The sequence below is a fragment of the Peromyscus californicus genome, unplaced genomic scaffold (assembly GCF_007827085.1).
Source record: "Peromyscus californicus insignis strain IS unplaced genomic scaffold, ASM782708v3 Scaffold_11__1_contigs__length_118956290, whole genome shotgun sequence".
Classification (NCBI taxonomy): Eukaryota; Metazoa; Chordata; class Mammalia; order Rodentia; family Cricetidae; genus Peromyscus; species Peromyscus californicus.
In genome coordinates this window covers 78,125,354-78,266,415 of record NW_026294402.1, presented here as the reverse complement: position 1 = coordinate 78,266,415, position 141,062 = coordinate 78,125,354, and the positions used below count along the sequence as shown (strand labels likewise).

Here is a 141,062-nt window from a genome sequence, read left to right as displayed (position 1 = left end):
GGGAGTGCTGGTCTTGGTGTTCTAACCTTCGGTGGGAGTGCTGGTCTTGGTGCTCTAACCTTTGGTGGGAGTGCTGGTCTTGGTGCTCTAACCTTCGGTGGCAGTGGTCATGGTACATCTTCAGTCTGACTGATGCTTCTTCACACGCCTTTGTTTTAGCAACCATCTTTCTGACAGAGCTTGAGGCAGCTGAAGGAAGAGGATTTCCCTTGCTGCCCTTTGCGATGTGGTAAGGTCATTTTTGACCCCTTACGTTGTTCCTGCAGCTGGCTTTCTGCTTGTGCGGCTCACCAAGGTGTCCCTGTGCTTGCTGGTTTGGGTCAGAGGTCCCAGCTGGTGGTGGGATTATCTCTGGGCTCATCCACCATTCAAGGGGGATCAATGTCCTCTATTAATTCCTGGTTAAGTGAAAAAAACGGAGACAATCTAATTCTTTGAAAAGCTTCCCACAGTGCTTTGTGACACAGAATGCCAAAGGTGGATGTGCAAAGGAGACCACCAGTTTCAGGAAGGTTCCATAGATTATGGTGCAGACCCAAATCCATCCATGTCTTTATCAGTGTCGATGCAGATTTAGTCATTTTCCATTTTTCCTCACAGGATACAACCCACAGTTTTCTTTTGGAAGGCGGGGCCGAGGCCGAAGGCAAGGTCAGACATGGCTCTTTTCTCCAGTGTACAGCATAACAAAAAACATGGCAACAGCAAAGACATCTCTGTCAAGCTTTCCATCAGTGGTCAGTAGCACTCCACACTCTTCCAGAAGATTCCATGATCGCTTACAGCTGAGCAACCCAGGTTCCAGTGTATCACCAGAAAAAAAGCCATCTGTTGGTTTTTGTGGCGCTCTTTCCTTGTGAGGAAACGTCAGAATCCACTAACAAGAGTTTTATTAAGATAAGGGAGAGGGACAGATGTGCACAGGCCTGCGGAAAGACACATGAGTGAAGTGGGACCGGGAATCATGGCGCCGGCTTCTAAAGACTGGGCTGCGCCTGCGCACACAGGCCCATGTGGCTGTTCCACGCATGCACGTAGATCACATGGTTGCACTGCGTGCTTTATGCAACCACACAAAGGCACAGGGTCCTGGTCAAAGGAGACGTTTTGACCCGTAAATGACTAGGCAGAAGTGACTAGCTCCCACCGGGCATGCGCGACCATGCCCAACTGTGGGGGCATGTTGTGAATCCATATCACCATCTGCTGAACTTAAACTGTCAACATTTACAACATGTGCGCCTTATTTTCAGAGTTTACAGCCCTTGGGAGCTTAGCTACAGAGGCCCTGGTTGGTGCAGACTGCCCGAACCCCCAAGATCTGAGTAGAGGAAGAATCAGGCTCCACTGGTGAGGACACAGTTGACGTGTTTGTCCCCACACTTCCACTGCCTGAGGTGTCCCTGCCTCACAGAAATGACCTCATAGTTCCTTCCTGAATGAGTAAATATCAAATAAGTGAGGATGCAGAGGGTTTTTATTGTCGTTGATATAGTTTTCTGACATGTCGTTGAAAATATATAGAAAAAATGAAACAGAAACAATTGCATATGTAAAAAACACACAACTTCTTTTTCTTGTTTGCGTTTGTGTGTGCTGCGTGTGTGTGTGTGTGCTGCGTGTGTGTGTGTGCGTGCGCGCGTGCATGTGCCATGTGTGCCCATGAACACACAAACAGGGCAACAGCAGGTGTCTTCCTCTACGCTCTTGACTTTATTTCTTCAGACAGTCCCTCATTGAACTGGAGCTCATCGGTTGGCCAGACAGCAGGCGGGAAGCCCAGGATCCTGTGCCTCTGCCTCCCAGCAATGGAATTATAGGCTTGTGTCACCCCACTTGGCTTTTCACATGGGTGCTGGGGACCCCCGACTCAGGTCCTCATGCTTGCACCTCACCCACTGAGTCATCTCCCCAGCCCCCAAGTATTTAACTCCTAACATAAAAAGTCTACAACATGGGGTGGGGGGGAAATATACTTCCAACTATTTAAAAGGAAAAAGATTACAAACATGGCCCCGATTCTACAAAGAATTTTTTTCAAATCAGAGGAAAACACTGGGGAAAAAAGATATCAAAGCACTTCACCGGGTAATTGATAAAAGAAGAAACCCACATGGTTAATTTCTAAAGGGAAAGGGGAGACAATAGAGACATGCAAATGAAAATAGCATGAACTATTGCTCAGACCAATCAGATCAGGACATTATGTATGGCGGCAATCCAGAAATATGGATCAAATTTCACGCTGAGCTGATTAGTTGATGTAGCCATTCTGCTTCTAGTCATTTGGCCTTAATTTTATCTTTATCTTAATTTAAATATTTGATTTAATCTTGAAATAATTACTTAGGCCTATACATTTAGAAGAAACTAATAACTCGAACCACCAGGGAGCCGTCTGCTTGCATCAATCATCAGCGTTGCTTTTGCCTGTCATCCTGGGGTTTCTAGTCTTTTCTTGATTCTTCTTTCTTCCTCTGGCCACAAATAAGGAGAGAGCGCTAATTGCAAACACTGATGAATGGTGGTGGAGGATGGTGGGTTAGTTGCTGTTTACATCCCTTTAATCATGCTAATAATTCATGTTTACATTTCCACATTCCATGGGAAAATTGGACCCATCAGCGCCTCTTCACTGAGATTCGGTCTAATAAGAGATCTCTTCCTTTAGTGCCGAAAGGAGCCCCACCCCCACCCCCACACAAATTGCACTCCTCTCTTACACCCAGCCAGACAGGAGAAAAATAAACACCCTGGAATCCAAGCCCAGGCCGCACGAAGAAGGCAGCACACGGATCATGACCCTTCTCTAACTTTGGAATGCAGCAGATAATTTTCTGGTTACGTTTTGTGTCTGTCAGCCAGGCAGAAGCACCTGACACATTCTCTCTTTCTATATAGATAGGGTCCTAGGGTCTCACTGTGTGGCCAGGCTGGCTTCAGGCTCAGGCTCCTCCTGCCTCAGCCTCCCAAGCCGCTGGAATTACAGGCATGTGCTCCCGTCCTTGGCCTTGCTCTCACCATCAGGAGGCTCTGCATTTTTGTTTTTCACAGATGGCCATGCAAATTATGTGATGAGTTCTGCTGAGGTGTTTTTCTGTTTTGTCTTGTCTCTTTTCAGGAGGCTGCCTTTCCTTTGTGTCCTTTCAATCAGCATTCTTAACCTCTGAGGAGCTTTCATGGATGTGAGTAGTAGTTGAGTTCAGGTCCACCGCCAGCCAGTGTGCCAAGCTCTGTTCCGAGCATCCTGACCGGACATTAAACAGTCCTTTTGCTATCTCTCTTCTACATGTAGGACTAGCTAAGAAAGGCTTCCAGGGTCATACCACTGAGTACTGGGAAGCCAGCCGTCAGCCACTCCACTGGCTCCCACAGCCTGTACTCGGTCCACACTGTTCCCCCAACACCCCTCTGAGGCTTAAATACAGAAAATGTAAACTTCAGACACGGTGTTACTAATTGTTCAAATGAAGCTAGCAAAGACCAATTCCGTGGTCCCCAAACCCTCTTATCTTTATCCCCATTGTCTTTTTTAAACACAGTTCATTCCATGTAGCACCAGATTTCATGTGCTTCTTTTCTGTCATACCTCCAGAGTTTGACATCTTGAGGTCTTTACCATGGTCACTCTGGCCCCAGCCACTGCCCTCCTTCCATGAACAGCCCTGGCCTCTGTGGAACTAGGTCACCTTTCACGTGTAGGTACCATTGCATCTTCTGTCTTTCCAATGCTTCCCATCTCATTCAAAGAAAAGTCCTCAGCACTACTTGTGGCCAGCACAGCCGTGTATGACACAGCCTCAAGCAACATGTGTGGTGATATTTTATTTGTGCTCAAATGTGATTTTATTTGTATGTTAATAAATAAAGTTTGCCTGGAGATCAGAGGTCATAGTCAGCTATAAACAGAAGTCAGGCGGTGGTAGCACACGCCCTTAATCCGATCACATGGCAGGCAGAGTCTCTGTGTGTTCAAGGACACAGCCAAGCGTGGTGGCACATGCCTTTAATCCCAGTACCAACCATAGAGACCTGGAGGTCTGTATAGACAGGCAGTGACGAGGAAGTGAGGTAGCTGGGCTAAGAGCCAATGAGAAGGCAGAACAGCAAGGCAATAAAGGCACAGGTTAGACAGGAAGAAGCTGGTTCTCTTGGGAAGCAACGGCAGTGTGGTGAACTAAGGTTAGCTGGTTGCTATTCCTATTTCCCTGATCTCTATGGCTTTCACCCCTGTATTTGGCTCTGTGTTTCTCATTTAATAAGACTGTTTAGAAATTTGTCTACAAATGCTCTCCCTAAACTCTTCTATTCTTACCTCATTAGTTATTTCTTTCAGTTGTTTGCCAGAACAAAACCAAACTTCTAGAAGCATTCTCCTCTTGGATATCCACAGATGCACCAACCCTTACTTCACGCTCAGGTGTTATTTTGCACAAAGATCTTGTCTTAGCTTCTTTTCCCCTCAAATGACAAGATACTTGAGAAAAGCGGTTCAGGGAAGGGAGGGTTGATTTTGGCTCATAGCTCCAGAGTGTAGCCCATCATGGCAGGGTGTCATAGCAGCAAGGACGTGACATTACAAGCCGTCTGGGGACATTGCAAGCAGAGACAGAGGAAAGCTTACACTCTACTCCATTTCTCTTTCTGGACCCCATCCCATGGAATGATGACTGTTAGGTACCTCAATGAGCCCATTGTCTTCCTCACAGGTAACGCCAAGAGGTTGGTTTCCTCTGTGGTTCCAAATCCCGTCAAGTTGACAATCAGTGTTAGCCACCACAGGCTTCTCCTGACAGTAATCTAAAACAGCCTGCCTCCATCACGCTCTGTCTACTTACCCAGCAATGTTTTTCTTCCAAATCTCTGTGGTGTTAGATTAATAAGCCAAAGATGGCCGCCGTGTCCTGACTCCTGGCTATCAGCTGCACTAATTACCTCAGACTGAAACATCTTCGTTTGAAAGTTCACCAGAGCCAAACTCAATTTTTTAGATAGTCAATCATGTTTTTAAAACTCATCTTCAGTTATTCAAAGCTATACACCTACTTTTGTATTCCTTCCCACAACAGTTCACGCTAGAGCTGTTTCTCAGGGATGAACACGGACTCTGCACTCTTCGGAGTTCTCCGATTCAGAGGGCATGCTCCTGAGATTCATTGTAGACTCTCCTTTGCCCTGCCCCTTGTCCTAACCTTGGGGTAGCTTTGCCCTGTGAGGGTCCCTTTTCCGGTGTTGCCAAGTAAAGCTTGTGGGTTTCTTCCTGTCTTAGGTTTTCTATTGCTGTGATAAAACACCACAGCCAAAAGCAACTTGAGGAGGAAAGAGTTTATTCCATCTTACATTTCTCAGGTCACATTCTATTACTGAGGGAAGTCAGGGCAGGAATTCAAGGCATGAGCCTGGAGGCAGGAACTGAAGTAGAGACCATGGAGAAGTGATGTTCACTGACTGGTATCTCATAACTGACTCAGCTGGCTTTCTTATACAACTCAGGGGTGGGGTGGGGTGGGGGCGGGGTGGGGGCGGAGGTGAGGGATGGGGAGGGGAGCGGAGGTGGCAGTCTTTCGATGCTTAGACTTTGCAGTCTCACTTCTGCAAGGCTCCATATGGTTTTCGGTCCTTCCAGAAGAACACAGCTATGGCTGTGGTTACCTCGTATGTTCCACGTGTCAGCACACACCCCTGGTCACTTTCAGAGATTCACTCCCTAGGCCACAGTGTGGCTGTCACATTGAACAACCAATACATTTTACTTATGCTAGGGTGTAGGAAATCCTCCTGGTTTGCCCTCAGTGTCCTCTGACTCTGCCAACTCCGGCTAAAGCTGTTTTCCTCCTCATCAGGACCCGCCCCCCTCCAGTTTCTTCCACATTCCCAGCGCTCCTGGACCAGAGGATGACATCAGTGCTTTTACCCATCTCCCCTGAGCTACCCTCTGCTACACAGGCTTTCCACTGCTCACCCATATCTCCTCCCTTCTCCACCCCCTCACTATTGTAGTTCCAGCATCCGTAGATACTGCGAAGTGAGTCCGCACACCAGGACCCTCCTGCCTCCCTATACCCTGGCCGCTCCCTCTACCCCTGCTTACCACTCCATGATGTAGGACAAGCTCCGTCACTTCCTTCAGGTCTCTGACGTCCCTGAACGTTGAGCTTAAATCTGAAGTCCCAGTTGTCTTCCTCCCTGGCATGTTAAGTCAACTCCCTCCTGGTCACATCTGTAGTCTTCATCTTGATCTGTTTCTGTAGAACTTTACATCTAATTAATCCCATTCGTCCTTTACCTCTACTCTTCCTCCTCAGCTGGACTATTTCTCAAAATCACATATTTGTCCCCCCTGTTATTTTTCAACGAAGTGACACTCAATAAATATTTATTATATGTGTTTATTTGTGAACCCTGGGTTTCCAATATCACATGGTTCCTTGCGCCAGGCTCAGCTAGGTGGCCCCTCCCTCTGTGGGTTTCTTTCTGGCCGCCCTTTTAGAATTCTCTTCCTCACTTTCAGATCTGATGTCTGATTTTACTTCATGATGCGCGTGTGGAGGGGTATTCGCCCTGGGCCTCCCGAATTTCCTCCGTCTTCAGGCTCCTCTGTCCCAGATGTGGAGACCCGGCCCCTCCTTCTGGTGCTTACAATCTCCTGTTCCAGTTTCTGAGGAAGGAGGGCACAGTGGTTTCTGATAGACTCGTGGGCTTTGTGGCCTGGGGGAGACACTGTTCTTCTGTGAGAAGGAATACAGAGGCTTTCCTGCCCTCCGGAGCTGGAGAGGAAAGAGGTCCTGGGAAAGGGGAGAGCGAAGACGCCTCAGGGTGCTGCTGATCAAGGGCCTTGGGCTCCACACCACAGAGATTCTCAAAGCCTGCCTCGGCCAGGGGCAAAAGCTGGAGGGGTTAGAAGCAGGGAAAGGGAGCTGCCGCTGTGAAGCTTCCCTCATCAGGGAAGAGAGGGACTGTGGGAAGAGCAAGCCAAGGTGAGGTTTCAGGGAAGGGGTAGTAGGATCGGACCCACAGTTCCCTAGCTTCCTTCCAGGACTGTGCTGTTTCTCTGCAGCACCTGCTAAGGTAGGTATGGCGGCAGCCGCCACAGGATCGGCGCCACCGTGTGGCCATCGAAGATGCTACAGCCGAGGGGTTTGGGGGTGCTTCCTTAACCTAGGGAGACATGTATAGAAACATGGAAACCAGCTATTTTTAATAAAAGAAAACGTGGCGCTTTATACCCGTGGAGAAACGACACGTAATCCCAGCCCCCCTCCTTTTCTCGGACATTCAGCTTCTCTTATCATTTCTTCCCTTTCCTCCCGCAGTGAACAGCTTACAAAAGGGAAGCAAACAAGTCAGCCCGATACCCTTTGTTATTGCTGTCTTGTGTTTGTCGCTGTTATGGCACATTATATGTAACAGAATCCATCGTGTTACTCTGCAAGCATTGCTCCGTGTGCGCCCCCACAGCTTTTCATCTTCCCAAACTGGAATTCTGAACCCACTCCTGCCTCAGCTTCCTGCCGCTCATGCCACTTTCTGACTTTCTTGTAGGTGTCCTGGCTTTCCCGGGGAGCTGGGAAGTTGACACCCCCCCCAATTCGAGGCATTTTCCCAGATAGTGGGAGACTTCTTAGGAATTCTCCGTGTTTTCTGACTTTTTTTTTTGTTGTTGTTTTGCCACAAAAACATGTGTAAAAAGAGAAAACCACCGACAGACTCCGGGGAAGGGAGGTGGGTAAGTGTATAAGAAGCAAGAGGCTAGGGTGGGTGGGATGGGCGTGCCAGGCTAACAGAGCAGTAAGGGCACATCAGGTGTGGCACACATTGGTTGCCACAGCAAGAGCTTGTGTGATTAAGGGTGGGGCAGCCAGGGTCCCCGCCAGGTGGGCAGAGGGCAAGTCTGGGCGGCTCTGTCTGTCTGTCGTGCTGAGCAGCACGTCTTTTTAAGTAACAGAGAAGGGGATTTGAAAGAGCAGATACCGACCTAGTCAGGGACAGCTTTAGGAAGGAAACTCAGATGGGTGGACTGTGGTAAGTGGGTGGAGAAGGGAGGGGAAGAAGAGAATGTATGCAAGCCAGAGACGGGCACAGTAGCCCAGGGGAGGGTGCTGAGGACCTGAGGTGGGGAGAGAGGGTGAATCAGAGGATGGATACCAGAAAAACTCAGAACAGGAATTTCTGGACATGGTGGTACACATCTAAAGTCCTAGCACTCAGAGATGGAGGACCAAGAGTTCAAGACCTATCCCTGCTGTATGACAAGACTGTCTCAAAAATGGAAAACAGCAACAAACGTGCAAAAAGAAAGAAAGAAAAGAAAAGGAATGAAAGAAATAACAGCAGCTGGTGGGAGCAAGCTGTTCTGTGGAGGAGGAAGAATGGAGGATGGGGTTGAGCTTGAGTGAATGGATGGTGGCATTTCTCATGGAGTTGGTGTGGTATCTTGAATGTGAATGGCTCTCATAGGCTCATATGTTTGCATGCCTGGTCTCCAGTTGGTGGAAGTTTGCAAGGGATTAGTAGGGGTGGCCTTGTTGGAGGATGTGTGGGTTTGAGATTTCAAAAGTCTCTGGACATTCCTATTGTGTTCTCTTTGCCTCCTGCTTCTGGATCAAGATGTGAGCTCTCAGACACTGCCCCAGCCCTGTGCCTGCCTGCCTGCCTGCCTCCATGCTTCCCACCATGATGGCCAAGACTCTAACCTTCTGAGACTCTAAGCCTTAAATGAACTTTTTTTTTTCTATAATCTGTCTTGATCATGGTGTCTTATCACTGCAACAAAAAAGTAACCAAGACAGGTGGTCAGTGAAATCGGGGAGCAGGCTGAATGAGAAAGTCTGCAGGCTCACTGTGGGACATGCTGGGTTCTGGGCTCCTCCAAGCCAGGTAAGAGAAGGGCAGCTAGTGAATTGCATGTGCAGGGAGAAGACACACGAGGGACCTCAGGGTCAGGGACCTAAATAAGGAGTCCGAGAACATATAAACAGGGAGAAAAGCCAAAGCAGTTAACGGGAACACTAGAAAGGTCATGTGTGAAAAAGAGGGGAGTGACCCCAAGGTCTAATCGACACACTCCAGTATCTATTATTGTTCCTGTCTGTAAGCAACAGAAACCACATCTAATTGGGAGCGCTAGATGAAAAAGAACACACAGGAGGCTTGCAGAGCAGATTGAGCAGCTGTACAGCCAGTCCCGGAGTGGACAGAAGGAAGGGGGCACCGAGACTTCCACCTTACAGCTACCCACCATCCCACATGTCTCCACTCTGGAGTGGAGTGCCTGGAAGAGTCATCTTATTATTCCATCCTATGTTATAGTCCTTCATCCCAAAATGATGGTGGTGTTATCATTCCATGGCACACTTACAAAGACTTCAAGAATTACAACGGAAGCAACTGAAAAATAATACTTAAAGCTAGAGAGAAAGCAGGACACAGGCACCATCTGGAACCCTAGGAAGGGAGTTGGAAGAAAAGAAGGGTGTGTTGTGTCGAACTCCACACATAGGGCCAGATCCAGCAAGATGAGGGGTTCAACTCTTAGATTAACTTGAGCAGGTAGGAAATTATTGAAGAGTTTTATCCTAGCTGGTTCAGGGAACAGAAGAACTGGGAAAATCGCAGTGGATTCACAAACAAGTGGGAAGGAAAGGAAGGTGGATTCTCTAGAGTGGGAGAGGAAGGTCAAAGACAAGGAACTGGTTGTTCTGTGACCTGTCCTGAGATTTGATGATGCAGAATGTGAAGACATTTAGAGCCTTCAGGGAAAGACCCATTGGAGGGCCAGGAGGAAAACAGAGAAAAGCTACTGAGAGAGAAATCAAGGGGATAGTAAGGGTCCAGGGAGACAGGTCACAGGTCACCTCAAGGCAGAGGAGAGACACATTCTCCTTTAAGGTTGGACAGAGGTGACAGTAGTTGTGACTTTAAGTAAGTCACACACACACACACACACACACACACACACACACACACACACACACACCGCGCCTGGCTGTGGTTGTGTTTATATACAGCTATCTATATCAGAGATATTTTATCTGTCGTGTGACGGGATGAGGCAGAGGGATTTGGAGGAGGCTTTCCCTAAGCCTGACTCCCTCACTTCTCACTCTCCTGCAGAGCCTGCCCACTGTCATCATCTGCGGAGGTGCAGGTGACAGGTGACACAGAGGGAAGCCGACTCTATTTCAATGTGTAGCTCGGGGTGACCCGCTGCTGCTGCTTCCCTGTGACCTCATTTCAGAGAGGCACCCCAAGCACTTTGTGATTTCTCAGTAAGATTAGCAAAACAGTTCAGGGAAGAGTAGCACTGTGGGGATCTGGCCGTGACTCCTTGGTTGGATTGACTCGCTGAGACTGTGGAGCAACTGAGTCAACATATCAAAAAGAAAATAAAGCACGTGAACCAACAACACCCATCACAAACACATCTCAAAGAAACCCAGGGCTGACCTAAGTAGTTCAGCCTAGACATCGTTTCAAGGATATGTGGTTCTCTCTCTCTCTCAAGATGCAGATGGGCACTCAGGATGAGTGAACCCTCTGGCTTTGGGGACTATTAAGGGAGAGATGGGCTATTCCCAGAGCTGCCCAATGAGCCACCGACTGCAACCTCAGAGCTCAAGAGGCTGTGTGCAGCAGAGGCCAGCTGCACTCACATGTAAATCCTTAGCACCTAGCCTGGCATGTCACAGGGACCCAATTATTGAATCAGCTGGTGAATGTAGAAGCTGTAAAAGAGGCTGTGTTTCCTCAAGGGAAGATCAACAAAAGCCATTTAGCTGGGTTCCTTGGTCTGAAAACTCCTAAAAACCATTTTCTTAATTTCTATTTAAGTGTTCTTTGGTTATCTAAATAAAGGGATTAAGTGGTTATTTAGTTTAGAACTGAGGGTTTTAAGTAAAACAGCTCAAGCTAGATATTTTTTTTTTTCTGACTGGCTCCGTTAGCTTTCCGCCATGCAGCTCTGTCCTTGTGTGTCTCACAAAGCCATTTTCACAGTTAATTAAAATGCAGTGTCTTTATGAAGAGCCAGGGCAGTCTTCCTGATGTGTTATTTTCACTGCCAACTAGACAGAGCAGGTTTGAATTTGTTCAGTGACGAAAGTGAAATTGGGGTCTTTGGGGTATCACATTTAACTGTTCCATGACTACAGCAGAAGAAAAAAACAAGTATCTGGGACTAAAAACATGGCTCATGGGGAACGGCTCTTGCTGTGAAGTGTGTTGACCTGGATTCGATCCTAGGGATCCCCATGGTGAAGGAAAGATCAGAACCAACTCTTGCAGACTGTTCTCTGGCCTCCATATACATGCTGTGGCAGGCATGCCCACATACATACACAAATAAATAGTATTATTCTAGATAAATAAATGTCAAGGGTTTTGTTTTGGGGGGTTTATTGTTGTTTGTTGGGTTTTTTTTATTTTGTTTTGTTTTGTTTGCACCCTCTTTCTGACACAGTTTCTAAAACTCTGGACTCTCCAGAATAGTGCACCATTCATCTGCTAATGAGTCACTGGTGACTAGAACCTTCTAGCTGTTCCCTGTGTGGTTACCAAGAAGAACAAGCTTTGGTCAGGAGCTTAGCCATTTCCAGCTGGTTTGGTGATGTTTGCTTGTAATTCCAACTTGGAAGGCTGAGGCAAGAAGATGGTGAGTTCAAGGCTAGCCTAGACTGTACAGGGAGACCTTGTCTGTCTAAATACAAGACAAAATAAACAGGTAGACTGACAGATAGATAGATAGATAGATAGATAGATAGATAGATAGATAGACAGACAGATAGAAAATAAAATGCTTGGATTGCTCATGGAAGGGCTTGCTGTGGGATGTTCTGTATGTCAAATGTGTTGCTCTGATTGGTTAATAAATAAAACACTGATTGGCCAGTAGCCAGGCAGGAAGTATAGGCGGGACTAACAGAGAAGAGAATTCAGGGAAGTGGAAGGCTGAGGCGGAGAGACACTGCCAGCCGCCACCATGACAAGGGAGATGTAAAGTACCGGAAGGCCACGAGCCATGTGGCAACTTATAGACTAATAGACATGGGTTAATTTAAGATAGAAGAATTAGATAGCAAGAAGCCTGCCATGGCCATACAGTTTGTAAGCAATGTAAGTCTCTGTGTGTTTGCTTGATTGGGTTTGAACAGCTGAGGGCCTGGCGGGTGAGAGAGATTTGTCCTGACCATGGGCCAGGCAGGACTGGGGAAAACTCTAGCAACAAGGGCAGGAGATGGAGTTAGTCCCCAAAAGCTAACTATATTAAACAACTATACTTGTGTTGTGTAATGATCACTCCATGAGAATCCCTAGCCACTGGGTTTAGAGTTCCCACTTTGGTGAGCACACTGAAGGACAGGGAGATGGTACCCCCTCCTGATCCCATTCATATTTATTCTTATTTTTCCCTATGAAGTTCCTCCATTTGGCAATTTCTGAGTTATTATTGTCTTACTTTTTTCCATTTTATTTATTTTGTGTGGATGTGGATGTAGACAGCACGGCCATATGTGGAGGTCGGTAAACAACAGCCTGCAAGAGTCAGGTCTTTTCTTCTACCATACAGGTTCCAGAGATTGACATCATTGATTGACATCGGGTCATCCAGCTTGGCAACACGTACTTTTACTTCTTCATCCGTCTCACTACCCCTAGTTCTGAGTTTTATGCTCTATAACCAATCAGTACAATAAGGAAAGCACTTCTATGAATTAAATGAATCTCACTGGCAAATTATGAAGTGCACCAGAGTGATGGGCATCCTAAATTTATAGTTGATCTAACAAAAACATGGGAAGCTAAGGACTTCCGTTCAGCATCTAAAACAGGAAGTAAGTCTTGCAGGACAGAGAAGTTGAGCTTTCAGGATTTAACACTAACCCTAGTTAGACAGTTTCAGTATTTAGCTGAATTATTGGGTATTCTTTTAGTGTCAGAAATATTGTGAGTAAAAACCAGCTCACTGTTATTATGTCAAAATATACTTAAATTGTAAAAAGAAAGAAAAAACTGTATAGCTCACAAAGTTCTTTCAATTATGGTAAGTGAAAGCACAGTTAGTTAAGGCCCTAACTGATCTTAGTGGAAAAAGACAATACAAGAGAATTCAGAAATCATTTATTTATAAGACTTCTTTTCAAATGCAATGATCTCTAAGAATAAGAATCTGAAGCAACTGGGTAAGCTTGGGAAAATCCCAAACTATCACTTTAGAACTGGAAAGGGACCTTCAAGACTCTGGTCCCATCTGGAACATCCGATATGACCTAGAGACCCAAGAACCCAAGTTCACTGTCTACCAAAAGGCACCGAGTAAGATGAGCGACAGTGTGCTGTCCAGGCCTGCCCCTCCATCTTACCTGCTCACCCAAGACAGCTCCTGTGGGGAGAAGCTGTTAGGTGTGCTTCTGTAAGTGCTCCTCATCAACTCACCATGTGCTACGATTCACTTGCTCTTGCTCCTCTACCTCCCCCAGATGCCATACCCATGCCAACCCTCCTAGAGACCTTCTTCAGAGGAGCACTCAGTTTACCTCCTTACTCATCAATTTGGTTTTTCACTCTTGGTTTTTAGAGTTGGCAGCTTGACATTTCAGAAAATAGTGGACGCTGAGTGGGTCACTCCTGCCCTCTCTCTCCCTATTTGTTCCAAGCATGTCACACAATTCTCATGGAGAGGTACCAGCTCTGTATTCAAAATATGGTAGATTGACAATGGAAAAAGAAAAGGCAGATGCTAAATGGTCATTGGAAATCCTCTCTTTCCCTCTGTTCTCCTCTGAGCAAGACTCTCATGGAAAGACACTCACCCTAAATACAGAGGAAAATACCATCAGTGAAGACAGAGATTTGAAGAATCTGAATGAACAGGACCTGTTCAGCATCCAGGTTCTTAGGATTTGGGGGTAAGAATTCTCAGCTAGAATGGACACAATGGTTTCCGGGCTCTTGCACTCTGCAGTAAGAATCCACATTCGCTCCTGTTTGTGACTAAATTTCACTGCATGTTTATACGGTATTTCCTTTATCCTTTTACCAGCTGCTAGACTTCCTCTGGCTTCCAACCTTTGCCTACTGTTGCTAGTGCTGCTGTCGTGAACATTTAAATACAGCACGGGAAAACTGCATTGAGGAATTTTGGATATATGCTTAGCAAACTCTGGGTTGTATGATACAATGAAGGCTTAATGCTTTACTGGTATTTTAGCAGAATTTTCATACATTTATTTTAAAGTGTCCATATCCTTTTAAATAACAAAAAAAAGGAGTTACTAATTAGGTATGCTGAAGGAAAATTCAATTCATTACAAGTTATCTGGGAACTGTGTGCACCACTCCAGCTGTGGAGAATCAATCCTGCTCAGGAAAATAACAAGCCCTGGCTTCTCTGTGAAAATGGAGCCATTTAAAATCATACTCAGATGTACACATTCCTGCATGTGGGGGGCTATTTACGTGCAAACAGTATGCGTATCCAGGTCTTCTTAGGAAACAATCCATTTGCTATAGACTTCAAGACCATATATTATACTTTTTTATATTTACATTCTATCAGCACTCCGATTAAAGTTATTTCTTCCTCAGTCACCAGGTGACAATAGCATGCAAATCCTTTAAGTGAAACGTGATGCCCAGGCAGCATGGCTGCTAATTAAGCCATATCTGCGGGTTTGGAAACCACTTTCATTCATGGAGCCAGAGATCTCCAATATGCCCGTGCCCTCCCCAAAGAGGGTATTAGCATGTCGATGTTTTTTTTTCTTTTTCTCCTTCTCAGGTAGATACAGCTTCCATCCTGGCTATTCGAGTTACTGTGCATAACCACGTTGCCAGGACATGTAGACTCCCGAGGCTCAACTGGAAACAAAAGCAGAAAAGAAAAGAAACAGACTGCGATTTCTGTGATGGAGGAAGGCAGAAGGTGGGGTCTGCAAGAGAAGCTCACTCCAGGGAAACTTAGACAAGGGAACATCCTGATACTGCCCAGAGGTGGGGAGATTTACACATCTAAGAACATGTTTGATTTTGCTTGCTATTCTACTTTGTTTAAAATGCATATAATTTGCTCTCTCTCTCTCTCTCTCTCTCTCTCTCTCTCTCTCTCTCTCGTGTGTGTGTATGTGTGTGTGTGTGTGTGTGTGTGTGTGTGTATAAATTTGAAGTCCTCTTCTCCTTCATCTCCCACTTTAATTTCCTCTTGAGAGTCACGGGTTCAGTGCATCTATTTTTATAATTCCTAACACATTCTTGAGGAACATGGCTAGAATACTGTCGGTTTCCTGCCTCTTTAAACTTGCATAAATGCCATGACCCGCGTTTGTCTTGCTTCCTAGCTTTTCTGTCAACCAGGAAGTATGTTTCCTTCACTCGGCCTTGCTTTTGAATCTGAATGTCAGTTGTGACTGTTAAAAGGACATGTCACTAGCCTTGTTTCTGCCTGACAGGATCCTGGCATCAGACACCTGAGGCTGTGAATGGCATCCATGCATGGAAAGCTCTGGCAACAAGTTCTAGGAAAGTGGTTTTTATTTGAACTCATTCTAAAGAATTTCCTGAGGTACTCCAGCCAGGGCCTCAGTCAGAGGCACACTTGTGACTTTGGTCAGAATGTGCCACCATACCAGTTCCTTTCACACACAGGTGTGTCATCAGAGCTCAACGACTAAGCAAAGTAAGTACTTACATGAAGTAAGAAAGTAAGAAAGCACTGCCCTCTATGCACAAACCCCTCGCAGACCTTGGAAGGAATCTTCTTGACTAGAGAATTAGTCTAGACCAGTGGGGCACCAAGTAGTGGACCAAGGATGGCAGGGTCTTACCTGCAGGCAAAGGGCGATGCAGAGTCTGCAGAAAATTAAAAAAATAGTCATAAAGGCCGGGCGGTGGTGGCACATGCCTTTAATCCCAGCGCTCGGGAGGCAGAGGCAGGCAGATCTCTGTGAGTTCAAGGCCAGCCTGGGCTACAGAGTGAGTTCCAGGACAGTTTCCAAAGCTACACAGAGAAACCCTGTCTCGAAAAAAAGAAAAAAAATAGTCATAAAACCAAGTATGAATCAGTCTACTTTTCCATTTTTACTGTCACTATGTAGCAACAACTGTAATGGTAAACCTTTTCTCTCTACAAATACCCTTTGTTGGTCTAACATCGAAAGAACTGTTGTGTACTGTTTGTGTGCATTAGTGTTCCAATTTTTTTTTTCCAGAGCTGAGGACCGAACCCAGGGCCTTGCGCTTGCTAGGCAAGCACTCTACCACTGAGCTAAATCCCCAACCCCCCAGTTTTTTATTACATATTCTTTAATAAAGATTTATTCTTCACGAAAGTTAACTTAAAGAAATTCCCATTCATTAGTTAGCTCCCATCATACAAGGATCCACAGTACCTTTCTGTTTTGTTCTTCTGGTCTTCTGTTATTGTTGGTGTTGTTAACGTTTATTGTTGCTGTGTTTTTGAGTCAGGGTATCATGTAGCCTGGGTTGATACTGAAATCTTTGTTTTTCTGCCTTCCCTCGGTGAGTGCTGGGATTACAGGTGTGTAGCACTACACTTGGTTTAACTTGTATTCTATATGAGAGATAAGTTCACCAATAGTACCTCCCCCTATGTCACCACTGTGAAGGCAGCAGGACCCAGGAGAACAAAGCTCATATTGAGGCAGACTAAAGTCGCACGCGATAGCCAACTTTATTCAGAGCCCCACACAATTTGTCCTCTGAGGGTTAAGAACGGTCCCATGAGTAAAGTCCTCATGAGTTCAAGCTGTATACAATCACAAGGACAAGCCCCATGTGGCAAAAACATGCCGTGCCACGGAAGCATGGACATTTAATTGAGTAACAACAGCAGCCGTGAGGAGCAGTCTGAAGTAAACTCACTCCTATTGGCTACCCCGGAAGGAGTACAAAAAACACATTCCAAAAACAATTCCTGAAGCAACTGAGGTCACAAGGCTCTTGTTTCCACTGGAGTGTCCTAACAAGCACTCAGAATTCCCCTTATATGACTCCATTCCTGGACTGTGTTCTGACACCCCACCATTGTGGATTCTCCCTCTGGAACGGTAAGCCAAAATAAAAATAAAAAAAAATAAAAGGTTTGATTTGGACCTGACCGCTGCAGCACCTCATGGTCTCTCTTTTAAAGAGGATTGCAGAGAAAAGGAAACAGAACTAGAAATCTTCAATTCTGTTGTTCTGTTTGGCCGCTGGGAGATTCTATCTTTAAAACATAAGATAGCGAAACAGTGCAAAAATGTCAGGTCTGGTTTTTTCTTTTTTTCCGTTTTTTTAAAGATTTATTTATTATGTATAAAATGTCAGATCTGTTTTTTTCCTTTTTTTAAGATTTATTTATTTATTATGTATAAAATGTTCTGCCTGCATGTATGCCTGCACACCAGAAGAGGGCACCAGATCTCATTACAGATGGTTGTGAGCCACCATGTGGGTGCTGGGAATTGAACTCAGGACCTCAGCCAGTGTGCTTAACCTCTGAGCCATCTCTCCAGCCCCCAGATCTGATTTTTTTTCAATCGGTCCATGCAAACTTGAATTGTAAGTTGTTACTGAATTTGAGTAATTATTTTTCAGGGGTGAGTTCAGCTAATTTTTAAAAATTGCAAACCAAAGGATAATTCAAGTAAAATGAAACACTAAATCAGAGGTACTGTTGCACACTGCCCGGCACTTGCATAAAACAAAAACAAAAACAAACAAACAAAACCCACAGGACTTAAGACTTTGTTTGGTCTGCCGTTTTCCATGGCAGAGTGGTCAGAGATGCCCAGGTAAGGCCAATAACGGTGAAATAAATGACTCAGTTTTGAGGTCCTTCTGGAAGACTGTCATAGGATTCCAGAAGAGACACTTGAGACTGTGGTGATGATGAGACACTGAGAGAGATGATTGACAGACACGATGATCCGTAGTGCTCAGAACCACAACAAAGCCGAAGCTGTAACAGATGCATTTGTGTCAGGTAAAGTCAAAGGCTCACAGTCCTCCTGCTCACAGTCCTCCTGCTCACAGTCCTCCTGCTCACAGTCCTCCTGCTCACAACCCTCCTGCTCACAGTCCTCCTGCTCACAACCCTCCTGCTCACAGTCCTCCTGCTCACAGTCCTCCTGCTCACAGTCCTCCTGCTCACAGTCCTCCTGCTCACAATCCTCCTGCTCACAATCCTCCTGCTCACAATCCTCCTGTTCACAATCCTCATCTCACAGTCCTCCTTCTCACAATCCTCCTGCTCACAATCCTGCTCACAGTCCTCATGCTCACAGTCCTCCTGCTCACAGTCCTCATGCTCACAGTCCTCCTGCTCACAGTCCTCCTGCTCACAATCCTCCTGTTCACAGTCCTCCTGCTCAGTCCTCCTGCTCACAGTCCTCATGCTCACAGTCCTCATGCTCACAATCCTCCTGTTCACAGTCCTCCTGCTCAGTCCTCCTGCTCACAGTCCTCGTGCTCACAATCCTCATGCATACCTTCCTCTTCCTTCTTTTGTATGTCCGCACTTCAGCCCTTGAAAATGAAGCTTTTTGTAGGGCTCTTTTGGAAATTTGGAAAAAGTTTCCATTCATCTAATTTTCACTTCATTAGTAGAAACAAAAAAAACCCCTGCAGAACATGTTTGTAATAGTAAAAAGCTTGTCTCAGGCCTGCTCATTATGGAGCTGTACGATCCAGAGGAGTTTAAAAAGTTAATTGCAACCTTCAAAGTACTATGCAATCAAAACAAAAGTGTGGACCCAAGAGAATCACGGTAAAGTTCCTCTTTTTCTTTTGATGAGGCTTTTCTTTTCTAATTTATCATTTTTTTCTGATAGGAAGTTTTAGCTGAGGTTAATATGGTCCCCAAATATTTGTAAGCAGTCAAAAATCAGGCTTGGACAATGAATATTTTATAAAGATCAAGACATAGAAATTCTGAGCATTAATTGTGCCACATACCATCAAGGAGACTGAAAACCCATCAAATGTCATCTGAGTACAAACATTTTAGCTGCAAACATTTTCTCCACTGATCCATTTCCCCAGCTCCAAACAAGGCTTTTGAAATCAAACTTAATAAAAAGTGTTTCTGCATCAACCATGAGTGAACATGGATGGACAAACCTGCCTAGTCACCCATTGAAAATGAATGTATGAAGGTCCGTTGTCACAAAACTGGGGCCTAAGGACAGAAGCTGTGATAGCCTCATTACTCTACTGTTCCTCATTAGTGGAACAGACTGATCTAAAGGCATAATTTTTCCCTGTTTTCAAAATGCAAAATGCTCATTAAAATGTAATAATACATAACAATTTTTTCTTTTTCTGAAACACTTCGTTAATTTTTAATTTTTTGTTGACGTGATCATATTTGCATACATTTTCACTGTTTTTATGTCATTTCTGTCCATCATTATTGCTTCTTTCTGGAGATGATAGTGGTAATGCTTTTTGGAACACACAACCATCTGGACACAGCTCACCAGAGGTTGCTTCTGTGGACAGCTATCTCCGCCTACCTAGATGGTAGGGACTGTCGGTCCTTTCCCTGCCCCTCCCCCATCACCTTTTGGTCTCCCCCCCTCCGCCCTGGAACAAAGCCATGCAGTAAAAATACACTGTGGATTTTATGATAGTAATTTATAAATGGTCTTAATTGAGAAAACTAGACTATCTAATTTTTCTTAAAGCACAAGTAACTTTAAAATCTGCATACCACAATAGAAACATTTGATGTAATAGGAACACGCAAGTATTTTACCAAGATTTAAAATGTATTCATTTCTTCACAGGACGAAATAGTCGTGTTGTGTGCGGAAGAAGGGTAGGAAACAATAAAGAATTTGTCTTCCACATTCCCGAGTTCAGCCTACAGGAAGAACTGATTTTTGGGGTGCCCCTCTCCTCGTAGCCTCCCCCCCCCAAAAAAAAACCCTGCTCTTCCTCCTCTTCCCTTCTCCTTCCTGAACATCAACCAAGATGCCTACAGGACAAATTGGCAAACTCTTAGATCAGTGGTTCTCAACCTGTAGGTCGCTACCCCTGGGGGGTCGAATGACCCTTTCACAGGGGTTGCCTAAGATTGGCAGAAAACACAGATATTTACATTATGATTTATAACAGTAGCAAAATTAGTTATGAAATAGCAACAAAAATAATTTTATGGTTGGGGGTCACCACCACATGAGGAACTGTACTGAGGGGCCACAGCCTGAGGAAGGTTGAGAACTGCTGTCGTAGACACCTCTCTAATCATTCTTTGCACCGGAACATGGTGGTACTTAGGTCTCAGATCCCAGGGAACAGGACAGATTTTTGGTCAGCTCCCCACACCACACTTAGAAGAGCCAGCGTGTCATCCTGGTATCATCTGCTGCTGAGTCTAATGGTCCCTGGTTGACGTGACCTAATGGGTAGCAGTGGTTTCAGTTCAGTAGATAATTTTGAACCTCAACAACACTTTTTTTCTTTTTGCTTTGTGTATGTGTATGTGCACACATGTGCATGCAGGTGGGAGCCAGGGGTTGATGTCAGGTGTCTTCCTCAATTATACTCCACCTAATTTTTTGAGACAAGGGACAAGGTCTCTCATTGTACCTAGGCTCCCTGATCCAGCTAGCCTGTCTGAGCTGCAAGCTCCAGGAATCCTCCTGTCTCTGTCTTCCCAGGATTGGGATTTCCAGTGTGCCTCGCCCGCCGAGCTTTTTAACTGGGTACTGGGAATCCAAACTCAAGTTTTCCTGTTTGCAGTGTGAGCACTGGGCTGACAGAGCAATCCTTCTGAGCCTCTAATAGCAATTTTTGGAAAGGTTTACCTTTAAGTATCTTGCAACATTTGATTTGATTTCAAGTCTTACAATAGAATGGCAAGGACCTGTAAAAATGGGTGATGGTGTAACCTTAGCGAACAATGAGTGAGACAAGATGAATGTACTGTTTTTTCCCAGCTGCTGTGGTATTGGGGCAATTTGTCAGTAATCTATTAGGTGTAATTTTGTTTTCAGTTGAAGGATGGAATGGTGCTTAACTGTACAGTGTTGCTTTGAAGACGTACACTTATTAAATCAGGTTTACAGACTTAAGCTCTATGTCATGAATCCCTTCCGAAATGGTTCCAAATCACTCTTAGGCAAGTCATACCCCAGTTTCTTCATCTGCCTTTGCTTCCCCAGGCCAGAGAGTTTGAGGATGACTTTGTGTGGCTCCCTCCCAGGGAGAAGTCATTGAGGCAGCCCTGCAAATGAGCTGCGCTGTCTGTGTTCCCGGGTCCACGACCCAGAAGCTTGAGCAAATGGAAGCCAGCTCTAATGTTTCCCTTTTCCTTCTGTTACTGGCTGGTAATTTGGGTGCATGAGATCAGTGAGTAGCTGGTTTGCTCTGTGTAAGCTGACCCACCAGGCGAAGCCCCCACAATAAATGAAGAAAGGGACAGCGAGACACCATGAAACTCCTGTGGCTTTTGATTTGGAAGGAGGCTTAGGCTTTTTGATGATTTCTTTATCACATACACTGCATGAAAAGAAAAAATAAAGGCTGTGTGTGTCTTCTTTCCATTTAAAGAGAATGTTGGTTCTAGTTTTCTGACACAGAGACAGGAAAATTAGTGAGCAGAATCCAGTCACGATGATTGAGGCCTTCCTCAGAAAAATCTTTAAAATTCTACATCTTTTCCCTTTAACAAGAGGCTATCTAGATTTGATGGAGTGCGGGAACCTCAGAACATGTAAAGATGATACTTCAAAGAAGAAAGGGTTTAACTGGAAAGGGGATACAGCACTGTCCTGATCTACATAATAAGGTTCTTTAACTTAAGCTGTACCTACAGCACAGGCCAGCTCCCTTTCCTCCTTTTAAAATACCAGTTCTTCAGTGCAATACACTGGAAGCCGAACTGAAAACTCTCACACTTAATCAAGAGTGGCTTCCTGAACCATGCATCACAGAGCACTTGGATGGGATGCTTCAAAATCTGTTTTTAATCCCTGCAAACTGCCTTTCAAATGAATGCTTGCCCAAGTATAAAGAAACCACTAGAAACTATACATGCAATTAAAATCGTCAGTTGTGTTATTTTTTATTAATGTATGGCTAGTATAGTTGACTGAGACACGACTGGATTTTGTCCACATAATAAGCTTTCCGGTTTTTTCAAAATAGATGCTGGTCTTGGGCCACAGTGGTGGGATGAGAGGACCTTAGCTCTTCCTTCTTGGATGAATTAGTGACTGGTGATTAGGGCAGTGGTTCTTCAACCTTTAATACCCTACGTTGTGGTGACCCCAACCATAAAATTATTTTTGTTGCTACTTCATAACTGTAATTTTGAGACACTATGAATCGTATGGTAAATATCTGTGTTTTCTGATGGTCTTCAGTGACTCCTGTGAAAGGGTTGTTTGACCCCAAAGGTGTCGAGACTCATAGGTTGAGAACTGCTGTATTAAAGAGCTTGTGTGGCTGGACAAGGTAATTACAGCCTTCCCTGGTGCTGATAAATGAGCACTCAGTTGAAAAGGTTCTCTCTTCCCAGCCAGGTCTCTAAATTGGGACTGCAGAGGATAGGCTCACACGGTATGGAGATCAGTAGGGGGAGGTGACCAAGCAGGAAAGGCTTGAAAGGGACGGAAAAGAACAGAAGCACAGTCATCTCTAGATACCCGGGTCCCACTGGAATTGTCACCTGGGGTGAGATTGCTGCCGATCTGGGCAATGACTTTCCTTTCCTTTCATCTAAAAATCTTCCATTACAGTTTCTACAACTGAAAGTTTAAAATGTCATTTTTCAGCTCTTAGGGTTTTGTATTCTTTTTTCCTCAGCTGCATCAGTTGTATTAGCTTTTGCGAGTTCACAAGAATGTACAAGAACCCTAAGGGAAAGATATAAACTGGGTCTGTACCCTTTTCAGTCATCCTCGGCATTCATCCCGTACCCCCAGGAACAATGACTCCTTCATCCCAATAGTTTTGCCTTTTCTAGAATGTTCTATAAAGGGAACCATACAGCATGTGGCTTTTGGCACCTGACCCCCTTCATTAAGCACAGGGATTATCAAACTTCTCTGCTGGGGCAAGTCGTAGATATTGCCAGCTTTGAGGGGTATGTGGTTGCTTTTGCCTCTATTCAACTTGGTCACCAGCAATCTGTGAATAGGTGTGGCTGAATTTGTCTTGCAAGACAAATAGTTTACTGTCCCCTGAGGAGAAAGCAGTGGTGGTCCACCCACATCTGACCCAGAGGAAGTTTATTCCTTTGATTGCTGAATAATGTTCCACAATACGGCTGTATTACAGTGCACGTGTGCTGTGGAATAATCCTTCTGTACACTGTAAATATGTATTACTCTCATTGGTTAATAAAAAACTGACAGGCTGGTACCCAGACAGGAAATATAGGTGTGACAGCCAGACACAGAGGACTCTGGGAGCAGGAAGGGCAGAGTCAAAAGAGATACCAGACAGCAAGCAGGACATACAGAAAATGAGGTAACAAGCCATGAGCCACTTGGTGAAGCATAGATAAAAAATATGAATTAATTTAAGTGTAAGAGTTAGCTAGTAACAAGTCTGAGCTATTGGCTGAACATTTATAAGTACTATTAAGCCTCTATGCCGGTTATGTGAAGTGGCTCCCGGGATAGGAAAGCTCTGCCTACACATTTGTCCATTCAAGATGTGGAACACATTTGAATCGTGTTCAAGTCTTGGTGATTATGAATAAAATTGAGCTATGAACTGAATGTGTTCCTCCCAATTCAGGCTGAAACTTAATCCTCGGTATGATAGTATGCAGAGGGACAGACTTAGAAGCTCTTTAGGTCACAATGGCTCCTCCATTGTGAATGAGATGAAGGTCCTTACAAAAGAGACTTTACCCAGGCCTTTTCCTTGAGGGGGACGCGGCATTCATCCACTCTGAAAGGATGCCACAGCGGAAGAGCGGAACAGAGATGGGCTCTTACTGTATATCACACCTGCATGAACCTTCAGAACCTCCTGGATTCTGGAACTGTGAAAACCATTTTTGTTGTTCTTTTTGCACTGCCCGGTCTGAAATGTTTTGTTAGGACAGCGTAGGTGAAGGTCAGCCGAGCTGCTGCTAACATTTGTGCCATGATTTTTAACTTGAGTTCCCGTGCTCATGGGTAAAACACCCTGGAGTGAGACTGCAGAGCTGAATGTTGCCCTGTGCTCAGCTTAATAAGAAACTAACAGGGCATGGACGAGCCGGTCACATGGTGGCAGCTCTGAAGCCGGTAAGCCAATGATAATTTGTTACAGAGATGGGTTATTCACAGCAGACTGTGCTCTATATTGCTTATTTTTAAGGCAAGTCCTTAAAGTTCTTGGGTTACACACGAGCTGTGCATCACCTTTCTTTCCTTGCAGATGGTCCCTATTTTCACATTCTATTCTCTTGAGTATGAAGTCACAGTGATTAGGTCCCTGCCTGGGCTCTGCTCCGACCGGGCCTTCAGCCTGTGTGCTTAGAACAGGAGGCATTTCCATGTCCTATTTACACTCGATTTGGATAGCAGAATATTCTAAGTTCCAATGAGAACACATTAGGCTCTTAACAATAGAGATACCGTATTGGACCGATAATGGGTTTCTTCGGGAAACCTGATGACAAAACTCCCAAACATTCAATATTCACCCGAATTTCCAACTGTCTCAATTTCTCTGTCATGAGAAACATCAAATGGCACAGGTAAGGGAGAAAGAGAGAGAGAGTCGAACTCTGTTGCCTTAACCCACTTCCCATCGTATTGCACAATACATCATACGCACTCCAAAGTCCCAGCCTTCAAAGCACCAGTCAAGAGGCATGCTGGGCATCACCCCAGCCATGCCAACACAGCAGGAGGCAGAGACAGAGAGATCTTGAGTTCTGAGCTACATAGTGAGACCTTTATCTAATCAAAACCAAATGAGGGGGCGGGGAGAGATAGACAGAGAGACAGAAACAGAGACAGACAGAGCAGGAGACAGAGAAAACTTTAGTCCTGTCCCTACCATTTATTGATTATGTGACTTTTAATGATTTGCATTTGTTAAGTGGGGTCATTGAACAACCCTGTCTTTTACTAGTTCCAATACTCTGTGAACATATAGGGAAGAAATTTAAAATAGACTGTAGTAAATGTGAAACCTGAGTGGGGACTAGGGGGTCATGAATCAGTTACAGCATCGAGCATATTAAACAGATAGATACTCTGAGTTCCGTGCTTTAAAAAAGCAATAATCACTGAGTAATTCATCCAGTACCTTGGAAAGTTAGTGGCTGCCCAAACTCAATTATGATTTGCAATTAAGTGAAAGCCCACGCTTGAATAATTCTGAGTTTATGACTGAGTTGGCACCTCTGTGCCGTGCTAAAAGTCAGACTGTGGGGAGTTGCAGATTTAAGGGCTAAGAACAGACAACAGTCTATGGAATATGGAAGGGATTTTTAAAAGTTAAAAGCAGCCTCTTTCCCACTTGCTAGAGAATTTGAAATTAAAAATCCGAAGAATGTGGAAAACCAGCACAAATACCAGATAAGCACATAGAGAATTGTGGAATCCTCTAAGCTTTTATAAGAAGAATCAGAAAAGTCTGAGAAATCAAAACAAATGGAGAATCATCAATACATGGCAACATGAACTTAAAGGAAGGTATTGGTTTTATCCATTTCAGCTTCTCCAGCTCCTTGCCCTCCACACCTGCACTCATGAGGAACTAGACACATTTCACTATAAAGCTACATATCTTGCCCCTTGTACTTTTGCAGGAAATAGTTAGACCAACTCAGTCACATAACATAGTCTGTTGTTTACTATTGAAAAATTGTTCCAACATCTATTTACTTACCTTCCTCACGGTGAATTTATATTGTTTACTGGCAGAATATTACCAACACTGATGTCTTGTTTGTATTTTCTGTTTGCCTTTATCACGACCCTGTTATTTCTTTCATTTTTCATTTCCAATCCCCCAACAGTTTAGAAGCTCTATATTGTATTTTACACATTAAACATTACTCTTAAGTTAACTTTCTAGGTATTGAACCAGAAGCCTGTATTTATCTTTCCAATGTTTGGTACCTTCAGGGTGCTTGAGGGCCAGTGAATCACAATCTTCGGTTAGTTTACAAATTCTGTTTTCCCACCACTCTGCCATGTGTGCATCTGTGGACTCAGCATACTATGAAGTTCTGGGGAGACTGTGCATGGCCCCTTTATCTTCAACTTAATTTCTGTCAGTTCACCTAGGGACAATGCCATCAGTCATCAAAGAATTGTTGAAGGAAGGGAGTCTCTACCACATGCTTGTTAAGTAGCTGTCATGTACATCATCCCAGCTTCAGAACAATAAAGATAATAGTAACAGCCACTTCCCCTGTGTTCTGCTCCACTGTCTGAAACAGTGTCCTGTGGATTATTTAATGTGATTGTTCCTCTGATTATACCTGTGGCATGTCTGTGTGTGTGTGAGGGGGGTTGTTTAATTTTCTTGATTGCTAATTGATATGAGAGGACCCAGGCCACTCTGAGTGGTGCAACCCCTGGGCAGTCAGGCCTGGGCTGTATGATAAAGCAGGCTAACATGAGTCAAAAGAAACAAGCCGGCAAGCATCAGTACTCCACGGTTTCAGTTCCTGCCTCCAGGTTCCTGCCTCATCTTCCCTGGCTTATGGACTATGACTTGAAAGCGAAATAAACCCTTTCCTCTGCCAAGCTGCTTTTGGCCAAGATGTTTATCACAGCAGTAGACAGCAAAGTAGGACAGAGACCCCACATTCAAACTGTCACTTCCTTCCTTACTGATCCCCCCACCCCTCACTGTGTCTGCTCCTTTCCCCATGAGCCCTAGAAAATGGAGACCAGGTTTGTTCTGTCTGGGTAGTTACATTTCTTAGGATAGGGCTCGGCCCATTCTTGGGGTATTTAATTTTTTGCAAATAAAACAAATTAATTAAAATAAGTGCTTTCAGATAGATTTTTATGGAGTCAGAAATTCTCAAAGCACATTTATGATAGTACCTAACTTTTTGCTTTCAATTTCTCTCAAAATACTAGATCCTACATTAATATATGCCAAATGAAGAGTCAAAAAATTGACTCGTGAGTGAGCTAGTAGGTCATAGCAAGAAAATACTGCACTGTTTCCATAGGTGGGGTCTAACAATAGCTGCCGTCACTTTAAAATTTAATGTAGTTAGTTCCACGTGCAATCCCTGCCTTTATTGGCCTTTAAATCTATAAAGCTCTCACACTTAATCCTGAAAATTAATGCAGTGTAATAAGCTTAAAAAATCTGTCAAGGAATCAGAGTGAAAAGGTGTGAGAAAATATAATGCACCCTGTTACATATTGACTTCATCATTTCTGACCCAGGGAAATAGAATCAATGTTTATGACACTGGCTGATGAGGACTGGCGGGGGCTAAATGAGCTTCCCGTGTGTATTCACGGCTGATGAGTGAAACAAAAGGATCCACTGCGAGTTACATCTCCGGTGAAGTTGATGAAACCTGAGTGCGTATGACTGAAACATTGTCACATGCAGGTTGAGTTGCCCGGAGGATAGCGGCCGTGCCTGGCGGGGAGCAGCAGGCAGCGGCTTTCTCCAAGCCGGGTGATTTCACTGCAGACATATAGATCCAGACAACTGCAAGTGCAAACGCTCGGTCACCGGGCAGCGCGACACAGGCAGCCAGGCCATAAATGACAAAATGGCTGTTTGAGAGAAACCCTCACAACAAGGAACGGTGTGTGTGTGTGTGTGGGGGGGGGTCGACAAGAACAGAGAAAGCGGCTGCAGTCACCAGGCATTCCATTAGGTTGTCAAGGCTGGAGTGGAGAGAATCCTGTCTCTTTGTTGGTTTTGCAAGCAGGCAAGGGAGAAGAAATATAAGCAGGTATTCAAGGAGAGAAAAAATGGAAGTGTGCTGTTTTCACAGCTGGTCTGAGTACAGCATGTGTTACAGAGGAATTTAGGAGCTTTGGGGGAGGCACTCCTGCAGGATAGAAAATGCCAGCATGTGGTTATTTGTGTGTCCTACTTCCTCTCTCCATTCAGCAAATATTCAGAGTTCCTGCTGGGATACATAAAGGATACGAAGGACACAAGTCAGATCTGGGCTCGGGTAACCTTGTTTGGCTAAAATGCACGTTACCATTATCATCAATTAGATTGCAATTGGGAGCTGCAGTAAAGGGCATTTGGTGTGTTGCTTGAACCCACCACCTTCCACAGAGTCCAGAGGGTCCTCTGCCACACAGGACTCCATAAGTACTGTTGATAACAACATAAGTACTGTTGTTATCACAGAGATACTTATTCTGGAAGGTGTTTAGCATCCTGAGCCGTAGGAATGCAGTTTAAGAAAATGATTCCTTCAAGTCCTTTCATATAAGTATGTATTTTTAGCAAAGGGTAACATTAAAGGCATTTTACTTAATGTTCAAATTCAGCAATTTACTTTCTTCCAAAGATCTTTATTAATTAATCTGGTGCCTTTTCAGGCAGTTTCGGAAATCTAGCTTTACTGATGTAAAAAGGGAAAAGCAAAGCAAACATTGCTAATATACTAACCACAATGGCAAATTAGTAACCAGGATTAGCGGTTAAGAATATTCCTTTCCAATGGCTGGGCATATACTGCCAGGTAGAGAGCCCCTTTAAACACAAGATCCTGGAAAAACATAAAAAGACCCTTAAAAATAGAAAAAAAAAAAAAAGGAAAAATAGGAAGTGGAGCTCTAAATCATACATAGATTTGGGGATCCAATGTGGGCTTAAGCCTAGCTTAGCCATATATCAAGTATGTAACACCGGGGTAGTTAGGTAATCTGTTGTATGACTTTTCCAAGGAGGTCAGGAACAAATGTCTATTTAACCCCAGAAAGCACACTGATGACAGACCAAAGGAACAGTTCCACCCTGGTCTAGCTTCCTGGCTAGTGAGTTTGTTGTGGTTTAAAACAGGAATAGAGGGGCCAAGTTATTTCTAGGAGTTTGGACAAATCAAAAGTGGCTACAGCACTCAGAAAGCTTCCCTACATGGGTGAGAATTCATGAGGGCTGCATCCCTGAAGTCCCGAAGTCCCTAACATGACTTGCAGGCAGCTGAGGCAGCTGGAGTCTCCTTCCCCAGCACATTACTGCTTGCATAGCCTAGAAGATGAGTCTTGTGAATCCTGTGCATTTCAGGAGTTTCCTGAGACTTGTTATGTTGATTTATTTCCTGGACCTTGTAGGAATGTTTACTCCCTGAGTCTTAAGGAGCCTCCCTCTCCACCCAGCGGGGAAATGATTCAATCTGGAGGAAGCAGTTACTCAACACAGTCTCTCTTAAAGCCTTGGGTTCCTGTCTTTAAAATGCTGTGGACAGTAGCAACTGTTAACCCTCCATGGGCAGCCATGGTGAACAGGTGCTTTAGATACATTTCTTAGTGGAAAACAGTTTTCAGAGGCAAGGAGTGTTAGTACCCAGAGTTCTCAGATGAGGAAGTTGAGGCACCCCTTGCTCCAAAATGTATGAAATCCCACTGTACAAAGCCATGTAAACATAAATATCCCATGTCGGCTGTACTTTTTCATTCTCCAGACTTCTCTGGGCCTATAAAGAATGCTAACTTCTCTCAGGATATTTGGCTCTCTTGGTTGGAAGTAGGGCAAAAGTGCAGACAACTAGACTTTGGTTTATTATATGGATGAGAAGACTGTGAACCCAGGCTCCTCACCTCCTACAATATCTGAAAATCAAACTCACATTACACATTATGCTGTAATGTTTATTCCAGCTCTCCAAACCTCCATCTGGCCCCTAGAGGTGTTTTACATCTCATTTACGTATTTTTACACTTACTTTGTATCATCTAATAATGCTACCTTCAATCTGTTTAGTGCACTCAAGCACCCTCCTTCTCGTCACTTTAGCTTTCCCTCACCAGTGCGCATGGCCCCTTCCTCCTTTGCTCTCCCGCCATGGCCTGGGTACAGTTCTGGTTCACCCACATCACTAAGTCACAGAAAGGTGTCACCTCACGGCCCAAATATCAACCTTTGCCAGATCCTGTGTTTTCCTTCTACGAATGGCATGAAAAAAAACACTGTCAAGTTTTGTACTGATGTCTGTCTGTCTGTCTGTCTGTCTCTCTCTCTCTCTCTCTCTCACACACACACACACACACACACACACACACACATATGAAAAGGAAACTAAGATGCCAAGGACTAAATGTTTGGGCCCCTTGAAATAGCTGTGTCTGTGCTCAAAGCCTTAATATGTTGGTATTTTGTATATAGAGCCTTTGAGAGATCATAGTGGGAAGCCCACAGGAATGAGTCCTTATAAAAAGAATCAAGGTTTTTCTTGTTCTTAGTCTCTCTCTCTCTCTCTCTCTCTCTCTCTCTCTCTCTCTCTCTCTCTCTCTCTCTCCACACATACACACACACACACACACACACACACACACACACCCCACCATCACCACCTCCATTTCCTCTACCTTTCCTCCTCTCCTCTCTGGCTTTCAGACACTGCAAAAATGTGTCCATCTACAAGACAGGGAGAAGACAGACCCTACCATAGCTTGATCACCTGGCATGGCACCCTGATCTTAGGCTTCAAGCCTCCCGAAACAAGAGGAATAATTTTCTTCATTTAAGTGGCCTAAGTCTGTAGTACAGCTGTTCGGTTTATAAAAGGGTTACATCCTCATGAACTCATCATGAATGGAAGCTATCGTAAGTCAAAGACTGTTTGGATAGTCTTAGCCAAGCAAACAGCATAACTAACAATGCAGTGCATCGTAGAGTTCTGGCTGCTCCCCTCTGACCAGTGAGAGCATCACTAGCCTGGGAATACATCAGACTCAAAATTCCAAGTCCAGTTTCCAAGGGTTTATCACTTTCCCACCCATGGGAAGTCAAGAAGAATGGCTTCCTGTCTAGACTCCTTCTTTTGGGGGCGGGTGAAGGGGAAAGGGTGCCACAGAAGCCTTCAATCTCTCTCATTCTCAATTGTGAATCTGCAATCATTGAGCCCAGCAAAAGAAGCTTCCTTGCCCTTTACAGTCAGCAGCAGCATGGATCATGGACATCCACCTGGTCTCCAGGATCAGCATGGACCAGGGACGTTAACATGGTCTCCAGTGGCAGTACATGCCATGGATAATACTGCAGCCCTCAACTGTAACAGATGCTTGGCTGCAGCACAGACCACCGGCTTCATTATGGCCCTTGGAGGCAGAACAGGCCACGCACATCAACATGGCCACTGACAGCAGCGTGGCCCATGGATGTCCACCTACCTGTCCTCTGGTGGTAGCATAAGCCATAGACATGGCCTCCAGCAGCAGCACAGACCATGAATATCAGGAATCAGCACAGCCTGGGGGGGTGGGCAGAATGATCCACATTACCAGCATGTCCCCAGCTGTAGCACCAACCACAGATATCAGCATGGCCTCCAGGGGCAGTACAGACCGTGGAGGTCTTTTGAAGAGGTCTAATCCAGAAAATGAACCATTCTCCATCTTGGACATCTCGTTGCTCAAAGCCAGAGCAATTATGTGGCTGGGCAGCATGTCTGGATGGTTATTTTTTAGGTACAGCAGGGCCCACAGATCAAGAGACAACTGCCATTGAAGAACACAGATTTCATGTTGGGAGTATAGATCAGTAATAGAGCACCTGCCTAGAATGCACAAGGCAAGTTCAATCTCCAGCACTGGGGTGAAAAAGGTAATTAGTATGCTGGGGAAAATATCTGGTGTATTTAAGTTTGTCTTCCATGGCCCTGGTTCAGAGCTCAATGTGTGTGTGTGTGTGTGTGTGTGTGTGTGTGTGTGTGTGTGTGTGTGTGAGATACGGTAGCCATTTATTAAAAGAAACAAATACATTGAAAGCAACATTAGGAAACAGATCTCCACCATAAACGTTGGGCTCAGTGTGGATATGGGTTGATAAATCTGTGTGAAGTGCTGTTTGGTATCTGGTTCAGCTGGGTTCAATGAAGATCCATCCCTTGTAAAACTCAGAGATTTCTGTAAAGAATTCTTCAGTCCTTCCCCTGTATGATGCTCTCTGTGCTGCTCAATAAATACGGAGCAAAGGCCCTTTGTTAGAGACAGACACACAGAAACAGAGACAGACAGGTTCTAAGACAGCACGCACAGATACAGAGTCAGTGTCTCCTAACAGACAGTTTACAGACAGGTGATGGCAGAAGACACAGGGAGAGAGAAGCAGGAAATTCACATCCAGGCTTCCTCTAGGTGGTGCTTTGATTTCTTTTCCCAAACATGACACTGACACACTTTGGGTGCTCTGAGATTATTACTAATGCATTTAACCAACACAAGATGTGTATGTAATTCAAATGTCAATGTTCATGAAGTTTCTGCTGGCACAGAGAGGCCTCACTAGGTACCATCTCTTGCTGATTCTGCACTACAACAGCAATGTCGACCTGCTCAGACAGAGATCCATTACCTGAGATGCTGAAAGTGCTTGCATTCTGACCCTTTAGAGAACATATTTGTCAGCCCTCATATTGCATCCTCAGCACAGAACGAGGGGATCTGCATACTAGATATCACAAATCATGGAGGCTTCTAATGGGCACTAAGGTATGACTGTTATGGGAAGCCAGAACACAGCAGGCTTAGAAGATGAAGGATAATGGGAGGAGGAGAGAATTACTCATCAGGAAAATATCCTCTGCATCAAATGTAAATTATTAAGTTTTTTTTTTACTGATGAAATTGAACAAATAAACAGAAAACTTTGTGAACTAAGATGAACACCTTACTGTTCTGAGGACCAGTTCAAATCATGCATTCTTTACATTTCAAAGTTGTTTTGAAGTTTAAGAGTGCAAATCCCTATGCAGTTGTTCATAAGAGTATGTGGTATGATTCCTATTGATCATAAATATGCTTAAGAAGTTGAGTGCATGTCACAGACTGATAAGATGAAGATCAGTACCTTACCATGGAGGCGAAGTGTTCCAAGAAAGCCCAAGAGGTTATCACAGAGCAGCGGTCAGGGCCAGGAGACCTCCCCACAGCAAGCATAGTCAAAGTATGAGAAGCTTTCAAGGGTATCTGCACTGGATAGTCTCTGCCTCCAGCCTGGGAAAGGAACCAGCCATCTGCTGGTCAGCAGGCATATGTCCATCTCCAATCATTTACCACCAGATGATGCAGGTCATTTGCTCAGTAAATGCTTATTTAGCACCTTTCATGGGAAGGAGACTCTGTATTAAAGCCACCAGGAGAGAAGACAAAAAGAGAGAATTATGGTCCCTAGTCTCCAAATGCATAACCATCGTGGGGAGATATATGATCAATGATAAGAAGCAGAATCTGAGAAATTCTGGAAACAACTTATAGAACTATTCAGCAAAGAAAGCTGAAATTTAGCCCAAGGAGTCAGGAACCCATCCCCAGCCCCTGCTGCTACTACCATGAAAGGAGGAAGGAGAAAGGACATCATGAGTGGGGAATCTGACAAGTTCATCATGGGCTGGGAGACAGGTACACTCCAAAGACAATATTAGACTGAAACATGTGAGGATGATGTGGGGAAGCTGGAGATGTAGGCAGACAGGGAAGGCAGCCCTTGGGATTAAGGAAGTTTCTACAGGATCACAGTTTTGTTCATTGGACAGTGAGTATATTCAGTGTGTTCACATAAAGATGAAGGATAATAAATTGATATTCGTTTCAAAGCAACCAACAGCAGAAGGAAGACAGAGCTGGATAATCACAAAGGAAACAGAGAAGGCAGATGGTATTCCAGCAGCAGAGGAGTGAGAAGTGAGAAACAGTGTACATCTTTGCCCTTACAAGATAAAAAAAGAACATTTCTAATTGACAAACACATCATAGAGTGTAGCTGGAAGTTTTCCTGTGTCCGCCTGGCTCCCGCAGCCTTGTGATCCTGCAGCCACTCAGACCCAAGTAAACACACAGAGGCTTATATTAATTAAAACTGCTCGACCATTAGCTCGGGCCTGCCACTGACCAGCTCCTACACTTAAACTCAGCCCATTTCTGTTCATCTATATGTTGTCTCGTATTCCATGGCTTTACCTGTGTGCCATTATACGCTGCTCCCTGGACGGCAGACTGGTGTCTCCCTGATTCTACCTTCCTCTTCCCAGAATTCTCCTCATCTGCTTATCCTGCCTATACCTCCTGCCTGGCTACTGGCCAATCAGCATTTTATTTATCAACCAATCAGAGCAACATAGGTTCACAGCATACAGAACATCCCATGGCAATAGAGAGCCCCAGAGAACCAACACAGTCAGAGACTAAGGGCAAAGTTGGAAACTCGGTGCTGTGGACCACACACTGACCACACACTGACCACACACTGACCACACACTGACCACACACTGACCACACCGCTAACAGCCTTCTTTCCACAAGGACTTGATGAATCTCTTTGGAAAGATGAGTCAAGTGTGGGACCCTTCTGACAAGTTATTGCCCTAAACATCTTGAAAATGACACACACTGGAAAAAAAAAAGGACTAGTGTTAAAGTGAGTCCGCAGGGGAGGGGTCTGGAGGGCACTGCCAAGGCCATTGCTATGAACTGAATGTCTGTGGCCCTCCAAGTGCACATGCTGAAATCCTAACGTCCAAAGTAACAGCACAGGAGGGGGCTCTTGTGGGTGGTAGTTAGGTCATGAGGATGAAGCCCTCATAGATGGGGTCTGCGCCTTTGTAAGAGAGACCCTAAAGAGCTGCTCTACCCCTTCCATTATTTGAAGACAGAGCAAGGTGTCATCCATAAACCAGGAAGGGCTCTCACAGAAACCGAGAAACCAGGTAGGTAGTAATTGTGAAAACTTCAGCATCCACAACTGTGAGAAACAAATGTCTCTTGTTTGTAGGTTTGCCAGCCTAAGGTATTTTGCTACAGCAGTGTAAATGAACCAGGACAGGCATTAGCCACAGATAGAGGAGAGGCTGAGCTCTGGGGTAGATCTCTTGGTAATGCTGCCCTGATTAATCTCAGTCTTCTCTCCTTCCCTTCTATTCTCTTCCTTCACTTTTCCCAGTTCTTTCATTTCTTTCTTCTTTTCTCCATGGATGATATTGAGGGACAATCTCCAGAGCCCTGAACCCAGAGCAATCATCAGGGCCATTTGTTTTCCATATAAAAGTCAGTGGGCATCTACCCATATACATGCTACAAAGACACTGGTAACTGTCATTTAGAAATGTTTCTAAAAATAACTAATAGCAGATGTCACCTTCCTGATGCTGCCCTTGAGAGCTAAGATTTTTTTCACTCAGTTAGTGACCATGTCTATGTTTTTTGACTCACACAACAGAGCAAATTGTTTTTAGTGAAATAACAATCTTTTAGCTTTGCCAATGAATTGAGCACTGGGTATGGCTTTTATTCTGAGTCATCAAATCCCAGTGATGATGTACTAAGGCACTTTAATTGCTACAGAAGTGACCCAGGATTTAAGTAAACTAGGTGGAATGCATAGCTCCAAGCCTGGTGTTAACTTGCACAGGTTTCCTGACAGCACTGACCAAAATGTGCTTATAGCTCATTTAAGAATAATATCTTAGCCGGACAGTGGTGGCACATGCCTTTAATCCCAGCACTCAGGAGGCAGAGGCAGGAGGATCTCTGTGAGTTTGAGGCCAGTCTGGTCTACAGAGTGAGATCCAGGACAGGCACCAAAACTACACAGAGAAACTCTGTCTTAACAAAACCAAAAAAAAAAAAAAAAAAGAAGAAGAAAAGAAAAGAAAAAAGAATAATTAACAACAACAACAACAAAATAGAATAACACCTCTGGGGGTTGGGAAGACAGTTCAGCTGTTAAGAGCACTTGCTATTCTTCTGGAGGACTCTAGTTGGCTCCCAGCACCCAGTCAGGGAACTTACAACTGTCTATAACTCCAGCTCCAGGGAATCTATTGTCTTCCTGTGATCTCTGTGGGCACTCACACACATGTAGCACATGCAAGAACACACACACACACACACACACACACACACACACACACACACACACACACACAAATCTTTAAAAAGAATAACATTTCTAGAGAAAAAGAATTACAAATGAAAAGCAGCCCTTGACTAAGATGACTCCTGGAGGCACAAAACAGAAAGTATCAGTTATTGGATAGATCTTGTATGATTGAAGAAACACTCTGGTAATAAATAAATGAATAAAAAGCTAATAAAAACTTCAAGCTGAAGGCGTAGATCTGTGGCATGCAGCAGCTCAGAATGATCAACATCCTAGATTCAGCCCCAGCACCAAAACATGAAACCGCGGCAGGGAAAACTTTGAAACTGCTACTTGTTGGAGAACAGAACTTAATGTGAAGAGATTCCATGCAGAAGATTCCATGCAGATGGTGAGATTCAATACAGCTTCATATTTCAGAAGATGCTCAAGACTTCCCGGTCTTCTGCTCATTAGTCCACAAACACATTAATAACTAGAATGGCCAGATTTCAACAGTGCTGATATGGAGACATGGTTCTAGACCCATTTTGATAGACTAGGATAAATATACTAACAAATGAGGTAAATCCTATGAAGAATAAAGATGCCATGACCCAATAGCACAAGAGTTATTTTGCCATCAGGGAGGGAAGAAAAATGGTTACAACCAGAAATAAAATGCAATTGGTTTGTTGGGGAAAGTAAATGCAAAAGCCTTCCTATTAAAAAAACAAAACTTCTGGGGTCAGCTCTTTCTGTTTCATTTGAATGTGATAATTTAGGTAATTAAAATTAGATTACAGGAAATTCTAGAACACACTTCCAAAAGTAAGGAAAACAATAAAACTTTATAAGAAAAGACAAATTACTACCTTGAAAAACTGCACCTTCTGCATGAAAATTAAACACATTCAAATGTCGAAGTGCTTAAGGAAGTTATTTTTAAGACCATGACGTTCAGGTCAGTTATTGCAGTGAATACTAATAAGTTGTGAATAGCTATTCTGGTACTTTCTCTAACAGCATAAATTCAACACTGGTATAATGTGGGGGGGGGGAGGAACAAAAGCTCATGGGCTGGAAGCCTACTTTCTGATTCCGAATCAGAGAGCAAAACATCTATCTTTTTTCTGCTAGCCAACTAGTGGATGTGAGAAGTTATATGGTCCCAAAAAAACATACCTTCAAGTGAAGAGGTGCGTTTATGGGGGGTGCTTGCTAGTTTTGATGCCTCAACATCTCTTCCTTCTCCCCTAAGTTAAGCCACTCTGATGGGAATGCTTATTTTAAAGAAAGGAGGAAGAGCGGGGCAGCAGTGGCGCACGCCTTGAATCCCAGCACTCATGAGGCAGTCAGGTGGATCTCTGTGAGTTCAAGGCCAGCCTGGTCTACAGAGCAAGATCCAGGACAGGCTCCAAAACCATATGGAGAAACCCTGTCTCAAAAAACAAAAAAACAAAACAAACAAACAAAAAGAAAAGAGGAATTAAAGTGCAGGCAGCAAAACTCACTTGCGGGTGAAAGTATTCCAGCAGCTGGAACTGGAGCTTGAGGATAACTTATTTCATGTGCATCCTTCACCTCAAAAGAGGACCAGTCAAGCCGGGCGGTGGTGGCGCACGCCTTTAACCCCAGCACTCGGGAGGCAGAGGCAGGAGGATCTCTGTGAGTTCAAGGCCAGCCTGGTCTACAGAGCGAGATCCAGGAAAGGCGCAAAGCTACACAGAGAAACCCTGTCTCGAAAAACACCAAAAAAAAAAAAAAAAAAAAAAATAGGACTAGTAAGAAGGACCAGCTCAAGTAACAAGTGTTTTGAAACAAATAAGAGGTTCATACAGCGATAGAGATTAGAAAATATGGCACCAGTGCCCATCAGGACTTACAGCAGACTCAGAGGTAATTGGTTCAGGGGCCTTTGACTACTGCGGCAAAAGAAAGCTTCCAGCACAAATAAGAACTGTTCCCTTGAACATTGCCAAGATGGTGATTTCCAGCAGCAGAACACCCCAAGACACACATTTGCCTCGAAGTCTGGGAGCCCGAGCTCTAGGTCACTGAGAGAAGTGCTTGCAGGTAAAAGATATGCCCTCCCTGAATACCAGTATCACAGGGCCACAACATCAATGAGGCCTTGCTCTTTTGAGAAAATAGGCTGTTTGTATTTAGTTGAATGGACCAAGATATTTTCTAGTGTTCAGGAGTGAGTTCAAATTTTATAAGACCTGGAGCTTATTCAAAATTAAGAAAACAAAATTAGATATGCTAACTTGAATCCCTCTTAAGTTTTTTTTTTCTTACCTCTTTTGGTACTTGGCTACATTGCACTCAACTGTCCACCCCACCAGATATGGAATCCAATCTTTACACTTTGAAGGACAAAATAGACTCTAGAAAGAATGGTGGGCAAGGACTTTGGGATTTCTTTATTCCAAAAGGGAAATTTTAGCAAACTTTAAAGACAAAGCTCCAAGGAGACAGACCATGAATCAGAGAGGAATGCAGTCTCGTGTCAAAATAGGGCTTTTGACGCTCTTGGCACAAAAGTACAACTTGTCATTAACAACAGAAGAAGGAGGAGGAGGAGGAGGAAGAGGAGGAAGAGGAGAAAGAGAAAGAGAAAGAGAAAGAGAAAGAAGAGGGGCTGGAGAGATGGCTCAGCGGTTAAGAGCACTGTCTGCTCTTCCAGAGGTCCTGAGTTCAATTCCCAGTACCCACATGGTGGCTCACAACCATCTATAATGAGATCTGGTGCCCTCTTCTGGTGTGCAGGGACACATGTAGACAGGAAAAAAAGAGGAGGAGGAGGAGGAGGAAGAGGAGGAGGAGGAGGAGGAGGAGGAGGAGGAGGAGGAGGAGGAGGAGGAAGGGGCTGATGAGGTGGCTCAGCAAGTAAAGGCGCTTGCCCCTAGGCTTGAAATCCTGAGTTCTGTATCCTAAACCGCTGGGGGATGTCTTTCTGTATGCTGTTGTTCCCATTGGTTAATAAATAAGCTGCTTTGGCCCATGGCAAGGCATCTTAGAGAGACAGGAAAGAGAAGGGCAGAGTCTGGGGACACCAGTCTGCTGCCCAAGGAAAGACATGCCAGCAGACCGGTAAGCCACAGAACATATGGCAAAACATAGATTAATATAAATGGGTTAATTTAAGATGTAAGAGCTAGCTAGCAAGAGGTCTGCCATAGACCACACAGTTTGTAAATAATATAAGCCTCTGCGTGTTTACTTGGTCTGAACAGCTGTGGGACCTCGGGTGAGAGAGATTTGGACTGCAGGGGGTGGGGGTGGGGGAGATGGGGTTGTGTGTGTTGGGGGGGAAGCAGGACAGAGAAACCTTCCAAGTACACCACACAGTAGAAGGAGAGAATTGAATCTTGCAAGCTGTCCTCTGATCTCCTCACATGTACTGTGGCAGGCACATGTATACACACACACACACAATGTAAAACAAAGTCAAAGAAAAAGACAAAACAAAAAAAAGTATACATTTGCTTATAACCATGCGTGACACTTGTTGCTTATATTCCAACCTGAGAGAACTTTGCTTTTCATGAGGCAACCGGAAGAACTGAAGATTCTGTCTATATGCCGCTTATGGGAAGGATTTCCCACAGACTAGGTATGGCTCTGGTGTTCTGTAATATAAACCTTTTCTGTTGCAGTGACAGCTGGTGTTGGGCATGGTTATGGCATGAGTCCCTCAGGCCCTGCATCACTGCATCATGAATGTTGTGAGTTGGCATCACTGGCAGAGAGGGTATTCCTGAAGCTCATCATACTCCGGCAGTTAAGATCCCAAGTAGAAAGTGATGGTGAGCCAAACAGTTCTTAAAGTATCCTCAATTCAACTTCCCCTTAGCTAAACTTGGCCCACAGACAACCCAGCACACCATTCAACAGAAATGGTGACAGAAGAATCTGGAAAGAGGCAGTAGTCTTAGTTGATCTTGTAATTAATTTTATGCAAACACACTGCTGTAGTCTGGATCTTAAAGAGTCTCCTAAAGGCCCGTGTGGTAAATGCTTGGTCTCCAACCTGTGATGCTGCTGAGAGGCAGTGGAACCTTTGAAAAATGGGGCCCAGTAGGAGGATGTTAGCTTACTAGGGCCATGTACCTGAAGGGATGTTGGGACCTTTTCCCTTTCCTCTCCTTTCTCTCCTTCTTAAAGACCATGCAGTGAACACTTTCCTCTACCATAGGCTCCTCTACCATAAGCACAAAGCAATAGGGCCTCACTACCATGGACCAAAACCTTTCAGACCATGAGCCAAGACAGGTCATTCCAGCTCATGCTGTTTCAGGCCTTTGTCACAGCGACAGAAGGCAGATTGAGACATATAAGCTCGCAAGCACATTGCTAGGGCTCATCTTATAGTCTTGGAAGGGTCTACATAGACAGGGGCCCTGCTGTTTAACTACCTTGACTGGATTCATTTGGTCTAGTTAACTTAATCATGTATACCTTGGCTTCTCCAGCATATGTAGTACAGTGAAACTGAGACCAGAATGCCATTACTAAATATGAAGGGCCTCTCCCAAAGGTGTTCTGAACTAAAATAAAAGTTACATATACTCAGAATAGCATGGGCAACTCAGAAACATTAAGCACCATTTAAGTTATGGTGCTACAGTTTGAGGCACATAAACTTACATAGTTACTATGCTGGAAAAGGCATATTCTTGACCAATGTGAGAAACTCTATGCAATAATCCCTTACTAGTTATTTCACAAACTATCTCTAGATAGTTACTGGACTGCTATATTGTGTAAACCAGCGCAACTGGGCTAGCTACCCATTGCAGCCCACACTAGCCCTACCCAAGAGAGAGTGGTATGAGGATCATCTGGGGAGCTTTGTTAAGTTACCTCTTTCTCCATCCCTATGTCCTGAGCAGAAGGCCCCAAGCTGTGGATCTGCTGTGGGGAAGGGGGAGCAGGAAGAGAGAACACTGATGTGGTGTAAGTTATCTATTGCAATGAGACCTACTACCTTAAGACTCAGCGGCTTTAAACAATAACAATTCATTTTTTTTGTGTGTGTGTGTGATCTGCAGGGTGAGTGGGTTCAGCAGGACAGTTCCGCCTTACATGGAGTTGGCCTGGATTTCACACATGGCTATTTTCAGCTCAGCTAGGGGATGGCTGAGCTTCCCTGCATGGTCTGTCATTATTCTGGCACTGGATTCTTTGTGTGATAGCTAGAGTTGAACAGTGAAAGCAGAGGTTCACAAAGATGAGTCCTCAAATTAGGACAGAAGTCACGTCACCGTGAACTGGCCCAAGTAGGGCTCTAGGCTAGCCTAGTGGAGGAAGTAACACAGGTACAGGGTGGAAACATGTTGCTGGCACCTCTGTTGACACTCTGAGTAGAGACAGAAAGAGAAATAAAAGGACTCTAAAAAGGACAAGGAGTGAGAGTAGAACCTAGTGTTTTGTTCTTGAGGTAGCAAAAGCTTACTGACTCTACCTGCCCAACACCAGCCTCTCCTTCCCTAGTCATTTGCTCAGCCCCAGACAGCCCTGATAATGTTGAGGAAGAGCAGCTGCCTGAACTCCTAGACTGGGTCATGCAGGGTGGAGCAAACTGTAGTAGCCATGTGGCAGGGTCCAGCCTTTGGTAGGATCGGCCTCCTATCTAAAACAGAACTATGCTGACTAAATGAACACCCCCCTCCTTCCCTCGCTGTGACAGACTTACTGATTCAAACTTCAAAAACAGATACTAATGCAGAACATTTGTGCTTTCTAGTTAGCATAGCCTTTGTTAGAAATTAGGCAGTCTGCTCAGGCAGGCAGAGTATGCCTAGGGTTGCTCAGACCTTGAATCAGATAGGAGGAATTAGATGATCTCAGTGAGATATCCTCCTCTGCAACGCTTGAAGGAAGTGTCTGCCAAGTAGGCAAGCAGCCAGGCTACAAGTCTGCACACTAAATCATCTCCACTATACACAAACGCCAAGCTAAGACTGTCCATTCTCTAGAGGTTAAAAAAACAAAGAGGAATACATGACAGAGGCCACACAGGGCCCACGAAGCTTAAAATATTTATTATCCGGCCCGTTGCAGAGAAAGCACCGTAAGCCTTGAATCAACAGTAAATTATGTGAGGGAAGACACTCAATTTTTTTCTTGAACAATGTTTACAAACTGCATGTCACTACTGAGAACAGGCTGTGACATTAACTTTCTGGATGGAAATCAAGGTGGTATGACACCATTATCTCGACCAAAACTTATACATTGAAACTGCGACCTTGGAATGTCTTTGTATGTGGAGATAGATAGAGCCTGTAAGCTGTCTGAAGCTTGGCTTTCTACAAAGTATGATTGGGTCCGGGTAGGATTTATGGGGCTTTAGGTTATGATTAAGTGAGGTCATTGGGGTGGGCCTTAATCCAGTATAACTAAAGTCCTTACCAGAGAAAAAATTTGGGTGTAGTCATCCTAGAGGGATGACCTGTGAAGACCCAGGGACAATCGTCCCAGAGGGAAGACTATGTGAAGACCCAGAGAGAAGATACCATTTGCAAGCCAAGGAAAGAGGCCTTGGAAGAAACCAACCCTGCTGACACCTTGACCTCAGGGCTTTCAGAACATCAGTATGTACAAGTTTTAGAAACATGAGAAACACTGAATAGGAAATGTCTATGAGCTCTGTACATGAAAGAATGTTAATAAAACTTAATTATATAGTGTATAGGTGTGTACTTAGTTTTAATGTGTGATATACCTTTTCCATATGGCTCATGGTAAAACCAAAACCCCAAACCAAACCAAACCAAAACTGGACAGCCCCTGGCTTAGAACAGAGGTGCTCACTGAATTAGCTAAGAGTATCTGCCTTATCCCACCAGGGTCACCACTGGGGTCCCTGACAAAGTTTTACTCTCTATTGCTCTTTGTCTATAACGACTACTGTCCATCTACTGTCACTGCTTCTGATCTGATGCTGTGACCTTCTCTTCTGCCATCATGTCCTGGACATTGCCATGCACGAAGCTGTTTTCCCAAGGTCGGATTTCACTTAGCTTTGGTTTGTAGCCATGCTCAGAGCATCTACAAATAGCTAATTTGGTTACAGGCTGGGATGCAGTAGATGCCTGTTTTCATCTGAGCAGCATGGCTTCCATCACTGGGAAATTACCCTCTACTTTCTTTTAGGGAACCAGTTCTGGCCATCTGTCCCATGGAACAGGCAGGTGACAGGGTGGTGAAGGTCTTCCCTGTTACTTGCCATGTGGTCCTTTAACTCCTGTGAGAACTTGGAGTCAGTTTTCCTTCCATATTAAAGTCCTCTCTGTGGGACAATGCTCAGTTATCTTTGGGCTTTGTCTGGCAAGTTACGGTTCCACGAACTGTTGATGGGGTGGTCTTCAGGCTAAGCCTCAGTAGGCAGGCTTACGAGGCTGGAAGCTGGACTCAGCACCAGGTGAATGAAAGGAAAGAAGGATATAAACTAGAACTGGTAACCTGAAACAGTATTAAAGGAATTCATGCCACGTAGTGGAAGTCTCCCTGTAGGGCCGGTAACTGAACTAAATCTATTAGTAGGCAATTAAAAGAAAATATTTCAAATATATTATTAGTTTAGAGGAGTCATTGTACATGACGAGTGAGTAGAAATAAAGATTCCTACAAACATAACAATTAATTCTCTTAGTTTAATTTCAATTAAGAAAAACAAGGAGGGTAAAAATTATGGAAATAAGGGGATATTTTCAAATCCATGTTCATTGCATTATCCTAGCAGACAGTAGCATTGGACACAGATGGTCACTCAAGTGTCTGTGAGGGTTTGACACTTGCCTGTGTCAAAATTTCTTCAAGCTTTGCTTGCTGCATAGAAATGATCCTAAGAAGCACATGGGTGGGTTTTCTTCCCCCAAGATACCAAAAAAAAAAAAAAAGCTTATTAAAAACCAGCATTCGGCAGCCCAGAGAATATGATAACTTTAAGACTATATTTAATTAAGATCTTGAAGCCCTTCCAGTCTCTAGTGCACTAAGGGATTATACTTAGGAGTTAAATGCAAAGAGGAACAGGCCTGGACAGAATGCTTCCAGCCCGTGGCAGAGCATGACCAGCTGGTTGAGAAGCTATTAGTTATCTAAGCCAACAGGAAGGCTTAGCAGTGTACACTTGCCATCAGTGAGAATGTGCAAAGCCAAAAGTGCTCTTCAGGCTGCATTCACTCCCCGTCAGCTGTTCTAATGCTTCTTCGCCTTTCTTCTGTAAACACCTTCACAGGATTTTTCCTTGTCTGATTTCTGGGTTCCCTTGTTTCTTCTGCAGGGTACATTGCTGGATCTATTTCATTTCTTTTCACTATTGCTGGGCTTCAGGAAAACTGAAGAATTTCACCCAAAATTCCCAGAAAGTCCAATCCAAAGGCTGTGTTCTTGTGTTTGCTTGGCCTGATTTTTGGTTGATATTTCTCTCTCCCTTGGCTTTTCCTATAATAGTGTATGCTGGTTTCTCAGGTTACCTGGTATCTGCTTTTCTGCCCTCTGGGACTTCCTGGGCTAATTCATTACAGCCACTGGAATGCCAAGGGTGAACTTGCCTAGTTACGCTGGGCATTTCACCTGCATCTCCAACTGAGGCAGTCTGAAAACAGCCTGTTTCCCTACCTTGGTTAATTCCATCCATTAACTGAGCTAGAACGCTTGGGTGCCCTCTTTTCTATTCCTCCTCAAGAGTAAACAAGGCATCTCCATGGCCATGACCACGGTTCAGGCCTTTATCACTGAGGTAACTTTCTGACTAGTCTATAGACCTCTTCTTCCTCATATCAACCCCCCACCCCGGTCTCTGCCACCACTTACTCTCTTAAAACGCAAACATGATTATTTGACACCCTTGGTTTCAATCCTCCTGTGTTTCCCTAAGCCCAAAACAGCAATTCTCACATATTAACATGGGCCCAAATCACCCAGGGATCTTGTTAAAATGGAATTTTGACTGGAGTGGTGTTCACAGGACGCTCTGGTCCTTGGACCACACTTGCAGTAGCCAGTGTTTAAAGATTCAGATCTCCTAATACGAAATCCCAGGCTCCTTATGACCAGGCCTCTGTTCAGGCCTGTGCTGCTGCCTGCGCTTGTTCTAAACCTTTATTCCACCCCAGACCTGTGCACATGCTACTACTGCTGATGGGACGCCCTTCTCCTGGGAAACTCCTTTCTCTGGATCATGATTTTAACTTTCAAATAACCTCCTCCAACAAGGTATTTCTGGCGGTCGGACCATGACAGAATTGGTAAAAAGCCTTCCACGTGTGTTTTATAGCACTTTTATTCTGGACACTTTTTATTTATTTTTTTCAGTGCTAGCGATCAAACCTTCGTGCATGCCAGTGGACCCTTTCAATGCAATCAATATATAAAGTAACAGAATGATTCACACACATTTGCCTCCCATCTTTACCATGTGGTTGGGCCATGGTTCCCTCAGGGGAACTGCAGTAGTCAGTGTTCTCTCAAGGAATGGAACTGGGAAAATTAATATATAGGCCAAGAATTAATATAATCTAAAAAACCCAAGAATTTGGTAGTTGTTCAGTCCATGAGACAGGGTGTCAGAGCAGTCTCAATCTGGTGCCAGATTCCTAGAGAGCTGCTGGTCATCATTCGCTGTTGGAATCCTGAAGAAGTAGGATTTGGTGGCAGCCAAGGAGTGCTTCAGCATTGGGGTTGGTGAACTTGCCAATGAGGGCATGACAGGTGGTGGTGCACACCTTTAATCCCAGCACTTAGGAGGCAGAGGCAGGCAGAGCTCTGTGAGTTCGAGGGCCAGCCTGGACTACAGAGCAAGTTCCAGGACAGCCAGAACTACACAGAGAAAAAAAGCAAAAGCTTCTTTCTTCCATGTCCTTTTATGTGGGCTGAGATCAGAAAGTGTGGCCCAGATTTAGGGTGGTCCTTCTCACCTCCAATGATCCAATCAAGAAAATCCTTTCCTGGCATGCCCAGCTGCTTGGGTTGTACTTGAGTTCAGAAGTGGTCAGGTTGACCACCAAGGTCAGCCACCACACGAGCCTTTGTTTCTTGCAGACCCCGCACAAGGCCTGGTACAACGTGAGTCTGCAGTCACTGCTCATCCCTCTGTCTTTCAGGAAACCTTCTCCACAGGCCTGGCAGTAAAGGATCTGCTAGATCAACAGTTCCGACCCTGTGACCCTTCCAGCTTTCCAGGCACATTCCTCATCCCTTGGATAGCCTGTGCCATACACACCAGCTGTGGAGTAGACCACATTCACAAGATAAAAATTAAGTACAATTTCCATACTAGTAGGGAATAGATGTTTCACATGCTCTTCAGTGTGAAATGCTTCAATAATATCACATTCATTTCACATTTCGTAACAACTCACCTTTGGGTCTTTAACATGGAGATTTTTTTTTTCTTAATGAAAATCTCACTAAATTTTTCATGAGGCGAGTGGTGAAAGAACAGAACTGTGTAACAGCCTCACGAACAGTTATTACACATCTTCCTCTGGAAATGTTCTTTTAATATTTTCTCTGGGTCATCAGTTGCTTATCTCCATTCTAGCTTTATAGCTTCTTTTTACCATTAGAAGTGGCTAATAAAGAAGTAGGTTGAAATACATTTGAAAGGTCTGACTGTTTGGCCAGGTTGCACAATCTCTTACATCACTGAGATGTAATGTTTTTGTGAGAATCTAACTCCCTCCCTCCCTCCCTCTCCCCCTTTTCTTTCTCCCCCCTGCCCCCCCCAGGAGAATAATCTCTCATAATTAAACCTCATCTGCCACTTCTAGCAACATCACGCAGTATCTTTATCTTATTAATCATAGGAACTAATGAACTATTTTATACACCTCTGAACCTCTGCATGTTGATATTTGCTCTACTTAAAAGCCATTCACTTGCCTAAGTCTTCCTAATTAGACACTAAACTGATTGCCTCAGCTGAACTGACCTGCTCAATTATCAATTGAGTGACCAATACGTACAATCTTTTAGTGCTGGAAATCTGATTTATTTGCATGATCCACACCCTCCCTCCTTACAGTCAGGGACTTTAAATATCCTTAGCCTGGATCACAGGGTTAGTGCATACGGTGCTTGTGGTAGGCAGGCTCGTGTCTTCTGCTAAGATGGTATGTGAACGCACTACTTTCTACTGGCAGCAGCAGGTTGCCAATGGAAGGTTCTGGAGATGAAGAGGTTATGCTGGATTATTATGTGTGATGACCCAAGGTAATCACAGGGGTCCTTTCAAGCATGAGGAGGAGTGTCTGAGCTAGAGGAAGAGATGGGAAGTAGCACGTTAGTGTGTGTGATGTGACTGTCAACCAGGCAGCTGTAGGGGCTGAGGAGACAAGGCAGCAGATTTTTCTTTTGGAACCCACAGAAGTCACCCCTTTTAACACTTGCCACCAGTCTGTGAGCCCTGCAGTCTGAATTCTACATGTGTCTGGGTTTTAGACCACCACATGCAGATGGTTTATCAGCAGCAGGGAGCCACGGCAGTGTTAACGGTGCTGTGCAGATTGCAACAGCTCCTGCAGCCAGCTTCTCTTCTTCCCCACGTTGTAAGTCCTCTTCTTGAGCACTGAGTGAAGGACTGACCAAGGTAGCATTCTGGCCCACGGTGGTTCTGCTCTAGCCTTCTGCTGGTCCAGCACTGGACACTTGTGACTCCCCCCAGAGTCTACGTTACAGTTAAAGATTTTCTGTGCAAAGTGGCCCAAGAACCTGTGGTTGATGACATGGAACATTTGATTTGTTCTGTGATCGAAAGAACCCTCTAGATCTTTTGGCTGTGAATTTTGCAGGAGTGACCTTAGGCAGATCTGCTTCCTCCCAGGCCTATCCCCCACCTCCACAGGAGCACACCTTTCCTCCTCCTTTTAGAACGAGCTTTCTCGGCCTTGTTAGGTAATCTAAAGTACTATAAAGATTCACCCACTGCAAAGGGCTTTTTTCAAGGCAGATTTCCCTGCAGCTCCCATTTCAGGGTTCTTTGTATTTGCTCTGGTGATGGTTAAAATTTCCAGGAAGCCCTCTACTTGTATCCAGAGACCAGGCCTCTAGGTGTCGCCACTGCCCAAGCCGTTACCAAAGGACGGCCTGCTGGGTACATGGGCTGAGCACTTACTGCTTTCTCAAGATTATCCAGCAAGCGTGTGTGTGTGTGTGTGTGTGTGTGTGTGTGTGTGTGTGTGTGTGTGTGTGTGTGTGTGTGTTTGAATTACAGAACATTATCACTCTTCTCTCTTTCTATATAAAACTGAAGAGACTAAGAAACATACCTGGTCACCTTTAAATGTCAACCCTTTGTTCTCCCCCCCCTCCCCCCAGCAATTAGAATATCCACCCAGGCTCTCTTTGTGAGACAGCTCTTGCTGATCTGTTCAAGCAGCCTCAAATTCTTAATGCTCTTGCTGCAACCTCCCAAACAGCTGAGATTACAGGTATATGCCACCACATGAGGCTGGATTTATGATTTAACTGTCTCTTCATTATAGGTATACCCATCCATGTCCACACAGAACTGGCTTTCCTTGACAGCATATTTCAGTATTTTTCCCTTCCTCTAGATTTATCTGCAGTTTTAGAAGCAACTGTGAGTAATTTTGTTTTTCAAGGTAGTGGAAAGCAGCAGGCATTGAAGAGTGCATTAGAGATCTGGAGAAACCATGGCCAACCGGGATTCACCAAAACCTGGTCCCTTTCCCAATCTAGGGTTTTGCTCACTATAAATTATTTTGAAATAAGAACACGACATAGAACTTAGAAGGCCTCAGTTCTACTTTGGTTTCTATCTCTGTGACAAACACCAGGACCAAAAGCAACCTGGTCATAAAAGGTTTTATTTTCATATGACAACTTACAGTCCCTCATGAAGGGATGTCAGGGCAGGAACTCAAGGCAGGAATTGGAGGCAGGAGCTATAGCAAAGGCTGTGGAGGAATTCTCAATACTGGCTTGCTTCCCATAGCTCACTCACCTGCTTTTTTTACACCATGCAGGATCACCTGACCAGTGGTGGTACCGACCCCAGTGGGCCGGGACCTCCCACATCAATCATTAACCAAGAAAATACCCCATAGATGTGGCCACCAACCACTCTGATGGAGGCAATGTCTCAACTGAGGTTCCCTCTTCCCACGCGACTAGTTTGTGTCAAGTTGACAGAAACTAACCAGCACAGCCTTAGAGGAAGGATGAAGTCGGCCATAAGGAACCAGCCTGTCCCTTATGACTGCCTTTCTTCCATGTGACCAGATGCAGAGACTGCCATCATTTTAAAATGTGGCACAGGTTTTCCAAAACTATTGACTGAGCTTTGCCTGTTGACGTTAGCATTACTTACTTTTGAAAATGTATTTTAGCCGGGCAGTGTGGTACACACCTTTAATCCCAGCACTTGGGAGGCAGAGGTAGGTGGATCTCTGAGTTCAAGGCCAGTCTAGTCTATAGAGCGAGTGAGTTCCAGGACAGTCAGGGCTACATAGAGAAACCCTGTCACACAATAAACTCAAAAAGTGTCGGTGTCCATGGCATTGGGGCATTAGGTTCCCTGGAGCTGGAGGTGCAGGCAGTGTGAGCTGCAGATGTAGAGAACTGAATTCCGGTCCTCTGTAAGAACAGTGTGCACTCTCAAGGGGTGAGTCATCCTCCAGCTGCACAGCATTGTCTCGGTGTCACTGATGCTGACTGTGTAGCTTACTGTTCTGAAGGTCACACTTCATAGCCGAGGCCAAGACTGACATTGACTAAATCCTAAGAACATCCTGTGGAAAGATGCTCCTTGGCCTCTCTCTCTGCAATTTAGTAGAACTAAAAGTTGAGACAAATATCTGCTAAGATATATATAACTATACACACATATATAGTTATAGATTATATAACATATTCAGACATATCAATCCAAATATGAGAGCCTCCTCGACCTTGCGTTTAATATATATGCCATCATTTCCCAATAGCTTTTGGTGTGTGCAAAGTTATTATTAGGCGAGACCTTCACTTTGACTAGAATCACAGTTACTGTAAGACAAGGGAACATGCTGTTTTTACCACCCACCCACCCACTTGTTCTACCTAAGAAAAACACTGAACAGCAGTCAGCTCATATATTAAGGGCTACATCCAGTAACTGCTAAGCTGCCAGGTCTCCGTCAGGCTTCTACTAGCAATTCATACTGATTTCTGACTTTAGAACTGAGGCTAGTAAGAAACCCAGGAAGGCCAGAGGTGTTGTTGTTGTTGTTGTTGTTTGTGCCTTTGTTTTTTTCTGAATCAGAGCAGCAACGCAGAAGTCGTTAGTGTCAAAACTGACTGGCTAGCTAAAGGTTACAAAATATGCATGAAACTAAATGAACTGATCATACTGAAAAAGTAGATAGTATAGAAAGGTATCAGGCCGGGCGGTGGTGGCGCACGCCTTTAATCCCAGCACTCGGGAGGCAGAGCCAGGCGGATCTCTGTGAGTTCGAGGCCAGCCTGGTCTACAGAGCGAGATCCAGGACAAGCACCAAAACTACACAGAGAAACCCTGTCTGGAATAAACCAAAAAAAAAAAAAAGAAAGAAAGAAGAGTCAGGGTGCATGCCATCATAGAAACTGGCACCTGCCACTCCCTAATGAGACCCACTTGGCCTTTCACTTCAGTTATGATTTTTTTTTCCCTGCAGGAGTAAATGGGGAAGAGGCTGATGAGAGCACATAAGTATGCCCATGCACATGCTCTAATAGCCAGGTCCGTTAGACAGAATGATTGGGTTCTTCACATTTACTGTTTTGGAATTCAGGGACTGGGCTAAGGCCAATGCAAGTTAGTGTTTATCATGAGATCTGATTACATGAGAAAATTCTAAGTTTTGCATACATACTTCAGCACTATAGTATTTCCTCTTTCCTACTTAAAACAAATATAGGTTGCATTTTGTTATGTAGCCCAACCTGACCTTGAACTTTCAATCCTCCTGCCTCAGCCTCCCAACTTCTGGGATCATGTATGTGTAAGCGCTCACAGGTTGAAAATAAATTTCAACCGCTTGATGAAACCAGGAACACAATCAAAATAAGGATCAAGCCTGAACTCTGCATCTTTTCTGGATACACTTGTATTTGTGACAAGCCATCCCTCAGCTTCTTTAATTACTGAATAGTCACTAGCTCTCCAGTGAGGTCAGCCAGCAAGGCATATGTATTTCCAGGAAGACATTTTTATTTAAATTACCCAGGTCTTACAAAGTACTGGCAAGCCCATCCTTCAGCTGTTAACAAACATGACTGACTCCAGGTGACACTAAGAGATTCCTTTTACAGAACCCCTTTATGACATGTCTCAGTCACTGATTTATTTTATTTTAGCTCCAAATTCACTTTTCAATGGCTGCTCTGTGGTAACAGAGAGAATTCCATTAAGCATCGTCTCTTGGAGGGTTCCGACGGCCGCTAGCCTTCTCAGTAGAGGACATTGGAGGGACCCTGGGGGGAAAGGATTCTCCTACTGTGCCTGACTGCTGCACAGTAGGTCAGCAGTGTGGGTAGCTTGCAAGACACATGGTCCCTTAGCGGCCTTGAACCGCTGGCCTGGCCTTTGATAACCCCTTTGGCACGGACACGACTTGTGCCAGGCTCCTTTTGACACAGTCACCTGCTCCTTCTATAAGCATGGCTGCCCTCTGACTCAGCAGGCCCTAGCCTGTACTCCACGGGTTGCTTCCTGTTTGCCCAGCAAACTTCCTGTCATCCAGGGGCTGCAACTGGACCTCCTCCAAAGACATCTGAAGGACAGCCTCCCTTCACATTTTCCCTTCTTGGATAGTCTCCACCAGCCCCGGGGTGGGGTGGGGTAGTTCTTATATCTGACAGGCTATTTTTCCCCCCTCGGAGTTCAGCAATTCCTTATATTCACCTCCCTTGTTTAAACCACTGTGTGATTCTTATCTCCTAATTGGTCTTAGACTAACATAACATATTTCAAACTTATAGCTGTCAGCGGGAAGGAAAAAAAAAAGATAAGGAATCAAAGTTCCAGTGATAAAGTAAGAAAAAAATCGGGACTTCTTAGTGCATGGCCATATAGTGAGTCACCAAATAGTCTGCTGCACACACTAATACCGCACACATTTCATCTGACAGCCAGCTTTGTGACAAATTTATGGCCCGCAAGTAAAAAGAAGACACAAAAGTAATGGCTGAGTCCAAAAGCAGGACAAAGGACGGAAAATTAAATACACCAGCGAGCAATGTCTGAGATAGAGTCAGCATTTATACTCACGGGTGGGTTAGCAAAGGCACTCGACGTTCAATAACAGCATGCAAACGTAAGCATTCGACCTGCCATCGGCAAACTCCACAAAACGATCCTAGAAGAGCAGGGGCACGTCTTTGGACTAATGCAACTGGGCATGAGCCGGTGATTACACCATTCCGGAAGAAGGAAAGGTGTGCTTGATTTCCCTCCTCCTTTCTTGGAAGTTCACCAACGTAAAGCCAAGGTACAAAGAAAAAAGAAAAAAAAAAAGATTTTAAAGGCTGGGGACATAGTGACAGTAGCTGGAATGCCGGCTTAGCATGTATGAAAAGCCCTGGCTCAACTCCAGCATAACAGGAGACAGAGAGAGAGAGAGAGAGAGAGAGAGAGAGAGAGAGAGAGAGAGAGAGAGAGAGAGAGAGAGAGAGAGATTTAGCACAGGTTCTCAGGCTTTACTGGATGCCTTATTTGGAGACTTCTTTTTCTCCTCTGCCATGTCATGCAAATTACCCTGTGATACCAATACCACAGGCAAATCAGCAGAATGTAAATGACAACAACATATTGAAAACAGTACCAACAAAGAGCCACTAGTAAGCAGTTGGTATTGATGGAGAAAACAGACTTTGACCAACATCTACCCTCTGCACTTGGCTGAAAGGACATCTCCTGAGGTAGCCACCTCCTCCAAGTCACTTAAGTACCGGCTGGGCAGCCTTCCTGCAGCTGTCTAGATTCCAGCAGTTTTCGTTTGCACTTAGTGCAGATGTAACTACTTGTACATTGAAGTTCGAGTAAAGCTGGCCAGGACAGCCGGCCGCACTAGCCTCTCCTGCACTGAGAGGAGCCATGGTGCCTGGGTGAGCCATGACCGGGGAAGGAGTTTCTTGCTGTTGTTCCCAAGTTTGTCCACAGCTGTGATTGTTATAGTCATTTTAGCACCTAAAATCCTGTTTGCCAACCCATCTTTTGGGCAGGCAGACTAACCTCACAATATTCAGTTCCTCACCCATGATTAGGATGCTGTCCAATGCCAGTGAACACTTACTGGGACACCCAGTAGGGGGGAGCTGCAGCTGGAGTCACTCAGATTCCCAGGCTCCTGTCACACCTTGTCACTTTAGCTAAGCTGGTGCCCACATTTCTGACAGCACATCAAGAGTGGTTTACCACAAAGATGGGAGGAGAGAGAAGGAAGGGTAAGCCCTCTTGCTGACAAACTGCTGGCCTTCAGGCAAGGCTGTTGTCCTTGGCATCCACCATGGAGCCAAGTTTTTGACCCTCCCAGACCCCACATTATGTATATCAACCTAGTGATTTTATTAGTACATGCCATGAAACAGAAAAATCAGAGAAGTTAAACAGATAAAAGTGAAAAGAAGTGGGATAATAACATTAATAACATAAATCGGATAAGCAAGAATGTTATCTTGAACGTGTTATTCTCCCTACTCAGGAAAGTGAAATCCTACACAGGTATGCAATTCATTAACATGGCAGATTATGCACCCCAAAGCAACAGGACTAGTAGCTGAATGGGCTGCAGACGGCTGGCATCTCTCAGGCTTGCAAGAACTATTCAACCAATTCACTCTCACTACAGGGAGGATTCCCAAAGTAATAAAAAAGAAGAAAATCCTTCACTCAATTATTTTAATGGCAAGAGTACCGTAGGTTTACCTCAAAATTAGTATTCTAAGAGGTACTTTAAAACCCTGGGCAGTTTGTTTTAATCTTTGGCGATATGACCAGAAAGAAATATCCAAAAGGCAGATTATCTATATATTTTGTGAGCTTTGCAGATAACTGAGGAACTGCGGGCTAAGTCCCAGGAACATTTACCACAGGTTTGCAGATAACAGCTGGCATCTGTGTGAGTCATTACATCCCCCTTTGAAAACAGAAAATACAAAATGCCACCATGACCTAGTTCAGACACAGGGCAACTCCAGACATGAGTTCTGTAAGATGAAGCGGGGTGGCGGCGGGGGAGTCTGGACAGAGATGTGGCGCACTCTGCCAACCTATGGCACTGCTGGTGTCCAGAATTGAAGAATTGACTCTTCCTTCACTACAAAAATGCTTCGAGCTATGGGGGCAAAAGGCAGAATGAGAAAAAGTCATTTTGTATCAGAAAATTATGTTCCCAAAGATGTTCGCATTTTCTTTCAGTATTGTAAATGAAGAATTTTACCAAGACCTAAAAATATTTCAAATGTATTTATTTCTCTATTGTAAATTCAAGCAAAAAGAGTGATGTAAAGCTGTGCTGTCTAGGAGAACAATGAAGACAACATATGTAATCTAAAATATCTCACTGGCCGCACTTAAGGGTGCAAGTGATCATCTTACCACCCAATTAAATAAATTCAGACTATTGTTTTAATGTGTAACCAATACAAAAATTATTCATGAGGTCATTTAAATGTTCACACTAAGTATAAAACCCGAAATATCTTTATTTCAAACCATGTCACAAACCCAAGTGGGCTCATTTCCAGGGAGGGCTCAGTGCCTCACGTGGCCTGTTGGTACAGTGGATCAGTGCCTCACGTGGCCTGTTGGTACAGTGGATCAGTGCCTCACGTGGCCTGTTGGTACAGTGGCCAGCACCGTTCTGAACTGCAGAGCTTTGCTCTGAGTAACACTGCTGCAGATACTTGGTCTAAAGCTTCTTTAGAGGAAGGTTTGGTGATGATTTTTACTATTACAGGGCCCCATATTATGTACAACAATGTGGAAGTCTATTTTTTAAGGAGTTCTTCTCAATTTTTGCTCTAGTCACTACAATAAGCTTTGCTAATACACTTTAAAATACCAGTGTCCAGTCTGCCGAACATGTCCCTTAGTAAGAAGCGAAGCCTGCATTCTGGTTCCTCATAGTTCTTCACACATGTAAACTGCTGCCACTTCCATTCACTGGGTTATGCTCAGCATCGCGTGGCTCATCTTTACTCAGCCTAGGGGTTATCCAAGGCTGAGCTCAAGAGCAATACAACCCCTCCTGCCCCCGCCTCCATGACTTAGCAAAGATTTTTCTGCTGTTCTTTCAAGTGTCAAACCATGTCTGGCCCACTGCTACAGGCCCAGTGTATGCTGACATCCTAAACAAACATGCACACATGAGCATGAAGTCCGCATAAAGATTTCCTTCTGGTGAAATCTGGGAAAGCAAACGGAATCATAGCATTGATGGCACTGATTTCCTGCCAAATAACAAACTGATGGGCCCAAAGACACTTTCAGAGATGACAGTTTCCTAGAGCAGAGATGTCCCTGAACACATCTCACGGCTGATAGACAGGTTATATCAGCACACTTACCTTTATTTCCTGAAAACAGAATAAACATTCATGTGCATTTCACATTTCTGGAAATGGCTTCAGAAGACTTTTTATTCCTGGTTTCTTGTCACTTTAAGAGCTAACTTGTGGGCTAGAGGTATGTCTCAGTGGTAGAATGTTTACTTAGCATATGCAAGGTCCTGGGTTCAATCCCCAACAATACAAACACAACATTTAATAACTAAAAACATATCCAAATAGTTGAGAAGTTTGACATAGGAATCCCTATAATAAACATTTTTTTAAAAAGCCAAATCCATTTTAAACTACACACTTAGCACAAATTTGACTAACAATCATACAGATTGGTCAGGATCAGTAGTCCTAAAAATGTTAGCATTTTTGTAACTGGTACTATAGCTGGAGAAAGCCATCTAACTCCGTCCTTAAGGCTGGTGTGTGCTCTTAATATCCAGCCCGCAACTCTACTTAAGGTGTGGATCCACTCTTGTGTCAGTGCACCAGAAGTCAAAGGAAAGAACGCTCACAGCAATGCTCAATGGTCAGCAACTGGAGAAAAAGAGATTATGTATTCATCTAGTGGAATGTTTTTTAACCATGAAAAGTTCCCATTGCAATGGACATTAAAAGGTCGAAACAAAAACCCTGTATCCAGTTTAGTTCTGTTTATTATTCCTTATGGATTCATACACGGAGACAAAACTTTAAAGGGTCGAAGGGCTTCGATCACACAAATACAGGGTGAGGCCCCCTTTATTCAATAGGGAGAAGGAGAAGGTCAGGGAGGGGCACACGGGGTGCCGAGGGGAAAAGGCAGTAAGGCAGGCAGCAGGCATACAGGGTGATTATTATTACTCTTTATACTTCAGTAGATATGCGTGTACGTACACATGTCGTTCAATCTAAAAAGTCGGGATGGTTTTAATAAGGGAAAAAACGCTAACATTTCTCTGACACACTGTAGCCTTGAGTCCTGACCGCTTAGCTGGCCTGCCACTGACGGCTGCTGTATCCGCCTGCTGCTTTCTTTTGCTCTCCTCATCCTCCTGTGCTGCTCAGTCAGGACCCATTGCACTGTGAGGGCTTAATCCATGCTGGCAGGAAAGACAGCCATGCTAGTCTCGCCTGTGTGTCTAGAGCTGGGAAACCCTCCCGTTGGAATCTGGGTCACACGGAGAACAGGGCTATTTGCTGATTTGGTTTCATGAGTAGACACATTTCTGCCGGCTCAGAGCTTGTCGCCTTTGACCGACCCCTCCTCCACTCTCCATCTGTCCTGGTGTTTAAGTTCCGAAATTGTTTCTTGGTGAGTTCCAGCCTCAGCCCCCCCCCCCCCGCCCCCTCACCTTCTTTTGCTTCCAAATGTGGCTCAAAGGAGGCCCAAGTAGGGCAAGTCATGGCCACCTCTGGTGTTTCCTGCAACCAGTATGGGACAAACCACTAGAGTGGATTCAGTGTGCCTGGGAGACCACAGAACACACTAGTGGCTGAGGAAGTCCCACCTCAGCAATGGACTGCGTGGGGGGCGGGCTGGGGTCTGTTTGCCTCCCAGTGTGCCCGGGCAGAACCACATGCATCCTTCTCAAGTGAGTGGCTGCATGAGTTCTGTGTCTGTACCAGTCTAATCCTTTCATGGATGGCAGCAGAAACAGCTTCCTGGAGAAACCGAAAGGATCCAGCTAACTCCAGACTAGAAGTTGAAAAAGGAGTGAGACTAGGAAGAAACAACTCCAGTTTCGGAATGCCATGTTTTCTGGAATTTATTCTCCTTTAATGAAGAATATAAAATCTGAGATTTCACCAATGCCTTGAGAGACAGATACAAACAGAAATCAAAACAATTACACAGACTGAAGCAGACCCAGATGCTCGGGGACAAACCTGTATCAAAGTATTCCTAGAAAAAACAAACCCCACAATAAAAATCAAACAAACCAAACAAAACATAAAAGCCTTTGGTACCTTTCAACTAAAAGAAAAATATTTAGAAGGCTAAATTCACACAATATAAAAATGTAAATGTTGGGTTAACTTTATAAAACAAAACAAAACTAAAATACATTAGCAACTAAGGGTAAAATGTCTTCTTTTTCTCCTCTTAGACTTTAATAACCCCCCAGGATTTGGCAAAGCATTTCCTGAACTAAATGTTCTTCTGGTCTGCAGACACCTAGCAGTATGGCGTTCCACATTCACCTAAGGTTAAAATGGCACCATTCGGTGGTCAGCAGCCCGTTTCCTCGGTTCCACCAGGAAGTCAACTCTGCCTTGAAAGGCCCTGGCATTACAGCCGTGCCTGCACTTCTTTCCTGGGCTTTGAAGGTGGTGGCGACCAAATTTAGGGCAGCCAATTAAAGGGAATAAGAGGAACACTATTTCAGCTAAGTGTGCAATCTTAGCCCTTGGGAGACAGAAGGACTAGGTTCCAGGTCTACATAGCAAGACTCCATCCCGAGCAACAGCCAATAGAAAGAGGGAAAGGAAGAAGGAAGGAGAAAAGTCAGTTCATCAGTCAGACTGGTAGGCATTTAAGTACAGACCCAGTATGTTCTACACACACCACCTGTGTATGCCTGGGAACTACGGTCAACTCCATATCCTGGGCTTCCAGCCACTGAAAGAAGGAACTACCACTCATCACCTGTGTTCTCTGCTGACTCTCCAGTGTGCCCGCAAAAGAATCACGGCAAGAAAATGACATGCAACTGTGATAGTAATTGTAAGCACACCATCTATTCAGTGTGTTTAACGTGGTCATATTGGTATAGTACGACCAATCAAAAAGTTATAAGACAAATCTTGGTAGCTTTTCTGTCTCACAAGTATGATGTTGCTCTTACAATCCAAAACATGCTAAGACTTCACTTTACCAAACTGGTTCTTGGCACTCATTGGTAAGAATAGACTCAATCAATGTAAGCTGGGCTGATTTCATGAGATAAGTTTTAAGATCGCTCTGTTTTAAATAGAAATGTGTCTTGTCAGCAGACTCACAAACTCAAGCACAATATCCATTTAGAAGAAAAAGGAGAAAAAAAAAAAAACCCTGGGAAGTCCCTGGGATTTATCAAATGGTTGTCCTGGATCTTGTTTAAGCTCAGCTAGCCAGTAATATCCACAACTTGACAAACTTTCCCTGGAGAGAAAATTGTACATCAAGCATCTGGTCCATTCATGAAGAAAGCTGTCCTTTCTTCCGGCTGTAACAGGACTGCACATCTCAGGCTGAGATCTCAACTTCAGCTTTCAAAAAAACATGCCGCAGAACAGTCAACATTTATCAAAGCTCGTGGTGGGGGTGGCAGAGAGGGCCACTAGTTTGCTCCGTCAATTTCTCAAACATTCCCTTCTCAGAATCAGAGTGAAAGGTCCTGCGGCAGGCTGCTGGGGGAGGTGGGAGAGTCCAGCCAGCCCCGAGTTTATCCTAGTCAAGGTTAGCCCTATGTTTGAGGACTGGTCAGTGTCCACCAGTGTCCACCCAAAGAGCAAGAAGACTCTGCTCCTTAAGAAGGGCCCAGGACTACTCTCTAGACAGCTCCTTTCTTGTCTATGCTGCTCTGAAATCTCGCTTGGACTCATACATCAGGCAAGAGTGCGTGTCTGTGTTACTCTGAAATGTCTGAGGCTGGGAACTGGTCTGAAGGGGAACAAAGACAATGAGGGGACAGCGGTAAGTAACACGGGAAAGCACACTAGCCAGTGGTGTCTGTTTTTCCTTTCCATGGTACTGGAGCTGAGCGCAGCAGCATGAGTGTGCTATGCAAGTATTCTACCATTAAACCCAGCCCCGGCAGTCCCGGTGCCTCCTAATGCACTTCATCAACGGTTCACAAAATATATCTAGCCGAGCATTTCCTTTCTCCAAAAATATAATCCCTTCACAAAATAGAACAAGCAGCTGTTACTCAGGGGAGCTGCATTTAAAAATATATGTGCATGTGTAATTAAACTACAAGAGCTGAAGATGCCTTTGCATACAGACAGAGCAAACTTTCTATTAACTTACTATCTACGTAGTGCACTTCTTAAAATACATCTCTCAAGCGGTCTTAGGCATATAGTGAAACGTCCCCCTTGCAAGAGACAAAGAAGGAGACGTGTTCCGCAGCAATCTTTTTCTGTCCCGTGACTTGGTTGTGACAGGGCGATATTGCAATGGTGGTTCTGGAAGCACCTGTAGGAGCCTGGAGAGCCTGGAGAGTTTATAGGGGTGCGGGTTTCCACTACAGAAAGGAGTCGAGAGCATCCAACGTCCCCTGCAGGCGTTCTTACAAAGTACCAGAGAAGGGACATTTGTGATTCCGCAGTGAGAACCCTCAAAGTCCTCTGCCAACCAGCACTGCCTTTCTTCTCTCTGATTCAAAGACTTTTTGTCGTCCTGGCAAGCTGGTTTCAAGGATGCGATGCAGGCAGCGTAAAGAGGAGTGGGCTTCTGCAATACTGGTGTCCAGGAAGACTGAGGGCAGATCCGACGTTTTCTCCCCGATGGTGCTGCCCAGTTAACCCGCCAGTCATTAAGGAAGCAGACTATAACAGGGGACAGACAGTACTTCCTGTCTGTGAGCGAGGCAACCACAAACAAACGAGAAAACAAGACAATCCACCACCAGAGCCCTGATTAGCTTAGAACAATCATGCAGTCCCTATTACTCCCAGGTCCACCAAAAACACCTTCTCCGGGTCAAGCGAAGTGGCCGATTGTGCATGTGGCTTTGTCACAGTGATGCATCAGGTAAGCAGGTATGTGTCGAGTACCGGGGTGCTCCAAAATGCAACTCCATCACCTTCTACTCTCCATCTCTAAGGCTCAGCCTGTTAAACAGAAGAAGGAGAAAGGCACAGTTATTATGCTTCATTGACAAGAAAACTGGCCTTCGGCAGTATTTTTTTTTTTTTAATGGCAGGAACAGAGATGGGGAGGCCATGAGTCACCCCCTCCGTGGCTGATAGGTGCAAGTCCTGACTTTGAAGCCAGAACCTCGATTTCAATCATACCCATCCAACCTGCAAACGTGGAAGGAAAAGCCTCAGTTTTCAGCAGCCACTGAGCCTCCTTCCTCTGAACACTGCTGTGACCTCGCAGGGGCACAAAGAGGTGCTGGTTAAGGGTGATCCTGGGTGGACGACATCAGAATGGCCATGTCATTCATAACAATCACCATCCCAATTGTCCAAGCGCCACTCTGTCCGCCCACCAATTAAACAACTGCCACCAAGAAGCCACTGTAATTTGCTCCAGATACGGCCAGAGAGTGTGCAGTGCAATCGGTTGTTACGTATTCTGAAAATTGCCCCTAGTGGTGGGGACCTGGATGCAGAAATCTCCATAACAGGACCTGCTTGGAGTCTATTCTTGGAGAATAACAAACTGGCTTTTTACCTGAAATCTGCTGGTGAATGGGCCCCCTTTCCTTAGTCAGGGAGACACCATGGAGGCTAATCACTGCTGAGTCCTGTCACTCTGTTTCCCTTCCTGGTACTTCCATCTCTCCCAGCTTTGATGGAAGTGGAAAACCTTAATTTTACATGCTAGCAATCCATTTACCTTTTACTTTAAAAAGTCTTATGCAAGATAAACAATGTGTCCTGAGCCAGTGTGGCTCTTTGGTCCCCATTTAGTGATGCCTGTCCTTCCCCTACTCTGTCCACTTTGGAGCGAAGCCCAGCCAGAGTCTGTGGGCCATCAACACATACTCCTACCTACTGTGGGGGGCAATTACAGATGCTGACGGGGCTTCTGTGCTTCCTGGCTTCGTCTTTTATGTGTGCCTGCTGCAGGTGGTGGGAGAGAGGACAGGGTCACTTCTGCTGTATCACATCTAGGCCATTTTGTCCAAGCCCTCAACTGCAGACTTTCTAATGAATGATAACCACTGTGAAAAGTAAGCAACTAAAAAGAGGGACGGGATTACTAGTTCTTGCTTCCCACTCCTCTCAGGTGAAGATGAACTAACTATGTGTATTGCTGTGCTCTGAGGCTCTGATGGTTCAAGTGCCCGAGTGGCACAGGTACTATGCCAGGGCTGTGTACTCTGTCCCAAGGGCTCCTGTCTAGGAACTGTTTCCAGGCCCCTTCTGCCTTTTGAGGGACAAGGTTCAGTGGAACTAAGACCAAATATCACACGGATCAACCACCATGTGAGAATGGACTCTGCAAAGACCACAACTTTCTTTACAAATGCTAAGAAGAACACACTGTGGGGTCTGTGACTGTTGTTTTGAACTAGGGTCTCAAGCGGCCCAGTCTGGCCAGGACCTTGCTGCAGAACTGAGGATGACCTTAAATTTCTGATCCCCGCCCCCTCCACCTCTGCAGGGTTAGGGTTAAATGGATGTTGCACTATGCTCAGCTTCATCAGTTTGGCCAGGACCTCGCTGTAGAACTGAGGATGACCTTGAATTTCTGATCCCGCCCCCTCCACCTCTGCAGAGTTAGGGTTAGGGGCTTCTGTCAGTGCTGGAATGAAACCCAGGACATCATGCATGCTAAGCAAGCCTGCAATGATTGAACTACAGCCCCAGCCTCACTATCTAAAGAAAACAAAACAACAAACCAACCAACCAACTAATAAACAAGAGCCTGCTGAATCTCTAAGGAGTCTGTACCTTTGGAGAACATGAGAACAAGACAGCACGCACATAACATTTTCTATGAGGTTTCCACACAGACAATGGTACCTACTGGGTTCCCGCTGCCATGAGGTAATCCTTGCCCCAGGCTTCCCCCTACCCCCACCCCGTTCTCTGAAGTTAAATCTGGATTATTTAGTATCTTTGGGTGAAATATTTTATACAAATAACCTAATTTTCCTAACAAATATTCCAGTGTCTGACTTGTCTAAAAATGGTTTTCAGAACCTGTAAATACTTTCTGTGTAGGAGAGCCTCTGTTAAAAGCCCGTGCATAGGAACCACCCACAACCCATCTGCAGGCTTGTGGATGCTGAAACAAAGCGTTTTCACAGTAGCTCTGCTCCCAGGTGCTGCTGGAGGAGTTCTATTATTGAAGGCCTCTGCCTTCCTCCCACAGGTACTCTGGAGATTGGCCTATCCCAGGCAGCCTCAAAGGACCCGTTACTTACAAAGTTTCCATAATGCACAGCAGGTTCAGTTGTGTTAAAAATAGACACTTTAGAATTCAGCTCAATTTGAGCTGCAGCCAAGCCTCAATTACTAAGTATATAAAGACTGTAGGGAAAAATGGAAAAGTGTCAATGTGGTCAGTTCTGAGTAGTGATCTTTTTTTTTTTTTTTTTTTTCCCATCCCCACCTCCTGAGTAGTGATCTTAATAGTCTATTTTATATATATTTACACCTTTCCAATTTTTTAAAAAAATAAGCCTAAATTACTTTTCTAATCACAAAACCAGTGTTTTTAAATGAAGTAACCAAACTATTAACTTATTTGATAAGTATTTTTTTTTAAAAGTAAATCTTTAAAAGTGCTTTACATGGTTGTGGAAACACCCATTATTTCTAAGTCTTAGCACAAGACAAATAGGTTCTTCATGTTTTCCAAAAGGCATATGACTCAATAAAGAGGCTTTGAAAATATTAGGTTTAGGAACCGCATGCAAGATCTCTTTTTGTTTCATTCTGGAGATGCCTTCAAATGTGGCTTTGCTTCTGCTGTTTTATAAAACTGCCTCTCCTTGGCACCCGGGTGTGGGGGTCCATCTCACATCCCCGCTGGAACCCCAGGATTCTCCAGTCTCTCCAGTTCACAGCACCTGCAATTCACCCATGCAATCTGCCCTCCTGGAGACGCTTTGAACAATGGACATCTACGCCAACAGGTCTTAGGCTGTATTATCTAACAAATAAGGGCAGGAAGGCCCAGTGCTTGGGAGGCAGAGGCAGGAGGATCTGTGTGAGTTCAAGTCTAGCCTGATCTCCATAATGAGTTCCATGACAGTCAGACATAGAAAGACCTTGTCTCAAAATCAACCAACCAACCAACCAACCAACCAACAACAATAAGGACAAGAGAAAGCTGTACATGTTCAGTACAGATGTAATGTTTTTCAAATATTTTCAATCTGGGACCAAACGAATTACAAATGTTAGAACCAGACACAGGAGAAAATGCAATGTCAATGTATAATTTAAATAGAAACTAGCTACCTATTTTGCTACCTTAAATTCCTCTTCCAAGAACAGAGGTATAAATTAAAAGTAAACTAATATTCTGATTTAAAGAAGTGAAAAATTTGAGTTTAAAAGAATTAAAAATGTTGTGTTTACCGCTGTGGTCTATATTTACTCGAGAGACTGAACTTGAGGAGAGTAGCTATGCGCCCCTCTCACCCACCCCCAAGGTACACTCCAGCAGGCTAAACCCTGAAGCGATAGTACAGAGGGTTCGTTACCGTGGACGCCAGAGCAGGAGTACAGAGCGTTAGCCTGCCTTGTGTGCAGAAGGTTAACCTACCGTGGACGCTGGCCGAGGCTTCAGGCCCAAGAATGAGAAGACTGTGTTGCTCTCTTTTGCTTCAAAAAAACTGTCATAGTCCTAGAAAAAGGAGAAGAGAAAATAAAACCAGTGAGCAACAGCAAACAAGTATCTTTATGGTTGGTGCTTTCAAAACATCCTACATGGAAGTAAGAAAGCAATGTACTGTTGCTTTGTCAAGGCCAAGGAAGACCTATCTATATTGACCGAGTGGTTTCCATATGCTAAAGTTGAAAGGGCACACCCTTGAGTGAGAACACTGATATAACAAGTTTTTTCTTTTTTTTTTTTTTGGTTTTTCGAGACAGGGTTTCTCTGTGTAGCTTTGCGCCTTTCCTGGGACTCATTTGGTAGCCCAGGCTGGCCTCGAACTCACAGAGATCCGCCTGGCTCTGCCTCCCGAGTGCTGGGATTAAAGGCGTGCGCCACCACCGCCCGGCCACAAGTTTTTTTTTAAACCCAAAACTAGGGCAGCATTAAATTCAGCAGCAGAAACAAAGGAGCAATCACATTCCTTTTTCTTCATGTGTCAAATTAGAATTCAGCTATATGGACTGGCTTTGACCTTCGATTACACTAATATGGAAAGCCACCTCCTAATGCCATGCTTGAGACTCTGCTATCCAAGACTTTAAAACAAGACAAAAACCCAACAAACAAACACCACTGGTCAACAGGAAAGTCACAAGGGTCTGCAGGTGTCAGCCAGTTAGAATGCAAAGGCTTCTATTCTGCTTTTGAAGTTTCCTGTGGACGGGCAGTGCAGTGCCCAAGTGGGACAGCTGGCATCCGCCTGCTGCACCGCCCTTGAACTTCACACGCTCTTTACTAGGTACAGTACCAGCCCAGGGGGAAACGGGGCATGGGCACATGCATGCTGGTCACTGAGCGTAATGATCTCTCGCCGAGCTGAGCCAACGTTACTATCTATTTTAAATACATCTGAAATCTAAATGAGACGTTTAGTTCTCATAGAGTCCCATTTGATTTCACATGTGTGAATGGTCATATCTGGGTCTGTGGACAGCCCCTATCAGCAAGTCTCATGGCCTTAAAAGTCACTCTGATTCTAACCTGTCGTCATCTTGGCCTCGGGTTTACAGTAGCCATTCCTTCTGTCACTTACGGACCAAACCAAGGAGTACCATGTCTTTCTGAAAGGAGAGGCTCAGTACGTTAAACAGAAGTGTCACAGATAAACAGAGTTGGCCATGTAAATGGCTGGGGACAAGGACACTGAAGGCAAGGGCGGCATGGGAAAGCAGAGAGTTGGCAGGGCACCTGGCACCATGTACCCTGGGTTTTGTGTAATTTCACCTTAAGTACAAAGGGTTTGAAACAGGGAACAGAATGATCTCACTTCTGTGACAACACTCAGTAGGCATGTGGAGAATGTCTCAGAAGAGGGGAGCATTGAGAAAACCAGAGAGGAAATTAGGAGGGTACCTGGTAATTCAGGCCAGCCAGGGTCCCCGCCAGGACCAGAGCAGAGGCGGCGGACAGGGACACAGGCAGGAGACACATAAAGCAGAAACTGATAGTTGGTTTTGGATTAGACGTATAGATGGAGAGAATTAGGGACTAGAGTGACTCTTGGCTTTAACTTGATGGGAATACTGGGGGGAAACTGGAGTTGAGCTGAACACGCTGTTTGAGAAACATAAGACCCCTGACTGAAGCAGATGAGGGGCCAAAGGTTGCGAGTGGCACTAGGACATTACACATTTTATTAAAAAGTTGCTCATCTGGAAAATGTGAGCCAAATGACACCACACATAGGTCTAAGTCTGACGTACAGCATAGGCAAAATACCCAGGAAGTAGAACGTGGGCACAATCTTTGCCGCAAAACTTTTGACCGAAAGCTGAACGCCGCTTCACTGATCCAGGCTCAATACCCCTGTCCAGTGTGTATTCCTCTGACAATGCAGACAACCCGCAGCAGGCTGGAGGGTGAGGGCTGCATTACAGCCGTATTCCACCCATCCCGCCCGGTACCCACTGGAGGAAATCCAGTGTATCTGACCCTTTCTCCACCATGCTCTGCCTCTGCCCTGTCTACGTTCTTTTCCGAGGGCATCTCCCCTAATGGAATTCACTTCTAGCTCTGATCTCTGCGACACTCCAGGTCCTTGCAACAAGCAGCTCGGCACAAGCAAACCCCGGTTCCCGGTCTTCAGGATCCAATGTGCACCTCTCAGAGAGTGGCTCCACTCATGAGCACCCATGTGGGACATGAGCATTGCGCTCCCTAACCAAGGAGCCCTGTCTCAGCTACTGACAAGCAAACAACAGAGCCCTGCACGTCTTATACACACATGAGCCCCGCACGTCTCACACACATGAGCCCCGCACATCTTACACGCGAGCACTGCACGTCTTACACATGAGCCCTGCACATCTTACACACATGAGCCCTGCATGTCTTACACACATGAGCCCTGCATGTCTTACACATGAGCCCTGCATGTCTTACACGCGAGCACTGCACGTCTTAGACACATGAGTCCTGCATGTCTCACACACACACGAGCCCTGCATGTCTCACACACACGAGCACTGCACATCTCACACACACGAGCACTGCATGTCTTACACACATGAGCCCTGCACGTCTTACACATGAGCCCTGCACGTCTCACACACACGAGCACTGCAGGTCTTACACACATGAGCCCTGCACGTCACACACACGAGCCCTGCACGTCTCACACACATGCATGTCAGGTTCACAAACTTGGCTGGCCCTTTACACCTCCCAGCTGTCTTCCTTGCTTCACGAGCTACTGAAGTCACTGGAACTACAGACCCCCTGGAGCTGCCGGAAGCGGACAGAAGCTGTGTCAGCGGCCAGCCCCCCACCTCACCCCCCCCCTCCTCCCCACCCCTCCAACCCCCCCCTCCCAGCGCTGCTGTGGTTACAGATGACTGCTGGGAGAGCTGGCCTTTCCTCCGTTCTGCTTTCAAAGGAGTTTAGTGGTAACCCTGAAACATTATGTAAAATAGTAAAGGGACTTACAACGAGATTCAGTATCATCTATACATCAGGAAATATTTGTAAACCTCAAAAATCGTCATTAGCCCCCAAACCACAAATTTTAATGTAAAACAAACTTTCACGCAATTGTTAAGTAACACCTAAAATATATATACAGGCAGAAAATACATACAACAATATCAATAACCCATTTATCCACACTGAAATGAAGCTGTTCTTACAAGTTTTAGTCACCAACAAAGGTATTTGCAAATGTCAGATATTGAGAAATCTTGGGATACTTTTTCTAATTTATAAAAAGAAAAAAATTCTCCTAAACTATATTTCTTTACAAAAATGATAAGCATTATTTTTATTTAATCAACTTTCAGCCCAATGCCCTGGAGCTAAGGCTAGGAGGCTTCTGGCTGGAAAACTGCTGACTTAGACTCATTAAGAATTTAGAAATTGTCCCTAAGATAATTAACCCCCAAGAGAAGGTGACAGATACCAAAGCCAGTAATTAACTATAAAAACAGAATCATTTACAGTCATTTGAAAACTGTTATTATTCTGTGTATGATATGTGTGGACGTGAAGGAGGTGTGGCCATGCCAGGACACCCGGAGAAAGTCAGAAAGAGGACAGCTCTGTGGAGGCAGCTTCCAGGACCACACCCTGGTGGTCAGGCCTGCATGGTCACCAGGCTTTCTAGAAATGCCACCAGGCAGTCCAGAAAGTCATTCTTAAAGTCAGTATCTGGCTAGCCAGACACATTTCGATTTACCAATAAAACCTCTATCAAGTGGGTGGATCAACTGTGTTGTTAATTATTGACTGGCATGTCACGTGTTAGCATTTTACCAGTTTCAAACAGTATAAAAACATTGGCTTTTTGGCATTCAAAGGCTTTCAAGAGTCCTGCCGAATCCTAAAGTATGCAAAAATAAATGTTTTGGTCCTATTTGGACAAAGTGAATTATTGAAAATTTAAAGTCTAGAACCTTTTAGTATTCCATTTAGAGGTAAGCTATATGATATGAAATCATTTAAGAGTAACACAGTTGTAGATTTTAGAAAATCATTTCCTTTTAAAATATAGCTTCTTATTTATGATCTGAGGCCATAATGTGTTCCAATAAGAGAAAAATAATTAATGTTTTCCTATCAAATATGCTTCATCGTCGAACTTTTCATTATTTGTGTGTGTGTGTGTGTGTGTGTGTGTGTGTGTGTGTGAGAGAGAGAGAGAGAGAGAGAGAGAGAGAGAGAGAGAGAGAGAGAATGAATTCCTCCCAAAGGTGGAAGGTATGATGGTTTACAAATTCACACAGGGCTTCTAAAACAGACTCGCTGATTCCCCACAGTTGAAGGCACTCTTTGAAGCTGCAGTCTGTCAATACATGTCTGCCGACTGCCCAGCACACTGCAGAAAAATCTGCTCTGTGACTTCAGGCTATGAAGATCAGTTCACACTGACTCTGCAAAGGACTCAAATGCAGAAATCACGTTCAAGGTTGAAGTGCCGCGTTTCAACAGCTGATACGTCTTCATCACAGCTAAGACAAAGGATGGAAGGAAAGTCATCACTTGTGATGGCAGCAGCTATGGAAGAAAGTCTGGGCTTCACAGACCACGCAACACCCAACACTTCTCACCCACTGAGAGTCGCTCTTCTAAATGCCTCTAAGAAGAACAAAGCTAAAGAGCCATGGAGCAGTTCTAAGAAATGCAGGGGGAGAAGAAAAGATTGCCATCGTCTATACTTCCATCTGCCTATACTCCTGCTTGCGTTCAAGTGAACAGTGTTGGAGACGTTTATAGGCCCGTGACTAAATCTGCAGCAGGTAAACAACAGCCTCATTCATCCACAAAGCCCAGAACGGACATTGCCTGCCTGCTCCGATCCGATTGTTATGGACTAAGCAGCCAGTGGAGACAAAGATCTTCAAGTTCTCCACCTTTTCAGTGCTCCCCACGAGAGCAGTTAGGAAAGCCCACAGCGGCCACTCTGAGAGGCTGTGTGGCCTCCCCTGGCTCAGCTAATGGCAAGTAAGTGACAGACCCATATTATTTCTACATGCCAAGGGCAGGGTCAGACAGAAGGCTGCTGGGAACACAGTATATGGACGAGGAAACGGAGGCGGCAAACAGCCTACACGGGTCAAAGGAAAAGCTGGGTTATCCAAACGGAAGACATTTTGAAGGCGATTGGAGCTGCTGCTGCTTTTTAGACAGACAGCGACACCTGCTTCATTTTCTCTGAGCCTGAGGGTAGCCTCCGAGCACAGTTTCTAGATTTTCAGGCTAAGGGCTGTTAATGCTATATTCTATTTCATGAAACCTTGATATAGAAAGAGAAAGCTAGCTGGCAGATCCAATCCTGGCAGGCTGGAGAGGTAAAGGACGGCTATCTCAAAACAGCTCCACTCAGCAATTCTGATGCCAGACACTAAGGATGCCCAGTTCTGAAATCATGCTTAAAATTTCTGACCAGATTGGTTCAGGACACAGTGCAGGCATGTGTGCCACCTCCTGTCTCGTTTGGATGCCACCTGAAATGAGACGGGGCAGGAACAATGTGACAGAGTTATGCTTAGGAAGGCATAAACCAGCACTAAAATTTAATCAACACCTAGACTGTACAGCAAACACAACTGGACTGGTAGAGAAAACACTGGGGGAACTAATTCCCAAAGAACAGATGAGCACAGTGCTGGGGGGGAGAGGTGACGGCAAAGACCATAGCAGCAAGAGGTGTCTTTGCAAAGGCTGAGGCAGTCTGTCCATCCTGGTGCTGGTAAAGCCGGGATCCTCGGAGAAACACTGACTCCCACCTGCTGCAGGTCCTACCAAGGCTACAGAAGCTGGGAAGGCCAGTGGCCACTCTGGACACTTAGACACAGAGAGACGCAAAGGCTCATCATGGAAGGCCAACACTGGCCTTCATTCCTTAGCAGTTCTCTCTTTTGTTGGCAGTCCAGAGGGTCCAACCCTCTCTCTACACACTCTCCTTGGCACTCCGACCCAAAGCAAACAAGCCTGTGCAAGGGGTGGGAGGGCAGGGGTCACTCAGCTCCTAACAGAAAGTCAAAAACCAGCATCCAGAAGCAATGCTGGGAAGGTACAGGTCACAGAAGAAAACCTTTATACCACGTACTTCGAATCAATATCCTTGACAGGATTAAAGATGCTGTATCCATAAAACAAGAACAAGACATTATTTTTAAAGGAGAAAGAAAACAGCAAAGGGGCTCTTAGAAATTAAATCTGGGGGCTGGAGAGATGGCTCAGAGGTTAAGAGCACTGGCTGCTCTTCCAGAGGTCCTGAGTTCAATTCCCAGCAACCACATGGTGGTTCACAACCATCTGTAATGAGATCTGGTGCCCTCTTCTGGCCTGCAGGAAGAAGAGTGTATACGTAATAAATAAATCTTTAAAAAAAAAAAAAAAAAAAAAAAAAAAAAAGAAATTAAATCTGATGGCTAAATAAAAAATGTAGAAACAGAATGATGTAGACCTGGAAAAAAAAAAACCCATTCAGCTAGTGCCCTAGACAATAAACTCAAGAATGCCACTTGCATGCATGGTCTGGCATCAAGATCAAGAGCTGCGATGAATAGTTTTGGAAAAAAAGGTAAGACCACTAAGCCAATAAAACTAAATCCTGCAGATGGACAAGAGGAGAATGAAAACAGTCAAAGAAAATGAAAACTTCCCCAAAGGCAGGAGACTGGTGTTCCCACGGAAACGTCTACCAACTGCTGAGCACAAGGCTCTCAGGCAGCAGATTCCAGAACTCAGGACCAAATAAACAAAAAAAATGCAATGCCTTCCAGAGACAGAAGTAAAGCAACCTGAAGACCCTAGTCTAGCAGACACAAACACCTCAGGAGTTAAGAAAGAAAACAAACAAACAAACAAACAAAAACCTCAAAGTCTCCCAGAGAGGTAGGCCAACGTAAGAATGGGCTGCAGCACACACCAGTTCCAACCAGAGCAGGGGACACAGGAAATGAAGCCACCTGTCTTGGCAGGATATAATTTTAAATCTGTGGCCAATGAAATTATGAATGAAAGTTAAAGCAAACAAAACCCCAACAACATTGGAATATTTTTTAGACAGAAGTCTAAGCAAATAGAAAGAAATATAAGAAAAAGTGCATTCCTTAGATCTTTGCCAAAGAAGTGTGAGTGGGAGTGAGTGCATGTTCAGCTTTATGAGGAGACTCCCTTGATGCTGACATCTGCACCATTCTCTTTAAGCTGAGGGGACTTAGTAAGACAGGATTACATGTCCTTCCCTGTGGCTGTTCACACTGCTAAACAGCTTCGCAAACAGTATTTACAGAATTACATCAATGTAAGCCACGTTGATGCAGCAGTTACAGCTACAGAGGAGCACGTAACAACCTTGGGCAGCATGCTGTGCAAATGTCTATTTATGTATCAAAGCAGAGAAGGAATGAGAAACTACAAGAAAGCCAACCTCCCTCTGTCTTTGCGAGGAAAAGACACATACATCCCGATCTGAAAACTGAAGAACATAGAGGAGTAGGGCAGAAAACACGGAGGCAAAGCTTCGTCAGGAGGTGGCACCTGGGCTCAGGCCTGGAGCGAGCATGCAAAGGACGGCAGGACACGGAAGGAACTTCCGCTCCCCATCCTCTCAGGACCAGGCTTTGATCTCTCAACACTGACATTAATGTGCCCTTATTGTCGGCACAGTTTTCTGTCTTCATCGCCTTTAGATGGCTCAGAAGAGTAACGTAAACAGAACAGGAACTCCTGTCCAGAGAACCGCAGCAAGCAAGGGTGGCCTCGGACTTCCGGGATGATGGCTCGGCATTCGCAGCACGCTTCATCATCTCCATGGCAGCCACATACCAGGGACTCACCCCTGTACAGTTTTGAGGCAAACCTCTCAGTGAGGTGAAAATGGGAGATTAAACATTTATAGACAGCAGAATAAAAACGATGGTTAGAAGACAGGAAGCTGCAAAGAATGCCAATGCTGGCTGCTGAGCGGCAGGCAACAGTGAGAATGGAACCCCATGCCCCTTCCCCCAACTGTGCCCCACTACATGTGGAAGGGTGCCACGTAAGAACGTTTGCAGCCCAGCAGCTGATGAAGAATACTCTCCTCGATTAGATAACTGGTCTTTCACACAGATGGTGCCAAAATACAACAAGATTTTAAATTAATATAAAGTTTCCCAGGAAAATGTGTGTGAGATAGGTGAGCTTCTTCTAAAAGGTGGCAATTTTAATGGATTTCACTGTAAAAGTTTACAGGCAGGCTCAGTAAACTTGCTTTTAAATGCATTTGGCTTTGAGCTTTCTAAGATGGAAATGCAACCTGATCTTGCAGAGACATGGACTTGAGACCCACTGCAGCTGTAGACATAAGTGCGCTCCGCTGTAGTCAGTTCAGGCTCACCTCCTTTTACAGGGGAGAAAAGGGAGGTGAGGAATAACATCCACATCCACTGCTGGACAGTTAACTTTCTGCTCCTCCAGAAAAATAGCTAAGCCAGGCTCAAGCAACCTCAGGTAATAGTCACCTGGCCTCAATCACCAGGGCAGTATGGAAAGGAGGCCACAGTAGGCTCCAAGTCACTCACTCCTGAAACAAACTGGAAAATAGCTTTATCATCCCTGATCAGATAGCAATGCGCCCAACATGTAGGCACACGCTTGACATTGTAAATACCATCTAAAAGAGTGTAAAAAAAGTCAACAATTTTTAAACATTAATAACCTTTAAACTGTCTAATGGAAAAGGCCAGCTTATCTTTCATTTAAGACCATCACCATCTGTATCTCAGGCAGGCTGTCCTGTGTTGTTAAGACCTGACCTGAAGAAAGGACTTTACTCTTCGGTAACTAGCAGTATTTTATACCCACTCCATGTCCCCACTGTCAACCAATACCTGACTGGGCAACAGCATCCATAGCCAGACCTGTATGAATGTGTCTTGACTACTGAATGCTATGTGTCCTAGTCGTTGATGTTAATCCACAAACTGATTACTGTGATTTTAATTCTAAGTGAATTTCTAAGTGCTACTTTTTTTTTTTAAACAGGAAAACTAAAAATTAATTCCACAAAGGCACATGACACAAAACCAGCACAAAAAGGTCAGCTGTGTTTCTACACAGGAACAGCCAGCTGCATTTGTATACACTGGCAGTCAGCTGCATTTGTACACACTGGCAGTCAGCTGCATGTGCACACAGAAACAGCCAGCTGCATTTGTACAGAGGAACAGCCAGCTGCATGTGCACACAGAAACAGCCAGCTGCATGTGTACACAGGAACAGCCAGCTGCATTTGTATACACTGGCAGTCAGCTGCATGTGCACACAGAAATAGTCAGCTGCATGTGCACACAGAAATAGTCAACTGCATTTGTACACAGAAACAGCCAGCTGCATGTGCACACACAACAGTCAGCTGCATTTGTACACAGCAAAAATGGAAGGCTGGAAAAGAAGGCTGGGAACAGCCTCAGAAGAATACAGTGTGTTTCCTAATGAACCTAGCCTGGAAGATGAAGCCTTGCACAATAACTGTAAATCCTACATCCACAGATTGGAACACTCAATTTTGTTAAGGTGTGAATACTACCCATTGCAAACTACCAACACAGTAAAATCCCTACCAAAATCCCAAGAATAGCTTTTTTTTCTCCCTAGAAACAGAAAGAAAAAAACAAACAAGCGAAAAAAACCCAAATCCCTAAGGAATGTGAAAGGAGCCCAAACAGCTAACACATTTAGAAAAAGATACTTCCTAGACAAACTATTTTGCAAAGCTATGGTAATCAAAACAGTATGACATTGGCAGAAAGAAAAAAGAAACCTTGAATATATGCTCTAGTGACAGACACATGCCACTCAGTAGAGATAGGATGGTCTCCGAAATAACAGTACTGGAAAGACTGGGCAACAAAAATAAAATTAGACCCCAACCTTCCAGTACTGACAAAAATTAGCTCAGAACATTAAAGGCCTAATTAAACCTATGACCCAAAACTTTATGGCCAGTGTAGGAAAGCCCTGGGAGGAGCTATACATACGTACAGATGATAGATTCAAAAAAACAGCCAATTGGTACATCAAACTGGAAAACTTTCATTCACTGAAGAGCACAATCAACAACGTGAAAAGGCAAAAAAAAAAAAAAAAAAAAAAAAAAAACACCAGCAGATCAGGTATGCTGAAGGATCATGATCCAGAATATATATAAAACACCACCAACTCAACAACAAAATCTAGTAATGACTGAAAGTCAGGAAAAGACACTGAGCAGATATTCCTCAAAAGAGAATCTGCCAATAGAGAGCATGGACAACATCAACAGTCAACAAATTATTCATCAGTTATGCAAATCAAATCCACAGTGAGGTATCACCACACACCCACGAGACTATTCAAAATTAACACACACACACACACACACACACACACACACACACACACACACACACTAAAAATAAGACATGTTGGCAACAATATGGAAAAGCTGGAACTTCCTGGCACTGTTGGTGTAACAGGTATGGAAGGGGGATCTTTGGCTAGTCCCTAAAATAAAAAAATAAAACAAACAAATCCAGAGCTACCATATAATCTAGCAACCCCACTTCCAGTTATAAACCAACGCAGCTGAAAGCAGAATCTCAAAAGAACATGTGAGAGCTTGTGCTCACAGCAGCACTATTCAAAATGGCACAGGAGCAGAAGCAACCCAAAGACTCCTGATAGATGAATGAATAAAATGTGTGACATAAGCTTAATGCTGTGCAGCCTTTAGAGAGATTAGCACAACATGGATGAACTTTGAGGATATTACACTAAGTGAAAGAAGCCAGTCACATGAAGACAAACATTGTATAAGCCTACTTACATAAGTTTTCCAACACAGTCAAATGCATAGCTATGGAAGAATGGCAGTTACCAGGCCTAGATGAGGGTGCAAAGAGAAGTTGCTGCCTAGGGGATTTAAAAGTCCAGTTCTGCAAGGCACAACATCCCAGGATCTAGTTCACAACAATGTGAGTAAATTCAATGATGAACTGCACACCTTAAAATGGCTGAGGCGGTAAATTTTATGTGTTGTACCACACACACACAAAGGCTTTTAACAAGAAATAAACATATGTAATGATCTAAAGCATCTGTGTGCTGACGGGGAGGAAGGAGATGAATGAAAGGGGAGTATTTTCCTTCTGTAGAGAGGCACGCTCACTTGTAGTGCATTCCATGTCCGTTCAGAAAGAGAAAAAGGCTTAAAACCTCTAACGTGAGGTCTAAATGTTTCAGAATCCAAACCAGACATTAAAACATATCAAAAGAGGTTGAGAGGTTCAGGAGGGCCAGGTCCCATCACCAGATTCCTGCCTCACAGTGAAATGCTGCAGTGAATCAGGCTAGTTAACAGAGCTACGCCAGCTTGGAATCTTGGTTGCAAATACCTAACAAGGATGCTGGCTGCTGGGAGGAATTTAGGGAGGTGTAACACCAGCTGAGAAAAAAAAAAAAATCCATCACAGCTGGAGAAATAGTTTAAGAACCAGGTGAAATTCTTGTTTCCTCAGTAGGCAAGAACATCTTCAGGTCACACCGTAGGTTCAGCTATAAGAGCCCTAGCTAAGCCAGGCCCCAAACCTTCCTGCACAGGTACCATTGTAATGAGTCTTCAACAGTTCCCACGTTTCTCCATCATTCCCCCAATTCCAGGAGGAAGTGACTGTTGTGGGAGCCCGTTCAAGCAGCTGGGAATTCCCAGGAGACAGGCCATCCACATCCTACACAGAGGGGAGCACGTGTTTTGGTAACCCACACTGGTTACCAAGGAGCTTAGCAGGTGTTTGCTCTAGGTTTCATCCAGCTTAAAACTAAGTGGGACATTTCCAGGAAATCTTGGGTAGGACATTTCCAGGAAATCTTGGATACAGCAGGTTCTGCAGACTGTCAAGATCCTGTCACTTACAACATGACATTGCCCACAGTTAGCCAACCAGATGAGACTCTCATAAACCACCACTGGGAACCAAGGTGTCTAAACACAGGTAGAGGGATGAAGCCCACTGTCAGCTGCCTCTCTGATGCTCTGTGAAGGTCGTAATTATCTGACCTTGGTAAGAGCAGACATCATCTTTAACACTCCTGGCCCCTGGAGTCACAAGACACCAGGCAGCAGCTGCTACCACCTCCACCTGGGACCTCGGCTGCTGAGGCAGAACAGCAGCCATTGATCTGGCACAGTTGAATCAATATGAAAGCCAGCCCCCACACAGGCTACCCGAAGAAGTCCCACACACTCTGTGGAGCAGAGGCTTAGATGTCAGAAAGAGGTAAAAAGAAGAATAAAGTTAACCTTATTTTACAACATTAAAGTCTTTGATTCACCCAGTACAAACCCCTGTCCTAAACCCAATGCAGACCGCTGTACCACGACAGTAGCAATGTTACCTACCTCTCTCCTCACAAAAGGTCAACAAAACAAGGAGTTTAAAACCAGAAACAGAAGCTCATTTTTGACATCAACAGCCTAAACCTCAACACAGGCAGCCCATGAACGGGGAGGTGGTGACGGATGTGTCAGCAGAGAACAGCAACGGCTGGGTGTGCAATGGGAGCACCTGCAGAAGTGAGCCAGAACGTCCAGGCCACGGTCAGTGGGCCCACCGGCTACTGTGAAAGGGCCACGGTCAGTGGATCCACCAGCTACTGTGAAGGGCCACGGTCAGTGGATCTACTGGCTACTGTAAAGGGCCTGGACAGTGGGGATGGAAGACTACAGAAATAGCAGTTGGCTTCCCAAGATGCCTCGATCTCCTCTAAGGAGTTAGAAGGTTAATGAACAAACTTGTCCTCTGGAAGCCAAAGGTTTACAAATATGGACACTGAAGAGGGTAGGGTGGAAAGAGGTTTGACATAAAATGAAGACAGAGACTTTTCCCACTCCCTCGCTCTGTTGGCTCAAAACCATTGGGAGCAGGGTGATGCCACCAAAGTTAGCGACTGCGGGGCCGTTCTCTGCTAGTGTCATCTGAGAAAAGACCTATAGATGCTGCAGCAGAACCCACAGAAGTAGGTCATTCTACATCACTGCCCACCCGGAAGCATCGTGCATCCACATGCAGACACAGGCACAGCTTTCTACAGATGAACAGAAAGATCTGTACATGAAGTAAGCATGGGAAGAAAAGAACAACCCAACGAGCTGGGGGAGGGATCCACATATCCCAGACCCAGGAAGTGCAAGGTCCTCAGCCCAACCCAAGCACCAAGACCCAAGAGAGAGGAAGAGGAAAAGGAGAAAGAAGAAAAAGAGGGAAAGGGGAAAGAGAGGAGGAGGAGGAGGAAAGGGAAAGGAGAAGAAAAAGAGGAAAGAGGAAGTGGGTCGCAGTAAGGGGGTGGGGACGAACCAGCGTAGACAAGGACAAGAGTTGCTACAAAAGGAAACTTCAAAGAAATTACACTGAGTATCCTCACTGAGTTATGGCCTGGCATTCTCATACCATAAAACATAACATTTAAAAGGGGAAAAAACAGAAGGGGTGTGTGTGTGTGTGTGTGTGTGTGTGTGTGTGTGTGTGTGTGTGTGTGTGTGAAATAATATACCCTGAAAAGATTAAGACACGAATTAAAGAAATCTCCCCTAGAAAACAAAAAGTCAAAAACAACAGAAGGAAAAGATAAAAAAAAATACTACAAAACCAAGGCCCGAGTGAACGGACGCTCAGGAAAATGGTAGCAAGGAGAAAGTTTTCAAAGGAAATACTGGAAGAGAATGTAAGTCCCACTTACAGTTCCTTGAGCACTCAACAATGACCTGTAGGAAAGACTTCATTCACTGGTGATTCACCAAGCAACCCTGAACTGCACATGCGTGCAGCAAACCTTCAAATTCGGCACAGCAGAGACTGCCAGACACCCCCGGGGCCCCAGAAACGGCAGTTGACATCTGAGCTGTGTCCCTGGAGACCAGATGAGCATGAAGCAACAGTCACAGTGCTTCCTCACCAAGAATTCTGTGCCTAGGAATGACGTCACGAAAAACAAACAAAACAAAGGCTTTTCATACCAGCAGCGTCCCAGGGAAAGACAGCGCCGGTGGCATCTGTGTTAGGCTTCCTGACGTACTATTTTATTGGGCTGCTGCAAAAATCACTACAGTTTCCGTACTGCTGCAATTTGTGATTCAACATTGGAACACATCCTTAAATAAATACGGCTATGTGATACATAACTCGAAGGTCCATTTCTCTCTTCCTCTCTTTTGCTAATGATTTACTACCGGATGTCTATTTTACAGGTATTACACAGACAAAAAGCAAATTCAGGCGATTTCTCATTTGAGTTCAAAATGGACGGTTAAGGAGCAGGGACAACTCTTGGCATCACAACACGTTTGTCTAGGAACTGCTGAGGAACAGACAGGTAGGTGAAACTTCCATAAGCACTGTACAGGCGGGCAGAGCTTGAAGATGAGAAGCAGGGTGTGGTCACGGCAGTCGACAACGACAAGTCGAGAGGGGCCGCTAAAGCCGGTCCTCTTATCATCACAGAGAGGTCCGTGTGGACCATTTGTGGCCATTTGGCACTGAAGCAAACAGGAAAGGTGGAAAGGCCTGCTGAGTGGGTACCTCATGACCCGACCAGAAAAGGAAAAAGGAAAACCAGCCATTTGGATCCATTGTCCTCTGCTACTCTGTGAAATAACAGCAAGCCGTTTCTCAGCGGGATTGTGATGGGTGATGAAAAGTGGACTGTATACAACTGGAGATGGCCAGCTTACCGTCTGGACTGAAAAGCTCTACAGCATGTTCCCATGGGCAAGCTTACAGCAGGAGAAAGGGGCCATGGTCACTGTTTGGTGGTCTCTGCCCATCTGATCCACTACAGCCAGATACGATTGGACCTTTACACCTGAAAGGTAGCTCCACAAATGGATGAGATTCACGGCAAGCTGCAAGGCTTCCCCGAACTGTCCACGGGAAGGACCCATTTCCCCAGCAGTTCCCTGCCACTTGTCACACAACCAGTGCTTCAGAAGCTAAACAAACTGGGTTACGAGGTTTTGCCTCATCCATCACATCACCTTGACTCTCCCCAACCAGGCATCACTTCAAGGATCTTGACAACTTTTTACAGGGAAACATTTAGAGAGCAGCCAGATAAGCAAAGTTTTCTGAGAACTGGTTGATCCCGAGGCACAGATTTTTACACTACAGGAGGAGGCAAACATTTCTTATTGACAAAAATGAGTCAATTAAGTAGTTTTTATTTTGATTAGTAAAGACGTACTTGAGCCTAGTCACAGTGATTTTAAATTCACGTCCTAACCTGAAACTCCTTTTGGGCTAACCCAACCCTTGCAGCTTTGTTCTGAGCTGCAGTTCCCAAGCATTTCGGCTAACCCCTCAGCGTGGTCATCAAGCCACACGGAGTATAAGCGCTGGCCGTCAGGAACTGTGTGCACCCTTCGTTTCTCTGCATTTCCCCAATAAAGTACAAACTCTTGATGCTGTAACAGAGTCTCCGAGCCTTTATCTTCACGGGATAACTTATGTAAGAAGAGCTTTGCAAACAGTCACAACCCTTGCGCAAAGAGCAGCCCACTAGAGCTGGCGGGGAGCTCTGTGGGGGCGCACCTGGAGATGAGGGGCATGGCTCCTGGTACTAAACTTGAAAAGCTGGGAATGGTAGCACACACCTGCAATCCCACCACCTGGGAGGTGCACTAGACCGGGAGTCCAGGATGTAACGAGTCTAAGGATCAAAAAAACTGAGGCTTAAGGCGCTAAGAAACTTTTCACAGATGCCATGGACAACACCAGGCAGACGAGTGTCATGGGCACAGGACTCGGCTCATCACTACTGAGATGCCTGTGTGCAGGTGGTTCGAGGGCCTATGTTCTGACTTCTCCCTCTCTTCTATGACTCTACAGCCACCAAACATAGTATTACTCCTTTCTCCACCCTAATGACAACCCGGCTACTTAAGAGCATCAGCATCGGCAACACCCAGGCACTGTAGCTCCTAAAAGGAATTGCATCCCAAAATAGACACGTGTGTATGGAGTTTAAAGCTGTGGTAAAAGCCAAACCCCAACCTACTCAGTAGGAAGAAGTTTCTCAGATTGTCTTAACCTAAGAAATAAGCTAAGTGGACGACTAGACGAAACTGGCTTTGTTTTCCCATATACTACCCAGCAGGAAGGCACCAAGACAGATTTTAAATACTCACAGTAATCCCTCTGCTGATAATCTTTTTTGAATATGAACTCTGTTTTCTAATCAGCTATCCATGGGGAATAATGATTCAAGAATAATTACCTCTTCAATCTGGCCCAAAAATGCTTTAATGAAGAGACGTGCTTGAAAAGTCAGAACACGGTAAACACACACTCTCTACTTCTCTCCCAGAGCAAAGAAAGGGACAGGATGGATGACTGAGAGACACCCTTGACCTCGGTTACACACCACACAATTCTTCAGCACCCTCCCGTCCGTGATGCTGACTGCTCTGAGCATCCCCCTCTGCTAGGCCTATGACCCGGAACAGGTACCGCATGAAGTTACTGCCTTTACAGGATGCAAACTCACTCTGGGTTATCATGCTACAGGTCACAAAGGGACACAGTGTGGGGACAATCCAGCCACTTACTCCACAGTATCGGTCGCCGTTAAATATCTGAGGCGGCAGAGGGTTGCCCTGTGAAGGCTTCTTCTCAGGGGGGATGTTTTTGTACATCCACTGCCTCTGTTCTTCTGACATGGTGATGTCCACCTCCTCGAACTCTATCTTGTTGGCTTCCAAAAATCTAACCACATCCTGCTGCTTCTTCTTGATCTAGAGGGGAGATAAGCAAGAGAAATGTTTACCCGACGGCAGTAAGTATGCATTTGCAGATTCAACTATTCAGATTGCCCATAGTCAGAAGGGATGTACACAGCTCCCTCACTGTATATCTAGGCCAGGACTGAGCCAGCTCCAGTGCAGTGATTCCTGCACTCAGACACCCCAGAAGGCTGACACTCAACTCTGACTGCCCACAAGGATAGAGGATGAGGTGGCAGGTGAGACCAGACACCCACTTAGTTCCCAGCAGGCCACAGCCACTCCTCATCTCCCTCTGCTAAAAGCTGACATTTATAACCAGTAAAGCTCCCTCTGCTCAGGTCATTTGTAAGCCATGTCTGCCTCATCTGAGATGAACACTTTGGTGACCGAGGAGAGCAGCATTTTTATTCCTCTCAGATATTCCACAGCTATAATCATGACCCAGAAAGAATCTTTCATCAGTTTGGTTTGCAAGAGGAAACGCTGCTCCTCACTTCTAGGTGAGACTAAACCACAAGCATCTTTCAGTCTTAACCCTTTCTATTCCTCCGACCCTCACGGTTCCCTCTCCAGTCACTAGGGGTCAGGGGTGCTCCTCAGCAGTTTCAGTAGCAGCAGGATGTCTTCAAATGTGAGCAACCTTCTCAATGTAATGGTATGCATCCACTAATTCACATGGAACACCAGTATTCAATGTCTTAAACACAGCGTGTTAAACATAAAATATGATTGCCTTTTCTAAGTGACTGGAGAAGATACCTCTTTTAAAATGTAAGGAATGAACAGCCTAAAGCTTGAAGAACAAACCCTCACACAGATTTCCTCCACCTCCATCCCCCAAATGCCCCTTAGAAATCACCAGTAGTATGTGACTCTGAGGTTGGAAATCTGGACCATGCTGTAAGCCAACAGCTCCGTCCCTGGGTCCATACATGTGAACAGGATGGTGAGGTTGTACAGACACAGAAAAAATACTGGCAAAACAGCCCATCGCTAAGCTCAGGCGCGTGGATTTGAGAATTACTGTGTGGTGCTAGAAATCCAAAAGATAATGGCTTCTCAGTTTCTTCAATGAAGCCATCTTTCATTTCTGAAAAGGGTGACTTTCTTCCCTCACACTGGATACATCATTTCAGAAATGGGCTTATATTGGTCTGAAACTTCAACTCAAAGGAGGATAAATTACTCATGCTGCTTGAAAACTAAGATGATTTTATTGCTTGCGTCTTCCAATTAAGAGTAGTTTCCCCAGTGTTTGATCAAGGTCTGATGTGCATGCTACTAAAACACTCAGTGCCATCCTCCTGCCTTATAGCCTTCTTTTGTATTTGTAACCCTCCCTCTGCCCTGAGGGACCATGCACATTTCTGGGCAGGTACACTCATGTATACCTGATTATATATATTCTTGACTATAAAAAGGCCCATGTTTTGAGATCATAAAGCAATGGTCTATAGTCCTACTAACTCAGGAGACATATGCCAAAATCCAGAGGAGGGGAATAGAGCCCAGCATGTTAAAACTGACCAAACCCTTAAAAGGGGTCTCATAACTGATTGTGGGTGGCAAAAACCAGTATAAGGTTTTGAACATACAAGGGGCCAGATATTAATTCAAAACCCAACACATAATAAACCCTAGATGTTTCTGGCAGCACTGATCCATGAGGTCAACGACTTCACTGCAGCCTGGGTTCTGAACACACAATGATCTCAGTATGTTCTGTGAAGGCCATCACAGCATTCAACACCAACAGATGCTGCCTGAAGCACCTTGGCTGGACCCTACTCTCCAAGAATATAAACACCACAGCATTTTATATTCTGTACACATAAGATACTTAGGTATATTATGTTGTTGGCTATTTGGTCTATTTGCATCTTTTGTTACTGGAACAGCACCATGCAATGAACAACGAACTCTTGTCTCAGTCTGTCTGTTATGGTTGCTATAACGAAACGCCACAGACCGGATGACTTAGGAAAAGGGGGAAGTTCGTTTCTCATTAATCTGGAAGCTGAGAAGCCCAGGATCAAAGTATTACGGAATAGGTATCTGGTCAGTGCCCATTTCCTGGGTCACAGACAGAACCCTTTTCTATGATGCCACTTGGTAGAAGGAACAAGACAGCTCCCTCATCCTTGAGGGCACTAAACTCATTCCTGGCCTCCCAACAGCTTTCTCCTAATTCCGTCACATTAGGCAGGCATTTGAGGGAGACACAAATAGTTGGACTACAACAGTATCTTTAAAAATGCTCCCAGTGCATCTCCCGATACTGCTTCAGGTAAAGGCCCTATGAGTGAAACTCTGATCCTCCTCCAGCCTCAGCCTCTTCAGCATACACTGGCATGTGTGATCACAACAGGCACTATGAATGAAACTCAACTTTCAAACTGCACAGATAGTTTTCAGGCTCATAATGGACCCATGCTAATCTGCTTTCAACAAGGCCACAGCAGTTTACAGGACCATGAGTAGTGTCTCAGAGTGTCTAGGTCTCAACACCCTCCCTCTTTAGAGCCAAGACCTCAAAGCTGTGTAAAATGACTCAGAACACTAAAACTCAAAGACATCAGAAATGAAGGCAGATTTCTCCCAGGCAACAGTGATGACTGGCACAGTACTGCATAGAGTAAACAGTAAGAGAGAATGTCTTAGTTAGGGCTACTATTGCTGTGATGAAACGCCGTGACCAAAAGCAACTTGGGGCAGAAAAGGTTCATTTCACTCACAGTTCCATATAACAGTTTATCATCAAAAGCAGTGAGGGCAAGAACTCAAGTGGGCAGGAACCTGGAGGCAGGAACTGATACAGAGGCCATGGAGGGGTGCTGTTTACTGGCTTGTTCAACCCTGATTTCCTACAGAAACCAGGGGTGGTCCCACCCACAATGGGCTGGGTCCTCCCACATCAATTACTAATTAAGAAAATGCCCGACAGGCTTGCCTAAAGCCTGATCTTATGGAGGCATTTCTCACCTGAGGCTCCCTCTTCTAGGGTGACTCTGGTATGTGTCAAGCTGACATAAAACTAACCAGCACAGAGACCATCTGTATTTTAAAAAGAGGCGCAGCCAAGTCTGTGCCTCAAAGAGATTTCATACCCTGCAGCTTAAGAACAAAACAGGAATAGAAGCAGAAGCAACCCTGTTATGAACCATTAACACCATTCTGGAAAGATCCATTAGATTGATCAATAGGTTTCAGATAGTGTAGACCAGGCTCCTCCTCCTCCTCCTCCTCCTCCTCCTCCTCCTCTTTTTTAACAAAAGCAATGAAGAAAATATTTGTTATATTGAAAAGAAAAACTCTTGAAGGTCATGTAAGAAACTAACAGAAAGTGCAGGGAGATTAAGGACCAAGTGGGGAGACAAGTGGGAGATGAGAGGGACTGGAGATTAAAACCAAGTGGGAGCCTGTGTGACTATTCAAAAAGTTAAGAGACAGTCAGGGGACAGACTAGAGTCACACAGAGAACTGCCTGTGGGGGCGGTAAAGTTTCCCCAGCTAACAGGAAGACAACTCTAAGCATTTTGTCATTGACCTCCAGGTTACTTTTACTAACATGAAAGAATAACAGGGTTGAGGGAGACCACAGAAGATCAGCCAACACTCCAGTGAGTTAACCAAATGGACAGGGTAGGGGAAATGTAACCACGGGACCACGTATCCCAGAGGACGTCTGTGACGCTGGACGCAGGAAGGAAGATGAGTAACACCACACCGTTGTTTACAAGCTGCAGAGTGTGGTCTGGAACTGTGGGGCCCAGGCTTGCACGGGAGGCAGGGCCATGGAGAACACCCAGCCTGAGGGGTGGGCCCCAGGTGACAGCAGGATGTGCTGGACAGGACACCAGGATCCAAACATAAACAGTATTCTGAGATCATTTCCTCCACATGAAACGTTCTGTTCTCTCCAAGTTTCGAATTTTCTGGGATGAAACACACCTTACATGCAGTATCTTTTTCTTTCCATTACTGGGCAAATGTTAGAGGGGTAAACTGTAGGACCAGAGTTGGTGACTCCATCTGTGTCAATTCATCCACGGGTGGAAGGTACATGCAGCTCACACTTGCTTTTACTCAAATACACTCAGAAGCCATTGCAGACAATAGCTATTTACCCATAACCAGTCCCACTGAGATTGCCCTTGCTCAGCTCAGGAAACAAGTTTTCCCCAGAATCTCTGGAGCAGGAAGGGATCCCCAACACAGTTCTGGAGAGACAAAGGCAGCAAGTCTCACAAATTGACACAAATGCCAGCTAGGTGTGGCTGTGTCTACCAGCCCAGCACGCAGGGGGCTGAGAAAGGAGGGTCGAGCGTTCTTCCTTGCAGAACTGCTAACATGGTGAGCAGGAGATACAGCAAACAAACACCATCTGCTAGGGATGATGAAGGAGAAAGCCTCACGCCTTCCAGCTGCCACCCCAAGCTTAAACTTTCCTTATTCGACAAATCAGCCCCTAATAACGTAAGTCTGGGTGACAGAGAGAAGACGATTGTAGCAAATTTGAGGCTAGTCTGGTCTATACAGAGAAGTCTAGGATGGCCAGGACTACATAATGAGACTCTGTCTCAAAAAAAAAAAAATCAAAATATTAAATAGATTTCCATTTCTGGTTCACTTCCCCAGTGAACCCTCCTCACCCACTGGAGTTTTTAACCATTCTAGTACTTCCTACTCCTTTTCAAGTCCTTCATTTGTTTCTCCACAGCTGGCACTTGTTTTACATCTGCACATTTGTCCCCCCACATGGACTATAAACACCCGAAAGACAGGCGGGTTTGCCGGTTCCGTCCACAGTGCGTCCGTCACATGATGCCTTGCACACAGTGGACGCACGATGCAGATCTGTTGATGACCACACAAGGTTTTCCCAGGCAGCTGGAAGCAAACACTCCCAGGAGCAGCACGAGCTCCTCGGGCATCCGCCCTCTCCGGCCGCACTCCGGGTGTTTCATAGCCTGCACGCACTAGCCTGTTCTGCGCTGTTTCCTCACGGCTGTTCTCACCTCTCGCCACGGTGCAGATTCTGCAAGCACGGGACCTGGTCACACAGGTGGGCCTCGGTGGGAATGACTGAGTTCAAGACTGCAGATCCCCCTACTCAGGCTCTGTGCAGAGGAGAAGCTAATCAAACCAAAACAGCAATCTAACTTAACTGAAAGTCAACCCATGGTTCAAACTCCCGAGTTCCCAATTTTAGAGCTACATGAATTTAAAGGCAGTGTGTCTAGATTCTTCTACCTAACTGTAAACAGCTGCAATGATTCAGAGCAATCTGGACCTTGAATGAGAGAGAACACACTGCTTCTAACTGATAGTTACTGAAGAAGTCAGTCTTAACTACAGAACATTCCTGTTTAAATTCTATTACTAATACTTTTTTAAACACAAGAACATAATGTTATAATATATTACGTGGGGACCCCCAAGGGTATCCTGGGCAGATGCAGCGGCGGGTTGGCGGGCATGGTGGTGGGGTGGACATTCACAACCCAGGCACTACATCCGCGCACGGAAATGGTTTATTATAATAGAGAGACAAAGAGATGATAGGAAAGAGGGAGAGAAGAAAGAGAGAGAGGGAAAGAGAAGAGAGGTCGAGGTGTGCATACCTTGTGGGAGTGGAGAGAGAGAGGAAGGGGCGGAGTTTTTCCTTAAGAGGCTTCTATGTCAGGATGCAGGGCGGCCCCAAGGGGTGGGATTTCAAGGGGGCAGATGAGAATATTAACACAGAAAAGTGCTTTGGTTTTTACTAATTGCTGGATCTGTAAATTGATTCTAACTAAAAATCAAGCAAGTGTGTTGTTTTATCGGCTTCTCATTGGCACCCTGGACCAGATTACCCTTAACCTCTTCCCCAAATGCTTCTAGTCTCTGAAGCAAACTCCTCAGACATGACTGACAGCAACCTTCCTAACACCGCTGCATGGCAAACTTTCCCCTTTCAGTTATACACTCCCGGATCTGCTGAGGGCCCCACCACCGGCACCTCGGTGTTAATGACACCCCCCCCAGGCACCTCAGCAGTGCGCTGTTTGGACCTGTGCTTCAGGCTTTGCTGACAGGGCATGGTCACTCAGTGACCCGTGGAAATCTAAGCGAAGATGCTTGTGGCTTTCACCGGCCCCAGCAACCTATGGGGAGTGAATCAGGAGACAGGCTAAATAAATCACACTGCACTTCACTCTGGCTTAGACCCCAGTCTGTGGCAGTGGCCTCCGGATCAACTTCCGTGCCTCCGCTCTCTTGCAGGACTAGTTCTTCCCCAGGAGGGTGCCAGATGATTTGTATGGTTAAGCAGCCCTGTCCAGTCAGTCCATAGGCTTCCAGACGCATCACCTCTTGCTTACATTCCAAGTGTGCGTCACTCTGTGGGGCCTTCGGACTCACTTGCAAATGAGGAGGGATAATCAACAAGATGTGGCTTTTGTTTTTCAAATTGAGATTTAATATGTACAATCGTGGGCAAGCAAGTTTAATTACAGACAAATTGAGCACACACAGAGGACAGGGAAGAAACCTGGGAGTGATGGGGCAGGCACAGACTGGCCTGGTTATAATCAGAGTCCTGCAGGGCAGGAGTCTTAGGAAAATGACTTGGCTTCTCTCCCAGCCTCAGTTGCCTAAAGTGTGAGATAGCCCAGGCAGGACCTTTGCTCTGGGTTCTCTGGGGACAGAAGAAGGTGATGCAGTTAGGACTCTGCTCTTTCTTTCTGTTTCTTTCATTCAAGCATGCTTCCTTTGCTTTCTTTGCCCTAGATGTGACCTTGTGCAACACCATCAAGGGACTTCTGGATGACTTCAAAGGCTGCCGGTATTGGATGAAACGGTTCTTTATGTCTCCTGCTTCCACAGTTCAAACATGTAGCTTCCTGTGCCCTGACCGAGATGGATGCTTGACTGATTAAGGCCTTTTTATGAATCTCCAGTTGGAGTAGGGACAGCAGGCCACAGTTGGGAGCACACCCATCGGCGTGTAACGGTGCAGAGCCAGGAGGAAAAGCAGCAGAGAACAGAAACTAAAAGAGAAGCCGACAGAAGAGTAGATTCCCAACTCTGCTACAGCACACAGGCTGTCAAACAGAGCCCGGGACAACTTTCACCTTGGGTCCGCGGAGAGGGCTGGAAGACCTCCTGTTTTCTAATCCAAACATTACCATGCAGTCATAAAAAACCCCAACTTACTCCACAGCTATATTTCACAAATAAATGAAGAGAAGAATTGTAAGCTACATTTTTTTTTTCATTTCAACTATTTCAGTATCAAAAGTGTTTTTTATTAATTTGGAAGAGTAATGAAAAAACTTGTTTTACACTACAGCAGGGGGGAAAAAAGTTCATAAACCTTCCCTCTGTATCCCAACACAAATGATGAAAACCATAGCTCCGCCCATCTGAGGTGGAGTCTTTCTCGCCTTAAATCTGGTTTGGTCATGTGACTTTCTTTGGCCAATGGGGCAGTGGCAAGCCTGATATTTGCATCCTGAAAAGCACTTGTGGCCTGTGTTCTTGATGCTATGGAGAGAACTGAGAGCCTAGCTCTCAGGCTGGAGGGTTCTAGCTCTGCAAGAGTCACTGTCCCATCTCCCAGGGCAACAGCCAAATGCCATATATACTTGCTGATGCTGCCTGAACCCTTGTGGCCTCAGGTCACTCTTTCTTAAGCCTTTCTCAACTGCTCTTGCACATGCCCACTCTCTGCCTCTCATTCCTGAGAGACTCCCCATAACTGTATTGCAAGTTACCTTAAAGCTTCCCACATAGGAGACAGACGCAAACAGATCTCTGAGTTCAAGGCCAGCCTGGAAAAGACACAAAACCAAGCCAAACCAAACCAAATCAAAACCAAAACTTCATTCCTACATCAATTCACTGGCCCGGAGCCTTCCAGGGCCTCCTTGGATGATGGGATGAAGTTCCTGTTCTGAGGTTGACAACTGATCCCCATCAAGTATTGGTCCCAACTGACTTCTACATGTAAAGGCTTCTCTTGTACCCATCTTACTCCTAGAATTCCTTCTCCTTTCCACTCCCCTCTGCCTCAAATGCCCTCCTGCTTTCTCAGCATTTACCTACTACTCTCCCTACAACGCCCAATGAAGCGCTCCCCTCTAATACAGCATTACCCCAGCATAGAATATTCTTCACTAACATCCTCTGAACAGCTCAAGAATGAGAGCACACTACCCCCATGCTGTGGGATAATCCTGAACACTGTGAATATGCATTACACTCACTGGTTAATAAAAAGCTGACAAGCCAGTAGCCAGGCAGGAAGTTAGGCGGGAAAGCCAAACTGAGAATGATGGGGAGGAGGAGGGTGGAGTCAGAGGAGACATCAGGAACTGCAGAGGGAGCAGGATATGCTGGAGGACAGGTAAAGCCATGAGCCATGTGGCAGAATGTAGATTAATAGAAATGGGTTAATTTAAGTTGTGAGAGCTAGTTAGTAGTAAGCCTGAGCTATCAGCTGAGCATTTATAATTAATATAAGCCTCAGAGTGTTTGAGAGCAGCTGCAGGACACAGAAACTTCCACCTATATATGGTGTCCAAACATTCGGCAAGAATTGCAACATAAAACCTGAGAAAGCTTGGGGAAAAAAAAAAGCATTTAAATGCGCAAAGACAGAGACAAACACAGCTTCCTAGTCTCAGTCTCACGCCAGCCGCAGTGCAGAGACGAGTCTCCTGACAGCTGCCTGCACAACATAGCCGGCTGCCAGCACACCATGAGCTAAGCCACACGGCTGATTCCTGTAGTCTCTCGCACGGGCCACAGTACAGAGAGGCTTCTCCCAGTCACTGCCTGCAGGCTTGAGTGCTCAACCAGCACACTACATGGTGGGTTTAGGGGTTGTGCTCATGCAGACAGAAAAGGTTACAGATATGCAGTAAAGACAAATTCAGACAGAAAAAAAGCCTCTAAATGGGTTACAGTGTGTTTAAAACTATATGTAGGCTTGGGAGAGCAAAGAAAATGGGTAGAAAAAGTCCTTAAAAAAGAAATAGAGTTAAAAAAAAATATAAGCCACGTAAAGATGAGAAATACACAGAGTCTGAATCCTATATGTTATTGTGTTGTCTTCAGATTTTTTTTACTATTAATGAGCAAATGAAAACTGCTAAAAGACATTAGATTATAAAAGCTACTAAATAAACCAACCTATATGTTTTAAAAATATCTTGACTTCAAAATTTAAGTCAAAAGATGTGTCGCTTTGGGGAGAGGTTATGCTTTTGTTTCCACAGGTAATGAGAGGCTATGGATTCATTTCAGGTTAAGGAAAATCAAGTTTGATCGAGGAATACCCCCTGAAAATCCTGGCTAGAAACATAAAAAAAAAAACCTAAAAGAACTACAAGACATGTGATGTATATTTTACCTGCTCAAACACATAACAAAAAAATCATCTTTAACTGACTTATATACAATGTACAATCTATGCTTGTACTAATAGAGATATGTATGTTACCTTTGTAAGTTTATATATTTTCAGAACAAGGGGAACAGATATCAATTAAAATGATGGCCCACGTGATCTAGCAACCAGAACAGCTTCCAGGTTGCTGACTGAGATGATCTAGACTCACAAAATACTACAGCCAAGACTTAACAATTATCCTGATTTTCTCAAGGTTCCCTCAAAGACTACCAGTGCCCCTAATCAGCAGAAGTAGTCTAAAAAACTGCGCCCACATTCCCAAAAGATTGGTTATAGATATTTGTCATCATTTAAGAAGGGTTGGTTACAAGTTGTTATTGGTTAGGAAAAAGGTGAACAAAGGAGATTAGATTCAAGGATCTCTTTCTGAAAAGAAAAAGGGGAGGTACAGAAAGGATAGGGTAAAAGGGTAGATTATTGAATCTACTTTAATCCAAAAAACAACTATTAATCTAAAACTATTTTACACTGGTATGGATTTTGGTTTATTGACACAAATTTAAAGTTAATTTTGTTATACTGTATGTATGTTTCTACTCTTGTTTGGGGTATTGTGTTTATGCAGCTCATATAGAAATGTAATGTATAATTAAGAAATACAGATTAATAGTCATCTATAATAGTCAAACTTATAGTCATGTCAGGTATGTTTTCAAGGTCATACACAGATTATATTTAGATAGATGTGTTTTCAAGGTCATACACAGATTGTATTTAGATAGACTGTCTTCAAACACTTCAAAGACCTATAGAATATGACATTTAATATGTTTAATAACCTAAGACTTTTCATGACAGTGAGACATTTCTGCTCCTGGCAGCACCAATCTACTTTAGAAAAGATGATGGGCATCAAAGAAACTCCATATGGAGTTTGTTTTCTTTATGGCAAAAACTAGCCATGTGGACAAAGAACTGCCCTTGCCTCAATTGCTGACAATATACTGTCCAAAATGGACCAGTAAGACACAAGAAAGGTGACTGCTGGACTTTGTCAAGGCAAGGTAGAACGGTCCTTCAAAATTCCCTGCTTCACAGAAACGTCTGTCAGATATGCTAGGCCTGTAGGCCAGAGTTGGGTGCCCCAATGTTGCAGAGGAACTCTGGGTAACTATCCAGGAAGTGAGATGTCCCTGTCATTAGGTAACACTTCACTCTTCCGGGGTCTTTGACAGAGTTAAAAACTAGATAGTCACAGTTATAGTTTTTGTTAGTTATGATAAAAGATAAACTAAATATAAAACTTTAGACTCACCAAGATTGGATAGATAATTGAGTATTTTCTCTAATTTTGTCAAATACAAATTGACTGGATATTGTAACTGTAATTCTTAATCTTTTTGTTGTATATAATCTTATGATGATAAAGTTAAAACCTTCCCTTTTAATTAGACAAAAAGAGGGAAATGTCAAAAGGGGGAAATGACAAAAGGGGGAAATGCTATACACTGTGAATATGTATTACTCTCATTAGTTAATAAAAAGCTGACAGGCCAGTAGCCAGGGAAAAACCAAACTGAGAATGATGGGGAGGAGGAGGGTGGAGTCAGAGGAGACATCAGGAACTGCAGAGGGAGCAGGATATGCTGGAGGACAGGTAAAGCCATGAGCCATGTGGCAGAATGTAGATTAATAGAAATGGGTTAATTTAAGTCATAAAAACTAGTTAGTAATAAGCCTGAGCTATCGGCCAAGCATTTATAATTAATATAAGCCTCAGAGTGTTTATTTGAGAGTGGCTGTGGGACACAGACACCTCAGCCTATACCCCCATTCACGCTGCAACTGTCTAAAAGCCACAGGTCTTGCTACATACATGACTTCTAACTCTGGAGAGCAGGTTACAGCTGTTATGCCCATTTGATCTTAAATGCTTTGCCTACACTTCTGCATATGATGAATCTGTAGAAACAATGGCTGTGAATCTGCAGAAACAACGACTGTGAAATTGCCAAGGCCTGGACTACAGCCCTGAAATCAGCCATTCATCCTACACCTAAAGCATTCCATCACATATCACCTCTCTCATCTGACAAGAAAATAAGACAGAGAGCCTACTAATGTAACTTACCAGAAAAAACTCAGTATGTGAGTGATAGCGGAGGCAGGACTAGAACCCATATCTTTGAAAAAGTTGAGAACCACTTCCCCATTCTGTCAAATTATGTGGATTCCAAAGTTTATGACATGTGAAGATACAAAGTCTAAAGCACTATGTATCATTCCAAACAATTATCTTTGAGACAGTAGCAAGGAATAATACTCAAGACTTTAGTAAATTTGTCCAAGAAATGCACAAGGCATCATTAACCAGAGTTATGAGGACAATAGCGAGGAATGGGGAATGTGGGTGATCTCCCAAGCATATCAGACTGAAATCACGATATAGAATAAAAATAAGCATGTTCAATATGACCAAGTAAATAGAAGGGGGGGGGGAGTGACTGAAAAGATCAAAACTCGTCAGAACTGATAAATACAGTGAAGTTGTGGTATACTGCACCAACATATACAAACAAAAGCAGTATTATTAGCTCTATGCCACTTCTCCTTTTTATACAGTCCAGGATCTCAGCCCAGGGAACAGTGTCACCCACAGTAAACACAAAAGACAAGGGTCAAATATTGGTGAAATGTGCCAAAAAGGAAACCCTCTAACACTCATGAGCGGGATGTGAGTCAGTGCGGCCACTATGGAAGACAGTGTCAACAATAAAAAATTAAATTACCATGTATATCTCCCCTGTGGGGTATACATCCAAAGGAAATAAATTCATATACCAAAGAGATGAATGCACTGCCATGCCCATTCACTACAACTCACAACAGCCATAGAATGGAAACAGCTTAAGTGTGTTAGACCATGGGCCTGCCCCTTTAAGATGCCAGTCACTCTACGAGACCAGATTTGGCAGCCTAGAGAAATAAGGCCACACTCCCTGAAGCTGGGGCGCTCTCGCTCTCTCTCTCTCTCTCTCTCTCTCTCTCTCTCTCTCTCTCTCTCTCTGACAGTTAAAGGCCAGCTGCGGTGTGGCTTTGCACCTCATCCTTGAAACTACAAGGTAAGTGTGTAATCCTCCACAATGCCTGGCCCTTGTTGCACAGGATATGTCAGAGTAAATGGTGTAGTGTGAAACTTTCCACCAGAACCCTGCCAAAACCTATGAATGCCGGAATACCCCCTCTGTTCCCAGGATTTTCTGAGGTGTTCTTTTCCCTTCCAGCACCCCCTCCCCAGTCTATTACCTATGGGGCCTGCCTTGCTTACTCTTACTTTATGCTATCTCTCGTAATGAAGCTTCGTTCCAGGCAGTAAAGAAAAGCCGCTCTTTTAAGGCTCCATCACATCGTGTGTCTCTGACACAATCCTCTGTCCCTCCTAATGGTGCTTCCACCTCTGTCTGGATCAGAGTCCCCATGTCTGGGAGGCTTTCTCCCCTAATAAAGCGTGTTGTGGCTTGTAATTTCATGCCAGCTCCTTCCCAAGCCCGCCACTCTGATTTCTAACAAAGTGTTCATCAGCCGGTGAATGGATAATGCAAATGTGGTTTATAGACACAACAGAATACAACTGTGCCACAAAAAAGGGACGGAACCCTGTCACCTCAGCAACATGCCTCAATGGGGGTCACTATGTTACGAGAAATAAGCAAGGCACCGATAAACAAGTACCACATGGTCTCACTCAACATGGACTCTAAAAAAACTGACTGCACACAAGCCAGAGGCAGAAAAGTGGATGTCAAGAAGCCTGGGAGACTGACGTGAGAGGGCTGGGGAAAGGCTGGGGGACGGGTACCTAGGCAGAAAGTAGAAGTAAGTTCTAGCGTTCCATTGCATGGTGGCGATGAGGAGCAGTGCTGTTCACCAGAAGAAAATGACGATGTTGGAGGACACAGGTTTTCAATGACCAGCACCCAGTGTACAGTCCTGAAATATCACATGGCTCCCCAAATAATAATAAAGTCCTTTCAATTTCATCACCTGGGTGATGTTACTGTTCCCACCCACCTCGTTCACTCTTGCTCTCTCCCTGTCTGTGTGTTGGTAAGCAATCCCAGGCCTTGAGTGTGCTGGGTAAGCACTACCACTGAGTAAGTGGTAAGTTCTACCACTGAGCTAAATCTCTAGCCCCATATTTTTCTCTTGACCTGAGTCACATTTTCTCTCTTATGTCTAGAAGTTCATGTTGCATATTAAAAACTGTAGCTGCTCATTCTACAGTGTTTGGAGTCGCTGTTACCTTCAGTTTGGTTTTCCTTTGAGATGAAAAAGTAGCAGAGGACTGTGGCTGAGGGAGAGAAAGGAAAAACAAACAAACACACAAACTCTGGTGGAGGCTTCGCAACATAAGCGCCCCAAAGACCAGTTCGGGTCTGTGGCCACAGGCTAACCAATCTGATGCTACTGCCAATCTAGAAACGAAGATGAAATTAAAATCACATTTTTCCTCTCACAGAGAATACAAACAGACAAAAATGCTCTCCTCTGTTTCTGTAAGAAACAGCTGCAGGCATCACCGAAGTCACTGTGTGCCAAACAGAAAGTGTTTACAACCTCAAGGAGCAAGGATACACTACACAGAGCGACACGCTCTAAAACGTATAAATCAGTTTCAAATGGGCAGTTATTCAAAGTCCAGACTCACGGTCTAAGAGAAGGCAAGTAGAAAGTGTTCCTGGGGAGGAGGCTCAGTGGGTACCACACAGACATGAGGAACTGAGTTCAGACCCACAGTAACAACACTACAAGCTAGGCGTGGCTGCACATGCCTGTAACCCCAGAGCAGCGGTGGACAAAGCAGGAGGATCACTGGAGCCTGCTGGTCGCCAGCCTGGCCCTAAACAGCAAACTCCGGGTTCAATGAGAGACCCTGCCTCCAGGGAATAGGGCAGAGAGAGGAAAGAGCCCACCTAAATGCCTCTTTTGGCCTCAGTAAATGGACCTGCATATATAAGTGTATGCACATGTATGAAACACACACACACACACACCCCAAACAAACAAAACCCCCTAAGGGCTGGGGACCTAGATCAGTGGTAAGATACTTGGCTAGCATGCACAAGGCCTGGGTTCAAGTTCCAGCACACAGGACTGGAAGCAGATAAAAGGAATAAAGAGAAAAAAGTTTTATGTGGATATATCAAGACAACCAAAAATCTCAAACCAGAGATTCACTAAATGACATTATGAACCTTTTTAAAAGTTATTCCCATGGTCAAAATGTCACCAAAGGACCCTTTCTTTGTCCTAGGTCCAGCCTCCTCGGCTTGGAGGTTTCCCAGGTATTCACTCATCCTGAAAACATTTACTAGAAAACGTGGTATAAAGCGTGCCAAGCCCTTGAATGAGCCCTGACACCACTCCAGCTTCTGACTCCACCTGGGCCAGACCTCAGCCATCTTCCTTCCTGCACAATGAAGACCCAGCCCAGCACAGCCTCCCAGAGTCTCAGTGACAGAGGACCAGTTTAGTGGTGCTTATGTTTGAATATTCCTATCTACCACACATAGATACTTTTAAAAACAAGGAAAAGAAAACCTAGAAATATAAAGTAACAAAGAACACCTAATAGCAGCTGACAGTTTCCATTACTCCGGTTGAGAAATGTAGAATTACCCTGTAGAGTTGCTATGGGAGTTTCCAAGTGACTCTCCTCAGATGCCATACTTACTACCTTCACCCACACCTCTGGGGGGCTCTTCAGACATTCCTCTGGGTCTTCCCTTGGATGTTTGTGTAAGGATTCTGTTCTTAATTATGTCATCAGCCTGCAATGGCGTCCCAGCCTAAAAAGCGGGTGGGCCCTCTGTGTGGCCCTCTCTTTCCTTTCTGCTCCTTCCATCTGTCTTCTGTCTGTCTTTTCTCCCCCCCCCCCACCAGGTTCCCTGGTTGTTCCAACTACACTCCGTCCCTCATCACCCACCCTTCCTATTCTTTTAGTACTATCGACTTATTCCTCATGGTTCAGCCCCAAATGCCCAGAATCCCTCGGGTGGATTCAGAATCCCCACTGCACGGCCCCATGTGATCTTATTCTTCAAGAGACACGTGGTGATGTCCAGAGGAATTCTGGTTGTCACAACTGCAGAACGCACAAAAGAAGTCCCCACCCTAAAGTTCAGCAGTGCTGAGGGTGAAACCCTGACTTATGTTGACTCTATCCACTAGATCAGCTCCTTCATCAAATCCTATCACAACCACAGTCACCACGACCTGCCATTTAATGGCATAAGTCTCATTGCTGGAGTAACAGAAGGACGCTTCTGGCCCTTCCCACAATGTAATCCCGAGCTCCTGGGGATGATGGGGTCAGCAGTGCCACATGTGCATCCTGTGGGTCTCCGGATGGTGACTGTAGTGTTGCTGCCCGCTCCACACCTGGCAGCTAGGAGTCTCTTGCTGGCTCTAAGTAGCTTCTCAGTGCTTGGTCTCTGCTTCCTCTGAAACCTGGATCACTTGGTGATGAGACATTAGCAGAAACGGGGAGAGATGTGGGTGGGCTGGCTTTTACTGTTTTTCACATTTTCCGTCAAGATTACATGTTTACTTCCTAAAGAAAAAAGTCAGCCAAGCATAAAATATGAATTTATGATGCCACTCTTTGGCGAGACTCTCTCTGCAAATTATATACAACTCATACATGTGCTTCCTGTTAATTAGAGGATACTGTGTGGAAGAGCTGTTCCAGCAAATTCTGCTAAAGTTGTCAAAACCCTGCCATCAGGCGGAAATCCTGCTGACGATGGTGTTTTCCACAGCACGCTCTAACACTGCTGCCCAAGGCCGCACCTTCGGAGCCTTGAGGTGTGGTTCTGCAACCCTGCTTCTGGAGTTCACTGTTCCCACCTCTCCGTCAGTCAACTGGCAACTGTGTGCAGTGATTGGGGAGCTGACTAACAGCTACATCTATTTACAGCTGAAAGATAACGTGAGGGACACCAGATCATTTTCATAATTATATTTTATATACAGTAATTACAGGCTGAGATCTGCTCACAGTTCCACAGCAGGAATACATTAACAAACCCAAGTATAGATGCTCTAACCTGCACTGTGTAGACCAGGCTTCTGTCCAGGGTTCACCATCAGTTTCTTCCTCTGCCTTCAAGTTACTGTGTAATACGTGTGTGTGTGTGTGTGTGTGTGTGTGTGTGTGTGTGTGTGTGTGTGTGTGTGTGAGAATGTTTTAAAGGAGCTCAGTCTGGCTTGGACTCACCATTCCCCTGCCTCAGTGTTCTGAGTGGTGGCATCAGTGGTCAGTACCACCATACCTAGCTAGTATTGCTTCTCCAGGGAAAATCACATTCATCAACTTCAACTGGACACTGGATGTTTCATTCCTAAGCAAACTGCCTCCAGGAGCTCTGATGCCCAGCTCAAATTTTCACAGGAACCTGCTCTGCCCACAGACAACTCTTTACTTCTGCATCCCAGGTGTGGATTGGTAACAACTTTAATTTGTAAGTGATTCTGAATTCTGGTCTCTACCTCAAATCCTCCACATTTTCAGCCTTAGAACTCTCCATCCCATTTTGAGTCAAAAGAATAGAAAAGTTAAAATTAACAAAAGAGAGAGACAGTGGGGAGGGGGCAGGGAAGAAAAACTCCATGTCTTCAGAAGCCAGACGTCCATGGTGGTTGGTAAGCTCCTAGGATGTGTTATTTGTTGCCCTAGGAAATAAAGAAAACTCAAGCACGAAAACAAGGCCTCAGTCAAGTAGAGTACAAATCCAGCGAGGCTCACTGACCTGTATGGCCAAGCCAGCCCAAAGGCAAATAACTTACGGGGAAAGTACATGAGAGAGCTTGAAACCAGTGATGTGTGAGCAACGAACACAAGCCCAGCATCAGAAACACAAAAAGCAGCAGCTCAAATGAACAGCCAGCCTCCTGGACAAAGAGAGAGAGAGTGTGTCTACAGACGTTATAAGGTTGAAAGGAGGAGGCTCAATCTTGGCTGAGTCAAGGACAAACTAGCTACTTTCTCCAGGAACTAGAGACTGAGGCTTTCTCTGTCATCACACTTACTCATCTAACCACAGAGATAGTATCCTATTTTACTTTACTTGCTCGGTTTAGAAATCTTTCCAAAACATACCACATATGTTCTCTATTGCTGAGCCAAGTATGTTGAACCCAAATATACCCAACCTGATTTAATCTGCCCTGGAATAGGCACTCATTTTTATGCTTTGATGGGGCATGCTGACATTCCCAGAGGCCTTTTGATGTGGAAAAATCTTTTTGTATACTGTAAAGATGTGTCTTTGCCAAGGCGCCTTCTTATTGGTTTAATAAAGAGCTAAACAGCCATTAGTTGGCAGGAGGTATAGGCAGGACAGACAGACACAGGGGACACTGAGAAGAAGAAAGGCAGAGTTGCCAGTCAGGCACAGAGGAAGCAGGAGAGCAGCACGGACAGTACAGAGTAAAGGTAATAGACAGCCACAAGGCAGAAAGTAGATTAATAGAAATGGGTTAAAGTTATAAGAGCTAGTTAGAAACAAGCCTAAGCTATTGGCCGAACTGTCTTAATTAATAAAAAGTGTCCCTGTGGTTATTTGGGAGCTGGCTGGTGGGACAGAAAAATCCACCTACAGTGATTTATATGTAAAAATCTGTTGTTCTACTATCCACACTAGCCTAAAACCATGCTCTAGAATTCTACAGATCTGCTCAGAAGGCAGCTTCAGTTCTGAGACTGTCTGACTCAGCAGGAACTCTGAAGACTCTGCCAGTCATTCTGTGTAAGACAGGGTATCCTTCTGGACAGCTGAGCAGGCAGGCCTGAGGGTAGTGAAGTCAACTTCCTCCCTTCCAGGCCTCCTACTTTACCCTGCATGGGGGTTCTAGAAGACTGATGCTCAAATAGAAACTGTCTTTATAACACAAATTCTTCAAGCCATTTACTTAAGAAGGGGCAAAACAAATCATGTCCCCAAAGCTTTTATGTTTCAAAGCAGACTCTATTCGCAAATTCATTCCTGTTGTTCTTTGGAGTGTTCCTAGACTCTTGATTAGCTTTTTATTTATAACGTAATGTTTCAGAAACAATTTCCCTGTATCCACTCAAATGCCAAGTACTCTAGCAGAAAATCTGCAAGAGCAAAAGAGATATAGACTAGACCAATCCCTGACCGGGAAGAACTGAGAACTCTAATGACTCACAGGTAAGGCCCTGAGAGCAGGCCCACAGGTAACATGGCAGGCAAAAAGGAGTGCTCCCAGACCAGAGGAGAAGGGAGGGAGGCAAAGGAACCATAGGAAACAGGCCTGGACTATGCTTTGAAGAGAGGCAGGAATGGGACTGGATGGCATACAGGGAGCTCACAGACAAGGCAGAGAGGATCACAGGATCAGCCAGGGTGGAGGAGCAGCCTGGTGTATTTACCGTGAGAGAAGGTGGTCCAGAGTGCCAGGCCAAGCATCCAGGCCTAACTGCACCGAGGGGCAACAGGACTTGGTCAGTCTTTCTGAACCTAATACAGAGACTTCATCTCATTAACAGGATGACCTTTTTTTTTTTTTAATGGAACAGAACTCAAAGGGTAAATTATTAATCATCTCATGTCTGTTAATTATCTCTTAGAACCAGGTACTCACTAGCAAAAGGTCACCATGAGACTATGCACACTGTGCCCATCCACCTTGCTCTTAACTTACAGAATAGAAGCAGAAAGGGTGTCTCAGGTCTAAAGCAAGGGCGTTGAGGCAGGCAAGTCACACCCATCTCTGAGGCAGAAAGCCCAAGCACCCACTCCAGTTCACAAGCTTATAGGAAATATATGGGGGAAGAAAAAGTCTTTTAGATTTCCACAGAAATCTTTTATCTAGACATTTCTAGAATATTAAAAACACTTAGTATCGTAACTCAAGATTTGCAATTTCTGTGCCGCTGTCACTCAAACACATCTGGCCCTGCAACTTCCCTGGCTGACAGGTGAATTGAGGCTTATTTTCCACATGACCCCATGTTGCCATGACTCTTGGTCTCTTTTTTCCACAGTCGGACTGTTCAGGGGGGAAGGATCATGGCCACTCACTCACTCACTCTGCATCCTAAACATGAGCATTAGAAAGTAAGAGTACTCATAAACACAAAGGAACTCACTAACCCCAATAACTTCCAAAAACATGGATCTCTTAAGGGTCTGATCCTTTATTCACCATGGTTTATGTGAAATGGAAGAAGAAAGGGAAAACTTGGAGCTACAAGAGAGCTTTTCAAAAAGCAGACTAACAAGCAAAGGCACTTCTTAAAAAAAAAAAAATCAACTTTATGGGCCATTAGGAAGATTCACCTCAAAAGTCACATTAGCGCCGCCTCCAGCCCTAACACGGCTAAGATCAGAAAGACAAGGACCAGGTGTGGTGGCGCAGCCTGTGATCTCAGCAACCGGGAGGTGGGACAGGGAGATCAGGAGTTCAAGACCATCTTCAACTGTATGGTCTGTCAGGCATGTTGAGCCTGTGCCTCCTGGGCCACATGTCCCCCCAGCCCGGGACAGTGAGGAATACAAAATTGTAAGTTTACTCAGAACATGCACATTTTTGTGATTTTTTTTTTTTAATTTGATTTTGTGGTTAGTGAGTGTGGACTCTGTAGATGACAACTTCACGTTACTGTATCAAAGGGTAGACATGACTGGCAGTTTAAGGCCAGCTTGGGCTACACCAGACCTTGTCTCGAGAAAAAGGACAGACAGACAACGGAGAAATAGGGTTGGCAAGGATGCAGACATGGGAACTCTGCACACTGCCAATGCAAACGCAAAACGGAGTGATTTTGGAAAACAGTTTGGCAGAGTCTGAAAAAGAGAAACACAGACTCATCTTAGGAACCATACAAATGTTCATAGAGGTATTATTAATAATATCAAAAAGAGAAAACAGTCAAAATATTCATCAGCCAGTGAATGGACAGACACAATGCTGGATATTCAGCAACAGAACGTCAGCTAGAAAAAGAATGCTGGTATAGTCTACAACACGGACGAACCTTGAACACACTGTGCTCAGTGAAACAGCCAGCATAAAGGGCCCATCCTGCATGACTGTACCCACACAAAATGTCAGAGAAGGCAGGCGGGGGGCTAGAAAGCAGGTCAGTGATCGCCAGGAGCCAGAGGAAGGAGGGCAAGGAGAGTGGCTGGTAAAGGACAAGGGTTGTCTTTCTGAGGTGATAAAGCACTCTGGAATGAAACAGTCGCACAACAAATAGTAAACACATTACCAACCACTTAAATGCACACTTTTAAAAGGTGAATTTTGCAGTATGTGTATTACACCTCAGTGAAAACAATAATAATACAACAAGAAATCTAAGCTCAGAGGAGTTAAGTAGCTTGTTCAAAATTCAGCTACGACCCTGTAGCCCACAGCAGCCTCTACACAAGCCAGGACAGTGTTTTGAGCTGGAGAGCAGTAGCCTCAAGCTAGGCACTTCACAGCCACACACACTCCTCAGATTTCTTTCCTTCCCTCTTTTCTTTTTGAGATACAGTCTCCCTATTAATTCTGGTAACTCAGGCTGTCTTCAAACTCAAGATTCTCCTGCCTCTGCCTCTACGGTGCTGGGATAATGATGTTGGGGCGCATCACTGAGCCCAGCCTGCTCACTCTAAGGCAACTGGAGTCCTCTTATGTTGCAATGCAATTGTCCGTCCTATGCTACTATAGGCAGAGCAGTGCTTCTCAACTAAGGCGTGCTTTTACCTCACAGGGCCTTTCAGCATGTCTGGAAACATGTTAGCTGTCAGGAACTCGGGTTAAGGGTGACCCAGCAGGTAGAGTCCATGCACACTGCTCTATGTCTAGAATGCACAGAACAGCTGTCACGCGGGAAAGAACCACCCAGCCCAAAATATCAGTAGCACCACAGTGAGGACCGGGATGAGGGTCTGATCAAAGTGTCTGTCCTTGAGTGTAACAATCTCAGAGCAACAGTTGTGTGGCTGGTGTGACTGCGAGACCAACACCCAACTAGCACCATGCTCTCAACACTCACTTTTGTTCCCATAACGACTCACACAGGTTGTCTGGACAGACTGCTTCTGTTTACATGCCCACAGGTGTCAGGCAGGTAAGAAGAGAGCAATGAAGCCGGGCGGTGGTGGCGCACGCCTTTAATCCCAGCACTCGGGAGGCAGAACCAGGCGGATCTCTGTGAGTTTGAGGCCAGCCTGGGCTACCAAGTGAGTTCCAGGAAAAGGCGCAAAGCTACACAGAGAAACTCTGTCTCGAAAACCAAAAAAAAAAAAAAGAGAGAGAGAGCAATGAAGCCCATCAGCATTTAACAAGCATTCGGGGCTATTATTTCCTCCCTTTACAAAATGACCCTCCTTGGCTGTCATCCTGATAAAACATACATAACTATCAATGGAGTCTTGGGTTTCCCAATTGTGGTAGACATGCATGCTCGCTTCTATTGTAAAACAAACAAAATCAAGCTCACTGGCAAATAGTTCACAGTTGGGAAATCTTGGAAATAACAGGGAGCTGTGATGATCTCAGGGGGATAATCCCTGATGAAGGAACCACTCACACAGCTCTGGGGGAGGACTTATGCCATGCTGCTATGATGAGATGAGGTGCCAGGACCACAGGGCTTTTTCATCCACCTCAGGAAGAGAGGCCATCCTGACTATGTTTTTGTGACACGGATATCTTACGGCACCTAAAGTACACTTGCTCAATATTTTCAAGACTCTGCTAACTCAGCAAGAGGTTTTCAGGCTGCAACCCAATCCACGTTAGTGTTAATAAGCAGTGTTAGCTGTAGGTCTTCCTAGGGCTGGCTGGGTTCAACCTCCTTCAGGACCCGTTATCTGATTATCACAGTAATTCTTTCCTCAGCCAAATCTTAATAGTTCATTTAAAGTTGAAGAATCACAAAGACAAGAGAATGGTTACTGCATGGGACTTAAATGACACTAATACTGATAACAGTGGCTATGACTTCAACAAGCTTCAACAGCTTTATAAATGGAACTGCGAGTTACAGGGAGATAAAGACCCGTTCTGCCTCCTTGCCTGTTGGGGTACCAGAGCCAAAACCCAAACCCAGGTCTTTCCATCCCTAAAGTCCATCTTCTTTCCAGGCACCACCTTACGTGCATTACACAAACTTCTCTCAAGCTGAAGGAGTTCTGAGAGTCAACTACATGGACAGAACCTGACAGAGAGATGGATGACCATAAAAGCACAGCATCCTCAACAGCTGAATGGAGCAGATGAGGCTCACCGTCAGCAGTGCTCACTCCTGCCCTCTTCCTGCCTTCCCCAGGATGCTGACCACATACTGGTCAGCTCTGCCCCTTGACTACTGTTTTGTAGAGCAGTGATCGGGCCACAGGAATTCGTTCTCCCAAGAACAGAAGGTCCAAGGTAGAAACGAGGAGGGCACTGATCTATACTACCACCTGACCCAGCAGGTCTCCTGCTGTCCAAAGGCCCCAGCATATCAAATATCCTCTGCCCTTGACTTCATCTCTGGGTTCCAGACATCCCATCAATCTCTCTTCTCCCTTTTACCCTATTTCCTTCCATCCCATCCCACCCCCTTCAACTGACACACGAAGTCAGCTGACTTTGTCACACACCGCAATACAATCACATTCTAGGCAAATCACACATTTGAGTTTCAGGACACTCAACAAAACATTAAGCAGTCCCTTCAGCTATTCTCCATTCCCTTTAATCTCATTTAATCTTTATCTGGGATAGGGACATCCGTTACTTCAAGGAATACAAGTAATAAACACAAAGTACTCCTGGTATTTCCTACACATGATATAAATGGCATCATTATTACTGTTGTGATATCTTGCCTTTCCATTTCAAACCACATTCCTCTCAGTACTTGCCAGTTTCTGCAGAGGCAGAGCCATTGTTTTCTCCTGCCCGACAGACACTGTGCCTATAATTACCTGCTGAGCAGCCACACCGGGACTCTGGAACTGCTCCTTGAGAACGCTGCCCCATCCCATTGTAAAGCTCAAGCTTGCGCATTCTAGTTATTGTAGTCAGCTCGATGGTTTAGCACAACACATGTTCTCCCAGTCTCCAGTCAGGGGCTTTTCTGGTGGGCAACATGGCACAAGACTCAAAACTAAATAAAGGACAAGGCTTAGAACCTAAGCCCCAGCGATGAGGTGAACGTCTCAGCATATGTGTTCACCCTGTGCTTTGATATTCTTATCTATAAGATGGGCATAACAAATCACAGTCTGGCGGATGCTTGCAAGGATTAAATGGAAAAAACAAAACAAAACCACCTACCACATTGCTGGGTACAGGTAAAAAAATAATTGTTCACCCACCCTTTAAACACTAGGGGCTCAGCACAGTAGGACACCTATTCCAGGCATCTGTTTCTCCTGTTTCCATGGCGTTTTCCATAAAGCCCCCTTCTCTCCACCTCTTTCAGCATCACTGACCTGCCCATCTGATAGGGCTGAAAGCATCCACCCTAAATTACAAAAGGTTTTCAACTTCAGAGTCAGAATTGTGGACAATGCCAACGTGGGAGATGAGTACTGCTGCAACGTATCCATCAGTTCTACCTGGTGCCTCATGTCCCTCTTCCCTGTTACCGCCAGACTTGAAATCCTCTGCATTCGATTACACAATTCTCAAAGACAGTAAAATGCAGTCTAAGACCTGAGAATAAGAACACGGGAACCAGCCTGGATCCTCCCTCCTCTGATGCCTGCGCAGGTCCCACCGGCAACCAGCCATCCTGCTCCTCACAGACAAGACTCCGAACCAGCTCTCCAGGAAGCAACTGGCCCTTAGTCACTGACGTCATTTAGAAAGAAATAGGACAAGTCTCAAAAACTTTAAGTCAAATCAGGACTCTAAAACTAGACACTACGCAGAGCAAAGAAGAGAGACCCACTGGCAGAGCAATCAGCATGCTGAGACAGTGACTAGACATGGCCTAAATGACCATACAACACGTGAATTACCTATCGATGTGAAAAAAAAAAAAAGATCACAGCCAGCACACAGTTATTGGTTTCTGATATGGGACCAACAGCCACAGCGTCCTTTCAGTCTTAGAATGCTGCAGTTTAAAAGCAATAGGTTCACAATAAGACAGATTCAGATGAAATAGTTTACAATGTGTGTAAAATATACATAGGCTTAAAAGAGACAAAAAAGAAATATATACAGTTATATAAAGAAATAGATAGTTTTTTAAAAAATGCAGTCTTAAAGAGACAGTAAAGGTAGTATAAAAAATAAGCCACGTAAAGATGGATATTACACAGAGAATCTGGATTATGTTGTCTTTGGGATTCTTTTTTTTTTTTAAAGATTTATTTATTTATTATATATACAGCATGTATGACTGCAGGCCAGAAGAGGGTACCAGATCTCGTTACAGATGGTTGTGAGCCGCCATGTGGTTGCTGGGAATTGAACTCAGGACCTCTGGAAGAGCAGTCAGTGCTCTTAACCTCTGAGCCATCTCTCCAGCCCCATCTTTGGGATTCTTAACTGCAGAAAGGCATTTGATTGTGAAAGCTGTTGAGTTAAGTCAATATGTACATTTTAAAGGTACCTTGACTTCAAAATTTGGATGTAAGGATATATTGCTTTGGAAAGGAGGCTCTGCTTTTGTTTCCACAGAAAGCCAGAGGCTATGGATTTGTTCCAGATTAAGATACATCAGGTTTGACCAGTCAAGACCCCTTGAAATGTCTCGGATGACACCATGGCCCAGATGATCCAACATCCAGAATGATTTCAAGACAACTAGCTCAGACAATACACTCTCACAGACTACTCCATAATCCTAAAATTTTCTTTGTGTCCTCCTAAGATACAGCACCCCATCTAGCAGGAAGTAGGTATGAGAAACTATGCCCAAATTTCCAAATATACCAAGCTGGCTTTGAAGATGGAATTGGCTCACTCCTTCTCTAAACCCAAGTATATTGCAAAAAAAAAAAAAAAGGTTGAAAGATTCTTATGTCCCGTATCAGAAGAGCCCTCTGGTGTGGGACAGAGCAAAACCAGTATTTTTATTTAAAGTAGGTTGATTATAAATGCAATCTCTTTCTAAAGAAGAAGGGGGGATGGTTTAGATGTGGTGGAATGAAAGCATAGATTAATGATGCTGCTTTTGAAGAGTAACAACTTGTTTAAAGACGTTTTACACTGCTATGGATTTTAGTTTATTGATACAAATTTAAAGTTAATTTTGTTATACTGTATGTGTATTTTTAATCTTGTTTAAGGTATTATGTATATACAACTCATTTAAATTGTAATGGAACAAGTAGTCTTCTATGATAGTCAAACTTATAGTCATGTTAAATTTTCTAGGTATACATAGATATATTTCAGATAGATAGGTAATCTTCAAACACTTCAAAGACCTACAGAATATGGCATTTAAAATGTTTTAAAAAAATTTAGACTTTCTGGACAATGAGACATGTCTGGACAATGAGACATGTCTGCTCCTGGCAGCACCGATTTACTTCAGAGAGGAAGATGGGCATCGAAGACACTCTATATGGAGTTTATCTTCGTCTTGGCAAAAATAGCCATTTGGGCAAGAAACTGTTCTTGCCTGGACTGCTTGATCAACTGGACATGCAGGACCCATAGGAAGGCGACCATTGAACTTTGCTTGGTGAAATGGTCCTTCAGGTTCCTGCTTCGCAGAAGAAACTGCCAGACATTCTACAGGACACAGAGAAAAATGACTGGGAGACTCTAGGCCTGTGGGCTGAAGACAGATGCCCCAACTTTACAGAGGAACTTTGGATGACTTTCCAGGCTTCCAGCTATCTCTGTCTATTCTCGCAAGACTCCCGAAAGTTGCTTACATCCTTCTCCCATTTCTCAGGTAATATTATATCCTTCTGAGGTCTTTGATGTAGCTGAAGACTAGATAGTTATAATTTCCTTAGTTATGATAAAAGATAACTTAGATATGAAACCTTAGACTCACAAATATAGGATAGATAGGATATCTTCTTTAAATCTGCCAAATACAAATAGACAAGATATTATAAATAAGACTAGATATTATAACTGTAATTCTTGCTTGATAATTGTTTTTGTCATATGCAATTTTACTATGTGAAAGTTAAAACAGTTTAAATAATGTAAGTGTCTGTGTGTTTATTTTAGAAGTGGGCTGCAGGACTGCCGGGGCTTGGTGGGAGATGGAGAGAAACTCTCCAGCTACATTGGTCTGTAGGGAACATGTTCAAATCGTATGCTCTTATTAATTCAAGTTCAAACAGAAAACTCTTTACACCTAAATTACTGGGAAACTCCTAAAATTATCTCAAAATGAACCGTAGCTGAGCATTACTATGCACTGTACACCATTTGGGGATGGTTAAGGATCTCATAAGGTTCAAGGTCACGTTTTTTTATTGCACCTATGACACTACTCCATTGCTTTTCATGGCAACCCAACGGGAACAACATGACCACTGCGCATCACCCTGGCACTGTGTGGGATAACTCTCAAAGCAGCAGTTTGATCTATCACAAACCCTTCTCAACCCACATTTACAAATGAATGGTTGAGGTTACTCAGCTACAGGAATTTGCTTTCTATTGCTGTGATAAAACTCCAACCCAAAGCAACTTGGGAAGAGAGAGGTTAGGTCTCATCTCTTAGCTTACAACTTCCGGGTCACAATTTTTCACTGAGGGAAGCCAGGGCAGGAACTCAAGACAGGAACTGAAGCAGAAACTCTGAGGAGTGCTGCTTACTAGCTTGTTTCCTTGGGCTTGCTCAACTTTTACACAGTTCAGGACCATGTGCCTGAGTGGGCTGGCCCCTCCTACTTCAATTAGCTATTTAGAAAATGTTCCACAGGCCAATCCATTCAAAACGGAGGTTCCCTCTTCCCAGGTGACTCTAATTTGTGTCGAGTTGACAAAAACTAACCAGCATACTTGTCCTTCATGAGTGGCACCTAAGATTCTGATAGCAAATGCTTTAACCATGTTGTGTACAGCCTGCCAATGACAGATTTCCCATGGATAAATACAAGTACATGAGTGTAGGGATTGAACATAAACCCAATCTAATATTAAGTAAGTTGACATATACTCAACACAAATGCTTATTCTTTTTTTATACATTAAGTATTAGGAAAGTGTAGAGCTGGGAAGTTAGCTCAGTTGGCCAAGTGCAAACCTGAGAGTTGGGATTCTGTCCCCAAGACCCATCTGAAAAGTCTGAGCAGCAGTGCATACTTGGCCCTAGTATGGCAGAGAAAGGTGGCTTCCTGGGACTGGCCAATCTGCCTACCCTGCTCAGGGAGATCCAGACAGTGAGAGACCCTGGCACAGAAAACAAAAAATAAAATGAAGATTGATGGCTCTGGGTGTGGGGGGGCCCAGAGCAGCTTGACCACACAGCTGCCATGACAGGCTTGCTGGCACCCAACACCCCATCCAGAAAAAGCCATAAGCTGACACCACCCAGGGATCCACCCAGAGATGGACCAGCATCTAAGGGGAAGAACCTGACATCTCAAACATTCCAACCATCAGGTAAGATTAGATAAGATTGCCACATGTCCTGGAACTTAGCAAACACCTATTTCCCTTTCACAGATACCCCTAGAGAAATATCAGCCAATCAGGGTCCTGAACCCTGGAAATCCCCTCACCCCAACCTCTGCTATGATAAAAACCCCACCCCGCCTGGGCGCGGGGCTCTCTGCTCTCACCGTTCTGTCAGATAGACAGAGACCAAGCTTGTGCTTGAATACAGGCTCTTTGCTTTTACATATGGGATTCAGTCTCCGTGGTGGTCTTTTGGGGGTCTCCACGATCTGGGCATAACACTGGGGAATGACCTAAGGTTGATTTCCAGCCTCCATATGCACAGGCATACACATGTGCACCCCCATGATCACACACATATTCATATTCTCTCTCTGTCTGTCTCTCTCTGTGTCTGTCTCTCTCTCTCTCTGTCTCTCTCTGTCTCTCTCTCTCTCAGTATAACTCAAACTCCTATCAGTCAGGGTTCCAGGCTTATGGAGGAGCCAATTCTCACCCAAAGGAACACAACCATTCAAGCTAAGCAGCAGTGAGCGGGCTGCTGAGCTGCAGGCCACAGGGAAATGCCATGAATTAAGCAGCCAGCATCCCACCCCTGTGTTGGGCTCTGTCAGCTATGCTGACTGCTGCTGTTTGCTTTGCTTTGTTTTCAATTTCAGATTGGAATGCAGCAACAGCTGCTGCCTTACCTATGACATTTACCAAACACCACACTGATCTGACCTGCCAAGCAGGTTAACTTAACTGGGTCTTTTCTTTCATTCCTCAACCTTCCACTCCCAGCTGACCAGATCCAAGAGGGTAGAAAGCCTCTTCCAAGCCTTCGGCCACCACTCAGCGGGAAGAAGAAAACACAGGCTTGCGTAGTCAGGACTGGCTGCTTCAGTCACAGCCAACACTGTGCTGCTGTTCTGGGAGCTCCAAAGAGGTGCTGGCCAGGGGCCACCAAGGTCCACAACAATGTGGACACACCCTGATGCACACCTCGGTCAGTTCCAGGAAACCCCTCCTTAAATTCTGTCAGGCACTGACTGAGCCAGTCCTGAAAAGTCAGATTCCCTCAGGAATAAGCTGTCAGTGGTGACAGAGGGACCAAAGAAACCGTCGGGTGGGGTGGGAGTGGCACACCACCCCGAAGTGCCTCTGTAGGTAGATGGGCCTGTAATTCAGCTTTCCATTGCACTGTGAAGTTGTCATGAGTCCAGAGAGGAAACACTCAAGTAAGTGCTTTTCTGAGTCTGATTTCTTTTTTAGAGTTTAGGGGGAGAAAAGCAACCTAATACACAAGAGATAACACTTCTAGCCCTTCCGAGTATGACAGCCAGCTCCTAAGGCAGCAGCAGATGCCAGAGGAAGAGCGCAGATAAGCCTATTAAGGGAGGAGACAGAAGGAAGCTGCGGGGACGGGGACGCAGATTACTCAGCAGCTTGCTAGCTTAGGCTGCTGGTCTCTCCTCCCTTCCCATCCCACCTCTCCAAACACCGGTCATCCCTGAAACTTAGGCCATGGCGCATGTGGATCACTGTCCAAAACCCACTGGCCATAAAACTCAATGGCAGGTTTCTTTTTCTTTTGGGTTTTGTTTTTTGAGACACAGTTTCTCTGTTTAATAGCCCTGGCTGTCCTAGAACTCTCTTTGCAGACCAGGCTGACCTGGAACTCACAGAGACAGGCCTTCCTTTGCCACCCGAGTACAAAAAAAAATACATTTTTTGCTTAGAGGTTTGGAGGCTTAAAGTTCAACTTCAGGCTGTTCCAACTACAGTTCAGTGTCCTGTAATGAGGTCCACTTTACTTTGACACATGGCAGAAGAGAGTATTCACATGGCAAAGATAGGAAGCTACAGTTCATGAACAGAGGTCCCACGACAACTGCCCCCATCCCTTCCTAGGGCAGTCCCCCAAAATGACCATTTAAGTCCTCCCCCACTAAGCCCCATCGCCTCTGGCAGCCTTTGGGAGACCAATCTCCTCCCAAACCATAGCCATTCACAGAAAGCAGATTTTCACTAAATTTCTAATTTGGGAAGTTAAAGTCCTCTTCAGCGTTAACAGATAAGCAATATAAGATTAATCCAAGAAAAGTACTGAATACAGAACGTGATTTAAATCAGAATGTTAAGTGTTCTCTGCAGCTACAGCAACCCTAATCCCAGGAAATCAGTTCTCACCAAAGGACTGCCAAGACCCAGGAGGGTCCCCTTCCGGCTTGGAGCCACAAACTGGACATTTGGTTGTTGCTCTTTCCAAAGATCATTTTAAAACTGGAAAGAATAGTTAGACAAGTAAGTGGACTTTTTATCACGTCTATTAGAAAGGAGGGGAAAGGAGGGTTTGGGGGTAGAAAAGCTGCTACAGAATTTGATAAATTAAAACAAAGGCCAAACACATAAATGGGACAGGTTACACTGAAGAGTGAGTGCAAGCTGGGGCATAGTTCTTGTTCCCAAACCTACAATGTTTGTGTGTGTGTGTGGTCAGGTAGTCTTTTGTTTTCTATTTTTAAATACTTTATTATTTGCCAATTTTATCATGTATATAACACATCTGATCATAGGCACCCTCCATGACCTCACTTATCCCCCCTCACTCTTGCTGAACCCCTTCTTCCCAATGAGTTCTCTTCCTGCTTTTGTGTTTATGTGTGTGAGTGTGTGATGTGTGTGTATGTGAGAGTGTATGGTATGTGTGTGTATGTGTGTATGAGTATGAGTCTGTGTGTGGTGTGTGTGATGTGTATGTGAAGTATGTGTGTGGTGTGGTTGTGTGTGTGTGTATATGAGTGTGTATGTGGTGTGTGTGGTGCATGTGTGAGTATGTGTGTGGTGTGTGTGTGTATGAGTGTGTGTAGTGTGTGTGTGAGTATGTGTGGTGTGTGTATGTGTGTATGAGTCTGTGTGGTGTATGTGTGAGTATGTGTGTGGTGTGTATGAGTGTGTGTAGTGTGTGAATATGTGTGGTATGTGTGTGTATGTGTGTTGTATGTGTGTGTGTGTGTGTGTGTGTGTGTGTTCTACTGGGTTTAATAAGGGTTTCTTGAATGAGCAGGTGGGAGATTATTTCTCAAAGCATGAGCCTCTAAGCTGCAGCTATACCACTGAGGAAAACGACTCCCTCTCCTCTAATAGTAGGCTGAGTTTTTAGAAACTGACTTGGCAGGTGGATAATTTCTTGATCTCATTTTTAAAACCTACATTTCAAAATATAATACTTAACATTTCTGTATATGTAATTATCAGAAAATCAGGCCAATTTTTAATTTTAAGCAGAAAAACCTCTTGATAAATATAGACTTTCTATTCTGTTATGTTGTTCTAATCCAAGAAAAGTATAATTCGTTTCAAAACTTTTTATAAACTAAACATTAAAAAACCTAAATAGGAGAGCACTGTGCTGGAGAAATTACTCAGTGGGCAAAATGCTTCTTGTGCATATATGTATCTCCAGTTTAAACAAAACCCAAAAGGCCAGGCATGTTTGTAGCTAGAGTTTTCCTGCCTGGCCCACAGTCAGGATAAATCTCTGCCACCCGCCAGTCCCACAACCGCTCAGACCCGACCAAGTAAACACAGAGACTTATATTGGTTTCAAACTGTATGGCCGTGGCAGGCTTCTTGCTAACTGTTCTTACAACTTAAATTAATCCATTTCTATTAATCTATACCTTGCCACGTGGCTTGTGGCTTACGGGTACTTTACATCTTCCTTGTCCTGATGGCGGCTGGCAGTGTCTCTCCCACTCAGTCTTAAGGAAAGCCTTAATAGAAATGGATTAATTTAAGCTGTAAGAACAGTTAGCAAGAAGCCTGCCACGGCCATACAGTTTGAAACCAATATAAGTCTCTGTGTTTACTTGGTCGGGTCTGAGCGGTTGTGGGACTGGTGGGTGGCAGAGATTTATCCTGACTGTGGGCCAGGCAGGAAAACTCTAGCTACAAATGGCGTCCAACGTGGTGGCAAGAGTTTCCACCTAAAAACTGAGAAAAAGGATTCTAAAATGGAGCTAAAAACAGTTCCTAATTGTCTCTCTCAAATGAGCGGCAGCTGCTGGTTTGAGCTACTGGCGGGTTCCTAGCGTGCGCACTCGACCTGCGGTATGGCGGGAATGAGGCCTCTGCAAGTGGCACATTAAGCTGCTTGATGGATTTAGCCTTTGCTAGTACAAAACAAAAAAAAAAAAAAGAGGTTTCTGGGCTACATGCTGCTTGGATAAAAGCATAGACCCACAATGGCTCCCAGAGCTGGCGGTAAGCATACCGCTGCCATGTTGGGAAGCTGGAGTGGGCGGAGCCAGCAGCCACAGCACCAGCCGTTTCAGGCTTAGAAGGCTGCAGTTCAAAGCAATAGGCTCAAGCTAATATAAAAAAATAAGCCACGTAAAGATGGCTACCACACAAAGAATCTGGATTATGTTCTCTTTGATATTCGTAACTAAAGAAAAACATTTGATTACAAAAGCTGTTGAGTTATGCCAAAATGTATATTTTAAAGGTACCTTGACTTCAAAATTTGGATATAAGGATATGTTGCTTTGGAAAGGAGATTCTGCTTTTGTTTCCACAGAAAGCCAGAGGCTATGGATTTGTTCCAGATTAAGACACATCAGGTTTGACCAGCCAAGACCACCTGAAAGGTCTCCGATGACACCATGGCCCAGATGATCCAACATCCAGAACCGTTTCAAGGCAACTGGCTCAGATGATACAGCCTCACAGACTACTCCATGATCCTAAAATTTTCTTTGTTTCCCCAGAAGATACAGCGTCCCCCTCCAGCAGGAAGTAGTAAGAGAAGCTACGCCCAAATTCCCAAATATACCAAGCTGACTTTGGAGATGCGTAAAGGTTAAAACCTTCCTTTTTAAGAAAAGAAAAGGGGAAGTGCTGTGGGATGGTCTGTATGTCAAGTGTGTTGCTGATTGGTCAATAAATAAATCACTGATTGGCCCGTGGCCAGGCAGGAAGTATAGGCGGGACAAGGAGGAGAATAGAGCTGGGAAGTGGAAGGCTGAGAGGAGAGACACTGCCAGCCGCCATGATGAGAAACAGCATGTAAAGATGCCGGTAAGCCACGAGCCATGTGGCAAGGTATAGATTAATAGAAATGGATTAATTTAAGCTGTAAGAACAGTTAGCAAGAAGCCTGCCACGGCCATACAGTTTGTAACCAATATAAGTCTCTGTGTTTACTTGATCGGGTTTGAGCGGCTTGGGACTGGCGGGTGAGAGAGATTTGTCCTGACTGTGGGCCAGGCAGGAAAACTCTAGCAACACATGTTGACCTCTACCTGTAATCCTAGTGCAGGGAGAGACGAGAGGAGACAGGAGGATCTTTGGCCCTTCCTGGTCAGGCTAGCCAATCAGTGAGCTCCAAGTTCAGGAAGAGATCCTCTCCCAAAAAGTAAGGTGGAGAGTGATAAAGATTGACACTCAATCAACCTGAGGCCTCCACAAGCAAACACACACACACACACACACACACACACACACACACACACACACACACACACCACATACACATAAAGAAATCCCATTTACTTAGGAGCTCACATCACTTCCCAGTGGACTTTGGAGTCTTTTTCACAATAGTGGCTCTCTTTTTCTGTGTTTTATTTTTAAAAATTGAAAAACACAACAAAAGATTCATGCAGTCTTACACTCTGCCTGGGGTGTGGAGACCCTGAACTTCATATCACAAATACTTGTCAAGATGTAGCTTGGTTTCAAAGATGGTTTGAAATGCTGACTCAAAGTATCTAAACACAAATGGATTTTTTTTAAAAAGTCCCTAAATTCACAAAGGAAAATTCCATGCTGGTGATTATATTCATATTGACAAATTTAAATGTTTTTTTTTTTTTGTAGAAAGGAATGTCAAAATTGGGAAATACTAAAATGTACTAGAAAAACTGAGGCCAGAAACTCCCCTTCCATGGTAATAAAGAAAATAAATAAAAATTTTTTAAAAGTTTTGCCCTTCCTAGCAGCAAACCTCACACACAGACTATATGCCCATACAATTTGCTATCGAGCTGGTAACTTCAAAGTGAAAGAAACCTGCCCAGAATCTTTCCAGCTAAAGAGAAAATTCTATCAGTCTGCATAGTTCACCCCTCAGACTGGACACGGCTCTATATTGTATTACATGCATCTCAAAGACAGCGAAGTACCAACTCTCAGTACCTGTGAATATGACCTCATTTGGAAGCAGGATCTTTGCAGATGCTCCTTAGGATGAGGTCATTAGAGTAAGCCCTACTACAACATACCTAATTAAAACACACACACACACACACACACACACACACACACACACACACACACACACCACACACAATGGGGCGGGGGGGGGGGGGCGAGAAGGGGGCGGGTTGTGGCATTTTGAACACCAAAGACAGACACAGACACGCACATAGGGAGAATGCCACATAAACACAAAGGATATCAGGGCAATGTATCTACAAGCCAAATCTGCCTACGGTTGCCAGCAGATCCCAGAGCAGATTCTCCCTCACAGTCCTCAGAAGGCTAACACTTGGCTCTCCAACCTCCAGCAGCAAGAAGAGTAAGACCCATTTCTGATATTTAAGCCCCATGGCCCTAGGAAACGAACGAACAGTCTCTACTTACTCCATTCCTTGGGTCCTCGAGTTATTCCTGCCTCTGTTCATCACTCCTTGCACAACCCCATCCTGAAGCCTGCTTCCCGATCCTCCTCCAGTGCCCTCCAGCACCGTCTCTGGCCCGGGAACCACTGACCCGAAGGGCAGCTCTTTGTGCAGACAAACCGACAAACTGCAGGATGTCAGCATCTCCGACACACACACACACTCACCCTCGGGGTACAATGTACCTGAGGACAGAGACCACAGGGAGGATTTCCACTCTGGAAGCTTAGGAACCAGCTGTCAACCAGAGCTTGACTCCAGGTCAGGGCACCAACTAAACATGATCTGGTTTGAGTCAGTTCTCTTCAGCCCTCTTCCTCTGTGACGCGGCAATAACTACCCCACCAGAGGACAGTGAAGATTAAGTAAAGGTCTGCTCACTCCTGTCAGAGTCGAGCGACTTAGCAGAGAATCCTGGTCCCGCCCATGATCACCTCCTGACTTGGCTGCTTTTGACCTCTTTTCTAAGGCTTGCTTACAGAAGAGCTTCACTGAATATACTCCACAGGGGAAACAACAGCTTGAACTGGTAATTGCATGCTTCAAATAATAACCGGTCGTGCACAGCAGCAAGGACACACTGCACAGCTGCGACTCTGAGCGGTGTCTGTCTGTCCTCCCCCTTCACACCCACCCTCACGTTAATACGGTGCGCAGGCCACATCGAGCTTTCCAACATTCAGAGATGTGTAACATACTGACATCTAGCCCATTCCCCTCTGAGTCATGAAAGCAGTCCTCAAGCCACTGTGACGAGTTTTTCTCTGTCCCGCCGGCCAGATCCCAAATAACCACATGGAGGCTTCTTATTAATTATGAAAGCTCGGCCTTAGCTTAGGCTTGTTTCTAACTAGCTCTTATAACTTAAATGAACCCATTTCAATTAATCTACATGCTGCCGCATGGCTCATGGCTTCTACCTCTCCTCCCGCATGTCCTGCTTGCTCTGTATCCGGCTAGTGACTCCCCCTTTCTTCTTCTCAGAGGTCTCTCTGTCTGGAGTCCTGCCTGTATCTCCTGCCAGCTAGCTACTGGCCGTTTAGTTTTTTTATTAAACCAATCACAGTAACGTATTTTTCCACAATGTAATCAAATATCAGTCCTTGACTACAAAGTTTGCACGCTAAGTCTCCAAGCTTGATGAAGACAGCAGTGATTCGGGCCACATCTGTTTTCCTGACCACCCTAGTACGCAGCACCTAACACCAACTAACTTGGTACTAGGGTAAGAGTGTTTGCTGCACAAGCATGTGGACCAAGGTTTGAATTTCAATACCTACCTAAAGAGCCAGGGGAAGCCTCGCACACACCTGTCATCCCAATGCTATGAGCAGCAGAGACAGGAGGGATGCTGGTCAGCAGCCTAACTCCAAGGTCAATGAAAGACCTCGTCCCGAAGAAATAGGTGGAGAATGACAGAGCAGGACATCTGATGTCCTCCTCTGGCCTCTGCAGGCCACCACACACACACACACACACACACACACACACACACACACAGAGAGAGAGAGAGAGAGAGAGAGAGAGAGAGAGAGAGAGAGAGAGAGAGAGAGAGAGAGAGAGAGAGAGAGAGGGAGAGAGCCTGATACTTAGTTTTCAACGTTTAAAATAAGCACATGCATCAATCAATCAGTGCAGGAATCTGGCTTCCAATTACATCTCACTGTGCCCTGACTACATAAATGACGTTAGGTCGAATCACTTCACCTCTACGCCCAAGTTTCCTTCTGTGTGAAACTGTGTGGTTGGATTTCACTTATATACATTTAGGTTCCCCTCCGACTCTCAACTGAGCCACAGAGCTTTACTGAATGGTAAAAGATACCCATGCCAAAGCACAGCTCTCGCCTCAATGAAAACTTTATTTGACTTTTGATACATTTCAGTCCAAGGCAAGCAGGAAGGGATTCTTCGAAAATCTCAGACCTGAAGTCCACCCTTGAAGGATGGTACCCTGCCACCTGAAGGACAAAAGGCTCCGAGCAGCAGACAAGCTGTAGATACTGAAAACATTTCCAAGACCGCAGAGCTCTGTGGAGTCTGAATTCACAGGGCTCCCTTGGGGACTTGAAGAGTCCACCTTGTCATCCAAAGAGGTCCACAGGGGCATCTGCTGCTCACTCCTCCTCCCCAAGCAGCTCCACATCCAGCCTAAAAAAATGGGCTCAGGAACACTCTCCCTGCTGGCTGCCTCCACATGCATATTTTATGATTCTAGCATATCCCCTCCGTATCTTACATCCGGCAAGGCGTCCCTCTGCAGACTGTAGTATTTCTGCCTGGTAAGTGTTCCCACAGGAGGCATGTCCTTGAGCTGCAGGCTATTACCAAAGGTTTTACCTTTCCTAGCAGACGTCCTCACATGGTCTGTGCACTCCTCAAGAACAGAGACCACACCCTCTATTCTCCTAGGCTTCTCTGCAAGACCAAGGACAGAGTTGGGCAGGGTACAGGCAGACCAAAGCAAATTCTGTTAAATACATCCATGAAAAATTAAAGTCACATTAACATATTTCCTGGACAAAGGTTACCAAGGCCTCCGCTTGTCAGGTACACATGCATAATAAATTAAAATTTAAAATGACCTTTTGATGGTTCCATTTTCTTCAAGCTGAAAGAATGTCCTCACTATAACAGTAACATGGATGGTATAATGCGGTGTAATTTTTATTTCCTAGTAACAGCAGGCTTCACCTGGAGCTGGGGAAGACGAACAGGGACTCACACCTTCATGTTAGTCATCCTCACTGCTGAAGCTCCCAATGCTCAAGGGAACCAGGAGATAGGAGGATTTTTTTTCTAAACAGTATGCTTAAATGTCCTGCCAACTGACTTACTTAGCTAGGTCTAATTCTAGTCACATTCCTTCCTTGTGGTTTAAGACACTTTGGCTAAAACCAAACTGACTTGGGAATAACACTGTTTGTTCGTCCATATACTTGCTGGTCACAGATGGGCACAAAATAAAACAGTGGCAACAGTCAACCCAACCCTGCTATAAGGAAAACACAGCATTCCCACAAAACCTTAATTCAGCTTAATGGTGTAAGTACCACTAGCCTCCCCAACCAAGAATTCACCTACACACCTTCATTATGGCTAAGAAATCAATCTTCTTGCAGATAAGCATAAACTTTCTATAACCTAAAATACCAATATTAAAGAAAAACTGTATATGAAGTAGGAGATAATATGACAAAATGAGGAGACTCGCGATGAGTGTTTCTAAGACCTGAAAAGAGTAAACAGCAGACTGAAATGCATAATTAGTGTTTACAGGCTGTGTCTATGTGGTGACTGAATGTAACCTCCCAGTCCAATGAAACCACATCAGACCAGGGCGATCTGAGACGCAGTGAAAAACCAAAATGGAAAAATTCCACTTTGAAGTTAACCAGTATACTGTTCAAATGAAATAAGCTGTTATGAGCATTTACTCAATGGACAGAATCAAAGCATTTTTAAAGTGCAGCACAATTGTGAGCCTCAGCATCCTTCATGGTACAGAAGAGGAACTCGGACAGAGCTGGGGCACTGCTGGCCCTCACTACACCAGTCAGGGCACTAAAACCCCTTTCCTCAATCTAGTTCCATATACAAAACATTACATCTAAAACGTGGGTCACATAATAGGATATATATATATCTATATCTATATAGGTATAGATATATACATATGTTAATGGAATTGATGAAACCAGGATACAGGAATCAGAGCCGGTCTGGATACAGGATGGCTAAGGCAGGTGACTTTCACAACACAACCACAGATCAACACTATAGCACATCCCTTCCACAATCAATAAAGTGCTTTTGAAATAATTACTGAAGCAGGTAGGTTCATGGTAAGGCCAGAAGCTCCACAGTAAGGAATACACTTAAATAAATCTATCTGGAAAATAGTACAGGTTTCATGAGGCTCAGCTTTAACCGGGGAAAAAAGTCTGTAAAAGTCACCCATGACTAAGCAATGGCAAAAAAAAAAAAAAAAAAAAAAGGAAACGGGGGAGTTTGAGAACCACAACATGCCTACACAGGTTAGCTAGCATTTTCCCATCTATTGTGTCTAGAGAAAATGGGGGTCTTCGCAGCTTAAAAAAAGGTGGGGTGTTTTAAATTAAAAGTTTCAGTGGTTTACAAGCATTTTTCAAGCACCCCACCCATGTATATTCTAGGACAATCAATCTGTCTACTGGGCAGGCAACCAGCCAGACTAAACTTTAAACAATCATGCTCGCACTCTCTTCTCTATCTGATTAAGTACCCCACACAGCAAGCATTTAGAGCTGTAGTCTAACTCTTAACTAAAGAAATCAAGTCTCAATAATCACACAGAACATGGACACTGCGTGCATCTCAGTCAGTGGACTGTCCAGCATACATGTGCGTTTTTCCTTAACGTATGACATCTCTAGCTATTTAATTTCCTAAAGAAAAATAAATAACTTCCTAAAAGAACTCAACACTCTACAAACAGAATAGCTAAAAACATGTATAGATTCCTAAAATGAAATTTACCACAGCACCGAGGAGGCAGGGAAAGGTCACATGCACACAGGTTTACTTAAAAATGTAAAAGTGTTTGTAGCTCCTTAGGCTAAAACGCGACAATGAAAACAAATAACACCGAACTAACAGGGCAGGCGTGGTTTACTGTTCCCTTTGCTCAGGTGTAAAACTAAAGAAACGGACTTGCTGGGGACGAGAGAGGGTGGAGAGCAATTCCTTTAAACGTGTTTTCCTTCAGACGCCGGGTCAGCAAATCAAAGTAGTCTAAACTCCCATAAAAACCATAAGCCGACAGTGTCCCAAGTTGGGAACCTATAAACTCGGGAAAGGAGCCCCTGGAGCCGACAGCTGCGGCAGGGGACTGACTCCCCTGGCTAACCGCCAGCGCTGGGAGTGCGACCCCTGCGCGCCCACCCGGTCCGCGCCTGGCGGTCACCTGCCCGCGCGTCTCCCACGGACGCACGCGCCGCGCGTCTGCCGCGATCCCGCCCCGCTCACCGCCACGAAGCCCGAGGACGAGGCGACGAACACGCGGACCACCATCCTCCCGCGGACGCGGACGCGGACGCGGAAGCTGAGCGCGGCTGAGGATGCTGCCGACCCCGCGACCGTCGGAGAGGTCCGCGCCGACGCTCCCGCCGCTCCGCGGATGAAAGCCCAGCGCCTCCGCCGCGGGCTGAGCCGGTGGTGGCGGGGTGGGGCCCGGCGGCCGCGGGGCCTGATGGGAGTTGTAGTTTCCGTGGCGCCCAGCGTGACCAGGCACTGTGCTCCCGCCAGCCCGCACCTGCTTGTTGTGAATTAATCGTGCACGCAGGTGGCTTAGGAGGGACCCAGAGGCCCGAGAAACTATATGGTGGGAAGTCAGGGTACAAGAGAAAAAGCAAACTAGACAAAGGGCTGGGTTCAGAGTCCACGCTTGGGCTTTGCATGCGGCAGAGACGGGTGGAGCATCTTCAGCCAGAAACGACCTCAGAGTTGCTGAGACCCAAGGTTTGAAAGCTGCCTTGCCCTAGAGACCTGGGCTGGCTCAGGGTTCTGACTAGTGGTGGCAGTAGGTTTGAGCTGGTTTTTGTTTTATTTCCTACGGTCCTGGAAACTGTGGAAACATGATTTTTTTTTTTTCCTCATAAAAGTGGTTTTATTGGGTAGCCCAGGCTAGCCCGGAAGTCACTACCCTCTTTCTTCAGCCTTCCTAGTACTGGGATTACAAGCAAGCATCACCAAGCTCAGTTTGCAAAGGGATCTGTGAGGTAAATGAAAGAGGCTTTCATCTTTATTCTAAAGACATTGAAAATTGGAAACCCAGATGAGAACATGGCCGGTATTTTATTTTCTTAGCAAAACTGTAATTGTAGTAGAAAAAAAATAAGTGCCGAGAGAAATGAAAATCCCCCTATCGACACTGGGAATCAGAAGCCACCCACCCCACCCCCTACCTAGCACAATGGCTTTGCCTCTGTGCACCTACTGATATTTACAGTTGAGCCAAATCTGTGCCTTTTTCAAAATCACTGTGCATTCCAGCGGTATCCCAGGAGGATACCATTAAAGAGAAAGCTTTCATGTGGTGGCTAATAGGTTACGAGTAGTTCTTCAGCAGGTTATTTTTACTTGGCTAATGCCCAAGCCGCCCAGTTCTGTGGAAGCGAACCAGTTTTCCTCACAGTACTGTATTTACTTTCTTCCTTTTAGCAAGGGACTTTAGCAGAGTTCTGGGAACGCTGCTAATTAATTCTAGAGAGAAGGAAATCGCGTGATAAAAGTCTCCCTCGGTTCCAAGTTTCTGGCACAAATAGTTGCTTGAAGAACTTTTTTTTAAAGTTTATTAATATTTCGAGTTTGAAACCTTTTTTGTCATTTATGTTTTAAAGTCCTATTTCCATTGGTTTGTTTTGTGTGTGTGCACATCCGTTCGGCACAGCACACTTCTGGAGGTCAGAGGACAACTGTGGGAGTCTGTCCTTCCACCATGTGAGCCAGGATTATTTTAATCCACCCCTATCATAGATCTTTTTAAATTTAGTAAAGTAAAATAGCATACAATAATCCTGATGGGACTTTATTTCTTTTAAATGTCAAAAACTTAATATATAAGTTCTGCTGTAGCTAATAACACTCTGTAAGTGTTCTTTAACTTTGCTGTCACAAGCATGGACATGCATGCTTGTAAAATATGAAATAATTTTCATAGAAGTAGATACATATTTCCTGTATAAGCATGGGTCTTTACAAAAGGCACCATTTTCTGCAGGGTGGAAATAATGTAGCCACGAAGATAAAAAGCTTAACAAATGAACTCAGAACCATTCTGAGAAAAATGGATTAAAAAAAAAAATGACTAAGTCATTTCCTCAGTCAGTCCATTGGAACTGAGACAGGGGAAATCAGGCAGCGTGAAGCTGTGACACAGGACTTGCAGCTTTGGGGAGCTATGTTAGATTCCTGGTGCTGTGACAAATCACCTGGCCTCACCTAACAAGGGGGAAAAGGTCAGCAGGCGTGGTAGCACAGGCCAGCTATCCCAACACTTGGAAGATCAAGAGGTGAGGCCACTCACTTCATGGCACCAGAAAGCCAAGGAAGACAAAGGGGGCTGGAACTCAGGGTGCCTCCAAGGTTGTGCCCGTAGTGCCTTAGCTTCCCTTCATTAGGCCTCACATCCTAAAAGTCCCACCGTGTCCTAGGAGAAGCCCCACAGTCTGGAGACCAAGCCTTCAGTGCGTGAGCCTTTGGGAGATGTTCACAATCGTAGCTGTAACTGAAGCCATGTCTGGTTGTCCGCTTCAGAAGAGCCAGAGAAGGAAAAGGAGCCAGGCAGTAAGAAGGGGACAGTAGAGCAGACGGGAGTGACAGGTGCTTCAGAAAACAGCCCTGGCAGTGAGTGCTGTAAGTTAGGGGTCCTCAACCTACAACCTGTCAAATTGGCCATCTGCCCATTTCACAAATGAAGTCTCACTGGCTCCCATTCCACATAGTTTATGGCAGAATATGAAAGACTCCATAGTCCTCCTGGTCCGATGCTGTCACTACTTGCCCTTTATTGAGAAAGCTTGCCAATCCGTTTCTGGTTTAACCTGTTCTGCTGTCACTAACTGGAGGGTGATGCCACACCTCTGTCTCCATATCATAAATTCTCTGACTTGCTTAAGCCTTCACAAGCAGCTTTTGTTTTACACAAAAGTAATAACCCAAACAATTTCATACTTAATCTGTAACTTTCCAAGGACTATTTGGAGATTTTGGTGATAATAACTGTTTTTTTTTCCACCTTAGTTAAAAAAAATTGATTTCTAGAGGCCGGGCGGTGGTGGCGCACGCCTTTAATCCCAGCACTCGGGAGGCAGAGCCAGGCGGATCTCTGTGAGTTCGAGGCCAGCCTGGGCTACCAAGTGAGTACCAGGAAAGGCGCAAAGCTACACAGAGAAACCCTGTCTCGAAAAACCAAAAAAAAAAAAAAAAAAAAAATTGATTTCTAGAGATTATATGCAATACAAAATATATTCTCAATCTGGAATGTAGAGACCCAGAATTAGAAAACGAACTGGAGGGGTGACTTGGAGCTACTTAGATTCTGATCCATAGATAGAGCGGGCAGGGAAAGCTTGATGAAAGGCCTTGTCACCTTGGGCTTGATCTCCCCCAGAAATCATGCCACACATCTGCCAAGATCTTTAGTATTTCAGGGAGAAAAGCAGGGGCGCTTTAACACTGTAATGAAGTTAATGGCTTCTTTCTTAAAAAGAAATGTTCTTCATAGTGTATCAGAAATCAAACTCAGACTACAAAGGAAGCGATACTATCACAAAAAGTTACCAAAACCTTAAGCACATGTTGGTACAGGTGTGTGCTTCCTTCTAACTGCATTCAGAAAAAAAGTCTTCTGCCAGATCAGATAGCCACCATGGGTTCGAAGTCATAATGGGGAAAAATTTTATGACATTGGCAACAATCTGAAAACGTGAAAATATTGTGACTTCTACTGGAAACAAATGGTGAATGTTGCTACTACAGACCACTCAGATGCATATGACAAGGAACTGGTGTCTTTTGGTTAGCACTCTATGACAATACAAAGATATGATTTTGTTTTAAGGTAAAGATAAAGGAATTTTCCCAAGTTCCTGCCCTGAGAAAATTCCGCCCAGAGTTCTGGGAAAGATGCTACATATGGCATGGGGTATCTGAGGGAAAGGAATCTACGTACACTACGCTCTTTTGTCCGTTAACTTTATTCCTCTCTGACAAAATTCTATCTATGCAGCTTCAGCCCTGTCCTCACATTCAGCTCCTTTCTGTGCCCAGTTTTCCTGTCCTCATAGTTTTAGTAAGCTCCTATGCTTTTGACCTGATCTTCATCCTCTGTTCCTTCATCCTCCATCTATCCTTCCTAGCTCCTTACCTCTGGTCCTGATAAACTCTACAAGAGATCTGTTTTACCCTCTACAGAACCTCTGTCCTTCTCTCCTCTCTCTGGCCATGTGGTTCTGTGTCTCCTCTCTGGAATTCCGCTTCAGTCCTTACTGCACCTGGTTAGGTGAAAAGCCCTGTTGTCCTCATCCTCAGTCAATTGCTCTGGAATGCCACTAGGCTTGAAGGCAAGGGATGGTATGCATCTACAGCCTGCTTGTCTCTTAGGCTCAGCGGGGGAGTTAGTTACCTAGAAATTCAGCAGATCTGAGAAGCTTACCTGTTTGCCAAATGGTCTGTAGTATTTGGGCACACAAGAATTTCATAGCACAAGACAGCTGAAATATTAAAAACTGGATAACACCAAATATTCCATAGTAAATGGCTTGCCTCTAGAAAAATACCTTAAAATTTCTAGGTATAGCTTTAATATCCAGCTGAATCTCTATAATATATTCTTGCGGCCTACAAGAATAAGGCCCTTAGACCTAGGCGAGACGTCCTGGTGTCTGGCTCTATTCAAATGTGTAGAAGCCTATGATTTAGCAAAGGAAGAAAGTATACAAGGAGACAAGAGAATTGGAAAAAGAACAAGGCGTTAAAAAGCATGGAAGAAAGTATACAAGGAGACAAGAGAATTGGAAAAAGAACAAGGCGTTAAAAAGCATGGGGCAAAGCACCATCAGAACAGTATAAAAGTGAGACTACAGTAGCACAGGACCCAGAAAAGATTTAAGTTTCAGAAAGGTAACAATAGCTAAGGGATAGCCAATAGCTAAAAGAAACAGACAGTAAACAACTACTACTCATCTGTCTAGTCACAGACGTTTGGGCCAACATCTGTCTTGGCCCACCATGGCCTATTATTATGGCTTGAATCCCACTTATGGCATAGATGGCAGGGCTTGACAACACATCCTGGTATTCTGCCATAAAATATGTGGAATGGGAGCCAATGAAACTTTATTTGTAAAATGGACAGATGGCCAATTTGACAGATTGTAGGATGTTATAGAAGGATATTGAAAAAGTAGTAGAAATGTGGTGGAAGATGCTGTGATGCAGTGAGGAGGTGTGGTGATAATTTATTTGTGCTCTAATAAATAAAGCTTGCCTAGAGATCAGAGGAGAAAGCCAGCCATTATATTAAACAGAAGTCAGGCAATCGTAGCACACACCTTTAATCCTATCACTTGGCAGGCAGGGATCTGTCTGGATCTCTGTGAGTTCAAGGCCACACTGGAAACAGCCAGGTGTGGTGGCACATGCCTTAAATTCCAACACCAGGTAACCATGGAGGTCTGGAGGTCTGTACAGACAGATGGGAAGTGACAGAGCTGGGCAGAAAGAGGAAGTGATGTAGCTGGACAGAGAGAGCAAATCAGATGGCAGAACAGCCAGGCATATAGCTGTGGGTAGACGGGAAGTAGCTCGCCCTTTGGAAGCTGCAGAGTTGGTGAGGTGAGGTTAGCATGTGGCTTTCCCTATTCCCCTGATCTCTCTCAGGCTTTCACCCCTATATCTGGCTCCGTGTTTTTTATTTAATAAGACCGTTCAGAAATTCATCTACAAGGAGGGAATGAGAAGCCTTATGTAAGATCCAGAACAATGGGCAAGGAGAGGAAGTTGGTCCAGGTGGAAGTCACTGTGACGAAGAGAGAGACATGAGCTAAGAGACTGCCATGGCCTCACGTCCAGTCTTCATTTTCACGAACCCATATCTGCCGATTCCTACCCTTGAGTTGCTGCTTCCTATCCCCTCTTCTTTCTCTGGCACTGGTGTGAGCAGGTCCCTGTCCTAGCAGCTATGAAACTGAACAGGACACCCAGGAAAGCATGGCTAGTAAGTCGTGCCCCTTTGGGACTCTGCCAGTGACATAACAGAGGAGGTGAGGCAGGGCTGAGTGGACATATATTCATACAGCATTAGGGCCGGGCAGCATGAGGATCAGAGCAGAGTGCACAGACCATCTAGTTTACATACTTGTCTGGAATATTCTGATTCTTCAAAGTTGTCTTGATCTTTACTGATGCACCAAGACGAAACCATCTGCCTGTAACTCCACCCTCCTCTGCCTTCATCAGGCACTTACATGTGAAGACACCCCCACACACAGACATACAGATACACACCACTAGAGATAAAAATAATCTCTTCAAGTTGATTATTGCTTAAATAGTTCTAGGCAACACAGACTATAGAAATTTCTAACAGTAAATTTTAGTTACTAGTTTATTCTCCTGTAAACAACTGCCATGTTACAATAAACATTAAATTTTGCATTTGGGTTCTAGTTGAATTGAGAAACTATTTAATTCCATACGTTGTTAATGATTTTTTTCTGAATTCAGTTTAAATTCTCATTATCCCAGACTTACAAGGCCATTTATGACCGTTGCAACAGCAGAAGTATGAGAGGCTGTTTATAGAGAGACATAATTATAGGAAAATCCAATTGTTGTTGTAGCAATTATATTTTATTGTTTTTCTGAAGTTTTGAAAGACCTACTGGATGAAAATTATGAACATTTGGTGTTAGTGCACTTTAAAAAATAATAAAAACAAAAACAGAGTCTCATATAACCTAGGCTGGCTTCAACCTGATCCTCTTGTCTCCAGCCCTCCCAGAGCTAGAATTTCAGGAATGGACCACTATTCCTGTCTTTTTTTAGTGCCTTTTAATACCAGAAGACGTAAGATTATGTAAAGAATGACAAGGTCTTCTTTTAATTCCTCAACTCTTCCCTAAAAGTAAACCACACGAGTAAATTAGAACAAGGAACAACGTGATGTGAGCTCCTCTTTCCTCCTCAGTCCTTGATGTCTACCTCTATCCGATCGTTCCGAGGCTGCTGAAATTGCAGGTACCACTGGGCACTGCCCCAGACTCCCTACGTTGCAGCCAGAGCTTTGGGGTTAAAACAGCATCCCTCAAAGGGAACCTGTTTCTGCATCATGTGGAATTCCCTGAACACTGAAGTCTGAGGAAGGCTTCTCTGTGAGCGTGGCTCACCTGAGGTGGGCAGCTCTGCTCTCTCTCACCAGGTGTCACTGAGTCCTTGACAAGATGAAGCACTCATTAATGGAGGGCCGGCCATCTGGTGCTAATCTCTCTCTCTTTTCACTCAGACTTATTTGAAAAATTTATTCAATTCTCCAGAGAAAAACATAGTAAAATAAATGCACTGTCATTTTATTCAGCTTACATTTGCTGGAAATACATCACTTTAAAAAGCCCATTGGATTTAGTTCAAATTATTTGTTGCATATCTGCTCCCCATTAGTAACCCGTCAAACTCCTCTCCAGCAAGTTTTAATAATTTTCAAGTCTGGGAAAATGTTAATAATGTTTCTGCTTCCTTATCTAAAATGAGAGCTGTCTGTGATTCCCTTGAAAAGAGTCTTTGTAATATGAGCAGAAGTTACTAGCAGAAATGTCAAAGTTTGGATATTTATAACATCCCTGGTGTCTGCATCCTTCTGTTTGCTACACTTGGCCTCTGTTCGTGTGTTAGGGGTAGCTTAGGTGGGTGTGTATGCCTGCTGGGAGTCAAGTTCAGAGGATGGCCAGGGGTGGAGATGGCATTTTTCAGTACCGAGTAGCAACCTGTCACTCGGCTTCTCTGTTACCCCAGTCGACCTCTGCTCCATGTCAACTTGACTTGGCCAAACCTGAAACTTCCAGCAGCAGTAGTGACATTGAGTTACTTTGTTCAAAGAAATAACAATGTCTACAGGAAGATGCAAAGAGCAGGACTTTATTTCTCATTGTTCTGCAGGCTGGAAGGCTCCAGTCCAAGCACCAGCAGACTCAGTGTCCAGTGAAGGCCTGTTTCTGGCCTCTTGGGAAGGTTCTATCACTTTGACCTAATAATATAGGAGGGGCTCATTAGCTGCCCAAACAACAACTTCTACCACTTCCTCCTCCTCTTTCTTTTCTTCCTCCTCTTCCTCTTCTTCTTCTGCCAATCCAGAGAGTAAGCAGACAGTTCACTTGGGAAGGTGCTTGCTACATCTAAGACTGGCTTGTAGCCCCCATAAGCCTAGGCACAGGTTTTAATTTCGTCTGCACTTTAACAGCCCCTTCTCCAAACACAGTCACATCTGAGGTGCTGCAAGTTTAGAATTTCAACATGTGAATTAGGGGATGGGAACACAACTCTACCCCGTATAGTGAGTGTGTAAGATGAGTTAGCAATGACAAGTTCCATTAGTCCGTTATTTGTGTCTACAGTGAAATACCTGACACTGGGGAGCTTTATGAGGAAAAGAGGGATATAAAGCTCACAGATCTGGAGGTCCCACAGCATTCATTGCACCAGCTCGGCTAAGGCCTCATGATGGATTGCACCACAGTGCAGAAGAGCACACGAGCGCAGGAGAATGCATGGTAAAACATGCCCTACAGAGACAGGTCTTCCACATGCCTCCAGGAGCTCGACCACTGAGCCACATCCCCAGCCCAGTCCCCTAACGGTCCTCCCTCAACACTGCCACCCTGAAAACTAGCACATGAATCCTTGGAGGAGAACCCACACCCAAGCCAGAGCGATGTGGCATTAACAAGGGTTCTCTTGAAAGAGCAGCACAGACTCTGAGTTCAGCTGCTTTTATTACCTTGCTTAATCTTTTCCAAGTATCGTTGGTTACAAGCTCTATGACTATGGTTCTGAGAAAGCTATAGACTCTCATCACACCTCGATTTCTTTCACTGTAATAAAACAATAAAATGATAATTACCTATTTAAAAAAAAAAGAAAAAAAAACCTAGAAAACAAAAGCAAAACCCAAAGGCAGCATTGAAGTCCCAGAGAGGGTGGAAGGCAACACAGCAGGAAGAGGAAATCCGGGGAGTTGTGTGCTGTAGGCTTTGGAGAAGAACATGGAAAAGTCACCCGAGAGAGTACTGATAAGCATGCACCGAATGCTAGCCTGAGAAATCAGAAACATTTGCTTTGAAAATGGGAGTTTCCGCTTCATCATGCAATATAATCCTTCCTCACTTTTGAACTTCCGAACATCAGTGAAATGCTGTGGGTCTTTGTCTTTTTCTTAAATTGCCTTGACGATAGCCTAAAAGAAAAATGTTTCCCATTTGTGCCTACTAGTGGCCACCTCAAAGCCCCAGCCCTCCCCCTCATCTTTCCATCTAAATTGGGCACCACCCTGTGGCTGAAAATGAATGGAGAGCCGCTCAGGGGCAGCTAAGTCCTTACCTGCCCTCATCTCCTCCAAGGGTAAGTGGGGCTGGCAGGAGGCATCCTGTAGGCCTCAGCTGTACCAGGCATTTCCTGCTCAGCTCATCTGGAAAGCTTTAGCTGGAGTCCAAACCTCAGATGTCTGAGAGGGCAAGAGGGGATAAATAAAAGCAAAAAGCCCATAGCAAAGTGATACAAGCTGAGCTGCTTTGTTCAGAGACTAGCAAGAGAACTGAACTGTTGAGCCCTGGTGAAATATCAAAAAGACAAGGCATGCACTCTTAAAAACACACATAAAATGTGAGAGAGAAAGAAAGAAAGAAAGAAGGAAGGAAGGAAGGAAGGAAGGAAGGAAGGAAGGAAGGAGAGGACAAGAGGAAGAAACTGTGGTTTAGCAATGGAAAACAAAGACTTAAGGGTGTTTTCTATGCAAACTTCAGGAGGAAGGACAGATAAGGGAATTCCATGCCCCTAAGTCCATCTGTGAGATACTGTCATGTGCTTTAGATTTAATGAGGAAGAGTTTTGGCAGAGGCAACAGGTATGTAAAATGAAGCAGCCTTGGTTAAAAATGTATCTGGTTATCTCTGGTTTTGGTCATCAAAGTGGTCCAAAGAAGGTGTCATCACTGTCCTCAATTGGGAGGAGCTATGTAGTTCCTATTGGATGATCACTTCTGTTCCAGGGTTCTTTCTCTCCAGCAGAGAAAATTTCCTTCATTTACAAGACTTTGAACTTTTTGTAATCTAAGGCTTATGTAGGTTTAGAACACTGACTTTTTTTTTTTTTTTTTTTTTTTGGTTTTTCAAGTCAGGGTTTTGTGTTGTCTGTCCTGGAACTAGCTTTGTAGAGCAGGTTGACCTTGAATGAACTCAAGGAGATCTACCTGCTTCTGCCTCCCAAGTGCTGGGATTAAAGGCATGTGCCACCACTGCCCCATGGTAGAACAATGACTCCTGGCACCTTCAGCACTGAAAAGAAATGACACAAGGTAGGTAATAGGTTTTCTGTCCCCCCAATAATAGGTTTCTCCACTGACACAGTAAGCCAGATCAAGCTGAATTGAAAAAGTATAACAACAGGTTTATTTGAGCAAAGCAACTTCCAGGTGAGTTTTCCAGTCCCAGAGATTGAGGCTAGAGAAGCCACACACCCAAACTAAAGCAGGGAGCTTATATAGGTTGTAGGCGAGGAGTGATGATGTGTCTGCCACAAGCTAGGTTTGTGCCCAAGTATAGTCAAAAGCTGAATGCTTCAGGAGGGGTCTTGGGCTGGGTGGCTGGCAACTTCAGAGGAGGAGCTGCCATAGTGGAATTCGGAACTGGGCTTTTTGGTGCCTTCCCTTTGTTTGGAGATTCTCTGAGAGGACGGGGTTCGGAAAGACAGGAATGGGGCTTCTCAGACGTGCAGGAGTGAACTGGAGGTTCCAACCGAACAACAACAGTAGGTATTACCTGTATTGCGGGATATTTGATCACACCGTGAAACCCTGAGTTTGCATTAATTAAATAAAACCTTGGGTCAGGAGGCAGAGCCAGCAACTAGTTGACAGAAAGGAGTCATAGAGAGTCAGAGGGATTCTAGAAGACTGACAGAGAGACACAGGAAGTAGTAGGGAGGGATTTTGTCTTTTTTAGTTTGGAGCAATGGAAGGACATTCTCTTGCTGGGGTCTCCAGGTAAGGAGGAAGGCCAGCTGGTTGCATCTTGGCCTCTCTGAGCTAACAAGTTTTCAGCCCATTATCTGACTCCCGAGTATTTGTTGGTAAAATTGAACAATAGAGACTTAGTTAAAAACGACATTTGGCTGCAGAGGCAGAGATGGTTCTTGCCAGGTGGCCGGTGATTGTGAAGCCCAAGTCAGTAACTGAAATGGCAGGAGATTCAGGTGCAGCCACTGTGTGGATAACATAGCATACCTATTTTAAAATGGATGCACCTTCGTGATTGACAAGCCCCAAGCCCATTCAGAGTTAAGCAGGAATCTGATCTGGAACAAAGAAGATGCTCAGAAATGAAGACATTCACGCCAGGCTTTCTTCCGACTTTCGTTACCACCACGTGGATCCGAGGGAGGCATCAGCTTATAGCAAAAGCAGCTTATTAGTAGCTATTATAATTCCTGATGAAATTTTCAAGGGTGAAGTCTTAAGGTGTCTATTGCTTGACGTAAAAAATGAACTTGATAATTAATAGTGAATACAGATGTACCAAAGAATCAAAAAATGACAAAATACTAATGATTATTGAATCAAGGAGATATTTTCATAATCAAACGCCGGGTGAAAATTACCACACAAAATAGAGTCAGAGATACTATCTGGCTCCTAGCAAATAGAGAGCCTGTGCATTTGTTTCCGCTCTGAATCATGGAGCCGAGCTCCCAAAGTGACAGGGCAGCATTTGAGAGGAGGAAGGGAGTGTAGAGATCATGTTCTCTAACTTCAGAGTGCTGCATGGGAGGAGAGCTGGTCCCCGAACACAAAGGTTGTTAAAGAGTCAGGCCCAGCTTCCTTGAGGCTTTGTTCTTCTTCCCAGGAGGAGACTAAACTCCGGAATGAGAAAGACACACATGCAAAGCCTTTCCTCGCATCATGGGCAAGGCAATTAATGTCACTGAGATGTGTCTTCCTCCTCAGTTAACAAGGATAGTAAGCGATTCTCACATAGCCATGATGAGAATACCGTGAGAAAAACATGTACCAAAGTCTCAGAGATCTGCCACGCTGCCTGGCCTTATTACTGGCCCCCAGGGCCTCTGCAACCTCCCCGTGTTTTTCTGCCTCTGTGGCTTTTCCTACAGATAACCTTTTCCGAATCCTCCTTACTGGAGTGTACAGGAGGAATATCATGTAAATGAGCTCCAGCTTCTCCTGGGTTGTTCTGGCCCTGCCATCTGATGGGATCCATGCTGGGCCATTCTGCTGAGGAAAAAATGTCACCAACAGCTGTTCAGGGCCCCACTGCTTTCCAAGCACGACAGAAGGAGGTGGCTGCAGCCCACATTATCATCAAATAAAACCCTGAAGAAATCAGGGGCGTTTAGAAAACAATTTTTTTCTTATACAAATACAAAATATCAGAAAACATAAACCCAGGAAAAAAAATTGACATTTAGTGTACTGTGAGCTACAACCCACACAGGAAGAGCCAAAGGCTGCTGGAGTTAAAAATAATTTGTCAAATGTTTAATGAGTGTCAGAAACGAGACGAGGCACTCTGCTGGTGTGTTCACACTTAATCCCGATGACAACCCTTTAAGGGAAGCGTCTTCCTCTCACAAGACAGTCTGAAACACAAACAGATTTGGAAGGTCTTTCCTGTGCTTCCCAAAATGGTAGAACATTTGTGTATGTGAGCCAGAATATCTCAGTACACAGAGTGTTTTATGTCTTCACTTTGGTAACCTCATTCTCCACAGCCCCCACCAGTGCCTCTCCCCACTGTGTCTGGCTACCTCTCTCCCTTGAAATTCCCATTTTCTCTACATATTATGGTTTTGCCAAAAGCAGTGGCCCTCAACCTTCCTAATGCTCCCTCTTTTTAAAACAGTTCCTCATGTTGTGGTGACCACCAACCATAAAATTATTTTCATTGCGACTTCATAACTATAATTTTGCTACTGTTGAGAATTGTAATGTCAATATCTGATACACAAATGGTCTTAGGCAGCCCCGGTTAAAGAGTCATTCGACTCCCAAAGGGGCCTCAACCCACAGGTTGAGATCCACTGGCCTAAAGTGTGTCAAGCCAGTTGCCAGACTTTCTTCAATACCTGACTCAAGTGTCACTTTGGGCGATCTTCCCAGGTTGGTTCCTCACGCTGATTTAAGTATCTTCTTTTGTGGCACCCTACAAGTCCATGCTGAATCTATGTCAGTATTGCTTACATCATAAATTCCTGGACTGGGATTTCCTTTAGTATAGATGTTAGACTCAGTTAGCTTTGTAAGTCCAACCTCATTCCCCTTCAACATTAGGTCTATAAAGCAGATGGAGGGAGAGTGAGTGAATGAATAAATGGGTGGATGGATGGATGGATAGATCGATGGATGAATATGGAGAGTGAAGGTTACCCTGGCTTTACCTTGTGATAACATGAGTTGGAGAGGGATGACCACTACCAGCAATGGTTTGAATAACTATGAACTACTAATTAGTCACTTTGGCTCCATCAAACAGTGTCTACTCCAAAGATACTTATCTAATGGCTTGTCACTGAATCCAGTAATTGACCCATGCCAAATTAGCATGCTCCAGGTCCAGAGACCAATCCTGACTCAGATAAGTAAACAAGGTGGAGAGTGACTGAGGAAGTAAGCCAGCATCATCAACCTTGGCCTCCATGCCACATGCACCCCCACCCTCACCATACATACCCAAACAGAGAGAGGAGACAGAGACAGGAGAAGGAAAATAAAAAAAGGGGGGGGGAATTCATATTTCTCCAAAATCACACTATGATTCTGTAGATTTTCCCTTCCTGCTGTGTATCATGAGACATCTAGAAACTCTTTCTAACCCAGGAAAGGTCAGCTCTTTCTGATTGGGTGGCTCTTCCTCCCATGTCCCCCAGTCCTCTGCCTGTCGTTATAGTAGCTCTCTTCCGAGGACTGGACTGCCCATCATGTCCTGTGTCTCCCTGGAGCAACGATGAAGCAGGAGTCTTGGGAGGGCACAGAGAACACTTACAGAGGAAAAGCATAACCTACAAGCTGGGGCTGTGTTCAGCCACAGTATCACATATGCATACAGCACCTTCCCTGGGTACTACAGCAGTCTTCTGCCTTCTCCCACAGTGGTGCCCATTTTGTCCCTTACTCCACCTCTCTGGGGCCAAAGCTCTGGTAAGAAAGGACCCTGTTTCACATCCCTTAAATGTTCTGAGTGGTGTTTCTTCAGGGAAAGGATATGTCAAATAGAGGTGTGTGTGTGTGTGTGTGTGTGTGTGTGTGTGTGTGTGTGTGTGTTTTCCCCAGGAGCAACTTCAGGTAAGGGTTCCAAAGTCCATGCAAACATTGTCTCATGTTTACACAAGAGCCTGATCTCTGAGGACAAACACTGTCAGATGTGGAGAGTGACTTTAACCCCTTCTCCACACTGTTTCCCTGAAATACACCCAGAAAGTAAAGGCTGTAATGTATACTATAAACAACCAGATAATAGTTTAAAATGAGCCTGTGTTGCCCAGTATAAAATGTAAAAGAGCTGCAGCCCTTTTCTCCACTCATAGCTTTTCAGGCATTTTAAGAAGGAAGCGTTAGATACTCGAACAGAATAGATTTTGATACTAGGTTTGATGCTGGGATAAGGATGAAGCGGAGTTTCAAAACGTTCCTTTTCTGAGCCGCAGATTGCTTTCATTTCTGGCTCTGAAAGTCACAGTCTGGCTTTGTCTTTCATCAGCTGGATGGTGCTTGCTTTGGTGGTTAATCAGCCCTGCTGAGGTATCCACCCCCACTTGTCAGTTAAACAACGTCCCAGACACACTGGCTGTCCACTGGCCCGGGCAGAACCTCTTCCCATACCTGCTGTGAGTTGCCCTTGAAATGTCTCCCAAAGGCACATGCATTAGAGACTTGTTTCCCAGCCTGGGGAGATGGTAGGAAATTCAAGATCAGGATCTAGGGAGAAGCCTTTAGGTTACTGTGGACAAGTCCTTGAACAGGGCAAAGAGATCCTGGCCTCATCCTCTTTCTCTTTTTTCTTCTTGGCCATGAGTCCAGTGCCTCCACAGACACTCTCACCATGATGTGCTGCCTTGCAGGAACAACAGAGTTGACCAAGGATAAATTGAAACTTCTAGAACTAAGAGCCAAAGTAAACCTTTCCTCCCCACAACTTGATTGTCTCAGGTACTTTTGAAACGATAAAGCTTATTCACAGCCAATGATAAGAGCCAGTAATGAGATATCCCTGAGGTGTACCTGATCCTTGGTGGCCAGGAAGGATGGAGGTGGGTGGTGCTGACCAGTGTCTGATAAACTTATAGAATCAGTAATTCCAGCACTTCTCACCCAGTGACTAGACAAATTCCGGTTCGATACATTTTGCAGATTGTTGGAGGACTTGTTTAACAAATGTGCAATACTGAGCTAAGTGGACTTCTCTGAAACCAGGTAGATTTGAGCTGCCTCTTCATGGTTTCTGATGTTGTGAGCTCAAGAAACGAGAACTGAGTTTACCCTAGGTAGCACTTAGAGAAGAAGTTTGTTGCCAAAACATCTCAGGGATGCTGGTTAGGTTTTTTGTTTGTTTGTTTGTTTTTTGTTTGTTTGTTTTTTGTCAACTTGACAGAAGCTAGAGCTGTCTGGGAACAGGAACCTCAATTAAGAAAATGCCTCCATCAGACTGCCTGTGGGCAAGTCTGTAGGCTATTCTTCTTATTATTATCAATTATTGATGTGGGAGAGCCCAGCCCTCGGTAAGTAGTACCACCCTCAGCAGGTGTTCCTGAATTGTGTATTGAAACAGGCTGAGCAAGCCATGAGGAACAAGTAAAGCAGTGTTCCTCCATGGTCTCTGCTTCAGATCTTTCCCCCAGGTTCCTGCCTGGAGATCCTGCCCACTCCTGTCAGTGACGGAGTGTGATCCAGGATTTGTAAGCTCAAATAAAACCTGTCCACCCAAAGTTGCTTTTGATCATGGTGTTTTATCACAGCAATAGAAACCCTTAAGACATCAAGTTGCAGTTTGAAGATCAGTAAGAATGGTTTCTGTGTTGTGCAATGGTCCACATGACACAGATGCTTGTATTTCACCGCATCATCATTGGAAGTAGGGTCCAATGACCATCCTTTCAAAACACGTTTCCTACCCACTCATCATCAGATCCCTGATCGACCGGGAGTTCCCAGGTAAAGGTGGAGTTGGAGAGTGAGTGACATCGTTGTGGGGAATGCTGGCAGAAGTCACTATATACTATAAACAGGAAAATAAAATTTAGTAGAGAACACGTTTTCCTGAGAGAGGCCAAAAGAGCTTGTGCTCTTTCCCAGAGGTGAAGTTATAAAACCTCAGGTCTCCCTTTGTGTGACACTGTGAATTTATGATGTTTGTTTTCTTCAGGCATTTCGCTGGCCAATTCCTTACCTATACTAAATCCCATGGAGAAGCAAAGATGCAGAATGATGCAATTAGTTTTTTTAATTGTGTGTGTGTGATATGCAAGTGTATGTGTATGTGCTATCTGTGTATGTGCGTTCATGTGTGTGAGAGAGCACCTACATGCCACAGCATGTGTGTGGAGGTCAGATGACAACCTCTGGGTGTCAGCCCTTGCTTTTCCACTTTAAGACAAGGTCTCCTGGCACTGCATAAACCAAGCTAGCTGGCCTGTAAGTTTCTAGAGCTATCTCTGTCTCCCAACCCCCCACCCCATAAATACACTATAAGCACAGGTACTTATGCTATTAGGCCTGACTTGTATGTGGGTTCTGAGGAGCTGAACTCAGGTCACTGGGCTTTCATGGCAAGTGATGTCACCCCCTGAGGCATCTCTCTAGTAAAATGCTTCATATTTTAATGGATGAGGATACTGAGGTTCTGAATACTCACGTGACCCTTCTGGGGTTACACAGGAGTAAGTAGCTGAGCTGTCATTTGGAATTTGGATTTGTTCAGTATTGAAGTCTATAATAACTATTTTTAGATTGGAGATTTAAGTTATTTACTGTAGTTAATTGGAGGCAAATTGATTGAGCAATTAGAGGAAAACCTGTCACCTGACAGTGAAAATAACAATGACTGCCATTTGTTGAGTGCTTCCGAATGTTTTCTAGGTGTCTCACATCCTTATTTAACGAAAGCCACAGGACAAACCTTGCTGTTGTTATCCTCTACAAATGAGGACAATGAGCAGAGAGGATACATACCACCCTTTTATGGAGCATTTGGGGCAGGGGCTATCCTCTCTCGGGAAAATTAGGCTTTGGATCCAAGTGTAGCTGAAGTTTTCTCCAATCCTGCCTGTCCCACGGTCAGGACAAATCTCTTTCACCAGCCAGTCTTGCAGCCGCTTAGACCCAACCAAGTAAACACACAGAGACTTACATTGCTTACAAACTGTATGGCCATGGCAGGCTTCTTGTTGTCTAGTTCTTCTATCTTAAATCAATCCATCTCTATTAGTCTATAAGTTGCCACATGGCTCGTGGCTTACCGATACCTTACATCTCACTTGTCATGGCGGCAGCTGGCAGCATCTCTCTGCCTCAGCCTTCCACTTCCCAGAATTCTCCTTTCTCCTTGTCCCGCCTATACTTCCTGCCTGGCTACTGGCCAATCAGTGTTTTATTTATTAACCAATCAGAGCAACACATTTGACATACAGAACATCCCACAGCATCCCAGTTGAGACTAAAACTAGAATAAAATAATATTTTGGAGCCAAAGGGACAGTGAGGGTGACCCATCCCTAACACACCTACCTTTACATGGGGAGAAACAGGTTAAAATATTGCCCTCCAAACTCACACATTATCTAGCAAGGGGTGAATCCAAACTAGAATACAGACTCAGATAAGTGGATATTTCTCATTTGACGGCCTACTATGTGCCATGAATAGCCAGTCTTCTATCCCCCCAGACTGAAGGTAAGACAAAGATGATGATCGTGCAACCAGCACAGGGGACCTGAACCAGGTGTGGAGCACAGTAAGAAAAATGTTCGGCCTGCCCTGAAGTCAGAGGGAGTAGCCAGAGCCAGAGAACCAGCTATTGACTGATCCTAATGATGGTTGTGGAATATTAGTTAAAGTTGTGTTACCTTTGTTGATGCTGTGGAACCTTTGTTTAATGATGCAAAGACGTGTTGCATTCTTTTATGTTGCTTTTTCTGTGAAGCTGTGATTCTTTGCCTGTCTAAAACACCTGATTGGTTTAATAAAGAGCTGAACAACCAATAGCCAGGCAGGAGAAAGGATAGTCGGGGCTGGCAGGCGGAGAGAATAAATAGGAGGAGCATGAAAAAGAGAAGAGAGGATGTCGGAGAACAGCCACCCAGCTACACAGCTAGCCACGGAGTAAGAAGTAAAGATATATAGAAATAGAAAAAGAAAAAAGCCCAGAGGCAAAAGGTGAGATAATTTAAGAAAAGTTGGCTAGAAATAAGCCAAGCTAAGGCCAGGCATTTATAAGAATAAGCCTCCATGTATTTATTTGGGAGTTGAGTGGTGGGCCCCTCAAAGAACAAAGAGTTAAAAAAAAATTATGAATGTAAAAAAATGCCTTGCTAAGTTACCTTAGGGGTCATTTGTCTTGCATAAATGAAGTCCAGCCCTTTTGATTCAATCCTCGCTGAACAGAAGGGTGATTTATCTTAATGCCATTAATAAGACTAATGAGAAGCATCTGTTTCTATAACAAAGGGCCACATCTGTCATGTGCATGACTTACGACCCACTGTGAGTATTCCGGGAAACAAGGAGCAGGCCCCACTGTGAGTCAGGCAGGCTTAGGGTGCAGTTGTCCCATTGGCTTCAAGGGTGCCACACTGTGACCGTCTCTCCAAGCTGAAGCTCACACTTTGTGAGGCTCTTCTAGCTCTAAGAATCTACACACTTTAAAGATTTATTTTTATTATTTTTAATTATACATACTTGTGTGTGTCACTGTGGGGGTGTGTGGATGTGAGTGCAGGTGCCTGGGGAGGCCGGATACATCAGCTCCCCATGGAGCTGGAGTTACAGGAGGAACTGGGAGCTGTCCCGTGGGTGCTGGGAACTGATCTCGGTTCTTTTGTAAGAGCAATAAGCACCCTTAACCACTGAGCTGTCTTTCTAGCCCTTCTAATCTTTAGTCCTAGTTTTTAATTTGCACAGTTTCAAGAAATGCATAGAGAATTAAAGAAACTTATGCTTTCGACAGGTGAGCACATGAGTTAAGTGAACATCCAGAAGATGTGACTAATCCCCAATGCTCTTGAACTTGCAGCCACAGTTTGATTTCTATTTTTTCCCATGATTTGCTGTTTTTGACTTTTCTCCCCTTACCACAAAGGACTTTATCATCCTGCCTCCCTTCTCTGTAAAATATGGATGTCAGCAAAATGCTTTGCAATCTTTGAAGAAGTAAGTGTAAAGCCAGGGTATGGGAAAGCGAGCATTATCCCTAAAATGGATTGGATAACGATATTTCTACAGTTCTCTAATTTGACATTAGAAATGCACTTTCCATGTGCAGAAATGCAATCACACTTCCATTTGCTGGGATACATGAGAAATGGTCCTGGAATGGCCTGCCTGCCTGTAGTCAATAAATGGATAAGCTTTTAGCCAGCCTCCTCTAGCTCTGTGTCCACAGTATATTTGCTGCATTAGAAGAAAACAAGACTGCCTTTGTAATACAGGCAATCAGGATGACCCATGACTGGATGTGAGTTTGAGATCTTGACCGATAATGGGACTGGAGCTATGTGGCTGCTTGGATAAGTGTAGCTGTTAGATCAACTGTGTGTGAATGAACCATCAATAATTGTCACAGGAAAAAAAAAATCTGCTAACTCCGATAGTTCTATGCCTTAACCATGCTGTGTACCAGGGGTAGATAAAGCTGGGCAGACACTTGAGTAGCAAAGAACAAAGGAAAACATGCCTCCGATTGGGAAATCCCCTGAGAATGGGGAGGGGACAGGGCAGGTAAACATCAAGGGAGAGATCAGGAAAAGGTCGGTCTAGACCCAGGTCCGGAAAGGGAGGGCCAATTCTAGAATGAAAGCCAGGATTGAGGATGACCTTTCCTTTTCTGGTCAATCATCTAATGCATCAGCAATGCCCCCTGGGAGGTAAAGGAGAACTTCTCAGATATTACTGGCCTCTTTCCCTCTCTTTGTATACATTTTTATTTTGCCCTCATAGACTTTTGATTTTATAGCCAATGAAAACTAACTCCACTGACAATCAGCAAGTGGCCTCAAACACGTGTGCTGAAATGTCGTGTCTTCCGTGGCGCTTTGTACAGAGTGGAAAATTTTGATAGTCAATGCATGTTCGGTGTAAATGAGTGACTTGAATCCTCGCTCTTCTTCATTCCAGCCCTGACAGGAAGCACAGTGTTAAGCCCGTGGAATGCGGTACCCTCAGCTTCCCCAGCCGTTCTGCAGAGTGGGAGAATTAGTCCCCCCCCCCCCCCCGCCCCTTAGCGCTGGCCTCTTCATTTCAGCGTTCTGTGAGGGCACTGTATAGAGACCTTACAGGTAGGAGACATCACATTGGCCACACAAGTGTATTTTCCACTGGAATCTATTATCTAATGAGTCCAAATTCGTGATGAAGGAAACTAGGGGAGATGTCTATGGCATGAACAAACATTCCAAAATGGACCTGGCGTCTGCAGTCCCTGCTACTCAGGAAGCTGAGGTAGGAGAATGACAACTTAAGGGCCTGCCTGGGCTGTGGGGTGAGTTCTAGGATAGCCTGGATAACTCAGGGTGTTCCTCTCTTTTCAGACAGAGAGTTCCTGT

The 141,062-nt window shown here is 44.7% G+C and overlaps 1 protein-coding gene and 1 long non-coding RNA gene across 3 annotated transcripts; one reads left to right on the top strand and one right to left on the bottom strand.

The window, feature by feature from the left end:
• The first annotated feature begins 13,624 nt into the window (after positions 1–13,624).
• LOC128096212 (uncharacterized) lies at positions 13,625–16,014 on the top strand. Its single transcript, XR_008213557.1, has 3 exons — positions 13,625–13,904; positions 14,777–14,988; positions 15,444–16,014. It is a non-coding gene; the product is annotated as an uncharacterized LOC128096212 (long non-coding RNA).
• A 40,157-nt stretch (positions 16,015–56,171) lies between these two features.
• Positions 56,172–120,661, bottom strand: Sh3bgrl2 (SH3 domain binding glutamate rich protein like 2). Of its 2 annotated transcripts, none has more exons than XM_052715465.1 (4): positions 120,495–120,661; positions 80,631–80,816; positions 63,953–64,033; positions 56,172–60,333 (listed from the first exon to the last, which is right to left on the bottom strand). In XM_052715465.1, the coding sequence occupies exons 1-4, from the start codon at positions 120,537–120,539 to the stop codon at positions 60,322–60,324; spliced, it is 324 nt and encodes a 107-aa protein (XP_052571425.1). In that variant the 5' UTR covers positions 120,540–120,661; the 3' UTR covers positions 56,172–60,321. The 2 variants fall into 2 exon arrangements, with proteins under 2 accessions (XP_052571425.1, XP_052571419.1); XM_052715459.1 differs by lacking the exon at positions 120,495–120,661 and adding an exon at positions 117,727–117,913.
• Between the last annotated feature and the right edge of the window lie 20,401 nt (positions 120,662–141,062).

What these genes read in the sequence shown, in the direction of transcription:
- Sh3bgrl2 (XM_052715459.1), bottom strand. Translation starts at nt 117,792, where the DNA reads ATGCCTCCTGTGGGAACACTTACCAGGCAGAAATACTACAGTCTGCAG. An exon ending in AGAGGGACGCCTTGCCGGAT is followed by an intron (nt 80,817 to 117,726) that starts GTAAGATACGGA and finishes TCTCCCCTCTAG; the next exon opens with ATCAAGAAGAAGCAGCAGGA. An exon ending in ACGGCGACCGATACTGTGGA is followed by an intron (nt 64,034 to 80,630) that starts GTAAGTGGCTGG and finishes TCCTTTTTCTAG; the next exon opens with GACTATGACAGTTTTTTTGA.